At 38.1% G+C, this 131510-nt stretch overlaps 9 protein-coding genes, 1 non-coding gene and 2 pseudogenes across 21 annotated transcripts; 10 read left to right on the forward strand and 2 right to left on the reverse strand.

Moving 5' to 3' along the window:
• Positions 1-4627: 4627 nt before the first annotated feature.
• LOC121780373 (WD repeat-containing protein 43-like) lies at positions 4628-8141 on the reverse strand. Of its 2 annotated transcripts, XM_042177964.1 has the most exons (8): positions 7996-8141; positions 7782-7862; positions 6788-7026; positions 6593-6675; positions 6298-6409; positions 6105-6179; positions 5809-6025; positions 4628-5069 (listed from the first exon to the last, which is right to left on the reverse strand). In XM_042177964.1, the coding sequence occupies exons 2-7, from the start codon at positions 7855-7857 to the stop codon at positions 5840-5842; spliced, it is 771 nt and encodes a 256-aa protein (XP_042033898.1). In that variant the 5' UTR covers positions 7858-7862; positions 7996-8141; the 3' UTR covers positions 4628-5069; positions 5809-5839. The 2 variants fall into 2 exon arrangements, with proteins under 2 accessions (XP_042033898.1, XP_042033897.1); XM_042177963.1 differs by lacking the exon at positions 4628-5069 and having other exon boundaries at positions 5646-6025.
• A 30442-nt stretch (positions 8142-38583) lies between these two features.
• Positions 38584-40581, forward strand: LOC121778547 (structural maintenance of chromosomes flexible hinge domain-containing protein GMI1-like). Of its 4 annotated transcripts, XR_006045690.1 has the most exons (6): positions 38584-38678; positions 38769-38818; positions 38951-39019; positions 39311-39386; positions 39508-39669; positions 39839-40581. XR_006045690.1 is itself a non-coding variant. In XM_042175921.1 (3 exons), the coding sequence occupies exons 1-3, from the start codon at positions 39302-39304 to the stop codon at positions 39964-39966; spliced, it is 375 nt and encodes a 124-aa protein (XP_042031855.1). In that variant the 5' UTR covers positions 39028-39301; the 3' UTR covers positions 39967-40581. The 4 variants fall into 4 exon arrangements, 1 of the variants encoding a protein (XP_042031855.1); XR_006045688.1 differs by having other exon boundaries at positions 39311-39669; XR_006045689.1 differs by lacking the exon at positions 38584-38678 and having other exon boundaries at positions 38688-38818; positions 39311-39669.
• Positions 40582-51147: 10566 nt separating this feature from the next.
• TRNAE-CUC lies at positions 51148-51220 on the forward strand. The gene has a single exon. It is a non-coding gene; the product is annotated as a tRNA-Glu (tRNA).
• A 3236-nt stretch (positions 51221-54456) lies between these two features.
• On the forward strand, positions 54457-55816 carry LOC121779761 (magnesium dechelatase SGRL, chloroplastic-like). Its single transcript, XM_042177169.1, has 5 exons — positions 54457-54706; positions 54799-54975; positions 55044-55202; positions 55278-55424; positions 55516-55816. The coding sequence occupies exons 1-5, from the start codon at positions 54587-54589 to the stop codon at positions 55633-55635; spliced, it is 723 nt and encodes a 240-aa protein (XP_042033103.1). The 5' UTR covers positions 54457-54586; the 3' UTR covers positions 55636-55816.
• A 30-nt stretch (positions 55817-55846) lies between these two features.
• Positions 55847-61192, reverse strand: LOC121779760 (TOM1-like protein 4). Of its 3 annotated transcripts, none has more exons than XM_042177166.1 (10): positions 61038-61192; positions 60248-60391; positions 60062-60140; positions 59453-59551; positions 59241-59354; positions 58251-58396; positions 57698-57779; positions 57203-57288; positions 56930-57121; positions 55847-56758 (listed from the first exon to the last, which is right to left on the reverse strand). In XM_042177166.1, the coding sequence occupies exons 2-10, from the start codon at positions 60352-60354 to the stop codon at positions 56110-56112; spliced, it is 1554 nt and encodes a 517-aa protein (XP_042033100.1). In that variant the 5' UTR covers positions 60355-60391; positions 61038-61192; the 3' UTR covers positions 55847-56109. The 3 variants fall into 3 exon arrangements, with proteins under 3 accessions (XP_042033100.1, XP_042033102.1, XP_042033101.1); XM_042177168.1 differs by having other exon boundaries at positions 61042-61105; XM_042177167.1 differs by lacking the exon at positions 61038-61192 and adding an exon at positions 60903-61011.
• Positions 61193-66969: 5777 nt separating this feature from the next.
• LOC121780158 lies at positions 66970-72033 on the forward strand (annotated as a pseudogene).
• A 1563-nt stretch (positions 72034-73596) lies between these two features.
• On the forward strand, positions 73597-78172 carry LOC121778616 (2-oxoisovalerate dehydrogenase subunit alpha 1, mitochondrial-like). The gene is made up of 9 exons (XM_042175999.1): positions 73597-73891; positions 75462-75599; positions 75788-75970; positions 76102-76259; positions 76332-76431; positions 76934-77045; positions 77126-77265; positions 77624-77809; positions 77882-78172. Exons 1-9 carry the CDS (start codon positions 73643-73645, stop codon positions 78047-78049), a joined length of 1434 nt encoding a protein of 477 aa, XP_042031933.1. The 5' UTR covers positions 73597-73642; the 3' UTR covers positions 78050-78172.
• Positions 78173-79205: 1033 nt separating this feature from the next.
• On the forward strand, positions 79206-83206 carry LOC121780159 (annotated as a pseudogene).
• A 1917-nt stretch (positions 83207-85123) lies between these two features.
• Positions 85124-88914, forward strand: LOC121780364 (probable serine/threonine-protein kinase PBL8). 2 transcript variants are annotated; one of them, XM_042177953.1, is made up of 11 exons: positions 85124-85360; positions 85552-85718; positions 86143-86282; positions 86436-86533; positions 86677-86987; positions 87093-87527; positions 87624-87784; positions 87878-87960; positions 88057-88204; positions 88280-88429; positions 88631-88914. In XM_042177953.1, the coding sequence occupies exons 1-11, from the start codon at positions 85263-85265 to the stop codon at positions 88697-88699; spliced, it is 1860 nt and encodes a 619-aa protein (XP_042033887.1). In that variant the 5' UTR covers positions 85124-85262; the 3' UTR covers positions 88700-88914. The 2 variants fall into 2 exon arrangements, with proteins under 2 accessions (XP_042033887.1, XP_042033888.1); XM_042177954.1 differs by lacking the exon at positions 85552-85718 and having other exon boundaries at positions 85222-85360.
• Positions 88915-93468: 4554 nt separating this feature from the next.
• Positions 93469-98631, forward strand: LOC121779615 (ACT domain-containing protein ACR3-like). 5 transcript variants are annotated; one of them, XM_042176961.1, is made up of 9 exons: positions 93469-93912; positions 94980-95058; positions 95441-95515; positions 95749-95794; positions 96428-96542; positions 96909-96976; positions 97182-97787; positions 97894-97998; positions 98086-98631. In XM_042176961.1, the coding sequence occupies exons 3-9, from the start codon at positions 95451-95453 to the stop codon at positions 98404-98406; spliced, it is 1326 nt and encodes a 441-aa protein (XP_042032895.1). In that variant the 5' UTR covers positions 93469-93912; positions 94980-95058; positions 95441-95450; the 3' UTR covers positions 98407-98631. The 5 variants fall into 5 exon arrangements, with proteins under 5 accessions (XP_042032895.1, XP_042032898.1, XP_042032896.1 ...); XM_042176964.1 differs by lacking the exon at positions 95441-95515; XM_042176962.1 differs by lacking the exon at positions 94980-95058.
• A 1583-nt stretch (positions 98632-100214) lies between these two features.
• LOC121778156 (holotricin-3-like) lies at positions 100215-101419 on the forward strand. Its single transcript, XM_042175455.1, has 3 exons — positions 100215-100372; positions 100820-100921; positions 101237-101419. Exons 1-3 carry the CDS (start codon positions 100270-100272, stop codon positions 101338-101340), a joined length of 309 nt encoding a protein of 102 aa, XP_042031389.1. The 5' UTR covers positions 100215-100269; the 3' UTR covers positions 101341-101419.
• Positions 101420-114128: 12709 nt separating this feature from the next.
• LOC121778628 (cold and drought-regulated protein CORA-like) lies at positions 114129-114890 on the forward strand. The gene is made up of 2 exons (XM_042176014.1): positions 114129-114264; positions 114492-114890. The coding sequence occupies exons 1-2, from the start codon at positions 114162-114164 to the stop codon at positions 114752-114754; spliced, it is 366 nt and encodes a 121-aa protein (XP_042031948.1). The 5' UTR covers positions 114129-114161; the 3' UTR covers positions 114755-114890.
• Positions 114891-131510: the final 16620 nt, after the last annotated feature.

A 131510-nucleotide genomic window follows, 5' to 3' on the forward strand; every position in this document is an offset into this window, starting at 1 on the left:
TGTAAATCAACATGAAAAAAAAACGAAAGTTGCAAAGAACTCATGCAAATTCTACACTAATGTTTCTGCTTTTATTGTTAGCAACGACGTAAAAAATATGTGATACTTCCACGTAATGATTTTGAACCATCATACATTCATTCTTATTTAAAAAAATATTTCAAAATTTACAGTGGCTATTTGATTGGTTTACTCTACAATACCATATTGTGGCCTTCGATCTCTTGTTACAAAGAAATTTACTATGGTGGAATTGGGGAAAACAAAGTGGAGAAGCAAGAAAAAAGCATAACAAAATCCACCAAAATATGTTAAGTTGAAAATCCACATTTCATTAATTACCCAAAACATTGACTATGCATCAACATTAATTTAACTTTTTTTTTCTTTTCTTTCACGTCGTGTAGAAATCAATACCAAAATAACGCGTAATCAACAAGAAGCCTAGAGATTAAACATATGTGAGAGAGAGGCATAACATTGCTAACTTAGTAGCAAAAGATCACAACCAATAACTTAAAAGTTGGTCCCACTCGTAATTAGTGATTACAACATCTCCAATGGAACGAGGTAAAAAGTTAGTTATTTTTATTTGCCTTTTAAATCTACTTTCTTCTCTTAGAGTTAGTTCATTGGTACTTTTTAAGGATGTACATTACAACTTTTTTAGAGGGTAAATGAGAAATACACATTCTCAGTTTACCTTTTCCCTTTGGAGATGCTCTTAGTTCGCTATTAATACTTCATCAGTCCACAATTAATCGGCATGTACTTAGCTCGGGTTTTAAAAAATATAGTAAAAAATGGATGGAAAAAGTTAGTGAAAAGTGAGTCCTACTTTTATATATTAGTTTTATAATAAAATGTGGGTGAAGTAAGTTAGTAGAATATGTGGTCCATTACCAAAAATTGTAAAAAGTTAGGGTGTCAATGAATCATGTACATATGAAAAAAGAAAAGTTGTGCCAATTAATCGTGAATGAATAGAGTATATATATTAGGTGATTCACTTGTAATTAATGAAGGGTAATTATATATATTTATATGAAAGCATGTAGGTTTCATGTAATTTATAAAGGTGGATATAATTTATTTTTAAGGATAATAATCATTTAAATAATAGAATTCGGTAAAATTTTGGTCAATTTCATAAAGTTTGAAGTTATAATATTATATCAAAAAAATTTGGACAATTTTATTGATGTTTAAAATGACTGTTTTAGTTAAAAAGTAAAAAAGAAAAAAAAATATTTTAATAAATGAACCTCATTTTGAGCGTCACCAAAAACATTATTTTGTACACAATACAGTTGAAAAAATTGAAACTTCATAATTTAGTATTGTTTTTTAATCAATTAAAATTAGATCAAATTTCATAATTTAAATATCTCAAAAAGGGATATATCTTATGACTAGTTAATTTAGTTTCATAAGTAATACTCCATCCGTCCCCCAAAATTCGTCACCATTTGACCCGGCACGAGTTTTAAGAAATATAATAAAAAGTGAGTTGAAAAAGTTAGTGGCATGTGGGTCCTACTTTTATATATTAGTTTTATAATAAAATGTGAGCGTGAATGAGTTAGTGGAATGTAGGGTCCACTACCAAAAATAGTACCTACATGGCAACATTGGTTTACGTTGGTAATCCATTCTTATTTATATAATTTTTTTTTTATTTTGATTTGTTCATTTTTTAACAACCTGTTATCAATGAACCACTAAGCGATGAAATAACAACTCAACTAACTGAAATTGGTGATAGATAAACTAACAATCCGACAAACATTTGTTCAAACACAAACAAGTTTAACTAACGTCGTATCTCGTTATTGAATTGCACCGTGATTGAAATTTTTTTTACCTAATTAACTTGTGATGATTAATATATTATTACTCCATAATTAATGTTCTTTCATTATATCATTATATGTCTACTAGTCACAAATTTGTATGTGCTGTGAAATAGGTTAGAAGAATACTTTTATAGAATGTCTACCAAATCGATAGTTGTGATTCGATTCTGTCTGTAAACGTATACATTATTTATTAGTACTAAACATATTGATTGTGAATTTGTGGTTGTGTTGTACCATGCACTAATTTTATTCTCTTCGGTCGTGAAATTAGAATTTTTACCTATCATCAAGAAAATTGCTGAAAAACTCGAAATTTAATTCCCTATCTAAGAAAAGGGTTGATCATATATAGATTCATAGTTTGTGATTCAGTGGTGAAGCTTGAAATTTCATAGTACTAGGGACAAAAAAGAATTTATAATCATTTTCAGAAAAACAAATATCTAATTTAACTTACATAAATTAAACAAATTTTCAAAAATAATTGTTTATAAGTTTTTCATATTAATCTTAAACAAAGAGAAGTGAATTAACCATACAATTAGAGCTTCAACAATAAACCTATGCTAATTATCAAATTTAACTCATTAATTAATAAGATTTTTAAGAAACAATAACCTTACAAAATTATTTAATTATCCCCGACTTTTAGCGTTTTTCATAAAATGTTTTCACTATCATCAGTATTTTGCAATAATAATTGTAGGTCTAGAATATTGTTTGTGCGTTCACGAAAACTCGCAAATACTTGCATATTCTTGAAATATTAATATTTATTGATTACATGATATGGGAACAAACAAAAGACAATTTTAATTAGGAACTTTTAATTTTACACAATTCATGTCTTTAGTATTATCCCTTAATTAAACCAAAAACTATTAAAATCAGCATGGTCATTTTAGTTATGAAAAGATAAATTATTTTCTTTGCAATTTAATGTTAATTAACATGTTGCCACGAACTCACACCAAAATTTCATAGTAACTACGTAAAACAAAAAAAAAACTAAGAAATTGTATTTAATGAAGCATCACGTTTGTAAAAATCTTGATAATTTGATTTGTTCCTAATCTTAATCTAAAACACGTTTATACGATAAGATTGTTTTTACGTTGTAAGATGGTGTATAACCCCACACGGCAGATGTCATTGTACAATTTAATTTTGGAAGGGGCCTTCTCTACTTGCAAATAAATTTACAAGGATGGTCGTCGAATTAGAGGGAACAAAAAAACCACAACAAGAACAAGGAAAAAAGACACAAATTTTATCAAAAATCTTTAGTTGATCACGTTTTAATTGATCAACATTCTATACATCCATCTGACCCAATACCAACTATAAAATGACTTATAATAGCTAGGGCTGGAAATTTTTATAACGACACAACACGCACGATTTGTCACCCCTATTAATAGCATTTAAACAGTAAAGCGGGAAAAATTAACCTATTATCCCTCAACCATTAACCTATTATCCCTCAACCACTATCTTGTGTTCTACATTAATGATGAACTTTAATGCGATTTGAGTATTCTACATCATTAGTATATACCAAGCTAATGAATCTTGATTTCTCAATTAAATATTCCCTTCATGGGAGTGGATTTTAATGTAACATTAAAAAGTGAAATAAATAAAATATTATTAAAATATTATTGGGTGAAAATGAAAATATAGGAGGAAGAGAGAAAAGGTGGTGAACCATGTCTCTAAATGAAGTGAATTGATTGTTGTGGAGGTACCAAAATAATAATAAAAAGGACTATTATTTGAATAAGAAGAAAGTATATTGTAAAATTAAGATTATATTTGAACTTCCATAGCAAAGTCCTTTCTTCCTAAAATATTACTCTCTCCGTCTCACAATAGGAGTCTTATTGGGCATGAGTTTTAAAAAATATAAAGAAAAGTGAATTGAATAAGTTAGTGGAATGTGTCACATTTTTATATATTAGTTTTATAATAAAATGTGAGTGAAATAAGTTGGTGGAATATGATGGTTGCTTATCATTTATGGTAAAAATGAAATAAAACTCTTATTATGGGACATACATAAATAAGAAAATAGAATTCTTATTGTGGGACATACAAGAAAGTGGAAAGAAGTCTGCATAATTGTATGTCCACACCTCCAATAAACTATTGTGACACTATCACCAATTGACATTCCATAATTAGTTAATTGCGACAAAAAGGAAAAAAGATCATTGCACTCCAACACAAATACATCCACCTCTTTTAGAGCTATTACTCACATACTCTTAGTCACACCAACACTAAATAACTAGAGCTTCCAATTTATTGCTAAGAAATATTTTTACCATATTACAACTAAGTTATACTCCCTCCATATACGGAACCCACCATCCACAGAAAATAGTCTTTTATTTCTTTACCATATTACAACTAAGTTATACTCCATCCATGTACGGAAGCCTCCATCCACGGAAAATAGTCTTATATTTCATTTTGCTATTTTGGATGCCAATGGAAAATAAATATATTTTAAAAATAGAAACAAAACTTTCTCTCATACTTTATCCATTTTTCTCCTCTCTCATACCTTACCCACTTCTATCTCTCTTACTACCTTACTAATTTATCATTAAAATTTAAAACTCATATCATCCACAAATGAGACTATTTTTCGTGGACAGAAAAATATATAAAGCTAAATCCATGGACTTCATTCACTACTAATTTAAAGATTTGAAAACATCAGGAACAATAGTAAATCCGTCATCTCATCTTAGTTAGATCAATATAATAATATTATAATAATATTAGTATTGCGACATGTTATAGTATTATCCCCCAAAAAACGCGTAAAATCATTCTTAGTGATATATGTTAAATACCACAAAATTCCACACGTCAAGTGTAGGTGTTTACAATTTCACTTCTTACATATTCTTAAATCACCATTGACGTGTGCCTATTTCATCTTCACACACTCACAAACACACTCACTGTGTCTCTCTTCACATAAACACACACAAATACACACACTGGCTGTTGTCCTCCACATTTTTATGAAGTTGAGAAAGTCTAACAAGCATAAGCCTAACTATAAAAGCACCACCATCCTTCTATTCTATCAAAACAAATACAGAGATCTTAAACACACACATACAACGCAGAGAACAACGTTGAAAGGTAGCAAACAATGGGTTCCAACAACAACGAGAGCGCCAGCAGCAGCAACTATGCACCACCAAAGGGAACAAAGGCAAGTGTTATTCCAAAACAGAGGGAGCATGTTTCAACAATGATGGGCAAGACGATCGCTCTAGCTTTTGGAAAATCTATTGCTAAAGTTGCAGGGGGTGACAACAACAAAGCAAAAGTCGGTACTAGTAATAATTAGCATATGAAGTTATATCATCGTATCTTCATGCGTTGTTAAGCATAAGAGTCTGTTTCAACTAGTTTGGGTATGTTTTTTCACATTGTTTAAGTGATTTTACACAGCATAATAGCAGATTACTCATGGTATGGACAGCTCCTGTTTGTCATGTCTATGTTAGAAATGTAAACAATCCCAGAATTTGTTCTATTGTTTATTCTTATACCTGAGCCATTTTTCTATAGTACTAGTAGACACATGATATATTTCCTTGCGATAGATTTAGACATTTAATACACACGTATGTTCACTCATGAAGGTGCTAATATAATTCTCTGACATACTGGATGGCAAGCTAAGAACAGCATGCAAACTACGGTTAAAAGGATACGCAGAAATTCAAAACATTAGGGGGGAGGGGGCAAGGAAAAATCTTATAGAACATGAAAAAGCTATTGAGACAAAAGGTGGCTATAACTCTTTGGAAGTACAAATATCATGACAAGAATGGAACAGGGGGATAGTGATAGAAATCAAAGAACAATTCATTTTTCTACACTTTGTGAACTATGAGTGATAGAGTTTGCTTATACATACATGTCAGGCAGCAAAGAATTTGATGATCAGTTTAGTCACTTCCGTGCTCTTCTGCATCACTGATATCACTGTAGAGTATAGGTTCTTCACCATCTTCCACAGTGTCAACTTCCATGGAAGAATCGGCATCACTTTCATCCTCATCACTTTCATCCTCATCTTCATATATAACAGTTGTAATTACATCATTCTTCTCCTCCACTTCGTCATAAACAGACTGCACCAAGAAGTCCGTATTCACCGCATTGTTCAAATGTTATAAAGAAAGTATAAAATGCTCAGCAGCATCCACTCACCTCTGCATAAAGCAAGTCCAAACAACTTGATAGTTGAAGAGCAGGGTTGAAAGTTGAGACTCTTGATTCTATTATCTGCATAAACATGTGAAAATTATTCAGTGGAAATATAATCACCTAATCCATATAAATGTACCATAAGTATATAATAATCCCATTTATCTCCCTATCTAAACATGAGAAATCCTCTTACCTGATATAAAGAGTTTAGAGCAGCCAAGGAAGACACTTGGGACATTATGCTGCTGGAATGCTGAAGAAGTAAACTTCTGAGCCATGGAAGAGCACAGGCCAAAACGGCACCCCTGTTCACATGTAAAAAACAAGAGTTTAACAACACATGAGACTGTAGTTTGTCATCTAAGAATTCAAAAATTATCAAGGTTCATACTTCAAAAAGATGAAGTAATTTCACGGAGGAACAACAATTTACTGAAGTAATCTTCAGAGGACAATCACAACTAGGTAAGTACACCTATCTCTCTTACCTTAACTGGATTATTGGCACAAGAGACTTTAAGAACTTGAGGACATCGGAAGGATTCAACATCGATAATGAGTTTGCAATGACCTGCAAACAAGTCATTATTCTATATCAAGCAAAGCTGAAGCTCCAACCGTCTGCTTTCAAGCAGAATGTGAGAATAGAACAACCAATAAAGCGAATGGAGTGAAATACTAACCTTCTCATCCTGTCTGTATAAGCAATCTATGAGAAGGGCTCGGTCATCAGCATGCAGTGCTTGCTTAACTAATATATTAACCGAGTCTGCACTAGGTGGCTTTACCACAAGAGAAGAGTCTGCATTTTCAGGGTTTGGGACATCATCCTTTCCTTCCAATTTGAGGCTTGCAAGTTTTTCACCCATGGTTGGTTCATTCAAGTCATCGACAGCATCAAATCCATCTTTATCTCCAATACCTTAAATCCACAAGGAAATGAAATGATGCTTCAAAGTTCCATAAAAGTATAGTCATGTCTATATTTAAATATAACTGCATTCATTTCTATTAGTATCCTCAATTGACGATAAAGAGAAACTTCTAATAGCAACCATCCTGAACTAACTTACAAATGAAAAATAGTTCAACCTGTCGAAAGTTCAGTACTGACCACTCAGTAAGAAGGGAAAATCATAATGGAGCAGCTCAGTTTTCCAAGAAAACATCAGACATCTCAATATTCAGCAATAAGAACCACTCTACACCAAAATCAATTTCGTGTGGCGACCATATTACTGTGATTCATTCATTGACTTAAGTCTATAAAGTGCTTAGGTGAAAAATACAACACAAGCTACTGATAAAACGCCTCAATACGTGTAAAGGGAGTTCAATTTAACCTTGTTATTCCAGACAAATTCGGATAGGGGATATGAAGCATATCACTGGCAGATGTGTTATACGGTGAAAATCAGAAAATCGAGTTTTTTCCCTGGACAATATTTGATGATAAATGGTAAAGGGCGAGGAACATATCCGCACTCCACTCTCCACCAAAATTAATATATCAAACAAAAATTTGGAGGATAATCAGAACTACTAGACGGAAAAGACAATCTCCCAAGCATATCACCATAAGCAAAATTTGCTAACATTACAAGCTTGATTCCAAACCTCAGCTCAAAGTCGGTAATTTGGCATTATTAAAACAATCAGATTCATATTAAAACTTACTCTTCTGCAACAAAACCTCACTGCCGACTCCGGTCTCTCGGTTTTTCCTTTTCGATGATTTTTCCTTCTTTCCCATGGCTTCTGCATTCAATCAGAGAAAGGAATCGAGTTAGGAGAAGGCAGCGAAATACTCCCCTTAGAACTGAAAGAGCCATGGAAAAATGGTCGGACCAGACCAACAAATTAAGAAAGGCAAAAGATAAATTTCTTCAACCTTGCAGGATTGAAGAAAAAAAGCAAGCTCGGAGACGGCGGCGAGGCGGCGGAGAATTGGCACTGAGCGGTGGCGTCGGTAAACCCTCTTAACCCTAGAATTTTTGTATCCATAGAAACCCGGGAATTAATGGATCATTTTTTCACGCCAATTAGGCCATCTAGAACGCTATCTCTTATTCGTCTCATTCTTTAACTATTTATTAGCCCCACTGTACTTTTCACTCCATCTCTTAACTAAGAGACAGAACCTGCAACCCTCCATCTCTTATCCGTCTCTTGACCATCTCTTAACTTACTATTAATTCAATTTTATTTTTTATTTTTATTTTCCAACAAATTCAATTAATAAAAAACACACTTCATTTGATAAAATAAAAATATAACTTAAAATCCTTTAAAAAATACATAATTAAATTCGTGGCAAAATAAATAAAAAAACATAAGTTAAAATAAAATTTTATAGAAATTAAAAAAACTACTCCGCAGGCGAATCATCTCCCGGAGGCGGTGGCGGTGCACTCAAGCTACGTGGAGGCGGAATACCAATTTGTCTTGCCATATACTCAATTCCGGCAAGATGGGCTTGGTATTGTGGAGGCGTCATGCGGGAAGTGTCAGCATCGTGGCGGTCAAGTACATGGACAATAGGGTGTTCGAGCCCGAGACCGAGCCCGAGCCCGCCTGGCTTGATTCGTCTCGCCCCCTCCTCCATCTAGCCGCCTTCGCCGCCTTGATCCCTTGAAGCCGACGGCGCCCACGGGAGGACCCCCCGTCATCGTCTGTCGTGCCCTCAACCTCCTACGAGGCAGCCTCTTGTGCGGCGCTGCCCAAACCGCCCCCACTAAACGAGTATTGGCCATCCGCCGTGTGTTTGGTGCGCTTCAAGGTCGAGCCCGAGCAGGATCGCACACCGCCGGCCCACCTTTCCTTGTCTTTGACGGCCTCCCAGACATCGACATGTCTGAATTCTTTGCCGGTGTCGTCGAAGTAGACTAGCAAAGCCGATCTCAGAATGTCGGCTCCCGTGGCTCCGCTTTGCTAATGAGCCGCTTCGTTCTTGTAGATGACGCATAATTTTTTGACCTCCATGTCGACTCGGTCAAAGTGAGCGCGGAGCATCTTCAATGTGCGGCGGCGGGACCCTCTTGGCTTTATCTCGTTGTAGGCCTCGGTGACCTTTTCCCAGAAGCACTTTCGGGATTGTTGATTCCCGACGATGGGATCGTACGAGACGCTGATCCAGGCGTTATACACCGCCATCGTGTCCTTGCGGCTGTACGGATGCCGACCTACATCCTCATCCTCCTCGGTCGCTTCCGCCTCTTTCTCCACAGCGTTGAATGCCCTGGAGCTTCCACCGCCTCGTCCTCCTTCCGGATGGGGTTCATCCGGATAATCCTCCCGAATTTGAGATAATCCCTGCGAATACCTCGGGGCGGAGGGACGAGCGTATGCATCCACATCAAAATGGGGTGGTTGGTACCCCCGGCGTCGACGAGCCATGGGTGCCCGGCGTAGAAGAACCGGAACCGGAACCACCCAACACGTTGTACATGCCCCCCAGTCGCCAAACGCGTTGATGTCGAACCCGCTGGAGCCGTCACCGCCAGAGTTTCCGTCGCCAGACATTTTGTGATGAGAGGTTAGATGAAAATTGGAGAGGAAATGAAGATGATTTGGAGGATTTGATGTGTATTTGTATGTGAAATGAGGATGAAATAGGAGTATTTATAGAGTAAAAAATAAAAAAAATAAAAATAGATTGCAAAACGGTCGAAAAACGGTAATATTACCGTTTTCGGTTTATTATTATTAATTTTTTTAAATTAAATTCGATTTAAAAAAAATAATTTATTGCGTCAGCGTGACGAAGCCCACTCGCGGGCCGGCGAGTGGGCGTCACGCATGGCGCCGGAGCGCACCACGTCGCGCAAGCTCGTGGCGAGACAGTCCGCGAGGTATCTCGGTGGGACGGACGTCCCGGCGAGACCGGGACGAGACGGAGCACTGCAACGCGTCTCGCCGTAGTCTCGTCTCGGCGAGACGAGATACGAGCCACCCGCAAGACGCGTTGCGGGTGGCCTTAGGCGTGTACAATTTTTTTTGGCATCATAGTAACCACAAATTTAAGATGAACAATTTTTTTTTTCTTTCCCATTTTATTGCATCTATTTAAAAACTTATCTTTAATATTTTAAAATATTGTAATTTTATTAATTTATATGTTAGGTGCACATTTGTCTACAAATAAATAATTTTTATTAGCAAACAAATAATGATGGATTTCTTATTAAACTAGTCTTTACAAATTTTAATTTAAATAATAATATAAAAATAATTAGCTATACGAAGTATTAAAAATTTATTATCTATTTTTAATAAAATGTAGTAACAAGTACTCTCTCCGTTACATAGTAGTGGAGACGTTTTAATTTACGTATAATAATTAACGGTAAGTTATTTATTATTTACCCTAATTTTAATCTAACACCACCAGATTTGGCTTAGATTCAACAAAACCACACCATCTCCACTAAGTAATAGTAGTATAAAGAAATTTGATCCTCTAGTTAGTTCACGAGTTGCCTGTGATTTCAAACCAGAGATATGGTATTTTCCACGCATCTTTCCTCGATGAGTATAATGGTAAATAATAGAAGTCATAAATGAAGTATAATATCCAAACACATAAATTGAAAAATCATATGGTCAACCCAGGCTAGCATTTATTTTAAGCAATATCCAAGTAGCAAAAGAATACATTCAGTAAAACTAAAGAATTAAAAGCAACCTTTACAAATATGAATAAATAATTTACCGTTAATTACTATACTTAAATTTTAATAAAAAAATTCAATTTTATAAAATCTAAAATTGAAAATCTAAAATTAATATATTATTCGGTTCCGTGTAGAACCGGAACCGGAATTTTTAAAAATATTAGAACCGGCACCGGAACCGGCTCTCCGGTTCCTCAATTACCCGGTCGGTTCCGGTTCTGATCCCGGGTACCCGAGACCCGGAGAACCGGTTAAGCAGGCATACACACAGTCATTGCAAGCATGCGACGTGCTTTAATTACTAGGTAGTATTTTTTTAATTCGAAAATTGAATTTGTTCATATCTAAATACCTTCATTTCCTAATTTATTTTTTCACAGCCTCACATAACACATTCTCCTTATTTATTTATCAAACATTTTTTTAATTTTATTTTAATAGTATCTTCTATTTTTTTAATTTTATTTTAATAGTATCTTCTATTTAGGAACAAAGCTAATAACCAATCATTGTCATCTTTAACTTCTAGTGACTTCATATCTAAGTGGTTGAATAATACCATCGAATTTAAGCTCCTGCACTACTTAAATTCAATTTTTTTAAATCATTTGGACTTATGATTATGAAGCTCATTGAATTCAAGCTCATAACTACTTAAAAATTTGAATTTAAGTTAATAGTTATAAATAAAAAATTTAACACTTATGAAGCTCATGCACTACTTAAATTCAATTATAAAAATTTAGTATTTTTATTTATAAATTAATTTAATTAATAGTATTAGTTAAAAATAAAAATTGAGAAATATAAAAAAATAAATTAGACTGAAAAGTCAGTCCAGCTGCATATTAGAAGATTCCGACAGAGACATTGTGAAATACTACTGATGTAATAGACTAATAGTATTAGATTGCATGAACACTAAATTGAAGGGCACGTGTCATTCTACCTGCAATTAGATAACTTCCATTCTAAGTTTTTTCCCTATTTTGAAATTTCCCTTTAAATTAGTCAAGTACATCATCACTCCGAAAATAACACAACTAACAAACTCGATGGCAGCTGAGGGCAGTGATGGAGTACGTACTAAACAAGCCCATCAGCCTAAAGCCCAAGAAAGAGTATCAGTCCGGCATGACTAAAGAGTTCAGTTCGGCACAACCAAAGAGTTCGGCCCCAGCCTACAGCTCGGTAAAAGCCAACCAATCAAACTCTGCTCTCAGGTCGGCATCAAGCTCTACTCTCAGATCGGCAAAAGCTGCTCGGCAATAATTCAGCAGTTCGGTCTCAGTATTCGACCGAACTGGGAGATAGCGGACTCATGCATGACCTCCACGACATCCACGACATAATTACTGATGATGTAAGCCACTGCCTAGTTAGTGGCCACGCAGGATCTCATGACCTCCACGACATCCACGACATAATTACTGATGATGTAAGCCACTGCCTAGTTAGTGGCCATGCAGGATCTCATGACCTCCATGACCTCCACGACTTAGGGTGGTGATGCAAGCCACAATCTCAGTTCAATATATAAATAGAACTTAGATCTGACAGAAGAGGACGCTCACTCTTTCGTTCTCTAGAGACAGAATAGATTATATAGCAAGTGTGTATTGTAAGCTGTAATCCCAGATCAAGCAATACAACTCTGCCCTCTTTTCTTCCCGTGGACGTAGATTTACTTCAGTAAATCGAACCACGTAAATTCATTGTGTCGTGATCTTTATTCTCTACCAGCATTTACAAACATCAGAAATTCGCGGCTTCATCACTGGCGCCGTCTGTGGGAAACAGAGAACCAAATCTGTGATAAAGCGAATTTTTTGACCCTTTTTCCACCACAAAAAAAAAAAATGCATGCCAGATCACATAACTCCCGTGCCTCCGTCCGTGATGACCATGAGGAAGCTAATCCAGCAGCCCATAGGCCTGGAAAGCAGCCTCGTGAGAAGTCTGTCTCCAGTTCTCACGGTGAAGGAACAAGCCGCTCAAAAGGTCCACACACCGAGTCTTCCCAGCAGCCTGATTTGAATGAGGCTGTCAAGCTGTTCTTGGCTGAGAAGCAGGAGGAGTTCTTAGCCTTCCTGCAAAAGAGCCAACAGCCGAAGACGAAAACGGTAGATTCTCCTTCCTCATCCAGACATGAAAGTCACTACCGCAGTAGTGCCGTGTCCTCCAGGAAGAAGAATCCTCAACCCCGACATGTTCCTGTTTCTCCTCGGCACCGGAATCACAGGAGAACTCCTTCTCCTCCGTACCGAAGAGATGTCGGGTTCGCCATGTACGGAGCATTAAAGACTCCGTTCTCGGACGATATCATCCGAACTCCTTTGCCGCGGAACTACCGGACACCGTCAATGACTTATGACGGGCTAGTGGATCCTCATGACTTCTTGGGATGCTATCAATATAATATGGCGAACCAGGGTCTCAATGAGGTCCATATGTGCAAGCTGTTCCCCGAGCTGCTCATCGGGAACGCCAGAAGGTGGTTCGACAGCCTTCCTCAAGACAGCATTCGATCCTACCGAGATCTAATGGATGCTTTCCATAGGAGGTTCTTTCAGAAAGCGGAAGCCCGAATTACCTCGGCTCAGCTGCTTTCTATACGTCAAGGTCGCGACGAAAAGATCAGCGACTTCCTGACGAGATTCCATAAGGAATGCCTACAAGTAGATAATCTCAATGATCTACTTGTCATTTCGGCATTCCAAAATGGAATCCTGCCCGGAGCTCTCTACAGAAAGCTCGTGGAGTGCGGCCCGCAAACAGCTCAAGAAATGTGGGACATTGCGGACCAGTTTTCCCGTGCGGATGAGGCAGACCGTCGAAAACGGTCTTTAGACAGCTCATCCCAAGAAGAGAAAAAGAAGCCCGATCAAAGCGGCCAGGTGCTTCCTCGCCGAACTCCTTTTGAAAGAATTCAAAGGGCACCGGTACAAGGCAGATTGGGGCCACGGCTCAATCCTGAGAAGCCGCCCGCTCAGTTCGTACCGTTAAACAAGTCAAGAACGGAAATTTTCGAACTACATTCCGATATGTTCGAAAAACCAAAGCGGATGACGAAATCAGCCGCGCGGCGACCTCAGGATCAATATTGCTCCTTCCATCAAGCCCACGGTCATGATACCGAGGAGTGCCGAAATTTGGCTGCAGGTATTGATGTTCTTGTGAAAACAGGAACGTTAAAAAAATACCAAAGCAAGCAGCCGAAAAAGAACAAAAAGCAGAGAGGTGCGAACTGCAATCCTCAGGATCCGAAAAGGCATGAAGATCCCGAAGACGACGACGAGCCGCAATATGATGGAGTAATCCAGACTATTGATGCTCTCCCTGCCGGGAAGACTAAGTCGTCCCTAAAAGCAGAACGCAGAGGTTCCAATCAAGAGGAGCCGACACATAAAAGGCTGAAGAAAGACGAAGTGATTACATTTTCAGATGCCGATCCCGTCCCAGCCATCTCTCCTCACCAAGACGCTATTGTCATTCAAGCCGGAGTGGCAAACAAACTGATCCACAGAGTATTTGTGGATACAGGAGCGTCAGTCAGCGTTCTTTTTAAAGAATGTTTTGATAAAATGGAAGTGGATCCAGCTCGGCTCAGTCCGGCTCCACTTCCTCTGAAAAGTTTCGCCCAGGAGGACACCCGCCCTGAAGGTATTATCAGCCTTCCGATCACGGTGGGAAAAGCGCCTACAAGCTCCAATACGATGATCGAGTTCTTTGTGGTAAAAGCTCGGTCCCCGTACAACATCATCCTGGGGAGAGACTGGCTCAACACAGTTCGGGCCGTTTGCTCTACTTATCACCTCACCATCAAGATCCCCACTAAAGGTGGGATAGCGGTCATCCGAGGTGATCAAAAGAGAGCAAAAGAATGTCTGCAGATTGCGCTTAAAAGTGCCGAGCAATCAGTTCGGCACCATCAAGCATAGCAATCACAGCAACCGGAGTCACAGGCAAACGAGATGACCGAAGTCACTTCAGAGCCGAACTCAATGACCGTTCGGTTATACGAAGACGATCCATCCAGAACGGTCAAGATCGGCTTCGCAGGAACGCCTCTACTCCGAGAAAAGACCATTCAGCTCCTCAAGGAGTACAAAGATGTCTTTGCATGGTCTTCGTTGGACATGACCGGAGTGCCCCCCGAGGTAATCACTCATCGGTTAAATATTGATCCTTCAATCCGGCCAGTAAAACAGAAGCAAAGACTCTTTGCGGCAGAAAGAAGCCAAGTCATCCATGACGAAGTCCGCCAATTACTAAAAGCGGATGTACTATTCGAGGTGAAATATCCTTCTTGGGTGGCCAATCCTGTGATGATCAAGAAAAAAGAAGGAGGATGGCGGATGTGCATAGATTTTACCGATCTAAACAAGCACTGTCCTAAAGATTGCTATCCCCTTCCGAATATAGATAAAAAAGTAGAAGCTTTGATCGGCTTCGAAATTTTCTGTTTTCTTGATTTATACAAAGGATATCACCAAGTGTTGATGGATGAGAGTGACGCTCCGAAAACAGCTTTCATTACCGATTTCGGCATTTTCGCTTATAAAAAGATGCCATTCGGTTTAAAGAATGCCGGAGCCACTTATCAAAGGATGGTAGACAAGCTTTTTCGGCACCTAATCGGAAAACAGGTTGAAGTGTATGTCGACGACATAGTTGTCAAAAGCAAAAGCACTTCGGAGTACGAAGACAACCTCAAATCCACTCTCGACGTGCTCCGAAAAGCCAACCTCAAACTCAACCCCCAAAAATGTACCTTTTTGGTAGATTCGGGAAAATTTCTGGGTTGTTGGGTTTCAAAGGACGGACTCAAGGCAAACCCTTCAAAAATTCAAGTTATTCAGAACATGGCGATGCCGAAGTCCATACACGATGTGCAAAGACTAACTGGATGTCTAGCCGCATTGAATAGATTCCTTTCCCAAGCAGCCGAAAAGCAACTGCCGTTCTTCAAAGTGTTAAAAAAGGCACCAAAGTTTGAGTGGGGAGCCGAGCAGAAAAAGGCTTTTGACGAGCTCAAAAGTTATTTAGCCGAGCTTCCAATTCTCTCTGCTCCAACAGATGCCGAAGTGATTTTCTTATACTTAGCGGCATCCGATCAAACCATTAGTGCGGTGCTTGTACGAGAAGAAGGCCTAAAGCAGTTTCCCATCTACTTTACAAGCCGAGCATTAAGAGGTCCAGAAACAAGGTATCAACCTCTGGAAAAAATTGCTCTGGCATTAGTGAATGCAGCAAGGAGACTGCGGCCATACTTCTATGCTCACAAGGTATGCGTCTTAACCGATCTGCCTCTTCGGCAAGTTTTGACCAAGCCAGAAGCATCAGGCAGAATCGCCAAATGGGCCATAGAGCTGGGAGAACACTCAATCGAGTACCTACCTCGGAAAGCCATCAAGGGACAAGCCTTGGCAGATTTTCTTGCAGAGGCCAAGTTCGATCAAGCAATCCCTGTCATTGCCGAACAGAAAAATTCTGCCAATGCCGAACTAGCACAGCCCTTGGAATCCGAAGAAGAGCCGCCGGACTGCTGGAGCGGATTCGTAGATGGAGCTTCGAATAAAACGGGAAGTGGAGCTGGTATTCTGCTTATCGCTCCCGATGGACACGAGGTAACCTATTCACTTCGGTTCTCATTCCCAACCACTAATAACGAAGCCGAATACGAAGCCCTCCTTGCCGGACTCCAGCTAGCGCAAAGTCTATGTATCAAGTCTCTCAAAATCCATTGTGATTCACAAATCATAGTGAATCACATGTTGGGTACAAGTGAAGCCCGTGATGAGAGGATGAGGAAATATTTAGACAAAGCGCAAAGCATTAGCCGAAGTTTCTCTTATTTTCGGATAGTCCGCATTCCCAGAGCAGGAAACAGCCGAGCAGATACTTTAAGTAAGTTAGCCGCATGTCCAAGCTCAAAGGTGGAGGAATTGATGCATCGAAGCATTGACGAAGCTGAGGTACATTCAGTAACCAGCTCGCCGAACTGGATGACGCCGATCTTACAGTATCTAGATCAAGGACAATTGCCCGAGGATAAGAGAGAAGCTCGGAAGATCACGTGCCGAGCACTTCGGTACGAACTTCATGAAGGAGTCCTCTTTAGAAAGTCTTACCTCCAGCCGTTATTGCGGTGCGTAGGACCAGAAGAGACGGACTACATCCTCAGAGAAGTTCATGAAGGATCGTGCGGTAGCCACATCGGAGCTAGAGCTTTAGCTAAAAAAGTTCTAAGATGGGGATATTACTGGCCAACCTTGGTACAAGAAGCAGTGCAGCTCGTCAAGACATGCCCGAAGTGCCAAATCCATGCAAATATCCCAAGGATGCCGCAGACCGATCTATCCACTATGCAAAGCCCTTGGCCTTTCATGCAATGGGGCATAGACATAGTGGGACCACTTCCTCAAGCTCCTCGGCAAATGAAATTCCTTATCGTTGCCGTGGACTACTTTACGAAGTGGGTGGAAGCTGAACCATTAGCTACGATAACGAGCTCGAAGGCATTGGATTTCGTCTGGAAGAACATAGTGTGCCGATTCGGCATACCCCACATCCTCATCTCGGATAACGGGACTCAGTTCACCGACAAGACGTTCAAGAATTGGTGCCAAGAGCTGAATATTCAACAACGGTTCACTTCGGTCTCTCATCCACAAGCAAACGGACAAACGGAGGTAACAAATCGTATCCTGGTGAAAGGGTTAAAAGCTCGGTTAGAACAAGCCAAAGGACAATGGGTAGAAAATCTCCCTCAAGTCCTATGGTCCTACCGAACTACACCCACAACCTCCAACGGTGAAACTCCGTACAGTCTTGTGTACGGCACTGAAGCCGTGATTCCGGTGGAGATCGGCATACCCAGTCCCCGAACTCTAAATTTCTCGGCAGAAATGAATGACGACGGACTGAGAGCCGAGCTAGATCTTGCCGAAGAAAGAAGAGAATTGGCATGCATAAAAGCAGCCAAGTACAAGGAGCAAGTAGCCCGGTATTACAACCAAAGGGTGAAGAAGCTGCAATTTCAAGTGGGAAATCTCGTCTTGAGAAACAACGAAGTAAGCCGAGCAGAAAAGCTAGGCAAACTCGAACCCACATGGGAAGGTCCTTATCGGGTGTCAGAAGTCCTCGGCAAAGGGTCTTACAAATTGGCTCACATGTCAGGAGAACAGGTACCCCGAACATGGCACATTTCCAACCTCAAGAAGTTCCATTTGTAAGAGACAGTCCGGTCAGTCAGTCTTGAGTCCTGTTCGGTCAATGTGCTTTATTTGTTTTGCTTGGTCTTTATTTGTCTCTGTGCGTTTTGTCTGTGCGTTTTGTCTGTCTATGTGCGTGTCGTCTCTTACAAATGTTACTGAGGTATCTTGTTCTTCAAAGGCTGATCCCCTTTTTAGAACATATATAAGCTAACGATTGTGAAGTCAAAGCTTCTACAGAGGATACAAGACCACAATTCAGCTTAAACAAGCAGTTCGTCTGAAACGAGCTGCAAGCCAACGATTGTGAGTCAAAGCTTCTACAGAGGATACAAGACCACAATTCAGCTTAAGAAACAAGCACTTCGTCTAAAACGAACTGCAACAAAAGTCCGATTCACGCGATAAAACTTGCCTGAATTAGGACAAAGGAAAGTCCGATCCACGCGATAAAACTCGCCGAATTAGGACAAGGGAAAGTCCGATCCCCAAATTAGGACAACGGAAAGTCCGATCCGAGCGATAAAACTCGCCAAATTAGGACACAAACCAAGTCCGGTCAAAGAAGAGTTCACTTCATAAGACCGAGGACAAACATCAACTTACCCCGTACCTTTATCCAGAATGCCGAAGTGATTCACTTCGCTTTTCGGGGGGGGGTAGTGATGGAGTACGTACTAAACAAGCCCATCAGCCTAAAGCCCAAGAAAGAGTATCAGTCCGGCATGACTAAAGAGTTCAGTTCGGCACAACCAAAGAGTTCGGCCCCAGCCTACAGCTCGGTAAAAGCCAACCAATCAAACTCTGCTCTCAGGTCGGCATCAAGCTCTACTCTCAGATCGGCAAAAGCTGCTCGGCAATAATTCAGCAGTTCGGTCTCAGTATTCGACCGAACTGGGAGATAGCGGACTCATGCATGACCTCCACGACATCCACGACATAATTACTGATGATGTAAGCCACTGCCTAGTTAGTGGCCACGCAGGATCTCATGACCTCCACGACATCCACGACATAATTACTGATGATGTAAGCCACTGCCTAGTTAGTGGCCATGCAGGATCTCATGACCTCCATGACCTCCACGACTTAGGGTGGTGATGCAAGCCACAATCTCAGTTCAATATATAAATAGAACTTAGATCTGACAGAAGAGGACGCTCACTCTTTCGTTCTCTAGAGACAGAATAGATTATATAGCAAGTGTGTATTGTAAGCTGTAATCCCAGATCAAGCAATACAACTCTGCCCTCTTTTCTTCCCGTGGACGTAGATTTACTTCAGTAAATCGAACCACGTAAATTCATTGTGTCGTGATCTTTATTCTCTACCAGCATTTACAAACATCAGAAATTCGCGGCTTCATCAGGCAGCGATGCGGCAGCGGCGCGATTCACGGCCAAGAGAGGGAGTGTTTTTCCGGCGAAAAGGAGGTCGGTGAAGAGGATGATGTTTGATTTAATTGCTCAATCCGTCGCTTCCTGTTTCAGGAAGAGATGCGGATGGAAATCGAATCAAAGTGTTGTATTTCCGTACATTTGAAAATTAATAAATGTATATATTTTGATTTTATCTACTCCTTTTCTATTAGTAGTATTGTTTATTTTAGCTATTTTGGCGGACTCTACTTACTTTTTGCCTTGTCTTTTTTTGGTTAACAAATATATTGTGTGTTAGCATCCACAATAGCAATAACCCAGCCATAGTCTAGCCACAAACTCCTTCTGTCATATTATCAGCACTAAAAACTCTTCCTATCACATCATCGGGACAAGCAACTGGACAAACAATAGTCTAACCATAGGCTAGCCACAATAACAAAATTATAAAAATAACAATCACACAAAATACGAAATTCAACTTACGACACAGATATGGGAAAATGCAATAATTTTATTTAAATAAAAACAGGTACATTAAAAAAATTACATACTTAAAAAAAAAACTAACGTCGTGCAGTCCTCCGCACCCACAACTCTTCAATTAAATCCTTTTGGAGTCGGATATTAGCTTCCACTTGGCGCATGTCGGCATGTGCTTGGAGGCGGCTGAGAGGACGAGATTTTGTACGCGTGTCGCAGGCGCGTGTCCCTTCCTATTCAACAATACTTATACGTTCCCACTTCCCAAAATACTATTAATTAGTACGCCCTCCGTCCCGTGCTACTCGCACGTTTGCTTTTCGGCTCGTCACAAAGTCCTTACACTATTTATAATTTAAGTTAGAATTAATGCATTTAATTAATATGTTAGTTTAAGTTAAGAGCTCTTTTATTAAGTGATGTCTCATTACACCTAAAATTCTTTTTTAATTACACAAAAAAATCAATCCCAAATTTACGGCCTAAAATGAAAAGTGCGAGTAGCATGGGACGGAGGGAGTATGTGGTAAGTCGGATGCCGATCCCACGAGGAATGGTCGTATCCGTTATGTATTTCAACACTTAAGAGTTTGGCGATGCCGCCACGCTTTAAATTAGGGGTGAGAACTGAACTACGAAATGCTAATAACACTTAAGCTAAGGTTGGGAACTAAAAGTGAAAATAACATGAAAGTAAAAGAAAGCATTTAAACTGGAATGCAGACTGGGCAAGTTGATAAACTGGGCAAGTTATCAGAAAAACAGAGCAACAGCGAGAAATTTTTGCACTTGGCGAAAACAAGAACTAAGCAACAACATGCATGAATATTTCTGAGTTCCGAAAGCAAGAGGAACTAAGCTAAAAATCTAAGGAAGATAAACTAAGTGTTAACTCCTAAAGAAAGCTAGAAACTAGGAAAGTGACCTTAAAAGTGGCTAAACCAATTGGCTCCTAAAATGCTTAGATAACTTAAATAAACAGAGAAATACACCTCAAGAAAGTAGCTTTACACAAACCTAAAATAGCAAACTTGAAAATAAGGTTTTTGAACGAAACAAGCAAGAACATCAACAACCAAACATAAATGCTAAACACTTAGAGAATTAAATACACCAAAAGCTCTTTAAGATCAGCCCAACAACCTTAACTAGAGAGTTAAGATGTTGGAAAATGAGTACAACAAGGAACTAGATCATTCAAAGCATTAAAACACTACACAACTACAAGCTTCACCCCATGGTGAGCAAAAGTGGCAATGGCTGCCTATGGTTCAAAATTTGCTTCAAGGATGAGAGAAAACTAAACTTAGAGAGAGAAAATAAAACTAACTCAGCTCGCTAAAGAGTGGGGTGGTTCCAAAGTGGTTGAAAAGTTGTCCAAAAGATAAGATTTGTTGTTTTTTGTTCATATCTTCCAACAAATCTGATGTGAAAGTCTTATCCACTCCCCATGATGGTAGTTGGCTTCTTTTGCCTTCAAAAGTGTTGCTTGTGGGCGCTGATAGCACAAAGACTCGTCAACTTAGCTTTGAAAAGCGACTTTGAAGAGCTGTCAACATTGCTCGGACACTGGCCAATCCATCAAACTGGGCAGTTTGTGTCTTGTGGATTCCTTCCTTCTCAAAATACTGAATTTGCATCCAATTTGCCTCTACTTTTGCATGTAATCTAGAATCCATTCCATTAGCATGCTCGTCGGACCACTCCATTCATTTCCTGGCAAAACATGCATCTTTATATGCAAATTTTCAACAATATAGCATGAAAAGTGATTAAATTCGTGTGACGAAAACTAGCCTATCAGCGGCCGACTTCATCATGAGGTACCCCACTTCGTACGTTGGGGGCAGCCACGCCGTGGCTTGGACCGACTTCATTATCGTCGTTGGCCCAACTAGTCAGTTGTACACCTTCATCTTCGACAATCATGTTGTGCATGATAATACATGCGTACGTTATATCAGCAATGCAGTCGACATGCCACAAACGTGTTGGACCCCTAATTGCCGCCCATCGAGACTGGAGCACACCAAATGCGCGCTCCACGTCCTTGCGCGCCGACTCTTGCCGTTCCGCAAAGTAGGCCTTCCTCTCATCTGATGCGCACCTGATCGTCTTCACAAAGACGGGCCACCTAGGGTATATCCCATCCGCCAAGTAGTAGCTCATATCATGCTGGTTCCCGTTGACGATAAAACTGATGGCCGGACCGACGTCGTGGCACTGCTCGTTGAAAATGGGCGCGAGTTGCGGACGTTGAGGTCGTTGTTCGACCCGACTACCCTAAAATATGCATGCCAAATCCACAGCCGGTAATCAGCTACGGCCTCGAGGATTATCGTGGGATTATTTCCCTTGTAGCCGGTCGTGTAGAACACTTTCCAGGCAGCGGGGCAGTTCTTCCACTCCCAATGCATACAATCTATGCTGCCTAACATACCCGAGAACCCATGCTTCTCTCCGTGCATCTGCATCAGCTCCTGGCAGTCTTCGGGGGTAGGGCTTCGAATGTACTGATCACGGAATATTTCAACCACGCCCTGACAGAAATACTTCATACATTCAAGGGCAGTCGTCTCACCGATGTGGAGGTACTCGTCTCACATGTCTATCGCGCCTCCGTAGGCCAACTGCCTGATTGCCGCAGTGCACTTTTGAATAGGTGTGTGGTCGGGTCTGCCAGCCGCATCGTGCCTGAAGCGGAAACACATATATCGACGCTCCAAAGCGTCAACAATACGCATAAACAGGGCCCTGCTCATCCTAAAACGCCGCCTGAAAAGGTAGGCGTTGAACCGCGACTCCGGTGCGAAGTAGTCTTCATATAGCCGCTGATGTGCAGCTACGTGATCCCGCTCAATCACTGCTCGGCGGTGGACAACGGGTCGAGGTCGAGGTACCGCCGGCTGTAAGGCCCTTTGTATCAGCCGATTTATCTCACGGGACGTATAGGGCCTCCAACTCTTCGTTCATTCGCCGTTCGTACTCCTCAGCATCCCCACCACTACCACCACTACTACCACCCGCGCTACTCATTTCGCGTTGTTGCTCTTGTACAGAAATTAAGATAGAGAGAAAACTCGTTAAAACAAGTGGTGCGAATGAAAATGACGTGTAAATTAAGGCTGGTAAATCATGCGGATTGGGTCGTTATCAGGTCAACCTAATAATGACCCAACCCAATAAGGTCTAACCTGAACCCGACCTGTTAAGGAAACTGTAAATCCGAACACGAACTCGGCCTGCTACCTTCAAACCCGAACACGACTCGCACCTGACACGAACCCGTTATCGACACGATATAATATGGGTTGACACGACACGATAACAACCCGAACCTGATATTACACGATTAAAACCTAATATTACACGATTAAACCTTAATTTTTTTTTACCTAATTTACACAATTAAAATTCGTTTTATACTATTTAAACCTAATTTATAAGAAATTAAAAAATTAAAGTAATATATTTTTTTTAAAATAATAATATTATTATTTCTTAATGGGTTACCCGTATCCGACTAGAACCCAACCAGAAATTATCGGGTTCTTAATGGATCAACCCGATAAGGACACAGATCCAATAAGACTTGACCCCAACCCAATAATTTTGTGCGGATTCGTGTCAAATTATCGTGTCGTGTCGAAAATTGCCAGCCCTAGTGCAAATCGCGTATATATAGTGTTTCGAAAATTAAATAAATAAAAAATAAAAAATCGGCTGGCCGATCGGGAGCCTGCAATGGCGGCCAGCCTATCGGCCAGTGCTCGGGAATCGGCGTGCGCTCGCCGATTTTCTCGCTGATTTGGCGCTGGCCGGCTGCAATGGTTCGGCGAGCGGACCGGCCAGCGCCTGGAATCGGTTAGCCGCTCCGCTCGCCGCCATTGTGGATGCTCTTAGTTGTATACACGTACTTTATTTTTATTTTTTATCTTCAAAAAGTTTATATTTTTTAAATTTGACATATAATATCACAAACTTATATAGTTGTTGCATTTTTATTACCAACGACAAAATCTGACTACATTTCACTTACCATCACAATATGTCGGATATGGTTATTATTGAAAAATTATAGTCATGTGATTACAAAGTCCTTAGAATGCAGATATGATTATCTATCTCATTTTAATGTCGTCGGATTTTGTCGCTGATGATAAAAATGCAACAATTATATAAGTTCGTGATATTATATGCCAAATTTAAAGTTTGTGTGAAAAACAAGCTATTGGAAAATTTCGTGATATTAGGCATCAATACCCCTTTTTATTATTATGAAGTGTGTTCAAACTATAACTCGATGACGAGCCAAGAGCTTAAAAGTACAAGCGAACCAAAATCACAACAAAAGCAAAAATAGAAAAAAGCAAGAAAAGCAGAGGGAGAGGCTAGGGGTTGCCACAAACACCCACAATCCTTACAAAACCATGAACAAACTAAAGCAAAAAAAACAAGGAGATCAGTCAAGAAAATACAACACACGCTGCAACCGATTGCCACCAACAAGAACAACAAAATATGAAACAAAGCCTCTAAAACCACAAGGAAAAAGGGGAAAGAATGGAGATGTACTTCCAAAATGTTACTGATTTATGCATTTTTTTGAGTTCTTTGGTTCATTCCATCTTCTAATACGTAGTATTGTTTCCTGACTAGGTGAAAAGGCAAAGAGGGTTAATTGTATACTTGTATTTGTATATACGAATGATGACATGACGGAAATGTCCCTAGCTGAGATTCTTTTATTTTGTTTTTAATTTAAAGAATGTGTTTTCATGAGATTCAATGCCTAAAATATTGTGATCCTAGCCATCCTAAACAATATTCCTTCCGTCCCAAGTAATAGTCTTCTTTTTCTATTTTGGTTCGTTCTACAAAATTAATCTACTGGTACTATTTCTAGCAAATTTTTCTTTCATATAAAATGGGTCTCATTCTCCATTAACAACAATGCTTAAATTAGTTTTACTTCTATTTTTTCATACTTCACTAATTTTATAATATTAAAACTTATGTCATTTTAAAATTTTTATTTTTATAAGTATGATGGAGTAGTATATATTTAAATCCTAGTCGTCATGGCTCGTAAGTAGGGGTCACTACGGTTGGCTTAACCGATCACATCTCACACACACAAAAAAGGCATAGTGCGTTTCTTTTGTCAATTTTATGAGAATTACTATAACTATTACAACGAAAGGTTGGGTTTGTTAGTCACAACAAATTGTATTGAAATCAAACTTAACACTTTGAGAATACAAAAAAAAATGTAGTTACGAAAGCTCAAGTTAGACTTCATGACACTTTTATGTTTAAATTATCGTTTCCTGCCAAACATATATCCTGAGCTTGGCGTTTTTTCCCTCATATTCAGTTTAAACTAGTGTTATCACCCGTGCTATGTAGGGCTGGGGAAAAATATCAAAAAAATGATATATCACTCGTATCGTATTGAAAAATATCGAAAAATTATCGGATTTTCGATATATCATAATTTTCGATACGAAACGATACCGTATCGTAAGTTTTCGATACGATAGCGATATGAATTCCCTTATATCGCGACATATCGTTTTATATCGAATATACGATATATATCGATATTTTCGATATATCGTTTTATATCGAATATTCGAATATATCGTATATATCGAAACATATTTGAAATTATAATTTTCGATATACAAGTATTCGATACGATATCGATATTTCGATATATCGATATTTGGTACGATATATCGAAATATCGATATCGTATATCGATACGATAACGATATTGATATTATCCATATCGAATTTCGATATATCGAAACTTTCGATACGATAACGATATGAAATTCTTTCATATCAATATTTTCGATACGATATACGATACAGCGTTTTCGATACGATATCTCGTATCGACCCACCCATCTCACACACACAAAAAGGCATAGTGTGTTTCTTTTGTCAATTTTATGAGAATTACTATAACTATTACAACGAAAGGTTGGGTTTGTTAGTCACAACAAATTGTATTGAAATCAAACTTAACACTTTGAGAATACAAAAATATATGTAGTTACGAAAGCTCAAGTTAGACTTCATGACACTTTTATGTTTAACTTATCGTTTCCTACCAAACCTATATACCGAGCTAGGCGTTTTTTTCCTCATATTAAGTTTAAACTAGTGTTATCACCTGTGCTATGCACGGGTCATATAATTTTCACTTAATAACCATAAATCGTAAATAATTTAAAGAAAAATATAGTTTGTGAATTAAGTGGAGAAGAATAAAGTAAAACAAAGTATAATGAGGAGGTAATGATGTTTATATGTAAGCATATATAGGATGTGGAATATAATAAAAAGGAAAATGTGCAATTAAAATGAATTTTGAGTGCAAAATACTTAATACTAAAAATCAGAACTACACATAGTTAACAATTTTAATAAATCATAAGTTTTCATCACCAAAAACATAAATATTGATAAATAGAAATTGCAATAAAATAGTAACAACAGCTGCACAACAGAAATAGTAAAAACAAAATTAAAAACAGTAATATTTAAATAAATTTATAAAATCCTTTTATAAATATTGGAAATAGACTAACCTGAGTAAGTGAATAATGAAATAAAAAAAAATTCGCAATCAATATAAATTCGTGGTAGCAAAATTGATTGAATGAAATCAAGTATTAGTAGGCAGATATATTCATTAAATATACTATTCCATATATACTCCAATCCTAAAAATGAAGATATATTCATTAAATAAACTATTCCATATATACTCCAATCCTAAAAATGAAGATATATTCATTTAATAAACTATTCCATATATACTCCAATCCTAAAAATGAAGATATATTCATTTAATAAACCATTCCATAAAAAAATTTAAGGAAAGGAGATACCAACATGTCTCCTTCGCTCACACTGTCACACACAAAATCAAACACACACTCGCTCACCCACAGAAATCACAGTCGGAGACGAAGCTTACTCCTCACCGACACACTCGCCGTCGCCGATATACACTTGGAGATTGAAGGATTTGGCCGAAATGCTTCTAATTCGCCCACAAAAATCGCTGATCGGCAACAAACGTCACAGATCGGAGCTCACAGAGCCGGCGACGTGCTACAACATTTCCCGATCAACAACTACAACTTGAAAATACAATTCCCCAGCACCAAAAGCGGTGGCCGATGACAAAGAAGAACGGAGGAGGAAGGAGATCCACAGAAATCCAACAACGTACTGACCAAAAGGTTAATTGAAGGATTTCAGTGAAAAATCGAACGATTTGCAGTCCAAGGTAAAACATCAATTTGAAATTTCATCGATTCCAATTACTCAATCAATGAGATTTGTTTAATTGAACTACTTCTCTAGAAATAATATCGATTAGAATTCTGAACATATGCATGTCTATAATTCGCCATTCTAATCATTTTTGCATAAATAAATCCAGAATCGATCAAAAGCACAACAAAGAATATCACAATTTCAACAAATAGTAATTTATTCAAAAACAAATATTTCTTGTGCTTTTGAGTGGATTTTAGAAATTTATTGATATATTTGTAACAGATAAAACAGGTAAATAAAAAAGAAGAATACATCACAAAAGGAAACATAAAAGAATAAATTGATATTATACAGAAAATGGAGATTTTGAGTTAGATTTCAACTTACCTGATCCATTATTTAGGATTTCTTAAGCAATAAAACTTTTTATTGTAGTAGATTCTTTAATTGATTCACTTGATTAAATTGAAGAGGAAATGTCAATTTTGGTCCTAAAGATATGATCAAAATACCAATTTGGTCCAAAACATTCATTTTTTGAAAAACAGGTCCATAACAAATGAAATCTTGTCGGAGTGGTCCTTTTTTTACGGTTCTATAAAAAACTAACGGTCATGACACTGTACAATGTGCAATTAGCGTTGACCGTTAGTTTATCGACGGAACCGTAAAAAAGGACTATTTCGGCGACATTTTCATTTGTTATGGACCTATTTTTCAAAATGTGAATGTTTTGGACTAAATTCGTATTTTGGTCATATGTTTAGGACCAAAATTGACATTTGCTCTAAATTGAACAATAATGTCTCAAATGTCAGAAAAATAATAATAGAATAATTAATAAGCTAGAATTGTAAACAGTATTACAAAACGTTAGTAATGGTTTCATATATATATATAAAACAGTCGCTAAAATAGGAAACATAAAAGAAAAGAACTTAAGCAAAATGAGAAAAATATTGTGTAAGCGGTTGTGGAAATAGAAGCATAATGCTGTCAAGAAGACTTACCATAGAAGAAGAAGGCAAGAAATATGTAATTGATAGGTGATTGATATCAATTAATAGGTATAATGATACACAATTACATTGTCTAGAAATAGATTATTCCTTACCTTACATAAATGTAATATGGCCTATATTAAGGCATACCTATTGATGAATCAATATATTGAAAATTACTACAATCTCTCAATATGGTATCAGAGCGGGTAAGGATTCAGAAAATTATCATCATCATCCCTAAACCTTTCCCAACCCTTTGGCAAAATCAGCAGCATGTCGAACACAGAGGAATTCAACTCCGGCGACGTCAAAACCCAAGCCACGGAAATATCCACCCAAAATATGATGGTGTTTCCACCGGAACTAGCCGCACAATTCGCGGAGTTCCTAAAACAATCCAGCCTCAAATCAACCGCTGAGCCAACCAAGGAAAACCCACCACCATACCACCCTCATCACCCAGAATCATTGGGTGAAATCACAGTCAAGCCGAAACTAAACGGAGAGAACTATCCTCTCTGGTCAAATTTGATGGATCGAGGAATCGGGGGAAAGGGGTTGTCGTCTCACATAGATGGAGTTACAAACCCCCCCGCCCGAACCGATCCATTCTTTCTGAAATGGCAACAACGCGATCACTGCGTATTCAATTGGATAATCAACAATATAGAGACAGACCTGATCAATGAAGTATCGCAATATCAGACGGCGTACGACCTGTGGGAAGGTCTCGCTATTACGTATGGCAGCGGGGGCGACCCACTCCAGATTTATGACCTACACCGACAAACAAACACAGTCAGACAGGAAGGAGCATCGCTCGAAGCCATATGGAATAAGTTCCAAGGGCTATGGATATCAATCGATCGACGAGAATCGAAGTCGATGGACAAGCAGACACTACGCCTCTATCAATTTCTCACCGCATTAGACGATAAATATGATGCAATCAAGAAGGAGATAATTAGGCGCGACCCTTTACCAACGGTGCGCGAAGCTTACGGAATCGTTCGCCGAGAATCATACAACGATGCCATACTCGGAGTCGGATCTGGAGGAACCGGGAAAGACGGAATAGGCTCCGGCCTCGCAGCCATCGCCCGTGGACGCCCCACTCAGCCACCAACCACCGCCAATCAACCTTGGAACAGGCGCTCCGACGAGGATAAAAGCCGGCTGACGTGCTCACACTGCGGCGGAAAGAGGCACACCAAAGATGGGCGCTTCCACCTCATCGAATTCCCCGACTGGTGGGACGACAAGAAGAAGGCGAGAGCGGTGCGAGTGCTGAACAAGAATGGCGGTGGTCGAGCGGCGGTTGCGGTCGCTGACCGGGCTACCGACACCGGAAATCCGGCGGATAGCGCCAGAACAATAGGCCGAGAGACAGCGGAAGGATGACCGATCCACGGCGGCGACGAAATGGGGAAGGCAGCGGCGGCTAGGTTTTTTGATGGATGTAGTGAATTTCAAACCTTAATCCACAATTTTCATGAAATCACAAAACAGCCCCATCATCCCTATAAATTGCGAAACCAGCCACCAAGTCCCCAGTATTTTCAGTTTGACCCCCGAGATAAATACTCTCCAAAAATACACCCACACACTTCCGGGAAATATCTAAATACATCCACTAGTTTCTGTGTTTTTGTAAATACACCCCCCACTTGGCCAGAATTTGAAATTAGCCCCAACATCCCTTGCCATAATAAATTCCAAGCCCTTGCACACTCATCGATATCTGGAAAACAACCTAAAGAGCAAAAATGGATATTTGACTGTGGTGCTACTGATACTATGTCTTATGAACTTACTGATTTTACTAATATTTCTGCTCCACATAAGAAGTATGTTCAGACAGCAAATGGGAGTGTAATTCCAGTCCAGGGAGCAGGCACAATCAGGATCACTCCATCGTTGCAGATCTCAAATTGTCTCTATGTGCCATTATTAGCACACAAATTACTCTCAGTTAGTCATGTCACTAGAGAATTAAAGTGCAAACTTCTAATGGAGCCCAATTTGTGTGTCTTACAGGATATCAAGACGGGGATGACAGTTGGGCGTGGCACTGAACAGCAAGGACTGTATTATGTGGACAAGATGGCTCAACCCGGTGCTGCGATGCTGACTCACGGATCAACAGAATCACAGGGTTGGCTTTGGCATCGCCGGTTAGGACATCCCTCCATAGAATACATGCGTATGCTTTTTCCCGATTTTGCCAGCACTCAGTTTTCTTTCAATTGTGATACTTGTTTTTTTGCTAAAAGCCATGGACACTCATACAAGCTCAATAACTCTCGTTTGGATACTACCTTTTCTTTGATTCACTCTGATGTTTGGGGCCCAGCACCCGTTTTGGGCAGCCTCGGATTTAAGTATTTTTTATTATTTATCGATGACTGCACTCGTTTAACTTGGGTATATTTTTTGAAATCCAAATTCGATGTTTTTGAGAAATTTACCTTATTCTACAATATGGTGCACACTCAGTATAACAAGAAAATCAAAATCCTTAGGTCCGATAACGGGGGAGAATTCGTTAACTCAAAAATGCAACAGTTTTTTCTGAGAAAGTAGTTCATCAAACTACGTGTCCACATACTCCTGAGCAAAATGGGGTCGCAGAGCGAAAAAACAGGAAAATACTTGAAATGACTAGGGCCCTTCTAATCGACTCACATGTCCCTAAAACCTTTTGGCCAGAAGCAGTAGCCACCTCAGTTTACCTACTAAATCGATTGCCTACCCATATCCTAAACTTCAAAACTCCTTTCGATATTTTCTCCACACAAAATCAGATACCACCACTGCTTTCAAACCCAAAATCTTCGGATGCTCTGTCTTTGTCCACATCCCAAAACACGACAGGACAAAATTCTCTCCATGTTCCGTTAAGTGTGTCTTCGTAGGTTATGAGAAGGATTAGAAGGGGTATCAGTGCTATGATCCCAAAACCAAACGCCTCTACATCACCATGAACTGTGATTTTGTGGAAAACGAGTACTTCTACGACCAACTTAGCGGTCAGGGGGAGGAAAAGGGTTCTGAACCCGTCAGTGATCCGCTAAGTTGGTCCCCACACTCAGATTGCCACCCACTTCCTCCAGATCCTTCTACCTCGATGCCACTGCCAAGCCCCGTGACAGAAGATGGTCTCCAACAGACGATGCGAGCTGCGGTACTACCGGGCCGTCTTCAGTCCACATTCAACCTTGCCAAAGCAGTGAACTAGTTCCGCTGTCAGACTCGTGTACGAATCCTGAGGTTAGTAATCCTGAGATTGATTCTACCCCTCCACTTAACACTAACCATGGGAGACAGGAAAATGAGACAAATGAAGAGCCTGAAGTGAGTGGCAGAATGTTCGAACTACCACCAAGAAGCACGAGGGGAGTACCACCCAAAAGATACTCACCCGACTGGAAGGGACGCAAAACAAGGTATTCTATGGCAAACCTCTCGGTCGGACACCTAACTGAGATGGATCGAGCTTTTGAAGTAGCCCTGTATGAAGAGGATCTCCCACGATCGGCTGAAGAGGCAATGAAACATCAGCACTGGTGAGAGGCCATGAAGAAGGAGATGGACGCACTCAGAAACAATACTTGGGAAAAATGCAGTCTACCAGAAGGAAAGAAACCAGTAGGATGTCGATGGGTGTTCACCATCAACCGGCGGGCAGACGGATCCATCGAGAGGTACAAGGCACGGCTGGTAGCAAAAGGGTACACTCAAACCTAAGGGATCGACTATGGGGAAACATTCTCCCTTGTGGCAAAGATGAATACCGTCAGAACGTTGCTTTCAGTGGCAGCCTGCAAGGATTGGAAGCTACACCAGTTTGATGTGACGAATGCCTTCCTGCATGGAGAATTGAAGAAAGATGAAGAAGTATACATGGAAGCCCCACCAGGATACTCGAGTGAATTTGGAGAAGGACAGGTATGCTGACTAAAGAAGACCCTCTACGGATTGAAACAGTCACCCAGAGTATGGTTTGAGAGATTCTCACAAGCCATGAACAAGTACGGATACTCCCAAAGCCAATCAGACCACACCTTGTTCATTAAAAGAAAGGGTGACCGGATGGCCTGTCTAATCATCTATGTAGATGATATGATCATAACCGGAGATGACGAAGAAGAAATAGAGGACTTGAAGAAACACTTATTTCAGGAATTTGAGATGAAAGATCTGGGGGCCCTCAAATATTTCTTGGGGATTGAGGTGCTTCGATCCAGAGAAGGGATATTCCTGCGACAGAAGAAATATGTGTTGGATCTCCTCGCAGAAACCGGGCTTCTTGACTGCAAGCCGGCAGATATACCACTTATGGTGAACCACGGCTTAAAATTTGAAGATGGAGCGAAGCTCGCCAATCGAGAAGAGTATCAGCGTCTGGTCGGTAAGCTAATATATCTCGCCCATACGAGGCCTGACATATCCTATGCAGTGGGAGTCATAAGTCAGTTCATGCACAAACCTCAGGAGAATCACATGGATGCAGCGCTGAGGGTGGTGCGTTACTTAAAAGGGACTGCGGGTTACGGAGTACTGCTAAGAAAGAATGTTGATCTTGAAGTGGATGGATACACCGACGCTGATTGGGCAAGCAACCCGATAGACCGAAAGTCTACTGGAGGATACTTTACCTTCGTTGGAGGGAATTTGGTCACTTGGAAGAGCAAGAAACAGAAAGTAGTAGCATTGTCAAGTGCCGAAGCTGAATTCCGAGGGATTAAGAGTGGTCTAACAGAGATTATGTGGCTAAGACGGCTACTCACCGAGATCGGCCTTCCTCCCAAGAGAAGAAGTCAATTATTCTGCGACAACAAGGCCGCTATCAGCATTTTTGAGAATCCAGTTCAGCACGACAGGACGAAACACGTGGAAGTGGATCGTCACTTTATCAAAGAAAAGATCGAAGGAGGGATTATTGAGTTTCCTTTCGTCAGATCGGAAGACCAACTCGCAGACATTCTTACCAAGGCGGTAAATCCGAAAGTGTTCAGTGAAGAAGAAGAAGGAAAGAAATATGTAATTGATAGGTGATTGATATCAATTAATAGGTACAATGATACACAATTATATTGTCTAGAAATAGATTATTCCTTACCTTACATAAATGTAATATCTTACATAAATGTAATATGGACTATATTAAGGCATACCTATTGATGAATCAATATATTGAAAATTACTACAATCTCTCAATAAATGCACTACTTCTGCATTACTTCATTGATTATGTGTTTCTCTTTTCTTTGGATTGTGATGGTTTTAGGGAAAAACTTGATGAGATTATGTGCTCCTCTTTAATGGAATACATATTGGTGATTTTATGCATTTTATGACGTGGTTGTGGGATTATGGAGATTAGTGCATTACTTGTTCAATTGATTTTTTTTGTAAAACTATTGAATTAACTGTAGTTTTGTATTTTGATGGTTTTGATAGGAAACATGGTTAATTTATGTGTTTCTCTGGAATTATAATAAGCAAAATAATATTTGAAGTCTAGCTCAAAGCTATGGTAGTTCGTTTTCATTGTCTCTCTAATAGTGTGGCAAAAGGTTGGGTTTGTTAGTCACATCGAATTGTATTGCAATCAAACTTAACACTTTGAAAATACAAACATATGTGCAGTTACGGAAGCTCAAGTTAGATTTCATGAATATATACTTTCATGCTTAACTTGTCGTTTCCTACCAAACCTGAGCTTGACGTTTTTTGACTCATATTTAGTTTAAATTCATGTGTAGGTTGAGAATCGAGGTATATAGATACAGAGCTAGGACAAAGTCCGGAGCTAAAAAAGGATATTTTAATCTACAATTAATGAGTTTCAAGGGGCCAGATGAAAATAATTGTCACCATGTGACTTTTTCACCACATTTCACGTCAGGCATTTAAGTGACACAAAGTAGTTAGTGTGAAAATAAGTTTTTTTTTCTCAATTTTTTGGGAAGTTATCCTATCATTCTTTTTTTGGGATGTCGGATCTTCTCCTTATTTCCCTCATTCTTCTATCGTGTTTTTCAACAATTTTATACCTAGAACGAGGGATAAAAGGAGGAGATATTCCACATCAAATCACTATCAATCCGTAGATGAACCTTGATCATAAACATCGAAAAAAATCAATATTCGCATTTTTTATTTTCTTTAGGGCGTGTTCACTATAGGAGATTTCCATTTCTAACATTTGGAAGAATTAAATTTTCCAAGAATTGAGCCATAATTAGCCACATATATAATTCTTTTCCCCATTGTTTAGTATCCTAGAATTGGCCCAAATATTACCCAAAATAAAGACTTTGGCCTAATAGAATTATTGAGTGACAAATTTATCCCTCCAAGTGGAAAGGTGGAAAGGTGATGAAGTGGGGCAAATGTGTAAAACCAAGTTCATTTCTTGGTGCACTTTTCAATACACAAACAAATCTTACCTATATGGCACGATTTCAATTCTTCCTCAATTTGTATAAGCAGTGCGGGCCGACCTCTAATTGTAAGGCCCCCAACAATTAATTAGTGAAAGATGAACAACCATAATTAACCCAATTGGGCCAAGAATTGCCCAGTTCTTACATAGTGAACACGCCCTTAGTGTAACCTATATTACTATTAGGAACTAGTTTAAATTCATGTGTAGGTTGAGAATTGAGGAGTATAGATACACAGCTAGGACAAAGTCTGGAGCTAAAAAAGGATATTTTAATCTACAATTAATGAGTTTCAATGGCCAGATGAAAATAATTGTCACCATGTGACTTTGTCACCACATTTCACCCCGACCATTTAAGTGAAACAAAGCTGTTAGTATGAAAATAAGTTTTTTTTCTCATTTTTTTGGGAAGTTATCATATCATTCTTATTTTGGGATGTTGGATCTTCTTCTTCTTATTTCCCTCATTCTTCTCTCGTGTTTTTCAACAATTTTATATCTAGAACGAGGGATAAAAGGAGGAGATATTCCACATCAAATCACTATCAATCCGTAGATGAACCTTGATCATAAACATCGAAAAAAATCAATATTCGCGATTTTTATTTTCTTTAGGGCGTGTTCACTATAGGAGATTTCCATTTCTAACATTTGAAAGAATTAAATTTTCCAAGAATTGAGCCATAATTAGCCACATATATAATTCTTTTCCCCATTGTTTAGTATCCTAGAATTGGCCCAAGAATTGGCCCAAATATTACCCAAAATAAAGACTTTAGCCTAATAGAATTATTGAGTGACAAATTTATCCCTCCAAGTGGAAAGGTGGAAAGGTGATGAAGTGGGGCAAATGTGTAAAACCAAGTCCATTTCTTGGTGCACTTTTCAATACACAAACAAATCTTACCTATATGGCAAGATTTCAATTCTTCCTTAATTGGTATAAACAGTGCGGGCCGACCCCCAATTGTAAGGCCCCAACAATTAATTAGTGAAAGATGAACAACCATAATTAACCCAATTAGGCCAAGAATTGCCCAGTTCTTACATAGTGAACACGCCCTTAGTGTAACCTATATTACTAGTAGAAACTAGTTTAAATTCATGTATAGGTTGAGAATCGAGGTGTATAGATACAGAGCTAGGACAAAGTCTGGATCTAAAAAAGGATATTTTAATCTACAATTAATGAGTTTCAAGGGCCAGATGAAAATAATTGTCACCATGTGACTTTTTCACCACATTTCACGCCAGCCATTTAAGTGACACAAAGTAGTTAGTGTGAAAATAAGTTTTTTTTCTCATTTTTTTGGGAAGTTATCCTATCATCCTTTTTTTTGGGACGTTGATCTTCTCCTTATTTCCCTCATTCTTCTATCGTGTTTTTCAACAATTTTATATCTAGTACGAGGGATAAAAGGAGGAGATATTCCACATCAAATCACTATCAATCCGTAGATGAACATTGATCATAAACATCGAAAAAAATCAATACTCGCGTTTTTTATTTTCTTTAGGACGTGTTCACTATAGGAGATTTCCATTTCTAACATTTGGAAGAATTAAATTTTCCAAGAATTGAGCCATAATTAGCCACATATATAATTCTTTTCCCCATTGTTTAGTATCCTAGAATTGGCCCAAGAATTTGCCCAAATATTACCCAAAATAAAGACTTTAGCCTAATAGAATTATTGAGTGACAAATTTATCCCTCCAAGTGGAAAGGTGGAAAGGTGATGAAGTGGGGCAAATGTGTAAAACCAAGTCCATTTCTTGGTGCACTTTTCAATACACAAACAAATCTTACCTATATGGCAAGATTTCAATTCTTCCTTAATTGGTATAAACAGTGCGGGCCGACCCCCAATTGTAAGGCCCCAACAATTAATTAGTGAAAGATGAACAACCATAATTAACCCAATTAGGCCAAGAATTGCCCAGTTCTTACATAGTGAACACGCCCTTAGTGTAACCTATATTACTAGTAGGAACTAGTTTAAATTCATGTATAGGTTGAGAATCGAGGTGTATAGATACAGAGCTAGGACAAAGTCCGGAGCTAAAAAAGGATATTTTAATCTACAATTAATGAGTTTCAATGGCCAGATGAAAATAATTGTCACCATGTGACTTTTTCACCACATTTCACGCCAGCCATTTAAGTGACACAAAGTAGTTAGTGTGAAAATAAGTTTTTTTTTTCTCATTTTTTTGGGAAGTTATCCTATCATTCTTTTTTTTGGGATGTTGGATCTTCTCCTTATTTCCATCATTCTTCTATCGTGTTTCTCAACAATTTAATATCTAGTACGAGGGATAAAAGGAGGAGATATTCCACATCAAATCACTATCAATCCGTAGATGAACCTTGATCATAAACATCGAAAAAAATCAATACTTGCGTTTTTTTTTTCTTTAGGGCGTGTTCACTATAGGAGATTTCCATTTCTAACATTTGGAAGAATTAAATTTTCCAAGAATTGAGCCATAATTAGCCACATATATAATTCTTTTCCCCATTGTTTAGTATCCTAGAATTGGCCCAAGAATTGACCCAAATATTAACCAAAATAAAGACTTTGGCCTAATAGAATTATTGAGTGACAAATTTATCCCTCCAAGTGGAAAGGTGGAAAGGTGATGAAGTGGGTCAAATGTGTAAAACCAAGTCCATTTCTTGGTGCACTTTTCAGTACACAAACAAATCTTACCTATATGGCAAGATTTCAATTCTTCCTTAATTGGTATAAACAGTGCGGGCCGACCCCCAATTGTAAGGCCCCCAATAATTAATTAGTGAAAGATGAACAACCATAATTAACCCAATTGGGCCAAGAATTGCCCAGTTCTTACATAGTGAACACGCCCTTAGTGTAACCTATATTACTAGTAGGAACTGGTTTAAATTCATGTGTAGGTTGAGAATCGAGGTGTATAGATACAGAGCTAGGACAAAGTCCGGAGCTAAAAAAGGATATTTTAATCTACAATTAATGAGTTTCAATGGCCAGATGAAAATAATTGTCGCCATGTGACTTTTTCACCACATTTCACGCCAGCCATTTAAGTGACACAAAGTAGTTAGTGTGAAAATAAGTTTTTTTTCTCATTTTTTTGGGAAGTTATCCTATCATTTTTTTTTGGGATGTTGGATCTTCTTCTTCTTATTTCCCTCATTCTTCTCTCGTGTTTTTCAACAATTTTATATCTACAACGAGGGATAAAAGGAGGAGATATTCAACATCAAATCACTATCAATCCGTAGATGAACCTTGATCATAAACATCGAAAAAATCAATACTTGCGTTTTTTTATTTTATTTAGTGTAACCTATATTACTAGTAGGAACTAGTTTCTTTCACTGTGGTTGACAATTGCGATTAAATTATGAACAAGATTATGCATCCATGAAATTCTTTAACTTCAATTATCATCTTTGATATACTATCATTTTCCAAATTTATTGCTTTAATCTATAATTAAAGAACCGTGAGGCCAATCCTTACACTACAAAGAAAATTTTAATCATACTTATTTTAGAGACATGTTGCAGGGATCAAATTATAAACGAGATTATGTAACCATGGAATTCTTAAACTTAAATTCTCATCTTTGATAGATCATTTTCCAAATTTATTGCTATAATCTATAATTAAAGAACCGTGAGGCCAATCCTTATACTACAAACAAAATTTTAGTCATACTTATTTTAGAGGCACTAATTAAATATGCTACGACTATTATGTTTATATAATATAAAGTTCTAATTACACGTCAGCGGTCCCTGTTACCACCTCTCTCACGATCGGATGATATATAGGTGACAATGACATAGTACCATATATACTTTCCTTTGAATTGCCTTGTTAATTTGGAGTGTAGTGATTGTAGGTTAATGGTTAGAGAATATATACATAGCCAACCCCACAACAAAAGCTACAAAGCTCAAATTTGAGTGGGACATGCATAAATTTGTCTACACAAAAATAACAAGGTATTTACGTTACACATGGAAAGAGAAGCATTAATGAGTGTCTCCCATCTGGAAAACTGCTGGAAGGTGATCGATTATTGAACAATTTTTTCTTTATAAGCTTTCCATTTGTTCTCTTACAACTTATTATGATAAACTTTAATGTGTTTCCTGCAGACCAAAGGATGTGTCAGAGATCCTTTGAAAAATGAATATCTGATTCTGAAGTGAGCTTTCCTTATCCGTCTTCCATAGAGTTTTTTGTAGAGTTTAAAAAACCTTGGTTTGTCATTTTCTGGCCATTTAATGTTCATTTACTTCATGTTACTCATTGTTTAGTGTGTTTTTTTTCTTGCCAGGTTGAAATATTTGATCCCAAGTCAAAAGTGAGAATCTTTACATAAATTGAAGGACATATATATATCCAGGTTAATTGTCTTTATTTCCTCTATTGTGGATTTGTCGTATCTCTCGCAAACTTCAGTATTCGCTTTTCATCACATATCAGGACTTTATTGTGTTTCTAACAAATAGGATGCATTATATTCCATAGTTAAATTTTAAAGTATAATTATATTGGAACTCATGCTTGATTCTGATATGAACTTATGTACGTGTACACATGTATATTCACCTATTCCTTTTAACTATATTTTTGAAGGGTCATTTACATTACTCAGTTTTATGCAACCTCTCAGCCCACTTTTTATATGTTTCAGACAGATTTAGCCCACCATCACCCCTACGCCAAGGCTCTAAAGAACTTTGGCAAGAGATCAGATGATGATAGAAAAGGTAATCCAAATGTTCATGTCTTCTTGTTGAAACAATTTTTAAAGAAAAATATAACTACTAACATTCATTAGTTTCTGTGCTGTGTTTCCATGTGTGAGACTTTTATCTTGTTTATATGTAGAGGTGCAAGCCAAAATCTGTAGAGATGGAAAGGCTTTTACATTCGGTCAGCTACAGACGCTGTATAATGATTGGATTATGGAAATGCATGATCGTTATGATGAGGAAACTGAAGATGCTTCGAAGGAGAAAAAGAATAAAAAGCTCGACCTCAAATCCAGTGGTAATCTTTATATATGGCAATGATGTCAATTCTATAGTCCTTATTTTAGTTCCATGTGATATCAATCTCTCTGTGCTCTGCATAGAAATCCTATTGCCATGGATTTAGTTTCCACGTTCTTGTTGTGGCTTGTTGCCTACTAATGTAATGATTATTGGGAACATTCTAGTGCTGAGGTTTCATAAAGAGATCCAGAGGAAAGGAAGATTTTGGAAAGCTGGTCTGAACATCAAAATTTTAAAGGGAGCATGTGCCGGATGCCATAAGAATAATGTTGTACCACCTGAACTTTTCTAAGGATAGAAAACTGGGTTTATCTTGACTAGTGGGGGATTGAAGGAGCGGTGGAGAAGTTGGCGTGATACAATTGTGCAATTGGTTTCCCCGTTCTTCCTTGCTCCTCCAATCCCCCACTAATCGCGATAAACCGAGCCTTCTGTGCTTGGAAAGTTGGGGCGTGACAACATTGTTGTTATGGCCAGTGTTGTTAAAATCACGCCCCGAGCGCGCTTGGGTCGCGGGTCGCAAGGTTCGAGACCGACGTCGCCCCATTGTGGGCGGCTGGGTCGAGCGGCTGGGGCGAGGAAGAAGAAGAAGATCGTCGGTTTCACTGACGGAACTAGCGGGGGCTCTCCCAGGGACGGACCTACCGTAGGCCAAGCTGCCGCTCCAGCGGAGGCTTGGCCGGCGCCGACCAGTATCCTGCTGTGGTTCCCCGTAAATTGAGCCTGTGTTTGTGAGAGAATTAAGATAGAAAATACAGATAAAGATTGAAGAAGAAAGACAAATGGAGTAGTTTTAGTGGGAAATGTGAAGACTTACAAAAAGTAATCGCATATAGATAGAGCTAGCACCTACAACCTAATCAAACATATTTTCGTATCTTATTCTATTCAATAACATTGTTCACCATTTATAATTTGTATTTTTACTTACTTCTAGTTGTTCTACTGAATAAAAGTACTCCATTTTATTTACAAATCCATTTTTTTATTAACACAACTATATAAATGCTGCTTTCCCCTTTAATTAAATAATCAATTATTTAGGTATAATAAATTAAAGCTGAATAATTTATTTATTTATTCAATTTAAGATTGTATTTTTGTAATTACAATAGTGATTTGTGATTTTTTTTAATTAATTCTATTTCTAAGAATAGAAAGTTAGAAATGTAGTATGTAGTAACTTGTGAATTAGAATTTATATATACTTTTAAAATGGAGATTTATTGAATTTTTGTTCATTATCTAGCATTTTATAAAAATTGTAAATACATTATTTGTACAAATGAATAATAATAATAATAAAATTCAGTTATTTAGTTATGTTATGTTGTTTAAAAATTTATATTTTTCGTCTAATCTTCTTTTTTTAATATGGAGTAATGATGTATGTAGATTTATTTCATGTGATAAACATTCAAGCAACAAACTTATAAAAGAAACACAAATATAATCATCATTCGGCTATAAAAAAAATAAGTAGAATTTAATTTTTATTTTATTTTTTCTTTGGTGTATTCTATATTAGTAAGAACTAGTTTCTTTCACTGCTATTGATATGTTGTAGGGATTGAATCATTGAATTATGAATGAAATTATGTAACCGTGCAATTCTTTAATTTCAATTCTCATCTTTGATTTATCATTTCCAAATTTATTGCTTTAATCTATGATAAAAGAACCGTGAGGCCAATCCTTAAACTACAATTTTTTTGTAATCATACTTGTTTTAGAGACACTAATTAAATGCCATGTAATTATGTTTATAAAATACTATAAAGTTCTAATTACACCTCATGACCTAGTACCATACTTTGGTTTGAATTGTCATGTTAATTTGGAGTCTAGTGATTGTAGCTTATTGGTTCGAGAATATATATACATAGCGATAAAACAATGCTATAAAGCTCAAATTTGAGTGGGACATGCAAAAATTTGTCTACACAAAAATAAGTTGAAGCACATGCAAAATGTCCCAAAATTATGAAGGAAAACACACAATGACAAATGACAAGCATACCCTTGGCTCAGATTAATTCCTTTATATATTTATGCGGATATGATTCAACCTCATAACAAAAAAATTCACAGGAAACATGAATGGGAATGGACAGAATAAAGGCAGAGGAGGAGCCGCCCAGCAAAACCCTCCGCCCCCGGCCAACGGCGGTGTCAAGCCGAAGCCGGGCACCGGAAATTTTCAAAATCTGCCCAAAAATAGAGGGAACAACGACGTACTTAAGAGCATCTTTACAGGAAAAAGGTAGTGCACTTTGTGCAAAATTTGTTAATTTTGTAACATAATTATATATTTAGGGAGTATCCTTTGCTCTTGTTTTATTTAATTTAGTTTATTATGTTTTTGTGTGTCTCTTTTTTGGATGGGAAAGATCCCCATGATGTATGTGTCTAGTAATTAAATCTTGTAAAGTTATTAATAATATTTAGGGCCGCTTTGATTTTTCATATTGTTTTATTTCGGTCAAGTTATTAATAGTAGTAGTAGTAAGCAGCGGCGGATTTAAGTGAGAACAAAGGGGTATGAGTGTACCCCAAACCAAAGTGATAGCAATGGTGCAGTGGTAAACATATTGTTGGAATATTATCGAGAAACACGATCAAGAATCAATGAACACGATGAACACACTTTAGGGAAAAAGAAAGCTTTCTTGAGAAATTGGAAATGGATGTTTTCTGTTACGAAACTACAATTCATCTCTCTCTCGTTCTTATATATGAGAACCAAATAAGAGAGCTCAACAACTAACTAACTAGAAGAGCTAAAACAAAATACAAAAACTGTTACAAATCCAATGGCTAGTTGAATCTACGGCTGACATTCAATCTTGTTGATGGCGAGCTTGATCGGACGGCTCCTGAAGCTCGGGAGCTGTGATCTTCACTTCAGCTTGTAACTTCACTATTTTCCTCACACTCAGCAACTAATATTCATTATTCACAATCTCCACCTTGAATATTATTTGCTAAGCGATCAACTTCTTTTACACATCCCAACCAACTTCAAACACAACTCAAACTTCTCCCTCGGTAAGGTTTTGGTGAGCATGTCGGCTGGATTTTCCAAAGTGTCTACTTTGAACACTTTCACCCTTCCTTTCTCTATCTCTTCTCGGATGAAATGCAAGCGCATATCTATGTGCTTGCTTCTCTCATGGAACACATTGTTTTTGGCTAAACTGATGGCACTTTGGTTGTCACAACCAATGGCTACTGTCTTTTGACTCACACCAAAATCTGCAGCTATCCCCTTCAACCAAAATGACTCTTTTACAGCTGCTACCAAAGCCATGTATTCGTCATCTGTCGTGGATAATGCAACCACACTTTGCAAGCTAGATTTCCAGCTCACTGCACTTCCACATATGGTGAAAATGTAACCTGACTGGGACTTCGTACTGTCAACATTCCCTGCATAATCACTATCACAATAACCCACCAATGCATCCCTCTTTACCTCCTCACTTCCTTTGAACAAGATCCCAAGGTTTCCTGCTCCATTCAAGTACTTTAATATCCACTTCAAGGCTGACCAATGTTCCTTGCCATGATTACTCATAAACCTGCTGGTCACACTGATGGCTTGGGCCACATCTGGTCTCGAGCTGATCATTACATACATGATACTCCCCACAATATTGGCATAAGGGACTTTCTGCATCTCAGCTCTCTCTTCCTCAGTTTGTGGCTTCTGCTCAACAGACAATCTGAAGTGTTGAGCCAGAGGAGTTGTTGTAGGTTTTGTGTCTTGCATCTTGAATTTTCTGACCAATCTTGAAATGTAATCAGACTGGTTCAACCAAATCTCCTTCTTGGATCTATTTCTGACAATGTTCATGCCCAAGATCCTTCTAGCATTTCCAAGATCTTTCATATCGAATGCTGACCTCAGATCCTCTTTTATCTCCTGAATCACCTTCTTGCTTGAACCAGCAACTAACATATCATCCACGTACAATAGCAAATAAGCCACCACCAGACCCCCTTTCTTCTTGATATAAACGCATTCATCATATTTTGATCTAGTGAAGCCATTTGCCATGATATGATCATCAAACTTGATATGCCATTGTCTACTAGCTTGCTTGAGGCCATAGATACTTTTTTTCAATAGACAAACTTTGTTTTCCTCTCCAGCTTTGGCAAAACCCTCCGGCTGTTGCATATAGATAGTTTCCACCAAATCCCCATGCAAAAAAGTCATTTTTACATCGAGCTATTCCAGCTCCCAGTCCAGCCTTGCAACCACTGCCAAGAGAGTCCTTATGGATATGTGCTTCACCACAGGAGAGAAGACCTCACTATAATCAACTCCATACTCTTGTGTGAAGCCCCTTGCTACAAGTCTAGCCTTGTATCTGATTTTCACATTATCAGCCGACTCTAATTTCTTTTTGAATATCCACTTGCAGCTCACAATCCTTCTTCCTTCAACTTTGTCTACCAATATCCATGTGCCATTTTTCAGCAAGGAGTCTATTTCTTCTACCATGGCCTTCATCCATTCACTTCTTTCTTTGCACTCCATGGCAGCTCTATATGTGGCTGGTTCCCCAAACTCCACCTCCTCAGCTACACACAATGAAAAGTAGAGCATCTCTGAATCAGCATATCTGGCTGGCATTTTGACATTCTTTCTCCTGACTCTATCCCGAGCTAACTGATATTGGATGAGATCCTCAGTCTCTATATCTGATCCTTCTTGTGGGTGATCATTATTTCCTTCATCAACTCCACCTGGGACTGCCCCTTCGGATTCCACCTCAGGCTCCACCCCATGCTCCACCTCAGAACTCACAGCCTCATCAGACACTGCAGCAGTCTTCCCAGAACTTTGTGACTTATTAAGAGGCATCATAGACTCATTAAATATCACATCTCTGCTCACAATGATCTTGTGATTTCCAGGTTCAATGCACCAAAGTCTATACCCCTTGACACCAGGTTGATACCCTAAAAGCACACACTTCACTGCCCTTGCATCCAACTTACTTTGCTTGAGGTGTGCATAGGCTTGACAGCCAAATATCTTGAGATCTGAGTAGTTTCCATAAGTCTCATACCACTTGAAGTCAGGAGTGTCACCATTAATGGCTGAAGAAGGACACTTGTTCATCAATTTCACAGCAGTTGCAGCAGCCTCAGCCCAAAATCTCTTTTCCATTCCAGAACTGAGCAACATACATACCACTCTTTCTAATATGGTGCGGTTTGCCCTCTCTGCCACCCCATTTTGTTGGGGGTTTAGGGGAACAATCTTGTGTCGTTTGATCCCTCTCTCCTGGCAAAACCTATCAAACTCCTTGGACAAGAATTCGAGTCCATTGTCTGTTCTCAGACAGCCCAGAGATCTGCCCTTCTCTCTCTCAACCATAATGCACCAATCTCTAAATTTAGCAAAAGCCTCATATTTTTCTTTCAAGATATATAACCACATTTTTCTAGAATAATCATCTATTATGGTCATATAATACCTCCCTCCTCCAACTGAATTCACAGGGGAGGGCCCCCACAAATCACTATGTGCATAATCAAGAGGTGCTAGTGATAGATGCTTACCTTTTGGATAAGGGAGCTTCTTCGACTTGCCAAGAATACACTCTTCACATGGCTCACCATTCCTGCTGTCCAGTCCATGAATCACTCCTTTCTTGATCAACTCCTTAATGCTCCCAGCTGCTAGATGCCCGAGTCTCATGTGCCAAGTCTTCACAGAATCTGACACAATATTGTTCAATTGGCTGCCTCTGATCCTGACTGCAGCTCCACACAAATAATAAAGGCTTCCTTTCCTCTCTCTCCATGCATAATCACAGTGGCCCCCTTCTTGATTCTCATCAATCCATCTGAGGACTCAAAAGTGCACCCCTTCTTCTCAAGCATCCCTAGTGATATAAGGTTTCTCTTCACTGTAGGGATCAGCCTAACATCACTCAAGATTTTTTCAGAGCCATCATCCAGCCTGAGTTTCACATTCCCTATAGCTTCAGCATGGCACACTTGATTGTTCCCAAGTATTACTGTCCCAGTTGACTCTCTCAAATCAGAGAAAAATTCCACACATGGACATATGTGGAAGCTGCACCCGGAGTCAAGAATCCATGAACTCCCATCCTCATATACCATTATATTCAACACCTCAGGGGATTCCTCAGCTTCTTCCACAAAATCAGTGGTGTTCTTCCCCTTTCCAGATTCAACAGCTTGTTTCTTTTTCCAAGCGAAGCTATCATTCTTTAGGTGACCCGGCTTCTTGCACCAATAACAAGCTCGAGTCTCCTTTTGATCGATTGAGGGTGCCTTGCTATTCTCACCAATTTTCTTGAACATCTTCTTGGCTTTGAACTTCTTGACATTGAGGCTCTCTGGAACAACTTCAGTCTCCTTGCAGCCTTTCTTGTGCAATTCTTTAGCCCTTAGAGCATTTTGGACTTCTTGGAAAGTAACTGTGCCTTCCCTTCCAAAGAGTATGACATCTCTCAACTGGTCGTAGGACTTTGGCAAGGCATTCAATAACAGTATGGCCTTGTCCTCATCACCAATGGAAACATCAATGTTTTCCAAATCATCCACTGCCTTATCAAAATCCTCCAATTGCTCTAATATACTCTTATCCTCCGAGAACCGGTATGAGTACAGCCTCTGCTTCATGAAGAGGCGATTTGCGAGAGACTTTGTCATGTATTGATCTTCAAGCTACTCAAGAACCCCAGCCGTGGTTGTCTCTTTTGCAACCTCCCGCAGCACCTTGTCGCCTAAGCATAGCACCACCGTGCTGTGCGCCTTTGCAAAAACCTCTGCGCGCTTGGCCTTGGCCTTTTCATCGAACACTTGGCCTTCATCTTCCTTACTCGCCGGCGCCAGAGCCTCAGACAAACCCTGCTGGATCAACATCGCCTTCATCTTCATCTTCATCCTCCAAAGGCTGAAGTCGTTTTTCCCGGTAAACTTTTCTGCTTCGAATCTTGAAGCCATCATCAACTTCGATTCAATCTGATTTCGATCGATACTCTCGCCGGGTAGTTCCCACAGACGGCGCCACTTGTTGGAATATTATCGAGAAACACGATCAAGAATCAATGAACACGATGAACACACTTTTGGGAAAAAGAAAGCTTTCTTGAGAAATTGGAAATGGATGTTTTCTGTTACGAAACTACAATTCATCTATCTCTCGTTCTTATATATGAGAACCAAATAAGAGAGCTCAACAACTAACTAACTAGAAGAGCTAAAACAAAATACAAAAACTGTTACAAATCCAACGGCTAGTTGAATCTACGGCTGACATTCAATCTTGTTGATGGCGCGCTTGATCGGACGGCTCCTGAAGCTCGGGAGCTGTGATCTTCACTTCAGCTTGTAACTTCACTATTTTCCTCACACTCAGTAACTAATATTCATTATTCACACATATTACCTTGCCATTCGGTAGGCTGTGGTTTGATTCCCATGGACGACAACTTCACTATGGCTACTTTTCTTTTTATCCACTTTAACTATTTATTATCATTTTTCCAAAATGAGGGATAAAAATGGAATAGCTCTATTTTTCGTGAACGGATGGAGTATGATGTTTTTGCTAATGAATTAAGTTTTCTATTTTTTGTCTTGTTAAGTATTTTAATGTTTTGAATGCATTTAATTTTGTTTATCTTTTTTGTTATTGTACATTAAAAAACATCCAATTCATTTATTAAATTTTCTCTTATAAACATTGTTTGATTCTCTTATCATGCATTTATTTTATCTTTATTATTTCTTAATTCTTTGCTAAACAATTTATTTATTTTAAGGCATTTTTGAATATTTTACTCTTTCTAATGTATTCAAATTTTTAGTTTTTCTATTTTGAAAAACGACTAAATTTTGCTTAGATAATTCAAAATATGATTTCTTCATAAAAATAATATATGTTGTTAAACTCTAATTAAATCATTCATATAATACTATAAAAATTCTCATTTTTATATATAATGAAGTTTATTATTGAAAAAAAGATATCAAATGATTAAAGCATCAGTCAAATTTGAAACTTTAAATCGTTATAACTATTTATCGCACCCCAGATCAGAAATCCTGGATCCGCCACTGGTAGTAAGAAACTTCTGTTGGATGGAATGGGACTAAAATTTATATTCTTTTAGCTAGTGATGTGATTAATTTTAATATTATCTTCAATAGAAAAATATTGAAATGCATTAGGTTTCAAGTGAGTTGAATATTCAATGGACCATATTTCTAGGGTTGCTTAACCTGTTTCTGGTTCTCGGTTAATCGGGAATTGGGCCAGAACCAACCGGTTAATTGTGAAATCAGGAAATGGAGAATCGATTTTCAATCTGGTACTGAATCTGAGATTTTTTTTCTTAATCGGATTTCAGTTCTAAACGTAAATGACCGATTCTTAACCGGAAACATGATTAAATTTTAATTTTATAATCCATTACTAATATTATAATTATTATTAAAAAATACTAGTGGTATAATGAACTTGTTTATAGTACTACTACAATATTTATCTCGTGCCCTACAATTGTTGCGTGGGCTTTAATTTGGTAGGGCATATTTCTAAACCAACAATTGTTGTCGTTTCTGCTTTGTGGCCTACATGGATGAGTGACGATGAATGAGTGACGATGGATGAGTGACCAACAATTATAACGTAGTTTTTTCTTTTCTTTTATTGATCACTACAATATTTTGAATTGAATAAAATAGAACAAATATATTAATAATAAAATAGTACTTTAAGTAAAGTTATCAACTTCTTTTCGACACAAAATTTAAGAGAATAATATATAGGGATGTGATCAATTACTAACTACAACTAATTTAAAATCATAAGATTTTAGAAATTTAGTGGTCTAAAATTTGTCACGTGTAATTTTCGTTTTTATCAATTAAATGGAAAAAGATAAAAAAAACTATCAAATTAAGGTTTTGGATGAAAATGTCAATATAATATTTTACGTATTTTATAATGACATTCTATTATATTGAGAATATGTCAATAATTCTACATGTATTATATTAACATATTTTATTTTTCTATGCTGATATTTGTTGCTTTACGAAAAAATTGAAAATTTTGAATTTTTTTTCAAATTTTGACATCGGAACATATGCAAGTGAGATCTCATTAGAATCCTTATGAAATTATCTTTAATTTGATATATGTTACGCGAAAAAATAATTTAAATCGAGAAAGTTACATGCGTTTTAAAGTTTTGGGATATTTTTCAAAAGTTAGTTACATCTAATTTTTTTGTAAATGTACCTTAATACCCTTATTAATATCCTTATTGACGTTTTTGTTGATCGTATTGACATTCCGGGGCTGATGATCTAGGCTCTTGATGTGAATATCTAATGGCTATTATTTAAGTGTAGTTAGCAATTAAGTATTGAGTTAGCAATATAAGGCTCTCCATAATATATAATAGTTGAAAGGGAATAAAATATAAAAATAAAGAGGAAATAAAATAAGAGAGAGTAATATATTTTTTTGCAAAAAAAATAAAATAATCACTTACAATGGCACAAAGAATATCAATCACTTGTAATTGGACGAGAGAGTAGTAAATGGAGTAAATAATACTCCCCCCGTCCCACAATAATTGTCACTCTTATTATGAGCACGAGTTTTAAGAAATGTAAAGAATAGTTGGTTGGAAAAATTAGTAGAATGCTGGACCCATTTTTTTATATTGGTTTTATAATAAAATGTGAGTGAAGTGAGTTAATGGAATATGAGACCTACTTACCATTTATGGTAAAAAATGAAGTGTGACGGACTGAAATGGAAAAGAGTGACAATTATTGTGGGATGGAGGGAGTAATCCTAAGTCATACTATTTGACGAAGTGATACAAAAAATATTTATTTAAACTTAAATAAATATGTTTGAATTTATTATAATTTCTATTGAAATACTCCCTCCGTCCAACAAAGATTGTCTCATTTTTCCATTTCCGTCCGTCCCACAAAATTTTTCCCATTTCACTTTTTACCATTTTTTGTAGTGGACCTCATATTTCACTAACTCATTCCTACTCACATTTTATTATAAAACTAATATATAAAAGTAGGACTCACATTCCACTAACCTTTTCAACTCACTTTTAATTACATTTCTTAAAACTCGTGTCTGGTCAAAGTGAGACAATCTTTATGGGACGGAAGGGAGTATCTTGAATGTATTATAGAGATCATCATATTGTTCAAACGTTGCCGAGGTAAACAACTGTTATAGTCAATCAATTTTAATCACTCTACAATAATCTCTCAGTCTCAGTGTTGGTTCCATTTGTGTGAGCCCAACTAAGATTGGCCCAAGATAAAAGATCATAAAGTAGGCCCTATTTCAATATGGTTTTTGGTTTTCCTACTTCTCTTACTACCTCTTATCATCTAACTCACGTGTGAAAGTCTGATGCTCATTCCGATCCACACATACGAAGGCGTGTTAAAAATCTCTTAAAACCTTACACTGCATCGACTTAATGTTATAAGTATGGATAATTCTCATAACCCCTCCCCATATGAAACCTTTAAAGAGAGTGAGTGCAATCAAAAATTGAAATTGAGCGAGTGAGAGTGGGGATGAAGCATCATAAGAAGGTGAGTATAGATTTTTCGGCTTAGTGCAAATACTGGCAAATCCAATATAAAACCGGGGGGCTACAACTGTACTCCAAAACTTACTCGTTAACCATATTTTGTAACACTATGATCATCGAAACTAGGTAGTCCAGCGGTAGATTGTCAGTTGCTCCCTTGAGTCACAATACAATTTAGTATTATTTTGCATATTTTACTCGTCCCTTCTATTTTGAGGAATGCCTATTGTCTTCCACTTCTGCATTTAATTTTTTGTGATTACCAAGGGTATCCACCGGCAGGTCCAGTGACTATTCTTCGTTTTGATTTGTAGGCATCTCAATGGATGGACAACTGGCCCAATGATTTAAAGCTGCTCCATACTCAAAGACAGGGATCGATCCCCTAACCGTTTGCATTTTATTTTTTAGTTTGTTGTATTTTAATTTTGTAACGTAGTATTATTCTGTATAAGACTTCCAAGTATTTTACTGCATTTAATTTAATCTACTTTCTATTTTGTAGTTATAATAATTCTATTTATTTTTTTAAATATTACTATATTTTTTATCTATATGAGACTTTAAAGTATTTAAGAGAATATTGGAGATTGAATAATGTTATTGTTTATAATGAGCTGAATTAAATCAACATCTCATCAGTCACCTTTTTCAAATTCATTGGGGTATTATGCTGTAGTCAATCAGATCAAACTAGCTAAATTAATTCTTTCCAAATTAAGATTATTTTTTGATTGCTTTACGGATTTATGTAATTTGGGAAATTTACCAATTAAATAATTAATAGGTTATAATTTGATACACATATGAACATTAAAACTCAACATATGTAACCCGTTGTAGTCTAGTTGGTCAGGATACTCGGCTCTCACCCGAGAGACCAGGGTTCAAATCCCGGCAACGGAATTCATTTTTTTCAATTAAAAAAACAATCTTCTATTTATTGATACAAAGTTGGTCATGTTGGAAATTAATTTTTAGCACATGAAAACTTTATATTTTTAATATCTCCTCTTTAATCTACATTTGTTTCCTTCATTTGAAGCATTAGCAGAGAATCAATAAAATCAGAGGTAGTATTTATTTCATAGGTAAAAAAAGAATTGTTGTCCCCTAAAATTTCCAAGGTTAATTAGATTGTAAGAAATAGGATCATACTACATTAGTGAAACTACTAGTATTTCCAAAAAAATAGGATCAAGAAAAAGAAAAGCCAATTTTGGTGACTGCTGCAAAGCAAAAAATGGCTCAATCTCCTTCGCGCCAGTACTAAACTTTCCTCCCATCAGAGGAAGGCAGCTTCTGATCCATCTCCACACCTTTAGAAGATGCAGCCACCGAATTCGTCCCCTTCGATGGAGCTGAAGACGGCGTGGGGAGCTTCTTAGGCAGCATCTGCTCCCAACTAAACGCCTTCGTCGATCTAGATGCTTCGGACATGAGCACAAGAGCAAGCAAGCTCAGAACCAAGCACTTTTGCCTCCAAGAAACTGACATGAGTAGAGAGAAAAGAGAAAGAGAGAGCAATGAATTTGTGAGAATTTCAGCCTTTTTAATGCTTTTTGAGGAAGGAGACATTGTTGAGAAATCTAGGAAGTGATGACAACTTGTTTGTTTGAGGAAAGATGAAACAGTAGGGGGACAGTGGTGTAATAGAATAATGGGTAAGTTTGTTAGGAACTTTTATCTAATTAGAAAACAAGTTATGTAGTAACATTTGTTGAGGAATGATTCAACTACACTTGGCCCCACTGTGCTAGGAATTATTAGTCATTTGTTTAACTGGGGACACAGATTTGTTGTCAGACTTGTCAAAGGGAATTCAAAAACAATCACTAGTTCCACCAACGAATATATGTGTGTTTTTATATTGATTGATCATGTACCTCCAAGCTGAATTTGTTATGCATAATTAAATTTATAAAATTTGGTCAAACATAGAATTTCATCTTATAAAAAAGGGACGATGGCCATTTAAATACATTAAATTTTGTCAAATTCGTAAAATTTGAAAATATATTAGATATGAAGTTTCAATTTTTCTTAATTGCTTCATTGTGATCACATTTTTCGTAATACTCAAAATATTGTTTGTTTATTTAAAAAAGAAAAGAAAGTGAAAGAAAATAAAATTTACTTCATATGTCCCACTTTAGCAGTCCCGATTTACCATTTTTGGGTGTCCCACTTTAGCAGTCCCGGTTAGAATATTCCATAAATGGTAATAGGCCCCCACATTCCACTAACCTTTTTTCCACTCACATTTTATTATAAAACTAATATATAAAAATAGACACACATTACTATTTTTTCTCACCAACTTTTCTTTACATTTTTCAAAATCCGCATCGAACTCAAATGGAATTCCTAAAGTGGGACAGAGGGAGTAGTACTTTTTTTTTACTGAAACAACATCATTTGAGCATCATAAAAAAACATCATTTTTACATAGATGTGGTGATTAAGGAAAATTGAAATTTCATGAATGATTTAATATTCTGTTTTCAAAATTAATGGAACCGAGCATAATTCGACTAAATATTTTTTACTTCATTTCACAAAAGGTACCGAATAATTTATAGAAATTTATTCCTCAATGGAATGTATGCAAAATTTTCTTTTCTAAATATATATATATATATAACAATGATGAGTTTTTAAAACAAAATAAAGGGACTAGCTAAAAGCATGTGTGATTTTTATAATGCATTCATGTGAATTTATACTATGTATGATTTCAAAGATAAGAAATAGAATTTGCTTTGATTATTGAAATCCAATCATGCAAACATGAGGGTTGATTAGGAAAGAATAATATGTAGGCAAGAGAATAGGGAGACAACCCACAGTTCAAAAGGTTAAAGTATGCCTTGTACAAGTCTCAAATGAGTAGTTTGTGAGACTCTTTGTCCACTCCTTTTTAGGATAAAGGGATGAATTTATAAGCACAAACAAAGAAAATTGGTGACAGTAGGTAATGTCTCTTAGTTTTGAGTATTTGAAGATAATCTTTAGCTTCAAGAAAAAGGTGCATATTGTCAAACTTTCTAAATTCTTTGTATTGGATTAAATGCCATGACTTTTTAAAAAAGAAACAAACTAAGAAATAAAGAAAGAAAGAACACACTGATTTTAGTGATCAAACCAAGCCTATGAAGAAACTTATGGTTTGGTGAAATTCTTTGACTTCTCATTCCCTTTTTCAGACTTGTTAAACAAAAATAACATATCCTAGCTATATACTACAACAATAGAATTATGTATACTTATTTACATTATGTCATCCTTTTTCATTTATATACTCGTGGAATTTTTTCACAAGATGAATCGTATTATAACTATCTATAAATGAAAGAGTATTATAGTATGATAATACCTTTGTGTGGAAAAGTTTTATACTCCCTCCGTCCCCAAAGAATATGCACTTTGAGTTCAACACGAGTTTTAATGTAAAATTGGTAAAGTAAAAGAGATGTAGAAATACAAAGTAATTAAAGTATTGTTAGTGGAGAATGAGTCTCACCTCATTAGAGAGAAAAAAAACTTTCCAAAATTAGAAAGTGCATATTCTTGTAGGACGTACTAAAAAGGAAAGAGTGCATATTCTTGTGGGACGGAGGGAGTGTATTATATAAAATGTCAAATAAATATTGTGTCATTTTAATTGTGGAAAATGGGGTTGCGATCACATGGTGGATGAGGCTAATCTCTAATGGATCCTTTGATAGTTTTGAATATTTAGGAATATTAAAGTTATAGTATTTTTTTAAAAAATATTACTTCTATTTAATCAGTGAAATTTGAGTATAATGAGTTTTTTCATATCGAAACTTCAATTACTATGTGGTTTTCTCTACTTTTTTATCACTTAAAAAAAATATTATTATTAAAAACTAGAAATATTAAAAATTTGTTATATTTAGGTAAATTAAATTAAATTTATTGAGCAAGTTGTCAAATGTCTATTTTCGACATCCACTTGTTCATGTCAACTTATTAAATTTAATTGCTATATTGGTATGTGTTAAAAAGGTTTGTTGCTATTGGTGAGGGTTGGATTTTGTAGGCCCACACCACCCTGAATCATTCATTCTTGCCACTCCAATTCCTTGCCTATGTCTGTGTGTTTTCATCATGTCCACAACTCCTCTCCATCTCTCTCTAGATTCTCACAAGCACACAAAGGAGAGGAGGAAAGAGGGAGAAATAGTGGTGGAGAGGAGAGAGAGTGGAGAAGAAAAGAAATGAGAAATAAGCAATTCAAGAAAGAGAATGAGTAATGCATTCCCACCTTCTTATATTCATAACTGCAAAATCACTAACACCTCATCCTCTCCCCCTTCTCTTCTTCTCCCACACTCATTGCCTTCTCACAATTCTCTTGTTTTCCAGGTCTGTTTCTTTGTTTAATTTTGGGTTAATTCAAGCCAAAAAGTATAGAAATATTGTAAAAATTGATAGAGATGATGTGATGATATATATAGGCTGCAAGGCTATTAGGCCCTCCAGCAAGGTTTGAAGCATCAAAGCTGAAAGTTGTGTTTGTGGGAGAACAAGTGACCAACCAAATTAAAGTGGTGCCAAGAATCTACACCCTCTCCCATTGTGACTTCACCGCCGATCTCACTCTAACCGTGTCAAACACAATCCCCCGCGATCAAGTAATGTCAGCTTCACTTACTTCATTTCACGCTCTAGCTCTCTAATCACACCATGCTTCACCATACAGTTGAAAGGCTGGTATAGTAAAGACGACGTCGTTGCTGAATGGACTAATGTCAATGGGGCACTGTTCCTCAACATTCACTGCTATGTCAGTGGACCAAGCCCTTTATCAGCCATGGCTGCAGAGTTTAGGTACCTAATATTCTCCAAGGAATTGCCATTGGTAAGTAGCTAAACATAGGTTTGATTGATGGTGTTGAGTTTTTGGTAGGGAGTGTGACACTATCGAGGTTTGCAGGTTCTTGAGGCCGTCTTGTATGGAGATGCGGAGTTTTTCAGAGAGCATCGACAACTGATGGATGCTTTAGTGAGAGTGTATTTCCATTCTAGCTCCAACAAGTATAACCGTATGGAGTGTTGGGGGCCGTTGAAGGACGCTGCTCTGGTAAACGGTTACACCTTCAAACTGGTTCGGATTGAATGAATAAACGAATGAATGTTGATGGTAACATTTGATTCAAAATGCTGTTTTGCAGGGGAAAGGAGTAGATATGATAAATGGCTACTCATACGCAAGCAAAGAAACGTCGCGTGCTCACAAGTTCTGGGGGAGCCCAAAATCGATCATTCTAGCTCTCGCCACCTTCCTTCTATGAGAAGAAGACGAAGCTACGGGGTGATGATGGAGGCGATGAGGTTTCACAACATACTAAGTTCATATCAACAGGGATTGTTTTCAAAGGTCATTTGATTCTTTTGTATGTAACTTATTCAGACGATTTCTTGACTGCCAATTCTTGATCAAAGAAGATTATTTCATCTTTTTGAACCCAAAAATTGCTCAATAATCAAGAATATGTTCCAACATTTTAAAAATCTGATGTAGATAAATGATAATTCTCTTTGAATCTACAACCAAAGGGTTGCAGCACACTAAAACTCCGATACAAATGGAAGGCCTGAGCCACCATGAGAAAGACAATGGAAGCCGAATTGAAGTATATTCACAAAGGAAAAGGACAGTAATAAGCAGAGAAAAACACAATCTCATACCTCGGAAGTTGAGGTCCAAACATATTACAGCAAGTCACAATGATGTGCAGACAAGCAAGCTGGGCATAGTAGTTCTCCTAATGCGAGCGGTTTGGATTGGGTGACGACGACTTGGCCTTGGCAAAATCAACGAGGTCTCTGAAGAGGGCGTCTTCGCTCTTTCCTGGCTTGGATGGAGCTGGTGCCTTGATTGAGAGGCTCTGGGTTTGCGCGGCTAAGCTATCATAAGAAGAGCCTGACCCACTGCTCGAATGAGATGGCCCGCCACCAGGAGCCTGGCCTTGCTCGAAGAACTGTTGTCTCTGGTTGTACTTAGAAGGTGGAGGTGGAAGGTTGCCCGGGGGAACATCCCAAGGAGCAGAAGGCAAACTGTTAGCCGATTTGCGTGCAGGGGCGGGTTCGTCATATGCTGGTTTTGGGGCAAACATTTCTGCTGTCGGGTTGATGAAATCATCAGAGGGAGAGGGAGACACCGTTGGGTTTGGGGGAGGAGTCGACTTCTGGTTGCTTGAATGAGCTGGCACCGGGGTACTTGCAGATCCCGATGCTCTGGATGATCGTTCTGCCTCATAGGTGTCGCCACTGAGATAATCGACCATGGAAGAATCTGAACTTACTGGATTCCTGGATGGTGGTGGAGGAGGAAGAAAAGGGCTGACGTGCAACGCCTCGTTCTTGACAACTGCCGGTTTCTTGCCAAGTCCGTGTGAAGTATCCCTCGATGATCTGGAAGTGTCGTTTTTTATTCATGCATTCAGCATATAGAACAACAAAATAGAGCAATAATGGCAAGGAAAAAGACCAAAAATATGGATCTACAGATAATAGTTAAACGATACAGAAAAATTCATATCAAAGCAGTAAGTAGAGGACCATGTTGAGTAATATTTAAAATACCTGCGTGCTAACTGAGCAAAATCATCTTCCGACTCTTCATCTTCATGATTCACATTCATAAGAGGTGCGACTGGAGGTTCTATACTCGTTGCTGAAGCTCCTAGAGTCCCTTTGGCAATGTCATCGTGTCTACTGACAACTCGCTGCAAGTTATCGTTCAAAGCCAATCCCTTGCATAGAAGGTCTTCGTCTCTGAAAAGGCAATAGTAAATATTATAGAGCTGATATACATTAGGATGGCCAGTAAAGATCAAGCGTCGGATGTCCGCTTACCCAGTATTATTCACAAGAACCATGACTCGCTTTTGGTATGAACGGCACTGATCAATTAAGTCGACAATGATCTCATCCTTCAATCCCTATACAGTTTGATCCAGAAAATTTATAGTTTGAGTCACTGTATATATATAATAATAACATTAAACACCCAACATTGAGTAAGAAATCTTACAAAAGAGAACAACAGCACATAGTTATCACTTAAAAGCATATTTATAAACACATTTAAGTATTCAAGATTGATCTAAATTGATACTATATCGATATATAATCTAGGTATAATTATGATTTAGTAATTATATTGAATACTAGTATTTCAAAAATAATTATATTGATATACTTTAGGAAGTGAGTGTTCCATTGTGTATACTATATTATACAATAGTAACAGTTAAATGAGTTAGTATAGTAACAGAATAATAATGGTAAAGATAACATAGTAAAGTGTAAATGTAACAAGTAAGTACAATTCGGATTAAGAATTCCAACCTGAGGATTATTTGGATCCAGGGCAGTTAGCATTTCCATAAGAATATCTGCAATTCCCTCAGCATTTAGCATCTCCGACAAGCTATATCAAAAGAAAGATGACCAAATCATGTGCCATTTCTGAGTCCACGGAAGAAAACTGATAGGCACCAATAAATTTTCTAGGTATGGCATGTAACTGTTTACAGTCACTTCGAGAATTGGACTCATTAATTATTATAGTAGTTTATCGAATCGTCCTAGTTCAACTACATAAAAAGGACATGTCAACGGGTACAAATGAAACTGATGCTCAGGCACCTAGTGGAAGAAGTAGCAGTTTGAAAATATACAGCATTAATTGGTGCTAATTCTATTGAGACATGACCTAAAGAAGCATTACTAATTCCATCACTCAACCCCATCACTTTTTAATCAGATACATGACCATAAATATAGATTCTATCCTATGGAAGTTGAGAAATATTTATTGAAAATGCAAATAAAACAGATCCTCATTTAACAACTGACATTATATATAAAATTGATTCATGAATAAACAAAGAGAGTGTACCTGAGTCCAGAAGCATCAGATTCAAGAGAGGCTTGAACAGCCACTTCCTCATACTGAGAAGTAGGTTGAACTATTGGATGTGTTTGTGGTGGAGTGAATAATGGAACACTATTTCCCTCTCGAGGTGGAAAATCTACCCCAGCAGACTATCAAACTCAAAACACAAAGGACATAAATAGTTAAGACTAAGAGAAATTCAATCAAGAGAAACCCCAGTAGGAAAAACAATCAGTTTGAAGCGCAACTGGGCTCAAATATAGGCCATGGCAACTTGGCAAGAATCACTCTAGGCTTCTCAAAGATGAAACGAAACCTACCATAACCCACTCAAGGGTCACCGCAAGTGAAAGTGTCAGCCCTTATCCAGGTTACTAACAGGTCAATCAATTAAGCTTGGATTTTACGAGAATGTGACAAAAGCTGATAGATATTTAAAATATAGCTGCCAGAGACCACAGAGATCTGGTTAAGGAGCCATGGGTGATTAAACTTTGTTGCAATCCCAGATTCATCTGAATAAAAATTATTAGTGAGCAAATTTGGGACTCTAGGAAATTTTAGTTCCAATGTTGTCAGAGATAATAGTAAACATACAGAGCGTAACATTCAAAAATCAGATACACATGTATCCAGGGACAGATATAACGAGTGCTAAAGTAACTAGATTGGGAGAAGAGTTGAGAGACCACTAGCTTTTGACCCTTGCAAAACTTAGGTATCAATGTCAAAATAAGCAACGGCTAGATAAGTAGAGAGGACATCGTTTAAAACATGAAAAGGAGATGCTGGTGGATAAGTTTCGAAGAGCATAGTTAATACGCAAGTACCAAAAACCTTCAGTACATAGCTCAAACACAACTCACCACCCCTCCAACAAGACGTTTATGTCAATTTGAGTATTTCTGTAGGCGCAATATCATATGTAAGCTTAATTTATTATATGAAAGAGCCATAGAAGGAAGCAGACAGATTCAAAAAATTTGTAATCACCTTCAATTCCTTGTAAGCCACAAAATACTGGGGAAACCTTCCTCCTGCTCCCCCTAAAGCCTCTTGCCAGGTATCAATCAAAGTTAGAATCTTTTCTCTTACATTTAAATCGGGCTGCAAATGTATATCAGAAAAAGATAAAAGCCCATTAGGTTGTATGGGCAGGAGGAGGGATACAGAGACAACAAGGGGAGGAAAAAAGAGTATATTACCTTCTTCTTAACAATTTTGACCATATCATGTAAGATATCCCGCTCAGCGATCTGTTGAAACACATGTTCCCCACAATTTTTGCTTAGAGTCTCCAGCACCTGCTCATAACGAATTCGAAAGTTATATAACAGATAAGCAAATGTATGCTGTATTTTCTGGTGGGACTTCATTCAAATGTGTATTTACATTTACATACAGTTATACACTAATAGAACCCAGACCTTGTCAGCACACAAAATCCATGTTCATATCTTCACAGTTGTATGAGGTGTGATTCTTATTATAACTGGGCAGTAATGAAGAATGATTTCTTACTTTTTCCATGATCTAGCAGTAATTTTATTATAAAAGAAAGTTGATGAAATGAGAGTCTGAGACTGGAATCATGTATAAAAATATGGTTTCAACTCATAAATCTCATTTAGTTGGAACTGCCATGAAAGCACTGAAGATATATTTAGAATTTTAGCAGAAAACTTCAAGAAAGTTAGGAGCAACCGCTACATTTCAGAATAAAAAATGCCATTTGTCAGTTCAGCGTCGATATTGCCAGCATATATGCAAATGGAAAACGCATGCCCAAAACTAATAGAAGAGAGCAAACTTACAAACAGTGCAAGGAGCTGTATGTTAGGGCTTTTATTCCCCAATTTTTTCTTGAGTGTCTTCAATGCCTCCTTGGCTTGCCTGCAAATGAATTCGTTAAATGAGAATAAATGAAGTAATACCTCATCCAGATTCCAGATTATAACTCAAAAACATACAGGCACCCGTTGAATTAATGTGAATAATACCCGGGATCCATGTTTATTAAATCACATAGCTCTATATTCACTGCCCAATCTGGACCAATCAGCAAATCACTAGTAGCCCTCTCAGCAACAGCTGCCGCATTCGCCATAATTTGCCTGTTTTGTATTGACGCGTTGTTCCTATACCTAAAACATCGAACCAAACCACCGTCATCAAATTAGTGACGCACATGTCAACAGAAAATGGAAAGCTAATATTCTATAAAGTTCCTCAACGAAATTAAACAAAAAACAGCTTCAGAAACCCGAACGAACAGATGTCACCCTAGCAATCAAGAAAATCACGGATACATCAGCACACAAGCAAACTTCATCACATACAAGGAAAGACTACAAGAAAAGGAAAGCGTGGCAAAGCTTAACCAGAAGAGGCATTAGCCATTAGATAGCCCAAAAACAGAAAATTTCAGCAAGCAAATGTCTAATCCTTCAATCTAACCTAACCTAAAAGCATTTCAGGAAACTAAAACAATCAAGACGCAGGAATTGAGAAAAAATGCATAAACAAAATTCATACAAAAAACCGCACCAAAAAACAAAATTCAACAAAATCAGAAAACACCTAACAAGAAACGGAAACCTAAAATTCCAAAATCAAGCAGCGCCACATGATTCAAAGAAAAAAGAGCACGAAAACCTCAACGATCATCCTTCCTCACGAAAAAGGATACACAATTCTAATATGCAACAACGAGGATCAAGAATAAAATCAACAAGGTGAGAACGCCACATGAATTAAGAAAAGGAAAAAGGCAATGATCAAGAAGATTACCTGCCTGAAGCTTCCTCAAGTCCAGCCAAGTCAAAAGAGGTACAAAACAAAAAAGTGGCAAATTCTTTACTCTGTGCCTTCGAACCTTATGGATTAATTGAGGGCGCGTTTGGCATTTACATAAACTAAAACAGCCAATAGTTTGCCTTTAAAATTAAAAAAATTAATATAATAATTAGCAACCAAATTTAATTTACTAATATGAGCCAATGGAGTGATTGCCATGGTTGCAAAGATAAGAATCCTTCCATCAAACTACAGGTATGAAAAATCAATTAATCCCATTTGAGTTGAGTTTCGAGTTCTCTATAGCCAAAGTCCATAACAGTTTTAGGTGTTTCAAATTGAAGTATGAACTACATAAACTATGAACTACATAAATAGTCTTCAACTTTGTCTTTTGCCATTTTGCTATGTCTATATTCTTTGGGCCTTAAAATATCATAGGTGGTCTCTGGATTAAGGGATGATGTCATATGTGATATTTTTTCACTATTCATCTCATTTTTCAAACGAAAATGTCCCAATGGAGAGCAATTTTGTCCATTCATACAAATGGGGTATGTGAGTATTGGATATGATATTTAATTTACCTTTAATATAATGATTAGCAACCAAATTTAATTTACTAAGAGGAGATGCATCAGCCATAGCTTAGCCACAAACTCTACCTGCCACATAATTAGCACTAAAAACTCCTCCTGCCACATCATCAGGACAAGTAACTGGACAAGCAGGTCAGCCATAGCCTAGCCCCAATAAACAAAATTATAAAAAAACAAATAATTAACAATCACATAAAATACGGAATTAAATTTACGACACAGATACGGGAAAATTCAATAATATTAAAATTTAAAAAGTACATTAATTAAAAAAAGTACATTAATTAAAAAAATTACATTAATTTAAAAAACTCCTCCTCCTCCACACACGAGCCCCCCACCTCCGCCTCACTCATCGTCGTTGTCGCCGCTATCCGGGACCCCCAAATCTGCGGCATATGAGCCTGAGTCTGAGCCCCCCAACTGTGCCGTGGCAGCATTCAAATCGGCCCGCATACTCACGAGCATTGAGTGAAGAAAACTCTTCTCCTCGGAGTCAGTTGCCGTCTTCCAGTCAGCTAAGATCTTATACATCTAAGCCTGCGTTTGTTGACGCATGAAGAAGGCAAGCTCGGCTGTCGACCTACCAATAGGGGGATGCCAACTGGACCTCCTGGGACCCCTGGCGAGCTCGTTGCGCCCGCCTTTGACCAATCGGACGAGTGCGGCGAGGAAACGCGGGAGGGGACGGGAACTCTTGAACATCCTCGGGGAGGTCGTGGGAACCGCCGCTGCTGCCGCCGCTGTAATCACCAGTATAGTTTAGTCGCTGCTTCTTCGGCCAGCCAGCATCGACACCTGCCCGAAACTTCTCGGAGTCCATCAGCACCTCATAGCAAGGCCAGTAGGTGAACTTCTTATAAAGCCCGGGGAACGGGGAAGGCTTTCTCCGCTATCCTCCTGCAGTCCTCGTCAGTTTGGCCACTGGTCTGCATGCGGAGGGCGTTGGTGTATAAGCCTGAAAATCGAGAGACCGCAGCCCTGATTCGGTCCCACCCCTTCCGGCACTCCTCCCCGCTGCGTGGCCTCCTCTCCGGGCAAAATGCCTTGTAGGCTGCTGCTATTTTAGCCCACAAGTTGATGATCCTCTGATTGTTCGAGGCGAGGGGATCATCGCAAACACTCACCCACGCCTTGGACAGCGCGACGTTCTCCGCATCCGTCCACCTCCTCCGTGCGGGGCTCTCGTCATCAACCGGCTGCGACGACTCGCCGACCACCCTCTTGCCCTTGCCCTTCTTCTTCTTTGGCGCGCCCCGACCCCGCCCTACTCCCCCCGTTTGAACGGGAGTACCCGCATCCCCGAGATCTATCCCCAACTCCTCTTAGGAGAAAGTATCACACCCAGTGAACTGCGTCTCCGATGGGGTCGATGTGTGTGAAGAAGCAGTCAAAAAGTCAAAACTGGGGCGATAGACGTCGTCCCCCCCCTCGGCATCCCCAGCATCCCTGGCTGCATCCCCGGCTGCCACCCCGACATCATCTGCATCTCGGGTGCCCACCCCGGCATCATCTGCATCCCGGGTACCCCTGCCCGCCCGGCATCGCCGGTCTGCCCTGCATCCCATGCCATCCCGGCATACTACCCCCGGATGCCATCCCGGGCATCATCTGCTGCCAAGGGTACATGTTATAGTACCCGGACATCGGACCCCATTCACTTCCCACGGGTACCGTGGGAGTTTGAGACCCACTCGTCGCTGGAGTAGACTCGTTGTTGTGCTCCATTTTCGGGTTGTTGCTCTTGTACAGAAATTAAGATAGAGAGAAAACTCGTTAAAACAAGTGGTGCAAATGAAAATGACGTGCAAATAACGTATATATAGTGTTTCGAAAATTAAATAAAATAAAAAATAAAAAATCGGCTGGCCGATCGCTCGCCGATCGGGTGCCTGCAATGGCGGCCAGCCGATCGGCGAGCGCATCGGCTAGCGCCTGGGAATCGGCGTGAGCTCGCCGTTTTTCTCACCGATTTGGCGCTCGCCTGCTGCAATGGTTCGGCGAGCAGACCGGCCAGCGCCAGGAATCGGCTAGTCGATCCGCTCGCCGCAATTGTGGATGCTCTAATATGAGCCAATGGAGTGATGGCCATGGTTGCAAAGATAAGAATCTTTCCATCAAACTACAGGTATGAAAAATTAATTAATCCCATTTGAGTTGAGTTTCGAGTTCTCTATAGCCAAAGTCCAAAACAGTTTTAGGTGTTTCAAATTGAAGTATGAACTACATAAATAGTCCTCAACTTTGTATTTTTCCATTTTGCTATGTCAATATTCTTTGGACTTTAAAAATATCATGGGTGGTCTCTGGATTAAAGGATAATGTCATATGTGCTACTTTTTCACTATTCATCCTATTTTTCAAACGAAAATGCCCCAATGGAGAGCAATTTTGTCCATTCATACAATTGGGGTATCTGAGTATTGGATGGATATGATATTTACTCTATCTCACTCTTTAGAGCATCACCATCCATGCTCTTGCCAAAGTGCATGGATGTGAGCCAGGACCCACTTTTATTCATTTTTTACTCTCTGCTCTTTGGCAAGAGCACAACATCCACATCCATGCTCTTCCGCAAGGACATGCTCAAGGGTCCCACCATTCTATTATTCAATTTAAATAAAAACATCTCAACAATATTAAAATGCATTAAAAATACCCAACATATTATTACTAATTACTAAAAAATTTAAAAATTACATAATTAAAATCCTAAAAATTTAAAAATTACACAATTAAAGTCCGAAAAATTAAAATTTACATAATTTAAATCATAAAAATTAAAAATTACATAATTAAATTCATAAAATTTAAAAAACCCACTAATCGTGGCCGAATTTCACCCAAATGGATGATAAATCTGTGTATTTATAGATGATTTTGGGATTAAATTTTTTTAAAAAAAATTCAAAAAAATAAAACGGCTATATTTATTGGAATCCGAAAATAATTTTTTTTAATTTTTGATATTATTTTCAATTTTTTAAAAAAAAGATAATGCCAACGGCCAATAGAAACGCGCCACGTCGCCCTGCTCAGCGGCACGGACGTGCTCGATGCATCGAGCATAGCCGTGCCGTTGGCAAGAGCATAGCGGCGCACGGACGCCGTCCTTCCCTACAAGCACCAAAATATGATATTTTCATATAGTTTGGGTGCCTGCAATGATATTTTTACTTCATTTTTTCAATCGCTTTATGTCAAACCCTCTTTCTCTAAAATTTTTAAAAATAGAAATACAATGAAATTCTTAAATATATTAATTATAAAAAAATAACAATTATTAAATTTAATCATCAAAATGATTTGTAGATAAATTCAATTTTGATTGAGGTTTGATTATTTTTTAATATTAAACATTTTAAAATAATTAAATGATTTGTAACCAAACGAGATAGTTAAAAATAAAATACATATACCAAACCTTAATTTTAAAAAAAATCATATAAAAAAAATAAAGAACGCAAAAATATCCAAAAAATATTTAGAGTTGAAGTGTAAAAAGAGAGTATTAAAATAAAAAATATTAGAATTCCAAATATTTATAAATTTGGGAATCTTCACCCACTACACACACAAACAAACACACAATTTGCGCGCATGCAAACACACACTGCACACACAATGCGCACACGCACATCGAGCAATGTGCAAATTGAGCATGGTGATGAGGTGTCGAGCCCTAGGGCAGGGGTTTTGGGCCTCGGGGCGGGGGTTCGAGCTCTGGTGGGGGGTTTGGAGCCAATTAGCGACGTCATCTAATTGGGACGAAGGCGACTAAAGGTAGGGGACGAGGCGGAATAAGCCTAGAGCCCCCTACACCTCCATCGAGAATATTTAATATGGATATTGGTTGATAGTCGTACATTTCAACACTATGCATGTGACGCTAGAACAAGTGGGGTGGGATCCTCTGCTGTGCATTTCAGCATAGCAGCCCCTGCTGCTCCATACAAACAATTAAAATAATATATATTTATTTATTTTATTTTATTTAATTTCTTTAATTATTTTATTTCTTTGTGTGGAGCAGCAGGAGCTACAGTGCTGAAATGCACAGCAGAGGATCCCCACCCAGAACAAATTGGAGTCAAATAAGGTCCTCTATTGAGCATCTCAACTGTGATAGCGCCATTGCAATAATGTTTTTTAGTATTTTTTTAGAATTTTTTATTATGTAATTTTAATATTTAGGAATTTTTTGTTATGTCATTTTTAGAAATTTTAATATGTAATTTTTGGTTTTTTAATTAAGTATTTTAAATAAAATATTTTTTAATTAGTTGCATTTGTAAATTAAAAAAATAAAGTAATTGGAACCATGAAAAGTTAAGAGAATGGAAGATGTAATTAAAAGGAAAAATTGAAGATAATTTATAATAGAAATATCTAGGAACAAATAGAATATATACGAAAAAATAGAGACTTCTAGAGAAGATAAGAAAAAATAGGATGAAAATTTAGAACAAATGAATATGTAGTCTATAGGGGTGTAATAAAATACAAACTCTCTAAAATACAAACTATACAAACTTTAATCATACTCACTTAATACAATTAATCAACGGTTAATATAAGAGATTTTTCTAATGTCAACATTTTGACATCGAAAAACCAGAATTTGGACACCCTCGTCGACAGAATTTGTACACTTCGTACATCCCCCGGTGACATAATTTGTACATTCCGTTGACATCGACCCCCGGTGACAGAATTTGTACATTCCGTTGACATCGACCCCCGGTGACAGAATTTGTACAGTCCGTTGACATAATTTGTACACTCCGGTGACATAGTTTGTATAGTTTGTATTTTAGAGAGTTTGTATTTGATCACACCTCGTAGTCTATATGTATGATTCTATTGTAAACATTTAGCAAATGTTATGTTTTGCACCTCCACAAGGCACAATGCTCTTTGCACCTACACAAGGAACAGTGCTCTTTATACTCAAGTCAACACTGCTGCTACTAGACCTCAAGAAAACTCCCATGGATCTACATCTCATCATCAAGTCGGTCTTTCTTCTCATGGGGTACAATTGAGTGTGTCTGCACCCGCTCAAACCCAAGCCTGTGTAGTTCAGAGCCCAACTACACTCAGTGGCCTCTTCTCATGGGATACACTCGGAACGTGATGCTTCCAAGAGTGGATATGGTATTGACAAGGAAGCAGCAAAAGGATATGACGATTCAAATTTTGCCACAAATGTTGACAGTAGGAAATCCCAAACATTATATATATTCACTCTTTATGGATCATCTGTGTCTTGGAAGTCAGTGCTGCAGTCAGTGGTGGCTCTATCTACAACCGAGGCAGAATACATGGCACTCACAGAGGTTGTGAAAGAAAGTTTTTGGCTGAAGGGGATTCTAAGTGATTTTGGAGTTCATCATAACTGTCTACTGTGATAGCAGCAGTGCCATAAGCTTGACAAAGCATCAGATCTTCCATGAAAGGAGCAAACATATTGACATTCGATTGCATTTGATTAGAGATGAAATAGCAAAAGGGGAAGTAAAAGTGCAAAAGATTGGGACAGATGACAATCCTGCAGACGTGCTCACAAAGGTTTTGCCAGTTTCTAAGTATTTGCATTGCTTGGATGTGGTGAAGGTTCTTCAAAGGTAAAGAAAGAGGTGAAGGTACGGATATTGGTCATGCTGCAACCAGGGTGGAGATTTGTTGGAAATAAGGTTGGTTTTGATGACCAGAAAAATCAGCCGCACTCCAGAAGCTTCGAGTCCTTGGGAGCAGAAACGGTTAAAGGGAATCAGTTATGAGAAGTTTATTTGTTAGTCAGTTTCAAGAGCTGATTTGAGTTGAGAGCTGATATATAAAAGGCTGCTCAACGGATAGACAAATATAGAGAGTTCAAGATTGAAAGATTCATCAAGAGTTGAAAGATTCATCAAGAGAAGTTGAGTTTCTTCTTTGAGTGAGTGAGAAAAACACTTGTATCATCCAGCAAAGTCGCATCTTTCTTGATTGAGGTTTTATAGATTAGATTGCGTGAGTATTAGATGAGAGTGCGTAGCTCATTCTTGAAGATTGTCTTGTATCTGTTCCAAAACCGTGATTAATATAGCCCCCCGTGGACATAGGTTCTAAGTAACTGAACCACGTATAGTATATCTCGTGTCATTTTACTTTCTTGCTGGTCTGTTATTTGAGCTAGCTCTTGGTTCTTGCTGTGGATTGAGAATCGAGTTGTCAGTAATTATCAATCTCGGACACAATCCTCACAATATATATAATCCATTCAACAATGCTTTCGTCAGTGGATCATCTATGTCCTCACCAGAATTTGATTCTATTAATCCATTCAGTTATGCCACCATTTTCCTTGTCACAAGGAGTCCCTGGATCATCTATGTTCTTACGGATGTGTACGAAACATACATGGGAAAATAGCAACGATGATGCATGCATTTCTAGCAATCGGGAGATGCTGCCCTTCTACAACTCGATTATTTTGAAGTAATGTTCGAAGCAGATAGTGGCTTTGCCATTCTTTGCCAATAAAACCTGTAAACAACAACAATGATGGTTGGTTTATGAGTAAATTCCAATATTGAGGAAAAAAAACCGTTGTTACATTAGTTTTCAAAAAATTAATGGAGTCGTGTATCACACGGAGATGGATATTAGTAGTTATAATATTGAGCATCTTCACGCACTACATACACAAACAAACACACACTTCGAGCGCCTGTGCAAATCGAGCCCGGTGATGAGGTGTCCATCCCCCGTGACAAGGGGTTTCAGGCTCTGGTGCGGGGGGTTGGGAGCCCGTTCGCGACGTCGTCCGAAATAAGCCAAGAGCCGTACATTTCGACACCATCCATATGATGCTTGAACAAATTGGAGTCAAATAAGCTCTTTATTGAGCCGTTGCAATAATTTTTTTAGTATTTTTTAGAATGTTTTATTATGTAATTAGGATTTTTCATTTATGTAATTTTTAGAATTTTAATATGTAAATTTTGGTTTTTTAATTAGTTTCATTTGTAAATTAAAAAAAATAAAATAATTGGAACTATAAATACTTAAGAGAATGGACATTGTTATCTCTTAATCTCAATATACATAACATATTCTTCAAATTTTAACATATTAATGAATTTATCTTTTTTCATGTATTGTTATTGGAAAACAAATTACTTCTACAAAGCTATTCTCGAATTTTTTTAGTTAACTATACAGATCTATAGTCCTTTACTCGTACAAAAAAATGTAATAGTATGAACACATTGTCACGTATCTAAGTCAATCACAATAATAAAAAGGGGTAAATGGTTACACTTAGAGAGATTACATCGATTATATGAAACCTTCTCGCCTAATACTAATCTTAACTCGATTTGTATGTTGTTGTCTATTGAGAAGTTTGACTGATGAACGCCGAGATGACTTTCTTTAATGGAAGTCTTCAGAAGACCATTTACATGTAATGTCCTGGAAGTTATAAAGTTAAGGATAATAAACACATGATTTTGGAAGCTTAAGAAGTCAATATATGGTTTCAAGTCTCAAGCAGACCTCCAAATCATTGAATAAGTACTATTTTGATCAGACTGTTAAGTCATTTAAATTTGAAGGTACAAAATATTAATTTTTTTTAAAAAAAAGATATACATATTTGTAACATAATGACCCGCCAATCACACTAACAAACAAAGAAAGATATAAAGTAAGAGACTAGGATTTTTGGCATTTTTATTGGCTTGACCTTGACATCATAATCCCATTTCAAATAGTGTCATTATGAATCTATAAATTTAAATATTTTTTCAGAATATAAAGCATTCTTTTTCTAGGACTCAAGAACGGGCTAGTGGGCTGAAAGTTGCAAAGGGAATGCGCCATTATTTTAGGAATTAAGCCCACAAATATAAAGCCTATTATTCATCAGCACAGAAATTAAATAAAATAGACAAAAATAAAATAACGTTTCATTACATTGGCTCGAAAGCAGCATCGGTTCTAAGCCGCCACCTCCGCTCCGCCACCGCGCACCGCCCCGACCCGCCGCTCGCCGTGAAGGAACTAACCACCACGATCCTCAACCATGTCCGCCTCGGCCGCCTCCCGAAAGCAATCTCTATCCTCTTCTCTTCCGAGACGCCTCTGCCTTTCTCAATGTACGCTCATCTCTTCCGAATCTGCGCTTCGAGCAAGGCAATAATCGAGACCCGGAAGCTCGAATCCCATCTCGTCACCTTCAACCCCGACCCTCCCGCCTTCCTGCTCAACCGGGCCATCGAGAGCTACGGCAGATGCAACTGCGTGAACGATGCGGAGGAGCTGTTCGACGAAATGCCGAGCCGAGACGAGACGGGACGGCGGCTCTTGGAACGCGATGCTCACCGCGTATTCGAGGAACGGGAAGACCGAAGAAGCGTTGGACTTGTTCGCCGTGATGATTGGGGAAGGGGTTTCTGCTTCCGAGGTCACTTTCGCTAACGTTCTCGCCTCTTGCGGCAGCAAATTGGACGTCTGGCTTTCCAGGCAGGTGCACTCTCTCGTTGCGAAATACGGATTTTCGGGCAATGTTATCTTGGAGAGCTCGATTGTGGATGTGTATGGGAAATGCGGGGCGATGATCGATGCGAGGAGGATGTTTGATGAGATTGAGTATCCAAATGTTGTGTCTTGGAATGTGATAGTTCGGAGGTATCTCGAATTTGGGGAGGGAAACGAGGCCGTGGGAATGTTTTCGAGGATGTTGAGATTGAACTTGAAGCCGATGAATTATACTGTTTCTAACGCGATTCTTGCTTGTTCGAGTTTTGGGGGATTGACGGAGGGTGTTCAAATTCATGGATTCTGTTGTAAGATCAACATGGATCGTGATGGAGTGGTTTCGAATACTCTGATTGATATGTATGCTAAATGTGGAGATTTGGAGAGTGCAAGAACCATTTTTGATCTGCCTTGTTCCAAAAATGTGATCAGTTATACTTCAATGGTGTCAGCTTGTGCTATCAGTGGAAGAATGTCCGAAGCTAGGGAGCTATTTGATGAGATGCCTGAATGGACCGTGATATCTTGGAACGTGATGCTGGCAGGGTACACTCGCACCTCGGACTGGGAAAAGGCGTTGGAGTTTCTAATATTGATGCGTAGAAGCACGAGAGATGTGGATCACGTCACGCTTGGGTTGTTCTTGAACATATGTGCAGCGATCCCGGATATGAATCTAGGAAAGCAAGTGCACAGATACGCCTATAGACATGGCTTCTGCTCCAACGTTTTCGTTGGGAATGCCCTTCTTGACATGTATGGGAAGTGTGGGAACTTGATTGGCACGAGGAATTGTTTCTCCACGATGAGCCATTCGAGAGACGAGGTCTCTTGGAACGTGCTGTTGACAAGCTTTGCGCGTCGTGGGATGAGCGAGCAGGCAATGCTGGTGTTCTCAGAGATGCTAGGCGAGGCCCAGCCGAGCAAGTTCACGTTTGGGACAATGCTGGCTGCGTGCGCAAACATATTCGCGCTCGACACGGGAAAACAGATTCACGCCTTCATGATCAGTCACGGCTACGACATCGATGTAGTTATGACCGGAGCTCTGGTCGATATGTACTCAAAATGCCGCAACATTGCCTACGCCACGAGGGTGTTCAACGGGGCCTCCCGCAAGGACGTGAACTCGATGATTTTGGGGTGCTTGCACAATGGGATGAGTGGGCGTGTGTTCGAGCTGCTGGATGCGATGGAGGAGGAGGGCGTTAGGCCTGACCACAACACGTTCCGAGGGGCGTTGCGGGCTTGTGTCTGCAATGGGCGTGTGGAGTTGGGGGCAAAGCTGTTTGAATCGATGAGTGAGAATTACTATCTGTTGCCTCATTTGGAGGATTATGAGTCCATGATTGAGTTGTACGGTGAGAATGGGTTGATGGATGAGCTTGAGGCTTTTCTGAAGAAGTTGCCCTTTGAGCCTACTGCAGCAATGCTCATCAAAGTGTTTGATTTTAGTCGAAAGTACAAGTGGTTGAAGCTGGGAGAGTGGGCTGCTGATCGACTCAATGAGTTGAATCCTTCGGTTCCATTCCTATTTCAAATTGTTGATGATGAATGATGATATTGATATCTAACAAGTCTAAAATTTGTAGTTGAGCCGAGTGGTAGAGTTGACTAGTGCATAATGACAAATTCATGAAACGAAACTCGTGGGGTTGGATGCTAGAAAGAAGGTCGTTGTTGACATCGGAAGGGGGTGGTGCGGCGACTGTCGCCGGCTATGGATGGCGGAGCAAGAATGGAAGTGAACCCCAACCTTTGGAGTTGGAGGTGACGCACCATAGAGTTGGGGGCAACTCCAAAGGTGCACGAGTGTAGTTTTCCGGTAATAAGTGTGTGTGTCTAAGTAATTTCTACTATTACTTCTTTCGTCTCTTAAAAGTATAAACTTTCAAAGATGCACGAGGTTTAATATACCAATTGGAAAAGCAAGGGAAATAGAGAAAATCATCGTTGAGTATTGAAAGGTTAATTTTTTATATAATTATTTATATTATCAAAATAGTCGATGAGTGTTTTATCGGACCAACTACGTGCTGACTAATTAGATTATGATTTTATCGGACTAAGAAATTCCAATCATAATCCTCTAATTTTAGCGGGTCATTTGGATTAGTCCACAAATTTCGGAATACGCTGACATCCCTAGCTAGCGTCCACCAATGGATAATTTTCAACGTTTTTTTGGTTGTGACTAAAAGTACTACTGTAGCATGAGATGAGAGTCACACGTGACATGGTTGTGGGATTGTTCTATCGCTATCCGCAAGTATGTCCAATCCCTCACGATTTGTAACGTGTGTGGTTTCTCATCACTATCAATTCAAACAAATTTGAATTCCATTATTTGGAGATCACATTTAAAGCATGGGTGTAAAGCTTATCATGATGTAAAGAATAGAAATCATGAAAATAATTATTCTATGTAATAAACTCGTTTTAAATAATGATTTAGTGATGAAGTGAATATTCAATGTCAAATATATTGTATTACGATAAACTTTTAATTTCAAAGTGTGGTTTATCACTTCTATTGCACAAGAACTACGATTTTAATCCATTATACTCCCTCCGTCTAACTAAAGGTCAAGAGACTGAACGACATTATTTTTTTTAATTTTTAGTATTTTAATTTGTAATTATTCGGGTACTTTAATTAATGTTTTTAATTAAAATGTTTTTTAAAATGAAATGTTTTTTTTAATTGAAGAAATGAAATAGTTAAAAGATGAGATGGTTTGGAGATAGAGGGTTGCAAGTGCTATCTCTTGACGAAGAGATGGATTAAAAAGTGGTGTTTGACCCGTAAATAGTGTAGAGATGAGATGAATTGGAGATAGAATGGAGATAGAGCTGGGGATGCTCTTACTTTATCCTCACTTTCTTACTTTATTCTCTATATCCCTCCTACTTTTTTCATATCTCATACTTTATTCTCTCCACTTAAATGAATAAATATCATTTTCTTAAATACCGTGTCCAAAAGAAATTCATCAAGTCATAAAAAATATTATTTTCTTAAATACCATGCCCAAAAGAAATATAGTTACTGCTATAAAAATTCAATAATATTACCTCAGGTCATAAAAATTAATCATATTTTTTTCATTTTGGGTCTTCTGTCAAAATTAATCTCAACCTATTTTTTCTTCCATCTTATTTTATTCTCTTTCCATTAACTCATAAAACAATGATACATAAATTTTATGCCGAAAAATAAATGTTTCATATTCACTAGGATATAGGGCATATATATATTTACACGTGTGCCATATTCAATAATATTAGTAGCACATGCTGATCTGGATATAACTAATTTATTGAAAAGCTCCCTAGACAGCTAGACTTGGGTGCTCTCTACCCATATATATTGAATTAAATCCAGACCAATATACCTATTCTTGAATTCCATTTATTGTGATAATAGTCAGCAACTCAGCACACACACATTATTGTGGGATCTTGCAAAATATGGGGTCATGGTTAGCAAGATCAAGAAATATTCAATATTTGCTCAAGAGAAACATTTGTTTATTTGATAAGAAGTGTTCATCAACTCACTCTTTCTTACATACAAATTCTTCTTACAAAACCTTGCCTACTTGCAAAACCCCTCATGGATTCTGCGCCTCCGTTTTGTCGTTTCGACGGTCGGAATCTTCCATGGTCGGAAAACAAGCTCAAGCTGATGATGATGAGGATGTTGATGATGGAAATCAGGTAACTAATTTTATCTCACTTAAATGTAATTTAATTTATGGGAATTTCAGAAAAATCGAAACTGTGTATTTGAATTTAAAAGTAACAAAAAGGATCACGTGTAAATACATGAAATGTTGAATAGGACTGTATATTACTCCCTCCGACCCACAAAGATTGTCTCACTTTGACTAGACACAGATTTTAAGAAATGTAATGAAAAGTGAGTTGAAAAATTAGTTGAATGTGGTTCCTACTTTTATATATTAGTTTTATAATAGAATGTGAGTAGAAATGAGTTGATGACAAATTTTGTGAGACGGACGAAAATGAAAAAATGAGACCATCTTTGTGGGTTGGAGGGAGTAATGTTTATCTATAGATGGAAGAAATCAATGTGAAGATTATTGTCAGGAAACTACTGAAATAATAAATCTATGTTCTATTATGAGTTGATGCAATAAATGTTTTTGTATCTGTCAGTTTTCGAATTTTGTTTTTTTTTTTCAAGTTCTGTGAATTAAATCGGTCTTGCAATTGCAAGAAAAATTAAGAAGATAGATATGTTGATATTACAAAGTTTATGCCTACATGTGTGACTATCGCGTGTCTCTCTCTCTTTTGTTTATTTGGATGAGTATGGATTATTGAAGACCTTTCTAAGTATTGGAAAGAAAGAAAGTTGTTATATGATAGGTCAGCTTACTTAAAAGCATTCACAATTTAATTTATAGCACCCACTTATGAAATCTATTTAATTTATTTAAAAGTTTTATTTTATCAAACCTCATGTGATACAATAAGAATTTACATTATTATTACCGTGTCCATGAAAAATTGTCATGATGGTAAATGTACTAGTTTTTTAATGTGTGATTGATAAAATATAAGTGACAAAAATAGTGGTTGAAATATGAGAAAGAAAAATAAAATATGGTTGAAGTGGTGGACCACATAGATATACATTGTAAATAATTAGATGTATGATTATAATAAAATGTGAAAGTTTTCATAAATAGATAAAGGATAATTTTGATGAACGAACAAAAAATTGAAAAAACATGATTATTTATCTGGGATGGACGAAGTATACTTAATAAGGGCTAATACGCTGCAAAACTAGAAATCATCCCATCTTTAAAGTTAGCGTCTAAGGGCCCATTCGGTTTGAAGATTATTCTCGTAATTGAATAGATATCATATTTTGTTCATGAGATTGAATCTTCAAACTTAATCCTAGATGGATAATCATATAATAATGAGTCATAGTCATCTCCTCCAAAGAAAAAAATCTCACAACTTAATTCTAAATAGATAATCATATGATAATGAATCATAGCAATAATAGATAAATTTTTGGAATAACCCTATCTTTAAATTAGCATATTTTATACAGATAAGTAAAATCTAACCAACTGTAAGCCCATTAGCCCAATAAAAGCCCATTCAACTTTTTCATGGTAATTTTCTATTTGACACTATATTTTACATATAACATGGATGTTAAATAATTAGATTACATTGTGATTACGGATGCTAGCTATATGTATTTAAATGCCAACTTATTTATGTACTACTATAAATTTATCAGAGCATAGAATTTCCTGGTGGAAGAGTTGGATTCACTACTCAAATGGAATTCATTTCAGAAGTTACTGACAAAAGAGTGCCTTGTTATCGTCTTCTTGATGATGATGGCTTTCTCATTTCAGGCACTACATTTGAGCAGGTAATTTACTATCAAAATAGACATTTTGTTATCCACATTTTTAAAGAGTAAATTTTGACCAAACTTACTCTAAAGGGTAAAATAGTAATAACAACTACTTTCTTCGTCCATAACTACTTAGTAGTATCATTTTTTCATTTGGTATGTCCACAAAAATTAGTCTTTTTTTCTTTTTGACACACGTTTAGCTGGACAAAGAAACGGCGGTGAGGATGTACGAAAAAATGGTGAGTCTTCAAATAATGGATACAATCTTCTACGAAGCGCAACGACAAGGCAGGCTGTCGTTTTACTTGACCTCAACAGGAGAGGAGGCCATCAACATTGCAACAGCTGCTGCTCTCTCGCCTGATGACATTATATTGCCACAGGTAAATAGATTAAAAACTATCCTTCAAACTATTTACCTATGGCAATAGACTTTTTGAAGGATAGTTTTTGCTTGAACTATAAAAATGGGTTGTTATGACAAGTCTTTGTTTGTTTGTTTGATCATGATCAGTATCGGGAGCCCGGGATTCTGCTATGGCGCGGTTTCAGCATGGAAGAGTTTGCGAGCCAATGCTTTGGGACTAAAGATGGTCATGGGAAAGGCAGGCAGATGCCAATACATTATGGCTCTAAGAGCCACAATTTCTTCACTGTTTCCTCACCAATCGCGTAAGTTAGTTGTCTCGGCTTCTTCATGTTCAAAACGACGTTGTTTTAACGCTGGAGCGTTGTGTATGCCAGGACGCAGCTGCCTCAAGCTGCGGGCGTCGCTTACTCTCTTAAGATGGACGGGAAGGAAGCATGCGCGGTTGCTTTCACCGGGGATGGTGGCACCAGCGAGGTATTCTTGTAAATACGTAAATTATTTTCAAATTTTATTGTTGAACTAATTTTCCTTTTCTAGTATTAGGAATGTACTCTCTTCGTCTCACTAAATGTGAAGTATTTGCTTTATGACACGAGAATTTATGCATTATTGTTTATGAAGTAAGTGTAGAGAATAAAATAGCGATAATGTTGTAAATGTTTCCATTTTAGAAAATGAATCACTTTTGGCAGGACAACCCAAAAAGAAAATGTGTAACTACGACAGAGAGTATTATCGAGAGCTTTCCAATTTACGTACATTCGAATTTCACTCCTAAATCGGAAAAATTAGGTTATTTGTCAAATGAAGTATTAAAAATTCATGTATTTTAAAAATATACTTTGCCGAGTGAGCTATGAAATGTCTTATTTAGCCATGAAATGTATAGCTATATATGAAATTGATAAGGTATTTTTATATATTTTCCTATCCAAAAATAAAAGATATTTGACATATGTTGTAAAATGTTTGATAGGGAGATTTTCATGCTGCAATGAATTTTGCAGCAGTGATGGAAGCACCTGTGTTGTTTATATGCCGCAACAATGGATGGGCTATAAGCACCCCAATTTCACAGCAGTTTAGAAGTAACATAAATATACTAATGTTTATTTACATTTTATTCACAAAAAACTATCAAGTTGTGATCATCAATTGTGTCTTGCAGGCGATGGTGTGGTTGTGAAGGGGCAGGCGTATGGAATTCGGAGCATTCGTGTCGACGGGAACGATGCTCTCGCTGTTTATAGTGCGATACGTGCAGCTCGGGAGATGGTTGTGCATGAACAGAAGCCCGTGCTAGTCGAGGTAAATATAAATGTAGGAGTTGTGTATTTCGGTAATTAGGTAGAACGTGCTTCAAAAAACTAACAAGTTGTTCACTAAGGTGATGTTTAGTGTGTTAGACATGTTATTAGTGCGATACTTACGACATGCAATAAACCAAGATGAACTTTGTCTAGATTTAAATAAGTCAAAGATGACTGAAGTGAGATAGATAACCGTGATATATTATTGAACTTTTAGGAAAAAGGATAAAAATAAATATGCGACCAGTAAAGGCAACCAAACGACCCCTAGGACCTTACTCAACTGAATTAGGTTGGTTATTTTCAACTGTGTGTGTTTTACCAACTAAATTATGATTCATCTCGTAAATGCTTAGGCACTTACATATCGAGTAGGGCACCATTCGACATCAGACGATTCTACCAAATACCGACCAGTGAGCGAGATTGAGCAATGGAAAAGTATCGGGAATCCAATGACCAGATTTAGGAACTGGGTTAAAGCAAATGGTTGGTGGACAGACGAGCGGGAAATCGAGCTTCGTGTGGCCATCCGGAAACAAGTAGTTTTCTCGACGCATTAAATTCATACGTATATTTTATCGATCTAATAAGCTCGGCTGACTGCATTGCAGGTGTTGAAGGCCATTCAAGTCGCGGAAAAAACACAGAAACCGTCTCTTGAAGATTTGTTCAGCGATGTGTATGACAAGCTTCCCTCAAATTTGCAAGAACAAGAGAGATCTCTGAGAGAAACCATCAACAATTATAAACAAGATTTCCCAACTGATGTGCCTCTCTAAGTTCCTTATTCACAATATACAATGATGTGCAGAGATGAGACTGGAATTAGTAAATGCATTATTGGAGTTGTAACAATCAAATTCTCAATGTATTGATTCAAAGAGAAACATCTAATAAACTTTTGCCCGATAATCAAACTTGTTTCTTTTTGTTTTATATTTATTTATTTAGTACTCCCTACTTTTTAATGAAGATATTGTACATCTTGAATGACATGCGATTTGAAGAAGTATTGTTTAATGTATTAAGTAAAGAAAATGTATTCGTAAAAATAATTTGAGTAGTAACAAACAGAGAAAAATATAATTAAGTGTATTAATAATAATTTATATTTTCAAAAAAAGGAGTACAATATTATATAGTATTTATTTAGAACACACTAAAAATGAAATAAGAAATGTTCATTGATACACGAGGAGTATAGCTAGAATCATACCATTTCCTCACAAGTTAAATTAACAATTTTATATTGGTGCAATCTAAATAAGTTAATAGTACTACAGTACTACTATGTAAATTTTATTATTACTAATTATAAAATTATTTTAAAAATTGAACGCATCGATCTCACAGGCTAATGAATCGAATACTATTGAGTTGAATTTTGGCTAAACTTAGCTAACTGAATTATTGAACTAGTTCCAACATACTCTCTCCATTCACGATATAAAGGCATACTATATATATTCGATGCGTGTTTTAAGAAATATATAGAAAAGTAAGTCCCACTTTTATATATCCCTAGTTAATAGTGGTAAGTAAATGTAATTATTTCGTGGAAAGTAAAGTTCACTTATCTAAAATTTAAAAAAAATATGATTTTAAATCGTCAAAAATGGCAAATGTGCATTTCGTAAACTGAGCAAGTAATTTTTTTTTTGATAATTACCAACGGTAACTTTTCTTTCCCCCGATTTTAAAAAATTTCTCTCTTTACGCGACATTTACGCTTCGAACCTTCAGAAATCCAAGTAACATAGACTCATTCCCGCCACAAAATATAAAATGGACAAATCCGCCATTTAAACAACCGAAGGCACTATGCTATTACAACAGTAAACAGACAAACAAACAAGAAACAGTGACAAAAGAAATGATGGGACAAAACCTAGGAAGTTAGATTTGTTGTCGAATATTCATAAACACCCAAAACAATCTTTGATGTTTTCATCACTTCCCAATCACCTTGTTTGTTATTGTTGGTGCAGACGGTTTCCACCTTCCCGTCACAACCCCATCTCGAATATCCTCATCAATATTCCAATTCCAAACATCGGATAGAAATGGGCGAAAAATGGTTTCTTTCTTGTTCAAGAATCACCTCAACAGACATTCCGATTTGCCCTTTTCTCGTGTTGCGTTATGGGGCATTCCGTGCAAGGAATTTACTCATCTTATTTTTTAGCATTTTCCTATCTTTACTGCATTTGGATAGTAGTATTTTAAATCTTGTTCAAGAATTGTTGAAATTGACAGCGTTTAAGGAAAAAAAATCATCTGTTTCTGTGAGGTTTTAGCTCTGGTTAGGTTTATGGCAATGGCAATGGCAATGGCTTCACCTAGTGAAAGGAGTAGTAGTAGCAGAAGCACTGCTTCTCTCATGCCCGGGCGCATTGTGGTTGCGTTCGATGCGACTAGGAATTTTAATTCTCAGGAGATGAAGAACATTATTAGTAACATCCAAATGCAGCAAAGCATGATTCAGGAAGTGGATACCATTACAGTTCTTGGAGTCTTGCATAAAGTGCCTCATCCCAGTAAGCCTATTCTGGTCTTTTCTGCCCTTTATGTTGAATTATGCTCGATTTCAAGAGTGTTTAGTCTATCTTATTACATGCCTAGTTTGTTAGATTTTTAGTTGTAGATGTTGTGTGTAGTGTGTGTAAACCAGCTCATCTATTAGGCTTGCAGGCATGTTTACTTTAGTGATGGTGATTTGTTTTTTTGTTGGTTAATTGCTTTAGCTATGGTTCTTTAACTGTATGAATATTCAATGTGTGGTGAAGTTTTTCACTGTGAACTTGTACCTTTGCATAGTGGGGTTTGAAATGGAAATAAGCCCCGATTCTTTCATGAGGACCTGTGTTCGTGCAATAAAAGAGCAAGTCTCAAGAATGGCGGATGCATACGCAGGAAACCTTCATAACAGTGCTGAGGCATGTGAAGTCAGTGGGGTAATATTCGCTCTTGTTTCTTGTTATCTTGTTGCAATTTGTTCGTAGTTTTCTGTGTAAGATAAGCGTTGTCATTTCTTGATATCAAATAGTCATGTTATATAGGTCGTAATTGAAGTCAAGATTGTCGTTGGAGCTCCACTAAAGAACGTTATTGTACAAGAATCCATAGCTTCAAATGCCACATGGGTTGTTCTTAAAAGGTTACTACCATTTTCCCTTTAGTGCAATTATAGCAGCTTCTCTAAGCTAGTCTCCTCCACATGTGTGAAGGAATTGTGAAAAGTAGAAATCGTAACGAAAACCTTATGAACAAGTGACAGGGGTTTCGAAAGGTTAATATGTGTAATTGGTTTGATTTTGTCATTTCAGTGAGTTCATCAATCTTATGTAATTGGTAATCTCTTATAATGATGCAGTTTCTATAATAAAGTAGATGTATGTTGTTAAATGATCAGCTAGCTAACATTTACAATTTACCTTGATCATACAATTGATACTTCATTTCTCATTTGAAGCTGGTAACTTTCTTGTGACAGGCACCTAAGAAAGGAAATAAAGTTCTGTCTTAATAAAATACCATCCAAAGTTGCTCAGACCCTTGACAACTTTTCTCTGAAGATCTTGAGATCTTTTTATTCTGCCAAAGCTACAGCTAATGTTGAGCCCCGAGCTGTTTTACTCGCTGTCCAAGCTAGTTCCCGTGATAGTACCCTTCGAGTATACTCCCAGCAACGACCATTCCCTTATTTCTCCAATCTATCACGGATCCACAAGCTCCCACAGAAGCTCAGGCAGCTCTAAATCGAAGGAGCAGAACATCTTCTCACCAGATGAACTCGCGTCAAAATCTCATCTTGGAAAAACAGGTCAGAAGTGTTGCTTGATGAGCATTTCATGAGGCTTTCTGCTTTCCTAACTTGACTGTCTTTAACACAAGTTTGTTTGTAATCTCCATAGGCATCTATGGTAACGGTAAAGATAAGCACCACGGCAGTTCACCCCTAAAACAAAGTCTACAGAGAGATCCTAGTTTTTCTGTTCCTTTTGCTGTTGATGAGATTAAGTTGAATGAATCTAAGCATTCGTAGATACAGATCGTAGCAGATGCTTCTTCTTCTGGTGATTTAAGGAGAGAAGGTATGTATGAAGTTCGATAAAAGGTCCTGATACTGATTCTTCGTGTTTTAAATTGTGGTGATGGATGATGTGCAGCTACTAATGAGGACAAGGAATCGAATTATTTTCACCCGAAGAAAGAAAAGCAAATAAATCTGCAGCTGGACTTTCATACATCCCACCATTCTGATGGAACGAAAACGCGCATGAGTTCAAAAGGATGGAAATATTCCAAGATACAGGCTGCAACAAATGATTTTTCTTCCGACAATCTACTGGGAGAAGATGGATATGGGCTTGTGTATAAAGGTCTGCTCAAGGATGGACAGCTTGTTGCTGTAAAAGTGCAAAAGGAAGCCAACACACAAGGTTGTTTGGAAATTTACTCACAATTAGGTTCCCTAAGATTGGCGTGTCACAAGAACGTCGTGATGCTTCTTGGTTACTGTCGTAGAGAAAACACAACTATCTTGGTTTATGAGTACATCTGCGATAGGTCGCTGGAGTGGTATTTATTCGGTAAGCAACTTCAGCAAGCAAGAAACTTGCAAAAGTCAAGTATTCTCTATTAAACTTCTCATTCTTGTTGTTCTACACAGATAGTACAGAACATCTTCTTCCATGGCACCGGAGATGTGCTATTGCTGTTGGAATTGCAAAAGGGCTGCGTTTTCTGCATGAAGAGTGTCGGGGAAGCCCTATTCTTCACAGAGGCATGATGCCAAGAAACATATGCCTCACACGTGAATTTGTTCCCATGGTAAGAATCGATATAGATTTCGTGTTTATCTAATTCAATAGTATCATTAATGCGATCCAGTGCTCAAATCTTTGTTATAAATATGATTGTTGAAAACTTCATAACATTGTATTGTTATACTTACTATTCAATCTGTACGTGCAGCTGGCAGACTGCGGCCTTGCTGAGTGGAACTTGGATGATCAAGAAAATTCCGAGTGAGTATCTATTTAGCACCAAATGGAAAAAAATGATTGATGAATTGAGGTCGACGTTTGTTTGCCTTGTGCAGATATCTTGCACCGGAGTATGCTGAAAACTGCGTTTGTTCTGTGGAAACCGAAGTCTTTGCATTAGGGATTATTTTGATACAACTGATATCAGGACTTAAACGTCTTGATTCAACGAAAGGCTCCCTTAGGGAGTGGGTATGTTTTCCTATTGTCTCTATTTTGAGGTCTCATTAACTGTTACAAACATTTACTTGCTCGTGTGAAACGTATGTTTTCCACGTTTCAGGCCATGCCACTGATCCAGATGCTGAAACGAGGAGAGCTCGTTGATCCTCGCCTTGGGGATTCATATGCCACTTACGAAGTGTATCAGATGGCTAGAGTGGCGTACTTGTGCGTTCAGACAAAGCGGCCAACAGTGGGAGAAGTAAATATACAACGCTTTCTGTTGTTTCTCACTGTAAGATTTTTGATCTCTCATTGGCACATTTGACACTATGCTTTCTGTCTAGGTGCTGCTCATTCTTGAGGGCGAAAACGATCATCTAGACCAGCTTATTCCGGTTCCTAACAGCGTGCAGAGACGAGGCTCTACACTGAACTCAGCTGACTTCTCTCTTCTTGAACAATAATTCTTACTGTCAAACTGCAAATGATGTATGGTTTCTGTTTTATTAATGAGATTTTATATATTTGAGGATAGCTTGAAAACATTGATAGAATTATATAAGTTGGTAGCTGAGAGAGTTGATCTTTTAAAATGAGATGAGCTTCTCAAAAAACAACAGCAACCAGGCTCAACAAGCGCGAAATTTGGCTTGAAAACTCTCGTTTGTACACGAATTTCGGGCGTTTTAACGTTGTTTTACGTGTGATTTTTTGACAGCTTAACTCGGTCGACTAGCAGAATCTCAATTTGTACCCTATTGTTGAGGGTTGTTTGTATCTATGGTTACTTATTTGTTAGACCTGAGTTTGTCCGTCGCTATCGCTGGAAAATATTACCGACGGACCAAATCCACTGCTAATTATTTTACCGGCTGACGGATTTGTCTGTCGATAAAATGTGTCTTTTGTAGTGAATTTAAAAAAAAATACTTAGAAATATTTTCATTTCCTGCTGTATTTATCAAATAGTAGATGCATATTATTTACCGAAAATCTTCAGGAGGTAAAAATCAATTACAAAGAGTTTGAGATGCTTAAATGAATTATTCCACTACTAAGAAATAAATCTTGTCAATTGTTTTATGTATTTTTCAAAATTTCAAGATGATTTATAGTTCATTATATATACAAAGATATTTGATCTTTTGATTTTTATTACATCGCATTCTTTTTAATATAAGAAATTAACTTTCAAGTCTTAATTATAATTCATTATACTAAGAAATATAATTTGTAATTTGATTTCTGTCACTTGTTTTCATTTCTACATGTATTTTGTTTTGCAAAATAATTAACTCTGTATTGAAAAAGATATGTTCCTATAAATGTTCGATGACAAGATTATCAATCATTTTGAAGAAATCAAGAAACTAAATTCATCTAAAATTATTATTTAAAAATATATAGCTTTGAAATTGAAAAATGTTTCAAGATGCACTATTTTCAGTATTTTTTATATATTATGTAATTATTTTATTGCACGACCTATTTTCAATTTTTTTTAAATATACAAGTAGAATATTTTATTCTTATTGGAAGGACACACCCATTTTACAAAACCATTTCTGTCTCCACCTTTTGCGCTCTTATTTTTAATTGCTAGTGGACTCCATTTAATTCTTGGGCCTAGAATTAAATTGTTGACTTAGAATTAATTTCAAGTGTTGGGCTCAGATAGAATAACTTTTTCGTAATTATTCCTTGGGTAATTAATATATCCCAATTATTTATTTTTTGTTATACTTTAAAAAACACACAATTAATCTCTTGATTTAATCAAAGAATTCAACTTTAGATTAATCTGAGTAATACAAAATTTGATTCTTTGATAAATTATGTTTCCAAGTAATTAAATCATCTGATTCAATTAATTCAATGAAATCAATTCTCCAAGTTCAAAAATGTCTGAGAATAAGCGAACCTTTGGATTTAGTTAAAAATTGCAAGAAATTAATCTCCGGATTAATAGTTTAATAAATTAGAACTTATGATTTAATTAAGAAGTGAACTTCTTCACGTGCAGATTTCAAGAATACAATAAACTAGAATTTTTATATATTTTCATTTATCAAATCAATTATCCTTGTGGTACATTTTGCATTACAAATCATGTTAATTTGAAAAATCAAGAATCGCGGGAAAATATGTTCCCAATTATTAATGGAAAATTACAAACTTTTTTTTGGTACTCCCTCCGTCCGCGAATAGGAGTCCCGTTTTTCCATTTTAGTTCATACCCAAATAGGAGTCTCGGTTCATTTTTACCATAAATATTAATATGGTCTCACCTTCCACTTTCATTTAAAACTAATACTCCATCCGTCCCGCGTTACTTAAACGTTTTCTTTTCGGCACGGAGATTAAGGAATGAGTGATAGACAAAGTCAAATATTACGGCTGTAGATGATAATTTTTACTAAAAATGAAAATAGTGCAAATAACTTGGGAAGCCCATAAAGGAAATACGTGCAAGTAACACGGGACGGAGGGAGTATATACAAGTGAGATCTCTATTCCATTCACTTTTTTCCCTCTATTTTTCTTAACATTTTTAAAACTCGTGTCGCCCATAAACGAGACTCAGGGAGTACTTAACAAGCCGGCCAAGCTAAAAATTTAGTCTAAGCCAACGAAGAGGTTTCATTTCTCGATCTATGCGTGTCGTCATCATCCTTGGGCGGTAATTCTCTGTATCGTTTGACAATGGCCGAAAACCAGAACAAACAGTTTACAGAACGCTGCTGTGTCTCTTCCGCATACAACTCCAATATCAAAGCCAATGCTGAATATTCTCAGGATTATCTCCCCAGATATTCTTCACATATTCCATCATTTTTTCCGATTTACACAGAAATGTTTCCGATTATCCATAATCAGGTAAATTATCCACTCGCTCGATCGCATTTGATTGGGCGACTCTCGCTCTCAACGTGATTTTGCTATTTCTGACCGTTTACTGCATCGGATCGATATAAATACTCCAGCATTAAGCCCTAGCATTGAGTAAAATAGATTTGTTAGCTCGAATTTTCTGATTTAGGCACGTTTTCTTCTGATATGGAGAGCAGTTACAGAGAGACGCCTTCGCGTATTTTGATTGTGTGTGATTCCACTAAAGACCGGAGTATTCATGAGTTTAGTAAGACGATTCGTCAAATCCGGATGTGCGGCGGCATCGTGCATCCCGGAGATACAATTAGGGTGTTTGGGGTGCTTCATAGAGTCTTGCATCCCAGTAAGTCGTCTGTTTAGTGCTTTGCACTTTTCACCTCTCTGTTTGTGATGGTTTGGAGTTTAGATTTTTTTGTTGTTGAGTTGTTTACATATGAAGGATGCTATATGGATGTGTCAACTTGTAATTTCTGAGAAATGAAGTGATATTTCATGTATCTAGAGGGCTAGAGCTACAGTGATTAAGTTGTTTATTATATGCTTGCTTATCCATGATTGTTAGTAGCATTACTTGCCACCTGCTCAAGGGAGTTTTTCTTTGCAGTGACCGTTTTAACGCGCTGATACACGAGGTGTAACAGCTTGCTCTCAGTTTGCTAGTAGCACTAGTGATGAAACGATAAATTGAGGACTTAATATGGAAACGATGTAAACATGAAACATGAAACATGAAATTGTTTTTCAATTTATTGCTTTTTAATCTGCAGTGGGTTATTTTATGGGAGTGGCTCCTGAGAATTTCCTTGGAACAACGCATGCCCGTGCAGTGGAAGAAGAGGTCTCGAAAAAGGTCGATATGTACGTGAGCATGCTCCAGTACAGTGCTGAACAATGTGAAGGAGATAGGGTAATATATTCATACCATCTTGTTTCTCCTAGTTAAAATGTAATCCCAGTAGCAAGCAGTCTCCTAGACTATATCACATTTTCAGTAGCATTATTTCTCTCGAATAGTCGAGTATTCCGTTTTTTCATTGTGACTCAGAGTCTCTACGTGCAGGTTGACATTGAGGTTAAGATCACTGCTGGAACTCCACTAAGGAAGGCTATCATAAATGAAGTAGCTACTTCTAATGCTACCTGGGTTATATTTGATAGGTACAATTTGCTTTTCATATTTGAATGGTATATGGAGTAATGGATATATTCTGTTTTCGTAAGAAGTTCTTTGTTATATGTTTGTATTGGTGTTTCAAAAACTACTGGTTTATACTTGGATGCTGATAATATTTCACTGACAGGCCTCTAAGAAAGGAATTGAGGTACTACCTCAAACACATTCCTTGCAAGGCTGCCATTGTGCTTGATAACTTTTCGGTGAAAATTTTGATAAACGGGTATTCCAATAAAGAAGCTGAGCATTTCGACAACAAGCAGTTTTACTCGCTTTCCAAGCCTGTCCCGCTACCACCAGTTAGCGATAGTGAGAATGAGCAGCTAGTCAATACTATGAACTATCATAGATCTATGGAAAGCTCTGATTTAACTTCCAAGGAGGAGAGCATTGTCTCCCTAAGTGAGACTTGGTCAGGTCCCAAGCAAGAGGACTCAGGTTAGAGGATTCTATTAAAATTTTCTCTTGCACATATTTTCACAGTGCACGTAAAAGGATTCTTCCCCATTTGCATTAGATTCCTGATTGTAATGATGGCCACAGGTAATACTAGACAGATTATGGAATATTATGCCCCAATAATCTCAAATCAAAAGAGAAGGCCGAGTCGAAATAGATACTCTGATGTACCTGTGCTCTGTGTTACTTGTGGATTGAAGACGGAGCTGGATGCAGTAAGATATAATTATCCCGAGATTAAGCTTGCAACCAACAATTTTTCACCTGATAATTTACTAGGCGAAGGTGGATATGGCCATGTATATAAAGGTGAACTTAAGGATGGACAGCATATTGCTGCAAAGGTGCGAAAGGAAGCAAGTACACAAGGGTTTTCAGAATTTCATTCTGAAATATTCGTCCTCAGCTTTGCACGCCATAAGAACATTGTGATGCTTCTTGGTTATTGCTGCAAGGAGAACCTTAACATCTTAGTCTACGAGTACATCTGCAATAAATCACTGGAATGGCATTTATTTGGTGAGCGAAGCGAATTTACTATATAAAAGAAGTTCTGTAGCTACTTGTTTGCTCTGCATCATTATCATCCATGCCCAACTTGTGGAATGTTTACAGAAAATACGAATCATGTTCTGGAATGGCACAAACGACATGCTATTGCCATTGGAACTGCCAAAGGGTTGCGCTTTTTACATGAAGAGTGTCGGGGAAGTCCTATAATTCACCGGGACATGAGACCAGGCAATATACTGCTGACTTGTGACTTTGTCCCTATGGTATGTTCTAAGACCCTGTACATTTAACTGAATTAATCTTCTGTGGTTATAGGCCTCGGGTTTCTAATTTCTGTTGAAATTCTTTATAATTAGCTGGGAGACTTTGGCCTCGCAAAGTGGAAGACTGATGAGGGTGAAAACCGTGAAATACAAACAAGAATTCTAGGCACTCTTGGGTGAGTGTACGAACTATGTATTATGTAAAAACTGCATGCATATGATATATCCCTAGCACTTGATGTTAAGGTGTTCTTTCTTGCCTTGTACTTTAGATATCTTGCACCAGAGTATGCAGAAAACGGAATTGTCTCGGTACGAACAGATGTTTATTCATACGGTGTTGTTCTGATACAACTGATCTCTGGACGCAAGGCAGTGGATTCCAAGAGAGCAGACCAGCAACCATCACTTAGACAATGGGTATGTTCAGGCAACAACTTTGCATCTTATTCCTGTAGAAATTGATTTGCTCGACTCCAATTATGGCATTTTCAGGCATTACCTCTAATCGAGAGACTTGCATTACATGAGCTTGTTGATCCTTGTCTCGGTGAAACGTACAACACATACGAGCTGTACAGGATGGCTAAAACAGCATATTTATGTCTCCAAACTGAACCTGAGAGGAGACCATCAATGGCAGAGGTAACTCTTTTGCAAGTTTGCCATCAAATTCCTCTATATGCTAACAATTTGTTAGATTTTCTCCTCTATGCATCACTACTAACATGTTTTTGTAAATGCACTCGCGCCATTTTCTTTCATTTGTGCACCATTTTCACAAGTCTTGACTTATGTTTTAACGTCCGAAGCTGCTATATATTCATTACATGATGATGGATGCAGGTGCTGCACCTTCTTGAGGGGGATATTGATCATTTTAGCCACTTGACAGGGCAGTTTATACCGGACTAATAGTAGGTGATGCCGTGATGGAAGCATGTCGGCTAGGCCGTTGTTCTACGCCACGACTGCTGACGATGCATACCTTTTTGTATATTGAATGTAGGCTGCTGTTTACCCTATACTATGTGAGCGTTACTAAAATGTTGCAATATAATTAGGTTAATAACAGGCGTAGGAAATTACTCTTAGAATTTGAATCAGATACACACATTTTCTAGCTCTTATGTTCACAGGGTTTGATCAACTAGGTTTCTGTTAATCTGTTTCAATATTTCTAGGTACATACTACTATTAAAAAGGGAGTAGGAAAAAGGTAAGTATTTTAATATGCATATTAAAAACTTTTGTCTTTTAAAAATGCATCTTAATTATTTAGTTATCATGAAAGTAAGATTTCCAGTACGTATACTGTTTTCTAATGAGTTTAATATTAATCTACATGTTTTAAATGCCAAATTTTGACGAAATTATTCTCGTTCATTTATTGTATTTTTTGCTATGAATAGAATTGCGCTTATATTAAGAGTCCTAATAATTGTTGAATTTAATTCGTATGGATTACTCATCAATATATACAATAATTTGTTTCGACACAAAAATAAAGTATGTAAGCACGTAAGCACTCATAATTTTGGCAACAGAGAATTCTCCATTCTCTACAAAATTAACTTGTACTTGTACATGTTCACAATTGAATCAACTTCTACGTGCGTTTGCTCATAATATTAACAATATTAAGTTTGAAATATTTGTTGGATGGGGAGTGTTATATTGCTAACTTAATAATTAATTGTTAACTACAATTAAATAATATCTATTTGATATTGAAATCAAGGGCCTAGATCATCAATTCCGGAATGTCAATACGACAAAAACGTCAATAAGGGTATTAAGGTTAATTTACTACAAATTTGTTGTAACTAACTTTTGAAAAATATCCTATAACTTTAAAACGCATATAACTTTCACGTTTAAATTATTTTTTCATAAGGATTCTAACGAGATCTCACTTGCATATGTTCCAATGTCAAAATTTGAAAAAAAATTGAAAATTTTACAATTTTTTCGTACAGCAACAAAGGTCAATATAGTATATAAAATATGCAAATATAATACATGTAGAATGTTATTCTTAAAGTAATGTGTTGACATTCTTAAAGCACTGTGTAATATTTTTAAAACACTATATTGACATTTTCATCCAAAACCCTAATTTCGTACTTAGTTTTTTTTTTATCTTTTTCAATTTAATTAATAAAAATGAAAATTACACGTGGCAAATTTTAGACCACAATATTTCTAAAATCCTATGGTCTTAAATTAGTTGTAGTTAGCAACTAGAGAGTGAGTTAGCAATTGATCACAAGCCCTTGTTGGATAATATATACTAGTGTGTAGAGTTTAATAAGAAGACTTTTATTCGAGCTTGGATATTTTGGAATTTATTGATTTCTGTATAATACATACTCTTCATACTAGTATAATATATTGGTGTAAAAAATTTTCATAATATAATATATCTTGTATAAAAACACAAATGTTTGAAAAAGCTTAAAAAATCATTATTTTCAAACACACTCAGGTTAGAAATTTATACAGGTGTAAAAAAAGGAGCAACTTGCTTAAATAAAACGAAAGAAACAAATTGAATTATTGCTCAGTAGATAGAACAATATGATTAGTTTAAGTTTAGACCTTTGTCAGATATGTAGTTCAGACTGTTTAGTAGGAGTAATTGATTACTAAGATGGCATTAACTTGTAAAGCAAAATAACCTATATTGTGAAATTTGCATAATCTTGACTAGACAATTTTCTAAATAAAATTTTGTAGTTTTTCGTCAAATGGAAAGAAGTGAAGACAAAATTATATAGATGAGAGGGACCTATCATCATTCATCAATCACTAATATTTTTAGGCAGTGATCCATCACTGTTAACGAATTAAATAGCTTAATATTAGATACATTCACATCAAATGTAATTAGTTAAAAGTTAAAATTGTAGATTATATGGATCCAGCTTTACTTGTTAGTAGTGACAAGATAGATTATGACAGGACTTCGATTTCATAGCTCAAATTATATGGTTGGACAAACAATATTTTTTCACGTTTGAGGTGAATACACAGATTTAGCTTGAAAATGTGACTGTGACAATAATAGTCCAATAAATTATTATTAATTTTTTTTTGCTAAATGAGGTAAAAATATCGCCAAACCATATTATGAGCCTGCATTTGTGTATTCACTTGAAATGTTAAATAACATCATTTCGTTCACGTTGATAACCACATGCCATGAGTTATTTAAAACCTAAAATGAGATAGATAATTAACTCTAATTGTACTCCAAAATCAATCTCATTTTTGGTTTTTGGGAAAAAAAATACCTACCTTTAGATTTACACTAAACTCGAACCTAAAAGTTTTTCAAATTTTATGAGTAAAAAAGCATAATATAGAGAATATTCATTTAAATTTGAGTTTGTAAGTAGTTGGAGTAAATCATATTTGAAATAAAAAGCATGTAATTAATATACATACATGGAAAACATAAAGTATGAAAGCATATATTGTCATTAATTTGTTAGAGTTCCGTGTGTTTGTTTTTCTAATGGTGGATGTAAATCTTTATAGCTGGAATGTGATTCCAGTGCTTGTGGTTCAAACTAATTATGCTAACTTGTATTGATAGATATATATAACACACACACACACACAGCATCTCTTTCCCTCTCTGTATATAAATTAATGTTACACTAAAATATGAAAGAGGAAGAAAATTGGAAGATGATGGATCCCACTAAAACCTAAATTAATGTCCAACCTTATTAATTTCCCAGGAATAATGGGAAAGCAATATACAAGGTTTCAATACCAAGAATCTTGCTTTTTTTTTTATTTTGGATTTTTAATTGTCAAGAATCTCTTTTTTTTTTTTTGTAAATAAGATGTTTGGATTTTACTATCATACTTTCGAAACTGCCTCATTGAAGTCTTAATTACTCATTTTTTTAACCGTAAATCATATCTAACGATTTTAGAATTTGTAATCCAAGTTATTTCGATTAATTAATTTGATTTCTTGAAAATTTTATCTTTTTAATTTTATTTCGAATAAAATTGGTCATTTTCAATAGTGGGTATACATCTATATAAAAAAATAAAATAAATTATATATATAGTTATATACAGATGTATTTCGTTTTAATTTGGTATGTTTGGTCGCAAAATGCCAAATCAACTAAAATTGATTTTTTTTTAAATTTTTTGTAAGAACTTGACCAAAACCGAATAAAAACAACTATGTAAATGTTAATCGAAATTATTTGAAAGAGTTCAGTTCAATTTTTTTATTTTTTAGATAATCAGTTAAACTTTTTTTAAAAAATTCAGCTCAACTTATTACAACCTCTAAATGAAATAATTGAGAAAAATGTCCCGAATTGGCTAGACTAACAAATAATAATAACTATAGTTCGAACCGTCTAATGACATTCCTGATGCAAGAAAGAATAAAAACATCCGAATTATAAAACGAGAGAACAATTTAGAAAATGACAAATGATCAATTCAAAAACATGATACATTTATTTTACGTATAGAACATCATCATTTTTATAAATCGACGTACAATATTGATAGAAATATTTTGTAGTTTTCCTCATGTTATGAAACGTGAGTAGAAAATATGTACATAGAATTAGGACTATTCGCCACTGTTGAGTGAATGACTCCAACTCTTTGGTTGTATCAAAGATTATAAATTTGTAATCATTAGCACCATTAATCAATTTTAGACTAAAGTTGATGTATCTAGGATTATAAACTTATAAATTATAGGAGTAATGATTATCAACATTACTCAATTTTAGACTAAAGTTGATGTATCAAGGATTATAAATTAATCAAGTTAGACAAAAGTTGGTATATCAAAGGACAATAATTTATAATGAATATCATCATTAATCAATTTTAGAATAAAGTTGAGAGTTCATTTTAATTATTGAAACATGTTTTTTACCGTATGTATAGTTAATTTTTTTTATTAATAAATGAATATTAGTTTGAAGGAGCATAAAGCGGGCTCGTGAATTCAGGACCTTTGGCAATGGGAATTAACGATATACTATCACTCGATCAACAAATGCATACAAATGTATTTTTTTTATATTTAGTTATACATGTGTATTGTTGACAAATTGTGTGAATTGAGATGTTATCATGTCGACATGATAACAAGTCAAGTTGTTAAGGCGAAACCCGAACACGACCAATTGAGAAAATTCTAAATTCGAACACGAAACCGATATGCTACGTTCAAATTCGAACACGCGCAACACGAATCTCCTAGCAATATGATTCAATTCGTGCTGACATGGCATGGACCACGACATGACACGATAGCGACTCAAATCTGACCTGATAACTCAAGCCAATCTTACCCGACACTATTGTGTTTTTATCGGGCTTTTCGATAGAACTGACACGAACACGATGAAAATTGACAATAACTCATTAATATGATGCATGTTTGTCTCTCATTTTTATATCTGGTCTAAAATCGCGCGTGACATCCAACTACCATGGACCCCACTCCCACAGGCTACAAATAAACCAGAGATCGTACACGGCACGCGCGTTGGGGAGCGCGGGAGGGAGCCCATAAAAATCCAACACCGTTAATTCGCCGCTTCATTATCTCAACTGATATGTGCTACTGTGAGGGATTATAGTTAAATAATCAAAATTAGCGCTTATTTAAAGGCCAGTCTCCGATTAATCACTCACGCGCCCTCTCTCTCTCTTTCCAAATACACTCGCCCCACCACCATATTCCTCCATGCATCTATAATCTATATCCACTGAGTGCCCAATCTCTTCTTCTCCACCTCCCCTTTCACCAACGTTGCAGATTCCTTCTCTCTCTAACCTAGAGAGAGAGAGAGAGGGAATTGTCAGTGATAGTGGAGCGTTCGTAGTGCTCTTCCAACGTCGAAAGTTTCATTCCTTGTCTCTTTTTACCCCAATTTGCACACGCACGCCTCATCTATATGTGAATTCAACTGTCAACTACAAACTTCGCCGCACACCTCTTCCATTTCTCACACCTAGTGAATTGTCGCTCTCCCTCTCTCAGAGACACAGAGAGTCATTTGATGCTTTGCGAGAGACGTGATTCGATTGCTGCTCCAGAATTTGCTAGAAGCCTCGATTACTAGGTTTAATTACTTCCTACTCTAATTCGGTTGCTATTCCTCTGTAAAATTTCTGTTTACTGATCAAGTGCTTTGCTGATTTTATGAATTATGAATTCTAATTAAGGTGAAGTTTATTGATTTCTGTAAAATCGAGGCATTTGATATGCTCTTTTTTTTGCCTGGTAGTGTTTGCAGTGATAAACTATAAACTAAGTAGCTGTTTTTGCCTGTTTATGCCTATTAACAATTTTCTGAGATTTTGTGCTTCTGTTGCAAATCATATTTTTGCAGTAGATGATTCAGAATGGTGTGTGGTTCAGTTAGATTCTAACACAAGTTCGTGCATAGCCATCTCATAGTTGTTATATATGTATACCTTAAGGCTTAAGCAATCTCAATACAGTAATTGTAGAATGATTTATTGAGCTCACTTGCCCTGTACACACATGTTAATTGTGAGCGAATTAGTATTCTTGCTAAAAACGTGACGAATGTTCGATGCCTTTCATATTAGTAAAAAATTGTGCATGTGTATAGTGTTAGTCCCTAGCATTTTAATGGAAGTTGTGTGATTGAGTTTGAATTTAAGCTACAGAATCTGCCCTATATGTAGAAAGAGAGGCTTGGTTTGATTCAAATATATTGCTATTCTTGAAACTAACTCTTTCTTTCTCCAAGAAGGCTGTATTTCTGTATTGCACTGGTATGAGTCTATGGTGAATGGTTGAATTTCCTTCTAGAAGCGGATGAATATGCTGCTTTTACTTTTTGTTAACTTACTTAGTAGAGCCTGTCTATGACACTAAGCTGCTGTTTGGCCCATTTTTTACATTTCACTAGAACTAGTAATCAATTTTTCATTTTATTACTATTCTAAATCTATGTTGTGCTGGTAGATGTATTCATATGTGAGAAACAACAAGGAATTCATTCCTATAATTGGGAAATATGTTAGTCTTCCACTCAGCTGTTAGCCTGCTGATATTCACAAATCATGAGATTTCTAATGTTTTGTCTTGGCCTACTTCCTTCCCAAATTTATTTCGTTCGTGGGCTTATATTGTAAAACTATTATCATCTTACTGCAGACAAGTTAATTGAGACAATGTAAATGTATTCTCCGTAAAAGTCGTGCTGCTGGAAAAGAGCTAATCTTTCGCCAAAGAGGTTACACAATTTTCTTACCAAACATCTTTTGTTAGGTTGTATAGTCAAAGAGCTTTTCTTTGACTTGCCATGACGTTTCACCTTCTAAGTGTCAAGTGTTCTTGTACAAAAGAAATGCAACAGATTGAAAATGTGTACTTTAACTACACTGATACTTTGAACTCCCTTATTTTCTTTTATTATTTAGTTATTGACAGGAGATCATGAATCTTGTTTTCTTAACATACTACGATAATCCTGAGGCTTCATATAGTACAGCTATAAGCTCTTGACTAATTATTTCCATTTTTCCATAAGTGGCTCCTAACCGCTCAAACATTTCTATATTTCATGAAACAAATTATGTATGTTTCTGACTAATGCTCATTTGGCTATGACGCAGAGAGGAGGGAATGGGTTCATGGGCATACTTTGATCCTGAGTATGAGACATTAAGCATCAGAATAAATCCTCCACAGTTCTGTTCTAAAACCTTTGCATGTTTATCTATTTAAGAAAATTTATTGTTTGAGACTTTATTCTTGTATCTGTGATTGCCAGATCATGTTTTCTTTTTTAGACTATTTTGCTATATTAGTATTTTGATATTCAAATTGAAATTTAGATTTGGTTGTTATATCATGTTAAATCAACGTTTTGCTTTTGTTTTTTAAATAAATAGTGTTCAATTATATTTGTTTCCTATTTCAGGGTTTCTGTGGACAACTCTAGCTGCATGGAGTGCACTCTGGTCAAGGTAACCATCCCAAACACACCCCATTACGGGTTGCATTCTGTTCCATATCTTTTTTAAAATATAATCTACTGATCTTGTCAGCATGTGAATGCAAATGTGCTGTTTCTCTAGGAATTTTTCTTTTTATCAACATACTCTAACATAGGGAAAAGAGTTTCTGAAAATTTGCTTGATTTATTCTCTTTTTTGTAACATTCCAACGTGCATGATGAAGCTAATGTCAAGCAGGGCACTTTCAGTTCTATCATTAGTTGCAGAGTGACCTTTTTAAGTAATGAAAAGCAAGCAAGACATGGTTTATTAGTTACTAGGTTATAAAATAAGTAAAGTTTTTGCTACTGTGAAGACAGAATGCACATACCTTCTCCTTAAAGAATATCCTAACTATGGTTGTCTATGGCTATCCTTGTACATATTAAGAAACGGTTCTAGTTGAGTGGGTACAATATAATTGCAATTTAATCTTGTATGCAGCATTCGTTATGGTTTTGGTAAAAGTAAGTTACCGGGTCATGTAAATAGGTTATATTTGCTCACACATGCCTTTTCTTTAAACAATATCCTAACCAATGTGTCTGATGTCAGTGAGCATTCGTTATGGTGTTGCTAAATATGACAAGATACATTGCTCAGGTTGACAGCATGAACAAACCAGGTATACTGCTGGAGGTGGTGCAAATCCTTACGGACCTTGACCTTATAATCACAAAAGCTTACATTTCCTCTGATGGCGGGTGGTTTATGGATGGTATGCATGTTTTTCTTGACTTCTTCCACCAACCAGCTCTTAAAAAGAACTCTCATGTCTTGCTTTGAGGCTTTGAATCTGATTTGAAATGATAAATGTGTAGCGACTTACGATGCATTGTTATACACTATAAATTAATTAATCATCAATCATTAAATTATTTATAAGATGCAATGTTGCCCATGTGCCTGTATATGTTAACAAACACTATGAAGATGTAATTGCTTAATAGTCATACGTTAGCACTTTCTCTAAGTGGGTCAGAGAATTTCTACTTTGGTCATGTTAGGTACATGTAAGAATACAAGCAACCCACAAGCTGTTTTGGAGCTCTTTTTCATGGCTTCTATACTTCTTTTTTTTCAGTGTTTCACGTCACTGATCAAAATGGGCAAAAGATTAGCAACAGCAAGACTATTGAATACATAGAAAAGGTATGCTGTACTTGCTCCTTTCGTAGTTTTCCTAAAGGAAATCATCTGCACTCAATTAACTCGGAAGCACATGCTAAGCTCCACAAAATGTGAATTGTGCATTTCCTTGTTTTCCAAGCCCCTTCTTCTTTTAGAAAAATATTTTCATGGTGGGAATATGGTATATTTGCATATCATAATTTTACTAATCATTACGTAAAAGTAGGCTCTAGGACCAAAAGGAAACATGTATGGCTTATTGAAGCCATCAAATGGGAAGAAGGCGGGCTTGGACTCTATGGGTGACTGCACTGCAATTGAGCTTATAGGCCCGGATCGTCCTGGTCTCTTGTCGGAGATTTCTGCTGTGCTTGCCAATCTCCAGATCAATGTTGCTGCTGCTGAAGTTTGGACGCATAACGGACGGATAGCATGTGTTCTCTATGTTAATGATGACACCACCAACCGTGCTGTGGATGATGCCTCATGGTTGGCTGCTATGGAAGAGCAGGTCAAGAACATTCTTCGTGGGTATGGCACTGATGATTCCGTATCTTTTACCAGCTATTCCATGGGTTCAACCCACATCGATAGACGCCTGCACCAGCTGTTCTTTGCTGACAGAGACTATGAAGTTACTGGGACCGAGCTGGACTCTCATGTCAAACCAAATGTGACCATTGAGCGATGCGAAGAGAAAGATTATTCAGTGGTTACTGTCAAGTGCAAAGATAGACCAAAGCTCATGTTCGACATTGTGTGCACCCTTACAGACATGCAGTATGTTGTATTCCACGCCACCATCTCATCCGATGGCCCCTATGCTTCACAGGTATCCACTCATTCTCGTCTCTTCCAATGCAACTATGCTTGCTTTGATTCTGTTTACCCTTTGCATTGCGTTGCCTCTACTAATATAGGGAGTCTTCGATTAATAGGAATATTTCATACGCCAAATGGACGGTTGCACACTGCAGACCGAAGGAGAGAAAGAAAAGGCCATCAAGTGTCTCGAAGCAGCAATCAGACGAAGAACAAGCGAGGTAATTGAGATAATGATTTTTTAATGCAGTTGCAAAGGATAAATACAAGTAGTGAATGCATGTATGTTTGTGTTGAAACATGATTAGGGTATAAGCTTGGAGCTTTGTGCAAAGGACCGTGTAGGGCTGCTCTCAGAGGTAACACGAATCCTCCGAGAAAACGGACTCTCAGTCACGAGAGCAGGCGTGACAACAGTGGGGGAGCAAGCTGTGAATGTGTTCTACGTGAGTGATGCATCGGGCAAACCAGTAGATGCAAGGACCATAGAAGCCCTGCGCAAGGAGACTGGGAAGACGATGAGGCTGAATGTGAAGAAGCCGCCAATGAATCCGAAAGCACTCGAAGCAAGTGGTAGGGCAAAGACTAGCTTCTTCTTTGGAGGTTTGCTGGAGAAGTTGCTCCATTAAGTTTGCACAACAATTTCTCTCTACTATAAAAACCATTCATGTATTCACAGCTTTCTGCAAGATTTCTATATATGGTGATTTGTCCCAAATGCTCAAAACTGTAAAAAATAAATCAAGAGCTGTAATAAACAATTATACTAGAAATTGTTGCTATCATATTGGAACTCTTGTACATAATGTTTCCATGTAAATTATCAATATATGGGAAGGTCCTATTTTTCGTTATATTTCCATTTTTTATGTAAGTTGCAATTATATAGTATGTATGATTTTATCAATTTTAATTTTGAAAATTGTCTTCATGCTGAATCTACAATGATCAATATAATCGACAACATTCTATGTGCAATAGAAATATTACGAATGCAATATGGTATTTTAATAAACTCACGAACCTAAAAAATCAACATTATTCCCAATCGTAACGAGAAACAATTCATTTTTTAAAGCTGGATCTAAAATTAATAGCTTATAGATTTAATAATTATGATTATGAGTATGAGTATATATGATTAATAGGCTATAAACATATTTTACTACAATTTTGGGGGGATTCCTCAAATATGGGGGCCCTACCACCCACTGACCCACCACATTGCTAAATGTTGTTCACACAAAAAAGTGGCAAGTGGAGACGTTGAATTCAACGTATATATGTTCCCAAATTCATAAAGATTATATCTAATGCATTAATAAACATTGTTTTGCTTAGCAAAAGCCAAAAGTTCACAGATAAAGTTTGTTTTGTTTTGCAAAATTCCTCAGACGTGTGAGATGAAAGAAACCAATCGTATGAATAATGGATTCAAAGAAAGAGGAAATTGAGTTGAAATCAGATAGTAGAAAGTTAATTGCAAATTACAAAATTAGAAGAATTACTTATACAAATATATTTATATATTAGAAGCAAGAATTTATTTGAAAATCTATACATTATACTCCGTATTTGCCAAACATATTATATATAAGTGCGAGTGTTTGATTATTATTAAAAAAGAAGAATTAAAACTATTTTATCATTCTCATGGTAGAGAAAGATACATATCAAATCTCTAATCAATACTACAAATCAATTACATATATTTATGGTGATAACTTAATAACCTATCATTCTATGGACGAAATATATCATTTAGATTAAAAGTATCATTCTATGCATGCTGAAAAATATCATTTTATAGTGTATAAATATCATTTTTAGTAAAAATGATATTTTTAACCCATAAAATGATAGGTTATTAGGTTATCACCATAAATATGGCTATCATTTTAACGCACCCCTATATATGCTATTCATCAATGATTTAATGAATACAAATGGCATGGATATTGATATGTACTCATCCCATTTCATGGTAATTGAGTTCTATCTCTTTTCAGGATGTCCCTTTTCTTTTAGAAAAAATCAAAACCAATCATCTTAATTTCTTTTACTAAACCAATCATCTTAATTTCTTTTACTTTTCTCTTCACTAATCTATATATATAGTAAAAATGGGATTAGTGGAGGCAGCATTGGGAGTATAAAACTAATACATAAAAATGGACCCACATTCCACTATTTTTTTTCACACATTTTTCTTTACATTTCTTAAATTTCGTGTCGAACTCAAATAGGAGTCCTAACGGCGGACGGAGGGAGTATTTGATTAAATTTCAATCATTTTAAGGGGCCTAATATAATATCGTCGCATGGAGAACTTTATAAAAGATAATGGGAGACAAAGTAGGATGGATAGCTAACTATCAAAGGGCCATTATGTGACAAAACACATACCCATGATTTGTCTATAAATACAGAATCAGTGGCACCATTATTCTCATCAAAAAACAAATTATCTGATCCTATTTTGAGTAGAAAAAATGAGTTCCAAAGTGTTTCTTCTTCTTGGCCTTGTCTTAGCTGTGTCTCTTCTGATCTCTTCAGAAGTAGCTTCAGCAAGAGACCTTGCTGATGTTGATCCATGTATGCTGTTTCTTCAATATTTTATTTCCTCTATATATATTGTGTGTGGTACTTAATTATTTTGTGTATACTCATGTGTTTTTAAAGACAGTAGATGCATGTTAGTTATTACTAATAAAATGCAAAAAGGCATAAAATCAAGTAGAATGAGTTGAGTAAAACTATCATTTCGATGATGAGGTCTAGCTCAAGTGGCAGAATTAATTGAATATGAAGAATGTTATTTTACTCTATACTCCACCCGTCCCTAGTTAAGTATTCATTTTTTTTAATCACAAATAGTAATTATATTACACCATTCCACCATTCCACCAACTCATTAATAATAAAGTGAGACTCATATTTATATTAATTTTTTTTAACTCATTTTTCGTTACAATTCTTAGGAGAGAGTATATAAAAATAGATGGTGTAGTTTGTAGTAATTTGATGATTTATTTAAAACAGCCGAGGAAACTGATGGGCGCAGCGGATACAATTTGGGCGGACATGGAGGCGGCCATGGAGGTGGCCATGGAGGGGGCCACGGAGGCGGCCATGGAGGCAAAGGTGGGAAGTAGTAGTAGTGATGTTGTTAAAAATATACTTCTTCCATCCCACAATAATTGTCACTCTTTTCTATTTCAGTTTCAGTCTGTCCCACAATAATTGTCACACTTCATTTTTACTATAAATGATAAGTAGGTCTTATATTCCACTAACTCATTTCACTCACATTTTATTATAAAACCAATATTAAAAAAGTGGATCCCACATTCCACTAACTTTTCCAACCAATAAGAGTGACCATTATTATGGAACGGATGGAGTAGTATGGTGTAGTAACGTTTGTAGTAATTTGATTGTTTGTTTAAATTAAAACAGCGGAGGAAACTGATGGGCGCAGCGGATACAATAGGGGACATGGAGGCGGCCACGGAGGAGGTCACGGCGGCGGCCACGGAGGAGGCAAGGGTGGGAATTACTGAAACGCAGAACTAAGCAGTTGCTAGTGTGTATGTGACATGCCATAATTAAATAAAATGCTATTGGTGTGGTTTGAGCTTATGTTGCACTTTTATTAACAAAAACTTGGCCACTAATTCTAAATTGTTTGATAAAAATGACTAACAAACAGTACAAATTTGAGTACTATACACTCAGCTATAACTACTTCTTCCGACTTCCATCCACCATTATTTTGGGATGTTCATGATTAATTGTGTCAATATGTTAATTCTTTGTTCCATTTTCGGTTCAATTTATATTCATGACTTGGAATTTGTTGGACTATTCGCAACACCAATCTATTTTTATCTGATGAAAATAACCATATTTTTCGAAAAATGTAATTATATAATTTAATTCTGTGCAATAAATTTATAATAGTATATTAATAAATTCAGACACTTGCATGCTGCAGAGTTGCAAATTCTCAGAATTTATTCCCATGGTTATGGTAGTCTTTTTAGTAATTTTCTCTAGATATATTTTTTAAATTTTGAATTAAAAATAAGATAGTCGACGGTAAGATGACGTTCAAATGGTAAAACTAGTAGGCTGTAAAAGAATCATTAGTTTCTCATTTGTGTGAGTTGCAATTATATAGTAGTAGTATGTAATTTGGATATTATAGAGTTTAATGACTAAACTTGGTTTTATGGCTCCTTTCGCTTGCAGTGGTTTTCTTTTCTAGCTTTGATTGGGGTGCAGTTTTTTGCTCCCTTTCTTGTTGTTTTGATGTTTTTATTTCTATTTGTACTCCACAATTCGCTTCTCCTGGCTCAAACATTTTGAATAATAAATAAAAATGAGTAATAAACTCTAAGAACCACAAAAATCAACATGATTTCCAATTCCAATCGTAACGAACAACAATTCTTTTTTTTTAAGATGGATTTAATATTAATAGCTTGTAGATTAATGGTTAATAGTCTATAAACATATTATAAACATAGGTGTTCTTCTCACAAAAAAAAGGTGGTAAGTGGATACGTTTAATTCAACGTAATATATTCCTAAAATTCATAAAGATCTTATCTAAATGCATTAACAGACATTGTTTTGCTTTGTAAAAGCCAAGAGTTCACAGATAAAGTTTGCAAAATTCCTCAGTTCACACACAGAGACGTGTGCGATTAGAGAAACTAATCATATGGATAATGGATTAAAAGATACTAGAAGAAATTGAGTTGAAACCAGATATAATTAAAGTTAATCACAATTCACATAAATTTATGGTATTCATCAATATTGTTATTTTCATAAATTTATTGTGACAATATATGGTATTCATCAATGTTTTAATGAAACAAATGGCATGGATGAAATGTACTCATTTCATAGCAATTGATTCCTACTTCATTTCATTCTCAAAATAAAGTCATTTTTTCTTTTGACAAAAACAAACCAACCATCTTAATCCCTTTAATTTACTTTTATGATCTTCATTTATCTATTTTACTTTTTCTCTATTTAATTAACAAAATACTATGGGATTTAAGGAATAACCACCTCACTAAGAATGAGGATGAGAATGGAAATGGTAAAGGAAGAGAGATCTATAGATCAAAGAATACATGCAATTCTCAAAATGGATATGAATATATGGAATTAGTTTTTGTAAAAAATTAGTTTAGTTTTTAAATTAAATACTTTCTTTTATCGAAATAACCTTGATGTTTGTAAAGAGGATTAGTATGAGAGCAATAGATAAGAAAAAGATAGAACATTAAATTTTAATCTAGTATTGGATTTCAATGAAAGGGCACCTACATGAAGATCTTTATTAAAGATAATGGCAGACAATTGGATTAATTTCAAAAAAGTAGGTTGAATAGCTAAGTAACAAATGGCAAAAACACATACCCATGAATTATCTATAAATATAGATTCAGTGATAGCATTATTCTCATCAAAAACCAAAATAATTTCACGAGAAAAATGAGTTCCAAAGTGCTTCTTCTTCTTGGCCTTTTCTTAGCTGTGGCTCTTCTGATTTCTTCAGTAGTTTCAGCCAGAGAGCTTGATTCTGTTGATCCATGTATGCATTTTTTTTCTTTTTCTAACATACTATACTATATGTGGTGTGTTTGTGTAGTTCAAGAACTAATTAAAATAGAGATAACAAGTTTTCGGAATTAATTTTGTAACATCTCATATTTTTTAAATATGATGCAAGAATGCTACTATTAAAATGAAAAATAGCATAAAATTAATCAAGTATGATGACATGAAATGAGTTATCATTTGGAGAAGTTGCTAAACTAGTTTGATCATTTGTTTTTACACAGCCGAAGGGCGCGGCGGACACGGCGGTGGCGGTGGAGGAGGCCACGGAGGCAATGGAGGGGGAAACGGAGGCGGCCATGGAGGAGGACACGGAGGCAACGGGGGCGGCCATGGAGGCGGTGGAGGAGGTCACGGCGGCGGCCATGGAGGCGGTGGAGGAGGTCACGGCGGCGGCCATGGAGGAGGCAAAGGTGGGAATTACTGAAGCTGAGACTCAGAACTTAGCAGTTACTTACTAGTGTGTATCTAACATGCGATGAATAAAATGTTATGGGTATAGTTTGAGGCTCATGTTTATGTACTTCTATTATGTACTCTTGTTAATTAAGTTATTTTTGTCAAACCATATCAAACGGAAACATATCAAACGGGATATTCCCACCAAGAGAGAAGATTGTGGAACAATTGATTTCCATAGATTGATTCAATTGTATAATGCCCTAGAATAGAGTGATTGATTACATTTATGGTATTACCATAAATAGAGATAAATCTACACTATATATTGAAGGGGATCTTGTAATACATTCAAGATCATCCAAGAAATACACATCTTCTACTCACAAACTCTTCTTTCGCCAAGATGAACATCGCCTCTCTCGATTACCATCGATAAGATGATATCAGAGCAAGTTGATATTCAGGCTTGAGACTCAGAACAATGTCATCATAGTCTCGAGTACCTTTCCCGACCTTTTGAATCCTGCAAAATAGCCAACAAACAAGATGTCAGAATCTGAAAACCCCTCAAACAAAAACTCAAACAGCCCCGTCATCCTCCCTGCAGAACAATTCGCAGGACTTATGAGACTAAGCATGTCTCAAAACTCTCCAAAACAACAGCCCCAATTCGAAACCCAACCAGAATCATTGGGCGACATAAATCTGAAAACCAAGCTCGATGGGGAGAACTACCCCCTATGGGTGAAACTAATGGAACAGGCCATCGGGGGGAAGGGGTTGACCTCTCACATCTCTGGAGTTTCAAACCCCCCCTCCCACCGACCAACCCAAACTATACAAGATGGTTGCAACGAGATCACTGTTGCTTCAACTGGATCATCAACAACATCGACGTCAGCCTCGTGAATGAGGTCTCCCAATACGAGACGGCTCAAGATCTGTGGGAGAATCTGGCCATCACGTACGGAAGCGGAGCCGGCCCATTCCAAATTTCAAACCTGCATCAACAAGCATACGGGATGAGACAAGGAAACTTGTCGTTGGAAAGTCTGTGGCAGAAGTTCCAAGACTTATGGATATCCATTGACAGCCGAGACCCCAACCCAATGGACACCCCATCCTCAATCGAAAAATACAATCAAAATACCCAACGACACAGGCTGTATCAGTTTTATACGGGCCCTCGACAACCGATACGACACAATTAAACGGGAGATCTTGAACATGGACCCGATTCCCACAGCCAGGAAAGCTTACAGACTGGTCAGACGGGAGTCCGTCAATGGGCGGCTGATGAATCTAGAAACAAAGGACTCTGGAATCGGCGTCGGCCTCACCACATTTGACCGGAGCCGAGTGCACTCCATCCAAGGCGCAGGACACCAGCCTCAGCCAACGAAACCCTACCGGCGAGATGAAGACAAAAGCAAGCTGATGTGCAGCCACTGTGGGGGTAAGAAGCACACGAAGAAAACGTGCTTTCACCTCCACGGATTCCCGGAATGGTGGGAGGAGATGAAAAAATCACGCCAACAGAGGAATGGACACCGAAACCACGGCGGTGGTGGCGGAAGAGCAGCGGCAGCCGTAACGATCAGTGACCAAGCCACCTACGCCGATACATCGTCGGGCGGCGTCGGTCCAACGATGGTAAACGTCGAAGGCAACAACAGAAGCAAGGCAACACCAGAAGCGACGACAGTCGCCTCTGTATCGGCGGTAAGGGTGTGGTCCGAAGGTACAGTGACTGGAGACACCATCACCGTCCACGGGCTGACGGCGACGACTAGGGTTCCCACTGGAGAAGACCCATCGGCGGCTAGGGTTCCGAAATTGAAGGCGGCTAGGGTTCACAAACAAAACCCTGAAATTCCTTTAAATACCGCAAAGTCTTGCAAATCCCAAACCAACCCCAAAACAATCCAAGATTCACGCTCTGAACCCCCAGATTTTCCTAAATCCCATGCCGACCCCCGAACCCGAAATGTCTCTCACAAAATACCCCAGAACTCCCACAAATTACAACCTAACCCCAGAACACGAAAACCGCCCGTTTTTTACCCCCCAAAACACCAAAAATTCCAATCTGACCCCCACATAGCAAAACCTTACAAATTACTCCCCAAACTTCTGAAAATTTGGAAAACATACCCTCTATACCGTGCAAAAATTCCTTCGATGCCTTAGCTTGTTCCTCAAAGTCCCAAACCGGCCCAAAAGATACCCATTGGATTTTTGATTACGGGGCAACGGACACAATGTCGTTTGATGCCTCAGATTTTTTGAACCTCTCAAAATCCACCAAATCCTATGTCCAAACAGCCAGTGGGGACCTAGCTCGAGTACAAGGGGCCGGAACAATCGATATTTCGCCTACTTTACGCCTGTCTAACTGTCTTTTTGTACCATCATTGTCACACAAGCTCCTATCTATCAGTCATTTGACTAAGGAGATTCATTGCAAACTACTAATGCAACCCCGTTTTTGCATGTTACAGGATATCAAGACGGGGACGATAGTTGGGTGTGGCACTGAGCGCAACGGACTGTGCTATGTGGATGAGATAGCCCAACAGAGTGCCGCATTGCTGAATCATGGACCGACAGACAGGCATGCTTGGCTTTGGCATCGTCGGTTAGGACACCCATCCATAGGATATTTTTGCATGCTTTTTCCTAAGTTAGTTACTTCCATGAATTCCTTTCATTGTGAAACTTGTCTGTTAGCCAAAAGCCACAGACACACTCTTAAGTTGAACAATACGAGAATGAAACACCCTTTTGCTTTGATACATTCTGATGTTTGGGGCTCTGCTCCTATTATTGGGGGACAAGGCTTTCGGTATTTTGTGCTATTTATTGATGATTATTCTCGCGTGAATTGGATTTATTTTTTGAAGAATAAGTCCGACATTTTTGAAAAATTCACTGCATTTTATACCCTAATTCAAACTCAATATCACCAAAAGATTCAAATCCTTAGGTCAGATAACGGGGGAGAATTCGTCAATACAAAAATGCAAGATTTTTTCTTAGAAAATGGATTAGTTCACCAAACATCGTGTGCCTACACTCCAGAACAAAATGGGGTTGCAGAGAGAAAAAACCGATATATCCTTGAAATTACCTGAGCCCTTCTACTTGACTCCAAAATACCCAAGACATTCTGGCCCGAAGCTGTAGCTACTGCAGTTTACCTTATGAACCGCTTACCCACTGGGATCCTAAACTTCAAATCTCCCTTAGACACTTTCTCCAAACACTTCGAGCTTCCATCATCCTTATCTTTAGAACCTAGGGTGTTCGGGTGTACTGTTTTCGTTCATATTCCTAAACACGAACGGACCAAATTTTCACCATGTGATCTCAAATGTGTTTTTCTGGGTTATGGCAAAAATCAGAAAGGGTATAGATGTTATGATCCAACCACTCGACGCTTACATACCACCATGAACTGTGATTTTGTGGAAGGAGAATACTTCTACAGCCAACCTAGTAGTCAGGGGAGACACAACCTTCAGATGATCATCCGAACAATGACCTACTATATTGGCTACATACACCCATACTTAACACTGGTCCAAGGGAAACCAACTTAGGGGGAGAGCCACAGCCAAGCCCTGTCTTAGACGTTGGTCCAACAGAGGAGGTTAACGACACCACCGGGCCGTCAAATCCAGTAGTACAGTACGGAGAGCAACGTGACATTGACCAAAGATCAACCCCGACTTCGATTCCTGAGGTAAATAGTTCAAATAATGATGAGAGTATATCTTCAGAGAATACTAACGTTGATAGGAACAATGGAGTCGAGTGTGAAACCTGTAGCAGTAATAGAGATATGGAACAACAATACGAGCTACCTCCAAGAAGTACAAGAGGAGTTCCACCTCGGAGGTACTCACCAAAATGGAAGGGAAGAAGGACCAGATATGCGGTGGCCAATACAACACAGGGACAGCTATCAGAAATGACCCGAGCATTCGAAGCCGCCCTATATGACGAAGAGGAAATTCCTCAATCATTTGGAGAGGCATCAAAACATAGACACTGTCAAGAAGCTATGAAGAAGGAGATAAATGCTCTCATAAAAAATGAAACATGGGAGAAGTGCACATTGGCTAATGGGAAGAAGCCAGTTGGATGTAGGTGGATCTTCACCATTAAAAGAAGAGCCGATGGTTCAATCGAGAGATACACACAAGTGTATGGAATAGATTATGAAGAAGCCTTCTCTCCAGTTGCAAAGCTCAACACCGTCTGAACTTTATTGTCTGTAGCAGCATGCAAAGACTGGCCCCTGCACCAGTTCGACGTCACCAATGCCTTCCTTCATGGAGAATTAGAAGAAAATAAGGAAGTCTATATGGAAATGCCACCAGGCTGTTCATCAGAATTCGGAAAAGGCCAAGTATGTCGTCTAAGGAAAACCTTGTACGGGCTAAAGCAATCTCCAAGAGTCTGGTTTGGAAGATTTTGCCAGGCAATGGCTAAACAAGGGTTCAAACAAAGTCAGTCAGATCACACGCTCTTCACGAAGAAAAGAGGAGATAAAATCACTTGCCTAATCATCTACGTGGACGACATGATCATCACAGGAGATGACAATGAAGAAATTCAAAGCCTGAGAGAAAACCTGTTCAAGGAATTCGAAATGAAAGATCTAGGAGCATTGAAGTACTTCCTTGGAATAGAAGTGTTGAGAGCCAGACACGGAATATTTCTAAGGCAAAAGAAGTATGTCCTAGATTTGTTAACAGAAACAGGCTTATTGGAGTGTAAGCCGACAGAAACCCTCATGATCCCAAACCATGGCTTAAAATGGAAGAAGGAGCTGTACTTGAAGACGGCGAGCGGTATCAGCGACTAGTGAGAAAGCTTATCTACCTATCCCACACTCGGCCAGACATTACTTACGCAGTTGGTATAGTAAGTCAGTTCATGCATCGACCACAAGCTGACCACATGGAAGCAGCCTTGAGAATCGTCCGATATCTGAAAGGAACAGTGGGTTATGGAGTATTCCTAGCTAAGAGAGACACTGGAAGTTGACGGATACACTGATGCGGATTGGGCAAGCAATCCCGTCGATAGAAAGTCCACATGAGGCTATTTCACTTTTGTAGGAGGCAATCTCGTTACATGGAGAAGCAAGAAGCAAAAAGTGGTGGCCCTATCTAGTGCCGAAGCAGAGTTCAGAGGAATCAAGAGTGGACTCATGGAGATCATGTGGCTAAGAAGGTTGTTAACAGAAATTGGCTACCCACCTACACGGAAGAGTCAACTATTCTGCGACAACAAGGCAGCGATCAGTATCTCCGAAAATCTGGTGCAACACGATGGAACTAAACATGTGGAAGTTGACCGACACTTCATTAAAGAAAATCTTGAGACAGGCACCATTGAGTTCCAGTTTGTATGCTCAGAAGAACAGCTAGCAGACATCTTGACCAAAGCAGTTCATCTGAAAGCCTTCAAGGAGATTTTGGGCAAGTTGAGTATCTGAGATACCGTTTCTCAACTTGAGGGGAGTGTCAAAACATATCAAACGGGATATTCCCACCAAGAGAAAAGATTGCAGAATAATTGATTTCCATAGATTGATTCAATTGTATAATGCCCTAGAATAGAGTGATTGATTACATTTATGGTATTACTATAGATAGGGATAAATCTACCATATATGTTGAAGGGGTTGTAATACATTCAAGATCATCCTAGAAATACACAACATCTTCTACTCACAAACTCTTCTTTCGCCAAGATGAACATCGCCTCTCTCGATTACCATCGATAAGAATTTTTCAAAAAAAAAAACATGTGATGGTTATGATTAGATGCTAATCGATCCTAATCTTTAGTGGTTTTATCAGATTTATTACTAACATTTGATAATTGTATATAGTGATATTGATAGTAAATATCACGAAATACGAGTGAATTTTACATTTTCCGCGAACTTCAAACTTAGTCCACCTGGATTATCCAAAATGTTACATATAATTCGATTTCCAAAATGTTACATATAATTCGATTTCGTTGAAATAGTAAATGCGAGGAATACAAAACATGATCAAAGTTCATGATTTTTACAATTAGTTTTAAATATGTGGAAAAAATTCGAAGTTCGGTTGTAATTCGAGATATTAGTGATCAATAACTCTTATATCAATTATATCATAGTTTTGTTAACATACCCAACCCATCTCGAAATCATCGGGTTCTTATCGGGTCCCAATTCAACGGGTATCGGATTCATGCGGATTATCGTGTCATCCAAAAAAAAGTCAACCCTCTGTTAATAATAGTAAGTTACTCTATACAATATATTTTGACACGACACGATGACGACTAAAACATGATATTATACTATTAAAACATGATATTCAAGATAAAATAAGATATTATAAAAATAAAATAAATAGTTTCTTAAATAAAAACAATTAAATTAAATATAATACTAAAGTATAGTAATATTAAATCTAAATAATTAAAATAATTGGTTTTTAATAAAATTAAAGTTAATATTTGTTTAATTTAAAATTATTAATTACTATTTTTTAATTATTAAAATTAAAGTATAATATTTTTTAATTAATTAAAATATAATAGATAATCCGACACGAACATGAATGTTTAAGATTTGTGTCCTTATAAGGTCGAAGCACCATTATATTTTTACTATTTTGAGATATTCATGAGTAAACATCTCATTTTATTTTTATTTTCTCCCTGTGCTATTTAATTCAGGGACGGACCCAGCATGTATCAAGAAGGGGCAAATGCCCCTCCTCCATTTTCTTCGCATATATATAATTTATATAATATAAAATTTATTTAGTTTAATTTCTCATTAATTGCCCCATCTAAAATACTTGAATTTTGTCTATGTATATTTTTGCCCCTCCCAGTATAAATTCCTGGCTCCGTCCCTGATTTAATTGTAAATAAAATTTTATATTTTAAGCAACAAAAAAAATGACTACAGTCTACTTGGCGACTTCATATTATACTCCCTACCAATATACTGAGACTGACAGCGGTATTATCTACTACTCGACTCTATATTATGCCTACAAATAATGCTTTGTCGGAACTCTATGGTATACTTTGTGTCAGTTTTTTTATTTATATTTTTCCTCCGTGGGACCAATTATTAAACAATTTAATAATGGTAAATTTAGATTTTATTATATTCCAAGTATATGTAAAATTGAAATTAAAAGTATTCTAAATTTATCAATAATGCAACAATTAATTAGATTTTAATAGAATCTAATAATCAATTAAATCGACAACATTCTATGTGCAATAGAAAATTTACCAATAATAGAAAATCTTAATAAACTCAAGAACCTCAAAAATCAACATTGTTCCAATCGTAACGAGAAATAATTCCTTTTTTATGATGGTTAATATTAATTGCATATATATTTAAGTTTAATAGCTTATAAACATGTTATAAAATTTTGGGGCTCTTATTATTTCCCACAAAACAAGGTGGTACGTGGATATGTTAAATTCAATTTGAAACCAGTTTTTCTACATCTATATGTCCCACAAGATTTCAAAGATCTCTACTCATATCTAAATGCATTAACAAACTTTGTTTTGTTTTTCAAAAGTCCACAGTTCACACAGAGCCTCTCGACATTAACTTTGTTTTGTTGTGCAAAATTCCTCAGTTCACACACAGCCGAGAGAAACCAATCTTGCTATGGAGTCAAACAAAAGAAGAAAAATATGCTCGAGTTGCAATTGGGGAGAAAGAGAATCGCAAATTATAAAATATGAATTGGGATATAAACAACATCACATAATATTGTTATTCTCGTGTCCAAAATAAATGTTTCATTTATCGTAAATTAGAATGAGGATAGACCTAGCAACCAAAGAATACATGCAATTTCTCCGTCCTGAAATGCTGTCCACTTTTGTCATTTTGGTCCGTCCGCAAAATATTTTCCACTTTATTAAACTAATAATAAACATAGAACTCATATTCCACTCACTTTTCTTTATATTTCTTAAAACTCACACTGAGTCAAATGTGGATAATATTTTCGGACGAAAAGAGTATTTGTGAAGACTCAAGTATCGTGGGCAGATGGAGTAAGAGAAAACAAGAACATTTACAAGCTGATCGATTATGTTTAGAAAGAAAATTAAATATATTGTGATCCCTATAAAATTTAATAAAAAAGGGGCATAAGGGCATCTCCAGTGGTTTTCGCCCAGCAATAGCCCAGCCACAAACTCCTCCTGCCATATCATCAGCACTAAAAATCCTCCTGCCACATCATCAGGACAAGCAAATAGCCCAGCAATAGCCTAGCCACATCACCCCTAATTATATAAAACAAATAATTGACAATCACACAAAATACGAAATTAAATTTACGACACAGATACGGGAAAATCCAATTATTTTATTTAAATTTTAAAAAAGTACATTTAAAAAAATTACATAATTAAAAAAAACTAACGCCGTGCAATCCTCTGCGCCCACAACTCTTCAATTAAATCCTTTTGGAGTCGAATATGAGCATCCGTTTGGCGCATGTCGGCATGTGCTTGGAGGAGGCCGGCTTCATCGTGCGAGACCCCATTTCGTACGTTGGGGGCGGCTATGCCGTGGCTTGGACCGGCTTCATTATCGTCGTTGGCCCAACTAGTCAGTCGTACACCTTCATCTTCAACAATCATGTTGTGCATGATAATACAGGCGTACATTATATCAGCAATGCAGTCAATATGCCACAAACGCGTTGGACCCCTAATTGCCGCCCATCGAGACTGGAGCACACCAAATGCGCGCTCCACGTCCTTGCGCGCCGATTCCTGGCGTTCCGTAAAGTAGGCCTTCCTCTCATCCGATGCACATCTGATCGTCTTCAAAAAGACGGGCCACCTAGGGTATATCCCATCCGCCAAGTAGTAGCCCATATCATGCTGGGTCCCGTTGGCGACAAAACTGATGGCCGGACCGACGCCCTGGCACTGCTCGTTGAAAAGGGGTGACGAGTTGAGGACGTTGAGGTCGTTGTTCGACCCGGCTATCCCAAAATACGCATGCCAAACCCATAGCCGATAGTCAGCAACGGCCTCCAGGATCATAGTGAGATTCTTTCCCTTGTAGCCGGTCGTGTAGAACCTCTTCCAGACAGCGGGACAGTTCTTCCACTCCCAGTGCATATAATCTATGTTGCCTAACATACCCGGGAACCCATGCTTCTCCCCGTGCATCTGCATCAGATACTGACAGTCTTCACGAGTAGGGCTTCGAAGTTACTGATCACGGAAAATTTCAATCACGTCATGACAGAAATACTTCATACATTCAAGGGCAGTCGACTCACCGATGTGGAGGTACTCGTCCCACATGTCTCCCGCGCCTCCGTAGGCCAACTGCCTGATTGCCGCAATGCACTTTTGAATAGGTGTGTGGCCAGGTATGCCAGCCGCATCGTGCCTGAAGTGGAAATACAGATATCGCTGCTCCAAGGCTTTAACAATACGCATAAACAGGGCGCTGCTCATCCTAAAACGACGCCTGAAAGGGTTGTCGTTGAACCGCGGCTCCTATGCGAAGTAGTCTACGTATAGGCGCTGATGTGCAGCTACGTGATCACGTTCAATCACTGTTCGACGGTGGACAACTGGTCGTGGTCGAGGTACCGCCGGCTGCAAGGCCCTCTGCATCAGCCGATCAATCTCACGGTTCGTATAGGCCTCTAACGCTTCGTTCATTCGACGTGCATACTCATCAGCATCCCCACCACTACCACTACTACTACCACCAACGTTGCTCATTTCTCGTTGTTGATCTTGTACAGAAATTAAGATAGAGAGAGTACTCGTTAAAACAAGTGGTACGAATGAAAATGACGTGCAAATCGCGTATATATAGTGTTTGGAAAATTTTAAAAAAAATTAAATTCGCTCGCCGAATGTTCGCCGGTCCTGACCCTACAATGGCGGCGAGCAGACCGGCGAGCGCATCGGCGAGCGCTTGCGAATCGGCTAGCGCTAGCCGATTTTTTCGCCGAAATGCGCTCGCCGGTTCCAATGGTTCGACGAGCGGACCGGCGAGCACCGAAAATCGGCTAGCCTGCTCACTCGCCGCCATTGGAGATGCTCTAAATTCGTGCCACGGAATACGTTAGAAGTCAAAGAGAATGACTTTTGGGTAAAGTTGTTGGAATAGCCACCTAACAGTGGTCCTTACCACAATATGTGACAAAAACACATGCTCAAAATTTGGCTATAAATAGAGACCAGTCGCAGCATCACACTCATCAAAAACAAAAATCAAATCCTATTTTGAGTAGAAAAAATGAGTTCCAAAGCGCTTCTTCTTCTCGGCCTTTTCTTGGCTGTGGCTTTTCTGATTTCTTCAGAAGTTGCTTCAGCTACAGACCTTGCTTCCGTTGATCCATGTAACCAATATTTTCTTTTTCCAAACAAGTTTTCTTATTAAATTTTGTAAACACTCATTTTTGTTTGCATCTGTATTATTAATAAAATGTACAAATAATAAACTATTCTCTATATTATTCTCTCTCACTTTAACTATTTATTATTATTATTTTTCTCAAAAAAGAAGTGTTTCATTTCTAATGTGAGAGAAAGTGGCTAAACTAGTTTGATCATTTGTTGCACACAGCCAAGGAAACCGATGGGCGCGGCGGATACAATCGTGGTGGTGGCGGATACGGTGGTGGAGGCTACGGAGGTGGCCGTGGAGGTGGCGGATACGGTGGTGGAGGCTACGGAGGTGGCCGTGGAGGCGGTGGAGGTGGCCGTGGAGGCGGTGGAGGTGGCCGTGGAGGTGGACATGGAGGCTACGGAGGGGGCAAGGGCGGAGGAGGCCACGGAGGCAAGCGTGGTGGGCGCGGAGGCCACGGTGGAGACGAAGGTGGCAACTGATGTCCCCACAGATGACGAGACTCAAGAATTAAGCCATTGTTAGTGTTTATGTAAAATGCTATGAATAAAATGCAATGGCTGTATTTTATCTCGTGTTGTACACTTCTACTTCTGTTATATGATGGCTATTAACAAATGCATGCAAATCCATCCTAATTACTCCCCCGTCCCATTAAATATGCAACATTTACTTTTCAGCACAGGATTTTATGTAGTATTGTTTTGTGAGTTAATGAAGAGTGAATAAAGTAAGAGAAAATAAAAAGTAGAGAGGATATTGTTTCCATTTTTAGAAACGTTTCATTTTTAATTGGACAGACTAAAAAGGAAAACGTTTCATTTCTAATGGGAAAGAGGGAGTATATCAACCGTTATTGGTCATAAAACAAGAAATTCAACGAAAATAACTAACTTGGATAGTCAACACTCAATCTAAATTTTGTTTAGAAAAAGAAGTTCATTCTCCAATGAACGAGGAAAAATATTGACGTGGACCTTAATTAGTTAATTTTATTTGGATTATGGTTTAAACGCAATGTGTATGTGAAACAAAATAATACTCCTTCCATTTCCCGGTCATTTTAGAAAATTAATAATGGAGTAGTTAAAATGAAAAAAAAATAAAGTACAAAAGAGAATAATGAAGAGAAGACCCATTTCTATATTATTTTCTCTCTTATTTTACTTTTTCTCCATTTTAGCTATTTATTACTATTCTAAAATAACTGTGAAAAAGAAGTGTGTCAAATACTGTGGAAAGGAATTATAGAACAATGTTACTCTTTTTGTGTGTTATTTGTAGTTTCATTTTGATAAAATGAGACATTTTCTTATGGAGATAGGATAATAATTTATTTTTTACTTAGAACTAACTATATGAAAACTTAATAAAGATCCTGATAGATTTGGTAAGTTAAAAGTAATGATTTAAATATGGATTGCGATAAAATCTGAACTGATTTAAATGTAAACAATGAAAGGATTTAGGAAAGGACTAAATTCGACCATTATTTCATGAATGTATATTCCGATAAGTTTTACTGCATCGATCAACAAAAATCATTAGCATACGTTTTTATTTTGGATTGTCATTAAAATTATTTTCAAGTAAGAATCTCTGAAATGTCTTATTTTCAACTAATAATATTTCAAGTTCTTTTTTTCTTGTCTATTTATTTTTATTAGTTTGCAAAATTGACTCCCTTCATCAACTATTACTTGTCACTGATTTTTTTTTATCCGTCCAATAATACTAGTCACGTGCACTTACTATTTCTGCTACTGAACCTCATATTCCATTAACTTATTTCATTTATATTTTATTATAATACTGATACTAATATATAATAGAACATAAATTCCACGAACTTTTTTAGCTCATTCTCATTTCATATGTTAAAATCCGAGCTAGGTCAGTTGTGACAATTAATGGCGGATGGATGAGTATCTTATTTATCATTATCAATCCCTCCATTCATAAAATAATGTAAACATTTGTCATTTTTGTCCATTCATGAAATAATGTCCACTTTTACTTTTTTTTCCTTTTATGATAAGTGGTCTCATTTTCCACTAACTCTTTACACGTTCAATTTATTACTATAAAACTAATAATAAAAATGAAATTCATATTACTCCCTCCGTCCCATAGTAGATGTCACACTTTCCTTTTTAGTTTGTCCCACAAAAGATGTCATATTTCTTCTTTTAGAAAAAGTTCCATCTCACATCAATTATAAAATTATATTTTCTCTTACCACTTAACACACAAAATAACATCTCCTAAAATCCCGTGTCATCTCACAAGTGTGACATCTACTATGGGACGGAGGGAGTACTAAATTTTTTCATCCAATTTTTCTTACATTTTTTAAAAATTCACATCGAATTAAAATGGGAATTTAATTTTTTTAAAACCGATAATAGTAGTATTATAATAAAAAGTCAATATTGTACACTAGAAAATGACCACAGCCAAAGCTATTTGAATGCCTTTTGTCGGAACTCTATGGGCCTTCATAGAATGGCCCAAGTCTATTAAATTCATCGACAAGGACAGTACTACTACGCGACTTTTCATTTATTTTCTTTATTATGCCGACTAAAGTTATCCTATATTTTTAATATAGAACAATTATATACTCGCTCTATTCTAGGGATATCAATCGGGCCGGCCCGTCGGGTTTCGAGCCAACCCTACTCGGGTTGCGGGTCAATCGGGTGCGGGTTAATCGGGTTGTGATTTCTTTCGGGTCATAAAAGCTCAGCCCTAACACTAAAAGCTCGGGTTTCGGGCTAGCCCATCGGGTTAATCGGGTTGCTACCGATAATATTAACATGCGATCAATCCAATAAATAATAATTAAAATTACTAATATTCATACAATGTAAAACATTTAATTATGATATATTTGAGATATATGCTTAAACTCAATCATAAACATGATCAAATACTAATATTTGAGATATTTCGTAGAATTTTAATGCGTGTTTTTTAGAAATTTAAATATTTTTTTTGTGAATTTGAAGTTTTTAATTTATTTATCAATTATTATATTAATAAAAATTCAATATATAATTTGTATATTTAATATAAAATTGAAAGTTATTTTTTTAGGTAAAATTAATCAATGAAATGTCGAATTAGGAGTAAAAAATAGAATAATAGAAATTTTATCGGGTTTTCGGGCCAGCCCGTCGGGTTTTCAGGTCTGGCCCTAATGGGTTGCAGGTTAATCGGGTGCGGGCTAATCGGGTTTTGATTTTATCGGGCTAGAAATTTCCAACCCTAACCCTATAAATTTGGCGGGCTATTCGGGTCAGCCCACGGGTTACGGGTTACATTGACATCCCTACTCTATTCTATATTGAATAAGAAAATGTATTTTTAATTGTCATACTAAACCTAACATAATATTTTTAAAATAAAAATAATATTATCTCTATTTTTTTCCCTTACTTTATTTTCTTCATTTAAATTACAAAATAATAGTATATAAAATTTCATACCGAAAATTAAAGGTGGGCAATAATAGACAGTTTAGATTTGATTAGATTTCACAAATGTTGAAAAGTCTTCTGAATTTATCTCATGACTGGATATTGGCGCATTGGAACATTTAGATTTAAATCTCATTAGATTAGAATTAAAACTTTGTAGGGGAGTGATCAATTGTTAACTCATCATTTAATTACTAACTACAACTAATTTAAGACTATAGGATTTTAGAAATAATGTGGTCTGCAATTTGCCATGTGTAATTTCGTTTTTCATTTTTTAATATTAAAGAGATAATACCAACTATCAAATTTAAGGTTTAGAAACACAATGTCAATACGGTGTATGAAATTATATAAGCATTGTATTGACATATTATGTGACGTATATTGATATAAAGATGTTAACGAAATTTATGAAAATTTTAGAAATTTTTTCAAATATTGATATCGAAACATATGCAAGTGAGATCTCGTTAGAATCCTTATGAAATTATCTTTAATTTGATATAAGTTGTGCGAAAAAATAATTTAAATCGAGAAAGTTATATGCGTTTTAGAGTTATGAGATATTTTTCAATTAGTACCCTTATTGACGTTTTTTATTGATCGACATTTCGGAGCTGATGATCTAGTCACTTGATTTCAATATCTAAGAGCATCCACAGTGGTTATAGTCCAGCAATAGCTCAGTCATAGCCTAGCCACAAACTTCTCCTGCCACATCATCAATACTAAAAATCCTCCTGCCACATCAGAAATAGCCCAGCCATAGCCTAACCATATCATAAATAGCCCAGCCACATCAATAGCCACATCACTAATAACACAATATACGGAATTTAATTTACGAGACATATACGGGAAACATTAATAATACTATTTTAATTTTTAAAAAAAAGTACAATAAATTAAAAAAGTACAAAAATTTTTAAAAAGTACATTAATAAAAAAAATGACATTCAAAATCGCAAAAAGTACATTACTTAAAAAAGTACATATTGGGTGCCCAACCCCGCATCGCCGGGAACCCCCCCCCCCCGGCGGACTCCCTCCGGTCGGCATCCCGGGTAGCATCTGCTGCCACGGGTACATGTTGTAATACCCGGGCATCTGATTCCATCCGCCTCCAACGGGGATTGGGGGAGTTTGAGAACCGTTCGTCCCTGAACTAGGCTCGTTGTTCAGATCCATTTCTCGGTGTTGATCTTGTATAGAAATTAAGATAGAGAGAGTACTCGTTAATACAAGTGGTGCGAATGAAAATGAAGTGCAAATCGCGTATATATAGTGTTTCAAAAATTAAAAATAAAAAATAAAAAATCTGCCGGGCTATGCGCTGGGCGATCCGGGCGCTGCAATGGAGCCGAGCGGATCGCCCAGCGCATAGCCCAGCGGATTTTGACCGCCTAGCGCTAGGCGAAATTGATTTCCGGAAAACCGCTCGGCGGTTTTCGGCTCCTCCAATGGTTCGCCTAGCGACCGCCTAGCGCCGGCGCTCGGCTAGGCGGTGCGCTAGGCGCCATTGTGGATGCTCTAATGGCTATTATTTAATTATAGTTAGCAATTAAATATTGAATTGGCAATATAACACTCTCCAATTTTATAGTTAGCAATTAAATATTGTTTTTGAACGATAACATATTCAAGCCTCATTAGCTTTCTACCCAATTACTTTATATTTCCTAAAAATTATCTTAAAGATTTAAATTTCACACAATTCTCTCAATTAAAAGTAAAAGGTAATTTTACTAAGATTCTTGTAAAATCCTATTTGCATATGTTCACATATTTTTTTATAGTATCAAAAATGACGAGTGTTAACTATAAGAAAGAATAATTTCCTAATAAATTTAGTTCTGCATTAGTGCAACCATATATAAATATTTGTACTAAAAGATTCAAATGAAAAGCTCATGAAAAAGGAGAATTCTCTATTATGAAGATCAACATGAATACATTTTGTTACTGAATGAATACATAATAAACCACAAATTTTTTTTCTTGTAAATATGATTTTATCAGTCTTTACATGGAGAAACTTTTTTGTGCTGAACAATAATCAGTATAATAATATATCTATATGCAATAGAAATATTACTAGTGCAGTATGAAGTTTTAATAAACTCAATAACTTCAAAACTCAATATTATTTACGAGAGTGAACTACATAAACCATCCCTGACGTTTCTATTTGTTTCACTCCACACCCCTGACGTTTAAAAATATCGCCACAAGTCTCTGGCGTTTAACATAATCACAGATCGGGTTTTTCAGACAAAAATACCCTTTAGCCCTAAAAGGGCATTATGGTCATACCACATGATATTCTGCAGTGGCAGCCTGTACTTTGCAGTTGCTGCTGCAACCTTGGCGTGATTTGACGGCCTAAAAGTTCCTTACCTTCTTCTGATCACTTTTCTAATTCTCTTTTGATTTGTCATTGTTATTTGAATTTTCTGTGTTTATATAATCAATTCAATTACTACAATTTATCAATTAAATATCATCACTAACATTTCATTCAGTACACATGATTTATTTTCTGGGTATATATAGTGCAATGGCAAGCAAATTAATACTTACAATATTATTGTAGTAATTGAATTCATTATAATTTACTTTTCCGACTATTGATATTTACTCCAACAAATACTAAAATATTGAATTTTCTTTTTTTATTTGGAGATATGTTGAATTTTCATTAAAGAATAATTACTCAATAAAATTTTGGTCAATCTCATAAAGTTTGAAATTAGAATATTAAATTACAAACTTTCAATTTAATGTTGGCATATTTATAATGATAGTATGTTTTATTAAAATAAGAGAAACAGAGAAAAATATATTCTAATAAAAAATTAAAAACATAATTTAATATTCTATTTTTAAATAAATTAACTAGATTTTGACTAACTTTTTATCATTTAAATGTAAAAAATAGCATATAGTAGTAGTAGTATTCCACATGTAAATAGGATGCAAATTTGGTTATATCAGTGTATTGTAAATCTGCAATTTATTCCCAAATCAATTGGATTAATAAGCATATACGTATTCTTCAAAAAACTTAAATATACAAAAAGTAAAGGTAAATTAAAAGTGGACCCCCCACACAGCGGTAAATTAAATGCTCACAATTACTTCTTCCCATTCCCTTTCGTTTCCCTTTCGTTCCCTCTCCTTCATTCCTCATTCTTTCTGTAAAAAAAACTTAAAAGATGTAGCTTAGTTGCAGACAGAGGCGGCCATGGTGGGTACCGACCGGCACCGGCCAAGCCCCCGCTGGAGCGGCTGCTTGGCATAGGCTAGGTCCGTCCCTGTGACCAACCAGATACAAGGGATTTTCAACAAGAAATAGGAACAATTTTTTCTAAACAAGAAATACAACACAAAACTTTTCCCTACCTGTTGTTGTCTGGTCTACTCGTTTGCTGACATGGAAGGCTAGCGGCTTTGTTCAATTTGATATCCATTTCCGTTGTAATTTAAGTGCAATGACCAAAATATGCGACCAAATCAAATGGAATCGAAAAAAAGTGATAGTTGAATGTTATCTAATCATGAGTATTCTGGATTAAACTGAAGTTACTGAAGAATAAATGGACAAAATTTAATATGACAGCGATGCAGACCCAGCCTCGGGCAGGGTATGCCTGCAACACACCGGTATTATGTCTAAAATGCCCTGCAAGGCATAAGGGTATGATGAATCCGCGAATTATTGATGATGATGAATGCTCGTAAAAATAAATTACGACACGGTGAATTTACGTGGTTCGATTTACTGAGGTAAATCTACGTCCACGGGAAGAAGGGAGGGCAAGATTGTATTGCTTGATCTGGGATTACAGCTTACAACACAGACTTGCTATATGATTTTATCTCTAGAGAGCTTAACCCTTTTCTATCTGATCTAAGTTCTATTTATACATTGAACTAAGATCGTGGTTTGCAGCCCCACTAACAAGATCGTGGGTGAGCAATAACTGCTCAATAACTGCTTCATATCACTAAATAGATCGTGGGTATAGTGGAGGTCGTGGAGGCCTTTCATGAGTCCACTAACTCCTAGTTCGGTCGAATGCTGAGACCGAACTGCTGGACTTTACCGATCAACTCTTGCCGATCTGAGAGGAGAGCTTGACTGGTCGGCTTTTACCGAGCTGTAGGCTGAGTCCGAACTCTTTGGTCGTGCCGAACTCTTTGGTGCCGAACAGATACTCTTTCTTGGGCTCTGGGCTGATGGGCCGTCACTGTTATTGGGCTTGCCATTAGGGTTTAGTTCGTACCCCATCACTACCCCCCCCGAAAAGCGGAGTGAATCACTTCGGCGAGGTGAGTCACTTCGGCATTCTGGATAATGGTAAGGGGGAGGCTGACGTCAGGGGACGTGCCTTGCGCGTGCCTGCATTAAATGCGACAGTAAAATCCGGCCGTTGAATCCTGAAAAGGTGGGATTCGAAACGGCGCAACGATCTCGAAATCTTTCCCGAATCTGATAAGTATGCTCCTTTTTCCTCATTTGAACACTTTTGCTGTTGCGTCTTCTATACTCTCTCTTTTTCGAGAAATTTTCTTCCGCTTTCAAGAGCTTCTTCAGACTTTCTTCATCTTCAAAAAGTAAGAAAAATGTCTTCTTCTTCTTCGGAGTCGGGTAGCGGTAGGAAAGGGGATAAGAGGTCTTCTGGCCGGAAAGAGTCCGGGGAGAAGACCGTAGAGTATTTCCCTAGTATTTTGAGTAAGGATACTGTGATATCCCTACCCGAAAAATACTTTTTTCCTGGGGGGAAGGCGGTGGTACCTGACGGTGATCATAGGGCTGACTCCCCGCCGGAGGGGTACGCCACCGTGTACGAGGCCTGCTTAGAATGCGGGCTTCGTTTCCCCCTCCCTTCTGCCTTTATAGATTTACTAGATTTTTTTCAGCTTCCTTTAGGCCAAGTGACTCCGAACTCTTGGAGGCACTTGTCGGCCTTCGCTGCCGAACTCCGTAGGTTAGGAAGGGATTTGTCTTTGAAGGCGATCCTTAAATTCTTTCAATTTAAGAGGAAGGGGTCTTGGTTTTACTTGATCCCTTTACAGCCCTTTAGAGCCTTTTGTAAAACGAAGTGGCCGAAGTGGCAAAATCGCTTCTTCTACTATGATAGGACCGCGGCTCCTAGTTTTCCCTGGAGAGGGCCGGAGTCCGTTATCCGTCACCCTCGGCCTGAACCGTTGGACGAGCTCGATGGCGAGCTCAACAAGATTCCCATAGTTAGGAAACAATACACGGAGTCTGAGCTCGTCAAGGGCGACGTCGTGTTCGACATCTCGTCTTCGGACGAAGAGGCCGAGGGTGAGGATTTCTCTTTATCTTTATGCTCTACTGCTTTAACGAAGAAAATCTGACTTTGCTTTCTTGCTTTTTGGCAGTGTACATGCTGAGTAAGGCTAGCCGCAAATCTTCGGAGTCCAAGGAGCCGGAGAGGCCGAAAACCACCAGCTCGGCGTCTGATGCCGAGAGGACTCCGAAAAGGCAAAAAACCTCTTCGGATCCGAAGAAGCCGGAGTCGACTTCGGCAAAGGGGAGGGGGAAGGCCCAGAAGCCCCCGAGAGCGCCAGAGAAAGACGTGGTCTTGGCGCCTCCTTCGGAACATATCTGTGAGCCGTTTTTATGGCCCACGGACTTCGCCGAGGTGAATTCTCTTCTTGATTTTCTGGCCTTGCTTTTTTCCTGTATTTTTTGTGGCCCCTTTGTTGACTTTTTTCTTTATTCATTTTCAGAGGAACGATATGCTCTCCAAGCTCGTCGCCGTCGAACTCTCCAAAGCGTCCAATGACTATGCCGAGATGCAGAGGAAGTTGGCGGCTGCTTGTCATCGGGCCGAACAGGCTGAGGCTAACTTTGAGAAGGCCAGAGCTGCTAGGATTTCGGCCCAGGATGAAGCTCAGTTTGCCAAAAACCAGCTCGTCATCCAGCGAGAGCAGACGAAGCGGAGCGATGCTGCTGCCGCGGTTGCCCAAGGGGAGGCTCTCCGTGTTTACACGGAGAAACTCTTTTTGAGCAGCCAGTTCTCGGCCTTTGTCGGTAGCCTGGTAAGGCTAATTGCCGATAAGGGCGAGCAGGGGGCCGACGTCGTGCTGCCTCTGTACAGCCGAGAGATAGCAGCTCGGCTTCAGAATCTGCCGCTCCTTGAGGAGCTCGCTTCATCCTCGGTCCTGCTTTCTGCAGACCGAGTCCGGAGTTGTCGAGCTGATCGGGACGAGAACCTGGAGGCTATCTTTGCCTCCGTGGGACCCGTTTCACCCGCTTCGACTTACAACGGAGAGGGTGAGGCCGAGCCGCTGGAGCTGGAGGCCGAAGTTGAGCGGGCCGGGCATCCGGAGAAGGAAGCCGATCAGGAGGCGGAGGCGAGGCCGGCAGGAGGCGAGGCCGAGGCTGAGGTAGCTCAGGAGAAAGAAGCTGAACCAGACCAAGGAGCCGGAGACGAAGCTGGCGGAGTATGATTTCGTCTCCCTTCTCTTAGTCTAGTTTCTTCCTTGTAAAATGGCCTTGAAGCCCTCCTAGTGTAAAAAATTTTCCTTGTGAATGAAAAATTCTCTACACTTGTCTTCGTATAGCTTTTCGTACTCGCCTTTATTCCTGTTGTATTTTACTATCTGCTCGGTACAGCTGCCGAACTAACATAGCTGCTTTGTACTCAAGGAGATGGAGTTACTTCACTGGAAACGGCTGTACTCTTCGGCTTTAGACGAAGCTGAGAAAAGAGCTATAGCCGATCAGACGAAGAATGACGAGCTTCTGGCTCGTTTAGTGAAGCTGGAGGCCGATAATAAGGACTTAGAGTCCGATAAGAAGGATCTGGAGGCCGAGCTGAATACGACCATTGCTGAGAGGACTGCGTACGAGGATTACATCCGTGTGCGCGGGGGATTGACCATATCAGATGTTCAGAGTCGAGTTGACGAACTGTGGGAGGAATATCATGTACTCCGGAGGAACAATGCGCTGGAGAGCTCGGCTTGCCAACAAGTTGTGAAATCATTACGGCGCTGGGCTTCTCGGTACGACATTGTTCTTTCTCGGCGCCCCTCCATAGAAAGATTCCTTCGCCATGTCGTGCCAACAGATGCTCGCACTCCAGATCAAGCCTCTGGTTCCCTTGTTCAAAATCCTACTTCCAGTCAACAACGAACTCCGGAACAGCCGGAAACGTCAAGACGAGAACGGGCTCAGGAGCAACCGGAATCGTCAAGACAGGGACGGACTGAAATTCGCCGAGGAGTTGTGACTATGAGCGAGCAAGATCAGCAGATGATTATTGCAGAGACTCTTCATCGCCGAGGTGTTAGGACTTCTCGGGCTCGGGGAAGAGGCGTTGGGTCGAGGATAGCATCTCGTCGACCTGCTTATTCTTCATCTGCTCGGAACAACCGAACTCGGCTTCCAGAGGATTTTGCAGATAGGTGGCTTAACTTCAGCCACCCTGGACAGTAGAATAGTCCTTTGTAATAGCGTAACGCCATTTTGTAGGGTAGCTGAGTTGTATGCCGAACAAGATTTGAAAAATGAAATTTTGTTTTCGCTTCTAACACTGTATTTACAGCTTAGCGAAAAAATTTCATCGTACTTGTCCTCGGTCTTATGAAGTAAACTTCTTTGACCGAACTTGGTCCTTGGTCTTATGAAGTAAACTTCTTTGACCGGACTCGTCTTTGGTCTGATGAAATAAACATCTTTGACCGGACTCGTCTTTGGTCTGATGAAATAAACATCTTTGACCGGACTCGTCTTTGGTCTGATGAAATAAACATCTTTGACCGGACTCGTCTTTGGTCTGATGAAATAAACATCTTTGACCAGACTTGGTTTGTGTTCTAATTTGGCGATTTTTGTCGCCGGGATCGAACTTTCCCTTGTCCTAATTCGGCGAGTTTTATCGCGTGGATCGGACTTTCCCAGTTAACCGAAGTGGTCTTATGCAGTAAACCTCTTTGACCAGACATGGTCGTCCCCGGTCTTATGAGGTAAACTTCTTTGACCGAACTTGGTCGTCCTAATTCGGCGAGGTTTATCGCGTGGATCGGACTTTCCCTTATTGCAGTTCGTTTCAGACGAAGTGCTTGTTAAGCTGAATTGCGGTCTTGTATCCTCCTTGGAAGCTTGGACTCACAATCGTTGGCTTATTGCAGTTCGTTTCAGACGGACTGCTTGTTAAGCTGACTTGTGGTCTTATATCCTCCTTAGAAGCTTGGACTCACAATAGTCTTTAATAATCGATCTAAAAAGGGGATCAGTCTTTAAAGAACGATATACCTTGGTACCATTTGTAAGAGACGACAAGCACATAGAGACAAAACACATAGGGAAAAAATGAAAAAGACGAAAGAAAAAAACTTTAGACTTTTTATAAAACGACAAGTAAAAAGTACAAGTAAAAACAAACAAATAAAAACATGTACCCCTATGACCGAACTAGACACAAGACAGACTGACCGGACTTTGTCTCTTACAAGTGGAACTTCTTGAGGTTGGAGACGTGCCATGTTCGGGGTACTTATTCTCCTGACATGTGAGTCAATTTATAAGACCCTTTGCCGAGGACTTCTGACACCCGATACGGACCCTCCCATGTGGGTTCGAGTTTGCCCAGCTTTTCTGCTCGGCTTACTTCGTTGTTTCTCAAGACGAGATCTCCCACTTGAAATTGAAGCTTTTTCACCCTTTGGTTATAATACCGGGCTACTTGCTCCTTATACTTGGCTGCTTTTATGCACGCCAATTCTCTTCTTTCTTCGGCGAGATCTAGTTCGGCTCTCAGTCCGTCGTCATTCATTTCTGAGGAGAAATTTAGAGTTCGGGGACTGGGTACGCCGATCTCCACCGGAATTACGGCTTCAGTGCCGTACACCAGACTATACGGGGTTTCACCGTTGGAGGTTTTGGGTGTAGTTCGGTAGGACCACAGGACTTGAGGGAGATTTTCTACCCATTGTCCTTTGGCTTGTTCTAACCGAGCTTTTAACCCTTTCACCAGAATCCGGTTCGTTACTTCCGTTTGTCCGTTTGCTTGGGGATGGGAGACCGAAGTGAACCGCTGTTGAATGTTCAGCTCTTGGCACCAATTCTTGAACGTCTTGTCGGTGAACTGAGTCCCATTATCCGAGACGAGGATGTGGGGTATGCCAAATCGGCACACTATGTTCTTCCAGACGAAGTCCAATGCCTTTGAGCTCGTTATCGTAGCTAATGGTTCAGCCTCCACCCACTTCGTGAAGTAGTCCACGGCAACGATAAGGAATTTCATTTGCCGAGGAGCTTGAGGAAGTGGTCCCACTATGTCTATGCCCCATTGCATGAAAGGCCAAGGGCTTTGCATAGTGTATAGATCGGTCTGCGGCATCCTTGGGACATTTGCATGAATTTGGCACTTCGTACACTTCTTGACGAGCTGCACTGCCTCTTGTACCATGGTTGGCCAATAATATCCCCATCTCAGAACTTTTTTAGCTAAAGCTCTGGCTCCGATGTGGCTACCGCACGATCCTTCATGAACTTCTCTGAGGATGTAGTCCGTCTCTTCTGGTCCTACGCACCGCAATAACGGCTGGAGGTAAGACTTTCTAAAGAGGACTCCTTCATGAAGTTCGTACCGAAGTGCTCGGCATGTGATCTTCCGAGCTTCTCTCTTATCCTCGGGCAATTGTCCTTGATCCAGATACTGCAAGATCGGCGTCATCCAGTTCGGCGAGCTGGATACTGAATGTACCTCGGCTTCATCAATGCTTCGATGCATTAATTCTTCCGCCTTTGAGTTCGGATCTGAGGCCAACTTACTTAAGGTATCTGCTCGGCTATTTTCCGCTCTGGGAATGCGGATTATCCGAAAATAGGAGAAACTTCGGCTGATGCTTTGCGCTTTGTCCAAATACTTCTTCATTCTCTCGTCACGAGCTTCACTTGCACCCAACATGTGATTTACTATGACTTGTGAATCACAATGGACTTTGAGAGATTTGACGAGCAGACTTTGCGCTAACTGGAGTCCGGCCAGGAGGGCTTCGTACTCGGCTTCATTATTAGTAGTGGGGAATAGGAACCGAAGTGAGTAGGTTACCTCGTGTCCGTCGGGAGCGACAAGTAAAATACCAGCTCCACTTCCCATCTTGTTTGAAGCTCCATCTACGAATCCGCTCCAGCAATCCGGCGGCTCTACTTCGGATTCCAAGGGCTGTGCTAGCTCGGCATTGGCAGAATTCTTCTGTTCGGCAATAACAGGAATTGCTTGATCGAACTTTGCTTCTGCAAGAAAATCTGCCAAGGCTTGTCCCTTGATGGCTTTCCGAGGTAGATATTCAATTGTGTGCTCTCCCAACTCTATAGCCCACTTGGCGATTCTGCCTGATGCTTCTGGTTTGGTCAACACTTGCCGAAGTGGCAGATCAGTTAAGACGCATACCTTGTGAGCATAGAAGTATGGCCGCAGTCTCCTTGCTGCATTTACTAATGCCAGAGCAATCTTTTCCAGTGGTTGATACCTTGTTTCTGGACCTCTTAATGCTCGGCTTGTAAAGTAGATGGGAAGCTGCTTTAGGCCTTCTTCTCGTACAAGCACCGCGCTGATGGTTTGATCCGATGCCGCTAAGTATAAGAATATTACTTCGGCTTCGGCTGGAGCAGAGAGCATAGGAAGCTCGGCTAGATAACTTTTGAGCTCGTCAAAGGCCTTTTTCTGCTCGGCTCCCCACTCGAACTTTGGTGCCTTTTTCAACACCGTGAAGAACGGCAGTTGCTTTTCGGCTGCTTGAGAAAGGAATCGATTCAGTGCGGCTAGACATCCGGTTAGCCTTTGCACGTCATGTATGGACTTCGGCATTGCCATGTTTTGAACAACTTGAACTTTTGAGGGGTTTGCCTTGAGTCCGTCCTTTGAAACCCAACAACCCAGAAACTTTCCCGAATCTACCAAAAAGGTACACTTTTGGGGATTAAGTTTGAGGTTGGCTTTCTTGAGCACGTTGAGAGTGGACTTGAGGTTGTGCTCGTACTCCGAGGTGCTTTTGCTCTTGACGACTATATCGTCAACATACACTTCGACCTCCTTTCCAATCAGGTGCCGAAAAAGCTTGTCTACCATCCTTTGATAAGTGGCTCCGGCATTCTTTAAACCGAATGGCATCTTTTTATAAGCGAAAATGCCGAAATCAGTAATGAAGGCCGTTTTTGAAGCGTCAATCTCATCCATTAAAACTTGATGGTATCCTTTGTACAGATCAAGAAAACAAAAAATTTCAAAGCCTATCAAAGCTTCTACTTTTTTATCTATGTTCGGAAGGGGATAGCAATCTTTGGGACAGTGCTTATTTAGATCGGTGAAATCTATGCACATCCGCCATCCTCCTTCCTTTTTCTTGATCATGACAGGATTGGCCACCCACGAAGGATACTTCACTTCGAATAACACATCCGCCTTCAATAATTGACGGACTTCGTCATGGATGACTTGACTTCGTTCTGCCGCAAAGAGTCTTTGCTTCTGTTTTATCGGCCGGACTGAAGGATCAATATTTAACCGATGAGTGATTACCTCGGGGGGCACTCCGGTCATGTCCAACGGAGACCATGCAAAGACGTCTTTATACTCCTTGAGGAGCTGGATGGTTTTTTCCCGAAGTAGGGGCGTTCCCGCGAAACCGATCTTAACCGTTCTGGATGGATCGTCTTCGTACAGCTGAACTGTCATCGAGTTCGGCTCCGGTATGACTTCGGTCATCGCCTCTGACTCCGGCTGCTGTGATTGCTATGCTTGGTGGTGCCGATCTGACTGCTCGGCACTTCTAAGCGCAATTTGCAGACATTCCTTTGCTCTCTTTTGGTCACCTCGGATGACCGCTATCCCTCCTTTAGTAGGGATCTTGATGGTGAGGTGATAGGTGGAGCAAACGGCCCGAACTGTGTTGAGCCAGTCTCTTCCCAGGATGACGTTGTACGGGGACCGAGCTTTCACCACGAAAAACTCAATCATCGTACTGGAGCTAGTAGGCGCTTTCCCCACCGTGATCGGAAGGCTGATAATACCTTCAGGGCGGGTGTCCTCCTGAGTGAAGCTCTTCAGGGGAAGCGGAGCCGGACTGAGCCGAGCTGGGTCCACTTCTAGTTTGTCGAAGCACTCTTTAAAAAGAATGCTAACCGACGCTCCTGTATCCACAAACACCCTGTGGATCAGTTTGTTTGCCACTCCGGCTTGGATGACAATGGCGTCTTGGTGAGGAGAGATGGCCGGGACGGGATCAGCAGCCGAGAACGTAATCACTTCGTCCTGCTTCAGCCTTTTATGCGTTGGCTCCTCTCGATTGGAGCCTCTGCGTTCTGACTTTAGGGACGACTTGGTCTTCCCGGCAGGGAGCGCGTCAATAGTCTGGATTACTCCATCATATTGCGGCTCGTCATCGTCTTCGGGATCCGGCTGCCTTTTCGGATCCTGAGGAGCGCAGTTCGCACCACTCTGCTTTTTATTCTTCTTTGGCTGCTTACTTCGGTATTTTTTCAATGTCCCTGCCTTCACAAGAACATCGATACCTGCAGCCAAGTTTCTGCACTCCTCAGTATCGTGACCGTGGTCTTGATGGTAGGAGCAGTAGTTATCCTGTGGTCGGCGCGCGGCTGATTTCGTCATCCGCTTTGGCTTTTCGAATAGGTCAGAGTGCAGTTCGAAAATTTCCGCTCTCGGCTTGTTCAGCGGTACGAACTGCGCGGGCGGCTTCTCGGGATTGAGACGAGGTCCCAATCTGTCTTGCACCGGAGCCCTTTGAATTCTTTCAAATGGAGTCCGGCGAGGATGCCCCTGATCGCTATGATCGGGCTTCCTTCTGTCTCCTCGGGACGATGAGCTGTCTAACGACCGTTTGCGACGGTCTGCCTCATCGGCCCGGGAGTACTGGTCCGCAATGTCCCACATTTCCTGAGCTGTCTGCGGACCGCACTCAACGAGCTTCCTGTAGAGAGCTCCGGGCAAGATTCCATTTTGGAATGCCGAGATGACAAGCAGATCGTTGAGATCGTCTACTTGCAGGCATTCCTTGTGGAATCTTGTCATAAAGTCGCTGATTTTTTCGTCGCGACCTTGACGAATGGAAAGCAGCTGAGCCGAAGTGATTCGGGCTTCCGCTTTCTGAAAGAACCTCCTGTGGAAGGCATCCATTAGATCTCGGTAAGATCTGATGCTGCCCTGGGGGAGGCTATCGAACCACCTTCTCGCGTTCCCGATGAGCAGCTCGGGAAACAGCTTGCACATGTGGACCTCGTTGAGACCCTGGTTCGCCATGTTATATTGATAGCGCCCCAAGAAATCGTGAGGGTCCACGAGCCCGTCGTAAGTCATCGACGGAGTTCGGTAGTTCTGTGGTAGGGGAGTTCGGGTGATGTCGTCCGAGAACGGAGTCTTCAGTGCTCCGTACACGGCGAATCCGATATCTCGTCGGTATGGAGGAGATTGAGTTCTCCTGTGATTCCGGTACCGAGGAGGAACAGGAATATGTCGGGGTTGAGGATTCTTTCTCCTGGGAGATGCGACACTACTGCGGTAGTGACTTTCTTGTGCGGAGGGAGAAGGAGAATCCGTCGTTTTCGTCTCCGGCTGCTTTTGGCTTTTTCGCAGGAAGGTTAAGAATTCCTCCTGCTTTTCAGCCAAAAACTGCTTGACAGCCTCATTCAAATCGGGCTGCTGGGAAGACTCAGTGGGACGATTTTTGGAGCGGCTTGTTCCTTCGCCATGAG

The sequence above is a fragment of the Salvia splendens genome, chromosome 19, assembly GCF_004379255.2.
Source record: "Salvia splendens isolate huo1 chromosome 19, SspV2, whole genome shotgun sequence".
Classification (NCBI taxonomy): Eukaryota; Viridiplantae; Streptophyta; class Magnoliopsida; order Lamiales; family Lamiaceae; genus Salvia; species Salvia splendens.

What these genes read in the sequence shown, in the direction of transcription:
- LOC121778156 (XM_042175455.1), top strand. Translation starts at nt 100,270, where the DNA reads ATGAGTTCCAAAGTGTTTCTTCTTCTTGGCCTTGTCTTAGCTGTGTCT. An exon ending in CCTTGCTGATGTTGATCCAT is followed by an intron (nt 100,373 to 100,819) that starts GTATGCTGTTTC and finishes TATTTAAAACAG; the next exon opens with CCGAGGAAACTGATGGGCGC. An exon ending in AGGCGGCCATGGAGGCAAAG is followed by an intron (nt 100,922 to 101,236) that starts GTGGGAAGTAGT and finishes AAATTAAAACAG; the next exon opens with CGGAGGAAACTGATGGGCGC.
- LOC121779615 (XM_042176961.1), top strand. Translation starts at nt 95,451, where the DNA reads ATGGGTTCATGGGCATACTTTGATCCTGAGTATGAGACATTAAGCATC. An exon ending in TGGCGGGTGGTTTATGGATG is followed by an intron (nt 96,543 to 96,908) that starts GTATGCATGTTT and finishes CTTTTTTTTCAG; the next exon opens with TGTTTCACGTCACTGATCAA. An exon ending in TCAGACGAAGAACAAGCGAG is followed by an intron (nt 97,999 to 98,085) that starts GTAATTGAGATA and finishes AAACATGATTAG; the next exon opens with GGTATAAGCTTGGAGCTTTG.
- LOC121779760 (XM_042177166.1), bottom strand. Translation starts at nt 60,354, where the DNA reads ATGGCGAATGCGGCAGCTGTTGCTGAGAGGGCTACTAGTGATTTGCTG. An exon ending in TCTGATGCTTCTGGACTCAG is followed by an intron (nt 57,780 to 58,250) that starts GTACACTCTCTT and finishes CTTTTGATATAG; the next exon opens with CTTGTCGGAGATGCTAAATG. An exon ending in TGGATCCAAATAATCCTCAG is followed by an intron (nt 57,289 to 57,697) that starts GTTGGAATTCTT and finishes CAAACTGTATAG; the next exon opens with GGATTGAAGGATGAGATCAT.
- LOC121778616 (XM_042175999.1), top strand. Translation starts at nt 73,643, where the DNA reads ATGGGGTCATGGTTAGCAAGATCAAGAAATATTCAATATTTGCTCAAG. An exon ending in ATGACATTATATTGCCACAG is followed by an intron (nt 75,971 to 76,101) that starts GTAAATAGATTA and finishes GATCATGATCAG; the next exon opens with TATCGGGAGCCCGGGATTCT. An exon ending in GGGATGGTGGCACCAGCGAG is followed by an intron (nt 76,432 to 76,933) that starts GTATTCTTGTAA and finishes AATGTTTGATAG; the next exon opens with GGAGATTTTCATGCTGCAAT.
- LOC121778547 (XM_042175921.1), top strand. Translation starts at nt 39,302, where the DNA reads ATGTTTCAGACAGATTTAGCCCACCATCACCCCTACGCCAAGGCTCTA. An exon ending in ATCAGATGATGATAGAAAAG is followed by an intron (nt 39,387 to 39,507) that starts GTAATCCAAATG and finishes GTTTATATGTAG; the next exon opens with AGGTGCAAGCCAAAATCTGT. An exon ending in GCTCGACCTCAAATCCAGTG is followed by an intron (nt 39,670 to 39,838) that starts GTAATCTTTATA and finishes GGAACATTCTAG; the next exon opens with TGCTGAGGTTTCATAAAGAG.
- LOC121779761 (XM_042177169.1), top strand. Translation starts at nt 54,587, where the DNA reads ATGAGTAATGCATTCCCACCTTCTTATATTCATAACTGCAAAATCACT. An exon ending in ACACAATCCCCCGCGATCAA is followed by an intron (nt 54,976 to 55,043) that starts GTAATGTCAGCT and finishes TTCACCATACAG; the next exon opens with TTGAAAGGCTGGTATAGTAA. An exon ending in CGTTGAAGGACGCTGCTCTG is followed by an intron (nt 55,425 to 55,515) that starts GTAAACGGTTAC and finishes GCTGTTTTGCAG; the next exon opens with GGGAAAGGAGTAGATATGAT.
- LOC121780364 (XM_042177953.1), top strand. Translation starts at nt 85,263, where the DNA reads ATGCTGAATATTCTCAGGATTATCTCCCCAGATATTCTTCACATATTC. An exon ending in TTCCGATTATCCATAATCAG is followed by an intron (nt 85,361 to 85,551) that starts GTAAATTATCCA and finishes TATGGAGAGCAG; the next exon opens with TTACAGAGAGACGCCTTCGC. An exon ending in CTTGTGACTTTGTCCCTATG is followed by an intron (nt 87,785 to 87,877) that starts GTATGTTCTAAG and finishes CTTTATAATTAG; the next exon opens with CTGGGAGACTTTGGCCTCGC.
- LOC121778628 (XM_042176014.1), top strand. Translation starts at nt 114,162, where the DNA reads ATGAGTTCCAAAGCGCTTCTTCTTCTCGGCCTTTTCTTGGCTGTGGCT. An exon ending in CCTTGCTTCCGTTGATCCAT is followed by an intron (nt 114,265 to 114,491) that starts GTAACCAATATT and finishes TGTTGCACACAG; the next exon opens with CCAAGGAAACCGATGGGCGC.
- LOC121780373 (XM_042177964.1), bottom strand. Translation starts at nt 7,857, where the DNA reads ATGGGAAAGAAGGAAAAATCATCGAAAAGGAAAAACCGAGAGACCGGA. An exon ending in TATACAGACAGGATGAGAAG is followed by an intron (nt 6,676 to 6,787) that starts GTTAGTATTTCA and finishes ACTTGTTTGCAG; the next exon opens with GTCATTGCAAACTCATTATC. An exon ending in TGGACTTGCTTTATGCAGAG is followed by an intron (nt 6,026 to 6,104) that starts GTGAGTGGATGC and finishes TTCTTGGTGCAG; the next exon opens with TCTGTTTATGACGAAGTGGA.